At 47.3% G+C, this 108,005-nt stretch overlaps 6 protein-coding genes across 7 annotated transcripts; 4 read left to right on the top strand and 2 right to left on the bottom strand.

Annotated features, from left to right (window-relative positions):
* Positions 1-11,215: 11,215 nt before the first annotated feature.
* Positions 11,216-22,029, top strand: LOC144136596 (alpha-tocopherol transfer protein-like). Of its 2 annotated transcripts, XM_077669071.1 has the most exons (6): positions 11,216-11,595; positions 14,190-14,429; positions 17,076-17,269; positions 19,508-19,618; positions 20,314-20,584; positions 21,592-22,029. In XM_077669071.1, exons 1-5 carry the CDS (start codon positions 11,439-11,441, stop codon positions 20,542-20,544), a joined length of 933 nt encoding a protein of 310 aa, XP_077525197.1. In that variant the 5' UTR covers positions 11,216-11,438; the 3' UTR covers positions 20,545-20,584; positions 21,592-22,029. The 2 variants fall into 2 exon arrangements, with proteins under 2 accessions (XP_077525197.1, XP_077525196.1); XM_077669070.1 differs by lacking the exon at positions 21,592-22,029 and having other exon boundaries at positions 20,314-21,086.
* Positions 22,030-22,107: 78 nt separating this feature from the next.
* Positions 22,108-38,952, bottom strand: LOC144095204 (acetylcholinesterase-like). Its single transcript, XM_077628992.1, has 7 exons — positions 38,832-38,952; positions 35,238-35,684; positions 32,319-32,476; positions 30,296-30,551; positions 25,966-26,129; positions 23,954-24,259; positions 22,108-22,444 (listed from the first exon to the last, which is right to left on the bottom strand). The coding sequence occupies exons 2-7, from the start codon at positions 35,610-35,612 to the stop codon at positions 22,216-22,218; spliced, it is 1,488 nt and encodes a 495-aa protein (XP_077485118.1). The 5' UTR covers positions 35,613-35,684; positions 38,832-38,952; the 3' UTR covers positions 22,108-22,215.
* Positions 38,953-47,165: 8,213 nt separating this feature from the next.
* Positions 47,166-49,229, top strand: LOC144095203 (membrane metallo-endopeptidase-like 1). The gene has a single exon (XM_077628991.1). It carries the CDS (start codon positions 47,253-47,255, stop codon positions 49,227-49,229), a length of 1,977 nt encoding a protein of 658 aa, XP_077485117.1. The 5' UTR covers positions 47,166-47,252.
* Positions 49,230-52,794: 3,565 nt separating this feature from the next.
* On the top strand, positions 52,795-66,815 carry LOC144095202 (uncharacterized). The gene is made up of 11 exons (XM_077628990.1): positions 52,795-53,175; positions 53,435-53,801; positions 55,351-55,394; positions 56,859-56,941; positions 59,585-59,743; positions 61,249-61,311; positions 61,736-61,887; positions 63,182-63,261; positions 64,854-65,088; positions 65,730-65,796; positions 66,591-66,815. Exons 1-11 carry the CDS (start codon positions 52,795-52,797, stop codon positions 66,790-66,792), a joined length of 1,833 nt encoding a protein of 610 aa, XP_077485116.1. The 3' UTR covers positions 66,793-66,815.
* A 3,723-nt stretch (positions 66,816-70,538) lies between these two features.
* LOC144095201 (uncharacterized) lies at positions 70,539-80,155 on the bottom strand. The gene is made up of 9 exons (XM_077628989.1): positions 79,788-80,155; positions 78,902-79,280; positions 77,578-77,621; positions 76,668-76,750; positions 75,570-75,728; positions 74,843-74,905; positions 74,562-74,665; positions 73,688-73,767; positions 70,539-70,814 (listed from the first exon to the last, which is right to left on the bottom strand). Exons 1-9 carry the CDS (start codon positions 80,112-80,114, stop codon positions 70,539-70,541), a joined length of 1,515 nt encoding a protein of 504 aa, XP_077485115.1. The 5' UTR covers positions 80,115-80,155.
* Positions 80,156-94,159: 14,004 nt separating this feature from the next.
* LOC144094654 (uncharacterized) lies at positions 94,160-103,225 on the top strand. Its single transcript, XM_077628577.1, has 5 exons — positions 94,160-94,315; positions 96,973-97,142; positions 99,193-99,251; positions 99,769-99,834; positions 102,701-103,225. The coding sequence occupies exons 1-5, from the start codon at positions 94,232-94,234 to the stop codon at positions 102,820-102,822; spliced, it is 501 nt and encodes a 166-aa protein (XP_077484703.1). The 5' UTR covers positions 94,160-94,231; the 3' UTR covers positions 102,823-103,225.
* Positions 103,226-108,005: the final 4,780 nt, after the last annotated feature.

Raw genomic sequence — 108,005 nt, 5'->3', positions numbered from 1 at the left:
GCGATGTGCCACAATAGTGGGATAACAGCTGAGGGGATGACAGCGGGTCTGGAGGCGTCTGAAGAGGATCTAATGGGAGTGCGTAAGAGAGGGGTTGGGAGAGGGGTAAGTCCGACGGTTCAAATGGGGTATTTGCGTGAGGTCCGCAAGGGTGTGCGCACGCTCCCTCGAGAATCGCGAATCGAGACTGTCCTGAGCCCGGCAAATCAAACCTCGGGCCAATTTATCGGCAGCCTCGTTTCCAGGGTTCCCAGAGTGAGCCGGCACCCACTGGAGCTCCACCCTGCGCGGTAAATTTTGGGTAGGGGTGTTTAACAATTGCCAGGCAGGGGTGTAAATACTGCCACTGGCAAAGTTGGACAGAGCCGTTTTGGAGTAATAATAATAATAATAATTGGTTTTTGGGGGAAAGGAAATGGCGCAGTATCTGTCTCATATATCGTTGGACACCTGAACCGCGCCGTAAGGGAAGGGATAAGGGAGGGAGTGAAAGAAGAAAGGAAGAAGAGGGCTCCGGAATAATTTCGACCACCTGGGGATCTTTAACGTGCACTGACATCGCACAGCACACGGGCGCCTTAGCGTTTTTCCTCCATAAAAACGCAGCCGCCGCGGTCGGGTTCGAACCCGGGAACTCTGGATCAGTAGTCGAGCGCCCTAACCACTGAGCCACCGCGGCGGGGCATGTTTTGGAGTCGCTGAAGATGTATTCAGCGTCAGAATGTGCAAGGGCTAGGGCAATGACGGTCTCCTCTGCCTCCTCGGGCGTAGAGCCCGAGGGAAGACGGTGAGTTAGGGGGTTGGGTAGGGTTTGATTGTAGGCAACTGCTACCGTTTCATGCGCTGTACATGCGGCGTCTAACCAAACGGCATCGTGGGCTTGCCCATAATACTTATGGAGGGCATTAGCGTCAGCTACGCGGCGAGGGATATGATATTGGGGATGGACGTTTCAAGGAAGGGGTTTCACAACGAGAGGTATATGGTTGTGTCGAGGGATGGCTATAAGGGTTGACTGGTTAGCTGGCATGTTGATGCAAAGAGAGGAGAGTATATGGCGGCCAGTGGCGCTCGTGGAAAGTCTAAGGTACTGTGAAGGTGCGCGTCAACTAGTTCCTGAATGGTGTTATACATGCCTAGTGCAAGGAGTTTGGCTGTGCTGGTGCTACGAGGTAGGTTTAGGGCTGCCTTAGTCGCAAGGCGGATCATGGCGTTCACGCCTTTGGTTTCCGCGCGGTTCAATTTGAGATATTGAGTTGCGTATAGAATGCGGCTAAGCGTAAATGCGTGCACTACTTTCATGTTGTACGCTTCGTCTAAACCCTTGTTAAGGGAGGATATTCGGCATAGAAGGTGCAACACTGATTGCGTGGAGGGCTTGAGTCTTTTAAGGGTATGTTCATTTCGTCCAGAATCCTGCAAGTGGAGGGTATGTTCATTTCGTCCAGAATCCTGCAAGTGGAGGCCAAGGATGTATCTTCTTTCACTCCCTCCTTTATCCCTTCCCTTACGGCGCGGTTCAGGTGTCCAACGATATATGAGACAGATACTGCGCCATTTCCTTTCCACCAAAAACCAATTATTATTATTAGGCCAAGGATGAGGAGGACGGGTGTGATGGGGACAGGGGATCACTTTAAAGCGATTTGGATGGGCGAGTTAGCTCCAGGTTTTGGCCTAATTAAGAAGAGAACTGGTTTTCCTTACAGCTCACAAGTCTGGCGGATGAACTCGCTGTGAATATCTTAAATAACAGCGCAAAAAACAATCAAAAAAGGCGCGATATTCGTTGCTTGATGTTGAATATAACGCGAGGTGCTTTTTGAAGCATGCAGTCTCTCTATATTCATGCGAATATGGTAATATTGCTATCGACAGGCGCCATTATCGTGACTCTTGCCATACAAGCTTGAAAGCGTGTTTCCGCCAAAACCACAGCGCTTGGCGCGCTAGCTTGCTTGAGCAGAGGGAGGAGCAAGAGGAGAAGGAGGAAAAAACTTTTATTGCTCTATTAAGCAGAGGTGTTAGCGGCTTCCGGATGTCTTCATCCCTTGGGCTGAAGTCCCGGTTGATCCGGCGGTTGGTTCCCTTGTTCCAGGGCCCCACTGAGCCGTGCCACCTCGCATGCGTGCTGCACTATAGTCCTCTTTGGACCGACAGCTCGCTGCTGGTGAACAGGCCCTCCCACTGTTCCGCATTGGGCTCTTTTAACTTATGGAAGGAGAAGTTGTTCTTGCATTCCCATGTGATGTGGTATATCGGGGGGGTTGCCCCGCACCACGTGCATGTGTCCGCGTATTGGTTCGGATACATTTTGTGGAGTGTGTGTAAGTTGTGGAAGGTTCCTGTCTGCAGTCTTCGCCAGCCGACTGCTTCGTGTTGTGTTAAGAGTGGGTGTGGCGGGGGATGCGTTATTCTCCTGCCTCTGTGATAATTCAGTATCTCCGCGAACGTTGGCTCCACCGTCGTGGTGGGTTCCGAGTCCGTTGATGTATTCGCTCGGTTAGTAAGCTCGCGACCTAGATCATCGGCCCTTTGGTTCCCCTTCACTACGGCCTGTCCCGGTACCCAGAAAATCTTGTTGTATTTGTGTGCTCGGGGGCCCTGCTTGGAGGATTATGCGCAGCGCCCCTTTGCTGACTCTACCTGCGTTGTAGTGTCTGCATGCCGTATTTGAGTCCGTGATAATTGTGAGCGACTCGTTCCTACGGCACCCTTCCGCTACCGCTAGAGCTACGGCGGCTTCTTCCCCCTCGGATACCCTACAGCCTCTTAGTGTTGCGCAGGTGATCATGTCATCTTTGTGGTTCACCACTACTGACGCAACTCTGTATTCTTTAGAGTTTCTGTTCCACGGATGTAGGGCCGAATCCGTATATACTACGTTTTTGTCATTCGCGAGGTGCTTTTCTGCTATTCTGCCCTTGCGGCTCGCCTTGCCGCGTGCAAGTATGGGTCCATGTTCCTAGGTAGAGGACACACCCTGATGGTTTGGCGAATGTAATCGGGGATGCTCGCTTCCCTATCCTCTGTTTCGTTACTGATGTATCTCAACCTTAGGAGGAGCGCTCGGCCGGTGGTCGACTGCTATACAGCCTATACAGCTGTGCACCAAGTTGCGCTTCTTTCAGTTCTTCGAAGGTGTTGTGAATTCCCACCTTTAGCAGTTTTTCGTTCCACGTATTCCTTGGCAGGTTCAGCGCCGTCTTGAATGCCTTTCTGATGAGTGTGTCTGCTTGTTCTTTTTCATGTTGTGTCATGTTGTGGTAGGGAAGCAAGTATGTGATGCGGCTGACCACTAGTATCTTGACCAGCTTGATTGTGTCGCTTTCCTTCATGCCGTGCCTTCTCTGCGATACCCTGGCAATCATTCTGCTGACTTGCTGCGTTGATTGTTGGAGGACGAAGAGACATGTCAGGGCATCGGCAGAACTTCGTTACCAGGCGCTACATATCAACAGAGTTCGGATGATTGAAATAATCAAACTTTCGAAATAAAAACAACACACGTACAGTTTCTATACTCTTGTGAAGAAGCATTTTCTAACCTTGATTTCTCTAGTGCAATGATCGTAACTGCAGGGATAGTATCTTTCACTGTTATCTCTAAGTTGTATCTCCCCTGTTAACTATTCAAGGTGATGAGTTTTTAAAATTCAGAAAACGCAAGTGTTCTCGTTGCTGTGGCTCAACTAATTTTAACCATTTCTCGCGCCATTCGAAAACTGCGTGCCTGCGGGGAGCGCTACGCGACGAGGTGGGAAGAGGGAAGCACCGCAACAGATCCCCAATCCCCCCCCCCCCCCCTACTTAAGGCGGAGGACACAACATGCGAGTGTCCCCCCCCCCCCCCCCCCAAGATTTCTCGCGGGACTACTCGGTCGGCGTCGAATGATGCGAGCAGCACACGCAACTTAATGGCTCACCAGAACCAAATGTTCAAAAACAGTGCTGCCATAATTACAATCTGCCAACAATTAAAGGACATGCCATGAGTACGTGTGATTGTGTTTAATTTAAATTCAAGCCCTGCCTTTTCTCGCACTGAGTTAATCTGTGATTAAGGCAGAGATTAAAGGGTAGTCCTGATTGGCACCGCACAAACCCTCGAACCTTTCTGCGGGGTCTTTCTCTTGTTCGGACCTTGCGCGAGACAGGTTCTGACAGATTCGACTCTCAGCTTTGCGGCATGCAATACAGTGCGTCGTATCAGCTGGACACATTTGTTAAAAAAAAGAAAATAAGTGAAACACATTGAGCAATGGCTACCGCCGCCGCTTTGAGTTTCTGCAAACTGCCGGTCCGATTAGAAAATTGCGAATGTCCCTTCCACCATCTCGGGCCCACGCATCCTACGATCCAAAAATAACAGAACATGGAGGCTGTGATTATAGAGCGAGAAAGCGATGCTGGTTAAATGCTAGAGAAACAGCACTACCGCTGAAATGGAATGCTTAAACTCCACAACACAGGCTTCAGATTCGATAATAGCTACAAAACATTTACACTCGACACTAGAGGTCTTCACGGGCCGGTGTCTTGGCCCGGTTCTTCTCGCCGCCACTTTCATTCATTCATTCATTCATTCATTCATTCATTCATTCATTCATTCATTCATTCATTCATTCGTTCATTCATTCATTCATTCATTCATTCGCACGTATGGAGGAAGCCGAGGTAAAAGCTGCATGCAAGCAGCTTGAGGAACCCTCAACTCCCGTACAAGCAATTCGATCGGCCCTTTGGGTTTGGTCCGGTCTCCGAGCCCGACCGCTGCCCGCTACTAATTTCTAATGACCGGCTGGGATTGATCATCAATCGGCGGTACCTATGCTGGCCCGTTTGCAGACACATGTATAGCTGCTGAAAAAGTTGCAGAAAGCAAGAAGTGCGACACCGGGTTCGTACCAGCGACGACGGCCTACTCAAGCTGGACACTAGCGAAAAATCCGATTATGAAGAGAGTACTGTATGCCATCCTTCCAGTGGCTCCTAAAGCAAGACTTTAGGAGAGAGAGAGAGAGAGAGAGAAATAACTAATCTGCACCCGTCAAAGATGACGGGGGAGAAGGCTATAGCCTAAACCCCCATTCATTCTCCTAACCGTCGGCCGGAATCCCTTGGGACTCGGCGGCGGTCAGGGCGAGACCGATGGTGGTGGTGGTGGTGGTGGTTGTTGTTTATTAAAATAATAGTAAAAAGGAAGGAAAATATTTTTGCTAACACCGGCATCTGCCATCGATACTGAAGCACCTGAGCTAGGGCAGCGGAAATAAAGGATAGCAGGCAGAATGGAGAAATGAAATGAAAGAGTTGAGGGGACAGGAAGACAGGATAGGGGGAGAAGTAATATGTACAAACTATTTACACAAGAAGAAATGTGTCCAGGAGAGACCGATGACTTTGCGTTGTTTTTCTGCTTCGTGGTTGAGCAATAAGGTCTCCCAGGATTGTACATTTCTATTCGGGTCGTTATAGAGAGGGCAGGTCCAGACCATGTGGACTAGATCTGCAATGCTATTGCAGTGCGTACATCTAGGATTAAAGACTTCTGGATGCCATTTACTGTACAGTTGAGGGTTTGGAAACACCCCGGTTTGCAATTTCCTCCACATGATTTTCTCTTCCCTATTGAGCTGTTTTTCTGCTACTGGATGGGTCTTACGACTGAGCTTATAATGAGAAATGATTTCATGGAATGTTGTGAGTTCGTCATCTGATGGGAGGTGTTCCTCGCGTGGAGGCGGCGCGTCAGAGGCGATCGACCGGAAAGTGAGCCCTCGGGCGGTCGCGTGCGCCGCAGGCCCTGAGGAGCCGGGGACCTGATCAGTGAGATTAGTTCTGATGGTACTTGCCCTTCTCTCAGAATTTTGGCGACTGCAGCAGAGATTGTGCCCATACCATAATTCTTAATGGCTGCCTTAGAGTCACTCACTATCACCCTTGTACCATTTTGTATTATTGCTAGAGCAATGGCAACTTCTGCCTCAGTTGCACTTGAGTTTTTAACGGTGCAGCACGAGACCGGATCTCTACTCTTACGAACCACTACCGCTGTATGTGCTCCCATGCGATCGTATTCGGCAGCGTTCGTGTGGAGCACATCGGATTTACCTCGAAATTTTCCCTGTAGGGCCACAGCCCTGTCTTTGTGTCTACCTTGGTGAAATATCGGATGCATGTTCTTTGGCAGCGGTGGAACTTTGAGTCTATCCCTGGTTGCTCTAGGTACGTTATTTGTCCGCTTTGAACACTACGAGGGTTCGAACCTTAGGCGCTCCATGATTTTTCTTCCAGTTTTGGTTTTAAAAAGCCTTTGATGCTGCGACATCGTGGCGGCTTCTATGAGCTCATTCAGAGTGTTGGAGACACCTAGCCTTAGAAGTTTTACCGTGGAAGTGTTCGGAGGAAGACCTAGTGTACTTTTGATCCCTTTTCTTATTATGATTTCAATTTTGTCCTTTTCTGCTTTGGTCAGCTTGAGATAGCGGGCAACGTATAGCACTCGGCTCATGACGAAATCCTGAACCAATCTCAAAAGATTGGCCTCCTTCATCCCCGCATGCTTGTTAGAAATGCGCTTGAGTAGCCGGCACGTCTGGCTGGTACTCGCTTCAAGTCTCATGAGAGTTTCTGTGTTTTTGCCATTTGCTTGTATGCGCAGCCCTAGGACTCGAATACTGTCTACCGTCGGAATGGCATTGGCATTCACTCGTAAAGCAATATCACTGTTTTTGCAAGGGGCACTGTTTCTTTTCGTTTTTTTTTTGAGATGGCAGAAAAAGAGCCTGCGATTTTTTTGCCGAGCATTTTAGCCCAGTAGGCTCGAGATATTTCTCTATTACATATATGGCTCTCTGAAGTGTGCTTTCAATCTGTCCATCGCTACCCCTGCTCACCCACAGCGTCAAATCTTTCGTATATATGGTGTAATGCAGATTTGTGATTCCGTCCAGCTGCCGTGGAAGCCCAATATCGCTACATTAAACAGGGTCGGAGAGAGAACGGACCCTTGTGGCGTTCCTCTATTCCCCAATCTAATTTTTTCGAGTGATTGTCCGCCCATGCTGATGGTGGCAGTCCGATTTGAGAGAAAGTCCCTTACGTAGTTATATATCTTGACTCCAACATTTAGCGCGCTAAGGTTCTCAAGTATGGACTATCAAAAGCTTTGGATACGTCCAGTCCCACAATGACCCTAGTATCAACAGTCTTTTTATCGATTACCTGCTCCTTCAGCTGTTGCATGACATCGCATGCCGATAGGTTTGATCTGAAGCCTATCATGGTACCAGGATAAAGGTTTTGATTTTCCATGAATCTATTCAGTCTAGTTTGAATTACGTGCTCAATCAATTTTCCAACGCAAGCTGTGATGGAAATGGGTCTAAGATGCTCAAAGCTGAGCTTCTTCCCTGGCTTCGGAATGAAGACCAGGTTCGCAGCTTTCCACGCTTGCGGTATGTCTCCCTTGTCCCAGAATTCTTGCATGTAGGTTGTAAGATTCCGAATGGAACCGTTGTCAAGATTCCTGAGCATCCTGTTGTTGAATTTGTCCGGCCCGGCAGCCGTTTTTGTTCTTAGTCGGTTGAGTTCAGCCTTCACTTCCCCGACAATGATGGGACAGTCCAATTCCGGGTTTTCCGAGCTCGCGTATTCAAGGAGACTCAACTCCAGGCTCCCCCGCTCCCCCATTGCCATCGAACTGAATGGGGACCCGGTACCGAAGGTTGACACCCTCCGCGTATTGGGCCTGCATATCCAGAGCGATGGCAAAAACACCACCACCCTCAAGAAAATCAAGCAGGTTGCAGGCGCGATATCGCATCTCCTCCGCTGAGTTTCGGGCCATCATAGAGGCATGAAGGAACGCGACCTCTGTCGCCTTATTCATGCCTTCGTCTTCAGCCGTATGCTCTACACTACCCCATACCTACAACTATCCAAACACGACATAAATGCTTTGGATGCCTTAATCCGCAAGGCATTCAAGGTCGCAGTTCATCTTCCCCTCAACACCCCCACAGACAGATTACTAGGCCTGGGCCTCCACAACACGATCGGGGAACTCGTGGAGACCCATCGACAGGCCCAATACATAAGGCTTACACAAACCACCATAGGCCGGTATATCCTGGACTCCCTCGGAATCAGAATACCGGCCAACGACCCAATCCTCCTCCCCATTCCTCGACCCCTTCACCGAGAGCTGGTCATCAAGCCACTGCCAAAAAATATGCATCCCTCCCACCATGAGCAGCGCCGCAGAGCCCGTGCGAAGGCACTCCACCGAGTGTACGGCTCCGAGCCGGACGCCGTATGAGTGGACACTGCCTGCACGGGTGACGAAGCAACCGCAGCCGTGGTGCACTCCTCTTCATCCGCCCTCCTAACACTACCTCTCCCCCAGACACCGCCCCAGAGGCTACAGACGAAGCCGCCATCGCAATTGCAATCACCCGCACGGAAGCGGGGTACATATTAACAGACTCTAAAACTGCAATTCTAAATTTTGCGCGAGGCCGAGTCCACGGCCCTGTTTTTGGCATACTGGGCTCGCCCGATGCACCCCCACCCCGCCATGTTGAGCTTATATGGGTAAGGACGTTCTGGCGGGCTAGTTGGTTCATGATGAACAGAAAGGGTATAAACTGCGCGAACAAGACGGGACGAGAGGCACACAAATCGACAGACAAAGCGCAGACGTTGAAATTCAGCCAGTCTGAGTAGAGCCTCACTCGCCTCCAAGCTTCTGATTTCATTATCTTGCACATCCTGCGAGTGTGCCCCCAGGAAGGACCCGGGACGCCAAAGAGCCCTAGAAGTTGAGGTGGGACCATCTTCCTCCTGAGGTAGTAGGCCAGCACTCGCGACTGGCACGTAGACAGAGCGATCAGGTTCACAAAGAAGAGTGCTTGATCGTTGGTCTTGAGAGGTAAAAAAGAGCCCAGGGGAGAAGAAATATAATGAAGAAGGACGTTCTGGCAGGCCGTGCAGACCATCGCCACCGGCCGGGCCGCCAGTGTTACGGACCTTAGGGACATAAACACTTGAATGCAGTGAGGTCGTGCGGGGACCCATAAATTCCTCTCCGCCAATAAAGTGTCTCTCTCTCTCAACTCCAGAACAGCTGAGGTAGCGATCTCTAACCTCGGCTGTAAGTTCCTTTAGGCACTTAGAAAATAGGCACTAGGCCTAATTTCTAAAACCGACGGCTTCTGCGCAAGTTAACCTGTTCCCCTCTGCAATGCTTAGCCTTTTGTAATAAAAATTTTTCCTACCTGGTATTGTGCTGGTCCTCTACCGTTCTCATGTATGCGATATTATACGTTATGCGTCATGTATTGCTTTCTTTTTGCATATTTATTAGTTTGGTATTGTTGCCGTACATTTAAATACAGATGTCTGTTTTCTTGCACATGTGAACTGGACCCATTTGATAGCCGTCGGCAACGGGTCCAAACAGTTCTTTAATTTTTTTTTGTGCTGTATGAACAAGCAAATAAACTTCGAAATGAATCGAATTAAAACTGATACAAATTTCTGCGTGAGCTTATAATATTGCACGCGACAATGCGGGATGGTTGTGCATATGAAACTCGTATAAATTTGAGTGAACGTCGCTGTTTTATTTTGTCGCTTTGTATGTAAGCGCAATATGCATCACTATTATAAACCATAGCACGCTAGAAGCGAGGGGTATTTTCAATGGTAGACGCGATCCCATCACATGACAAAACTTATGTGGCCTCCACTACGGCACCTCTTTCCCTCTTTCTTCTTTCACTCCCACCTTCCTCCCTTCCCTTACGGCGCGGTTCGGGTGTCCAACGAGATATGTGAGAGAATTACTGCGCCATTTCCTTTCCTCAAAAGCGAATTCCAATTTCCTGCTAGTCGTATTCACGCGGACGGGCCTCCCAGCAACGCCTTTCAAAATTCACTCGGCCAGGCTTCTACGTGAGCACCTTGTTAGAGCTTCACTTAACAAACGCGTGTGCAGTGGCAGTTTGAGATGAGAGAAAATTTATATTTGATCTATAGACTAGCTGTTCTGCATAAAAAGGAATTTGCTCCTTTCAACACAAGGCCGACGCTATTTGACGGCCGCCGCGCAGGGTTTATAAATAGACCCGGCGGAGCACTTCACGACACGCCATTTATAGATTTAGCATAGCGAAAACGTACTAGCGGAGACGGATTGCCGGACGCTGGCTGCGCATGTGCACTACGTAGCTACACCTGGCCCGCCTTTGCCACTGCGCGTTCCCAGGAGGTGCCCGATAAACCGATACACGTCTATGCTACTACGTCTACGCTATGCTAAATTTGTCTATTACGATGTCTTCGTACGGACGACACGATCAGCGGCTACCGTCCCTATAATTTGCATTTCAAGAAACGAACGCTCCCCATGGTGAAATGAACATTGACGTTTCGGCACTGCTACGGGTGCCTTGTTCACAATGAGAAAGAAACAGATGGGCCGTTGCTTATGAAGGGGAAAACGTGGCGCACAGAGTGTATGCATATCTCGGGTAGATTGCCCAACGTCCTGTTTATCGCTTCGCTTGTCATTTGAATGTGAAGGGGCTCCTTAAGCAGGCGCATAGATAAGAATTTTGCTTTTTCAAGTATATGCGCGCGGAATCCCAGTCAATCAAGTGGCCCTTGTTTTGATGATGTTCTGTTAGGGTGTTGGAAGCCACCTTTCCGTTCTTGACATCACGCCCCAGTGGGCATTGAAACTCCCTTGGATGTCCCATGGACGTCCTGGACGTCCACAGGACGTCTAAACGAGTTTTAGTGCCCATTGGGGCTGGTGTTCTTTGAACCGCCTTCTTAAATCCACTGTCTCGGCTGCATAGGTTGCGTTTAATTCTATGCAAATAATTTTGTACACGACGCCAGGGTAACTTGTACGAGGTGGTTTTCGAGATTGTTTGAAGGAACGTGGGCCTTCTTTGTATCATTGTGAACAAGGCACCCGTAGCGGTACCGAAACGTCAATGGTTTTACGTTTTTCTTCATTTAACCTCAATTGGCGAGTGTTTATTTCTTGACATACAGAATTTTCCTCGCCAGACGGGCATCATGCGACAGTCGAGGGAAAGACCGCAGAGTACCCCTCTCTCTCCAAAAGCAACCTGTTAGTGCAGGGAAGCCTTACCGATGGCGAACCGCTGCAGGCGCGGCCAGCGAACATAAGGAAGCTTTTGCGTCGTCGTTTGCAAGGTCACCGCACGCCAAGTACACCCGAAAGCTTGTTTTCGTGTCACGCTGGCTAGGTAACGACTTGGCTTTCTCCTCCGAGCGTACTGGTTTACCTTGTACAGCGCGTAGTCGTGAAGTGATCATTTCCGGCCCTACACGCTGGTGCAGAAAGTGCGACGGGTCACTTGTGCTAGTTGGCCGCTGCTTTTCTGCCACTCTCCGGCATGTCGGGCGTTTACGTGAAGAAATGTTTCGACGACATGATCGACAGTTCACAGGGCGCGCCTTCCGCTCATCTGCAGCGAATCGCTCACGAAGAGCTGGGAGAGACACCTGAGAAGAGACGAGAAGCCCTGGAAGAAATTAGGCGCCTCTTGGAAGGTGAGCGGCAGTGACAGTGAGACATACTACTCGAGCGGACGTCACTTTAAAAGAACTTTTCGGATAGACGAACTTTTGCGAAACTTTCCCCAGAAACGCCACTGCACATCCCATGGAAAACCAAATTGCTCAGCTTTCGGTTGTCGTCAAATAACTTTAAGTTGAATGAAGTTCAGCGCATTGCATCTTTCAGTTCAGCGAACAATACGGAAATAACTTAAGTACTGCTTCCGGGCAAGAATTAATAATTTTCACAGATGTGCAGCAATTTTTGTCCGTGAAGCTGCAGACAGCGCAATGTAACAAATGGAGCGCAGATTGGGAAATTACGTAGCAATGTCCTTTCACTTGAGGAATTGCGGTCTCGTATGCACCTTGCATATTTTTTTACTCTATTTGCTGGAAAAAGTGGAGTGAATATGATTTTTCAAAATGAAATTTCTCACCCAGAATTTGATTTCCGCCTCTTGATATCCAGCCTCTTTTACATTCGGTTATTTATTGAGTACAGTCAATACTTCATTGTCCCTCTAGCGACATGACCGGTCTTTGTCACATATCTCACACAAAAACGGCTTTTGGACAGACGTCTGCGGAAAAAGCTATGTCCGTCTATGGCCTTCTATGACAGTCTATACACGGCCAAACCGGTGCTTTATGCGAGCTATTGAAAACTCTTTACCACTAGAGCTATAGCTTCGGAACCATAACTGTTTTTATCTGCCTACAGAAAAGAATATCCGCCTGAAACTACAGGTATAGACGGCCATAGGAAAGGGTTATAGCTATTTGTGCCAATTACCTATAGCCGGCCATAAGATAATTTTGTGCGGAATTGCTGCAGAATATTTTCCTAATGATGTCTATTTGCACACTATAAGGGAATGTGCTTAAGGTTGTTTCCTCTGGTATTAAGGATAAAAAAGTATGCGCAAATCACGAGGTGTGAGGTAAGCGGCTGTGCTTGGTAAACACGCACCCGAACCTGTCGTGACTACTCTGCCCAGCTATAGGTGCACTTCCTGGCAACTTCCCACAACTTCCACTACCTCAGCACTTACCGTAAATTCACACTTGTACCAAAACCCCACCTTAACGCGGGCGCGCACATATCAGTTTCGCAGTTTTTGTGCCAGGTGTAGGCTTTCCTCTGTCGTTGGTCAGAAATCAATGGGAATTAAGGAAGCAGCAAATATTTGATTTGAATTCAGTGTCGAAAAATCTTGCGCAGTGGTATTTAACGATAGTGGCATTGGAATAGTATGAACACATGGGCTTGAAATTATGAACGCAGAGAAGTGCAGATATCTTGGGGTGTGGATCAATGAAAGAAGAGATAATTTAAACACCCACGAGGAACATTTCAAGAGGAAAGGAAAAAGGAACGTGGTCATAATGAAACATAGAGTGCTATGGGTACACAATAGCTATGTTGTAATATGAGGACTGTGAAAGGGAGTAATGGTTCTGGAGCTGACATTTAAGAACGTGGCAGTGTACTTGAAATCAGATACGCTACAAAGACTAGAGGTTAACCAGAGAGCAGTTGGCAGATTGGCTGGAGATGTTCATGGAAAAATAACAGACGAAGCTGTGGAGGCGGATATGGGTTGGTCGTCCTTTGAAGTTTGAGAAGCCACAGCGGGCAACAACAAGGAAAAGGAAGTTGCCATGAACATGGGCAAGAGAAGAGAGTCCATTCCGGCGTAGGGGAAAGGGCAGTTACAGCAAAGGGGGTGCTGTATAAGTTTCTATATAGGTATAGACTAGCGGGGCTTAGCATTAAATGGGATTGAATTAAATATTGAAGTGAGTATGAACAGGGAGGGATACGATATTTGTGTCGCATACAGGAGCAGTGTTGAAAACAATGTGTTCTGGTAGACCGTAAATCTACAAGTCCAGATATCAACGAGGACGTGGTCAGACTTCAAGAACTTCTGGGTTCTAGAAATAGTAAGATCAAAACTAACATATAAGCAGTGGAGAAGAAGTAGTAAAAATGATGATGTCCTCAGGCTTAATGGCACATACCCACGGCGGGTGATTGACCAGGGCGCATTGCGGATACAAACGCATTCATGAACAAGGAGTGGAGCATTTGGATAATTTTGTGTCTTAGGCTAGAATTTGTACAAAAAAAGAAAAAAAGAACGTAAAAAAAGCAGTGGATTTTCATTCTAGCAGAAGAATCTACCTGATGTAATTATATAGTCGTGAATATAATCGCACACTGGTTTCAGGGTGTATCCCTTGGCGCTTGCCCCGAAGGAGAGGAGAATCGTAATAGATAGAGGAAGCCCTAGTCGAGCGAGGGGGGGGGGTCTCCTAGTAAATTCTACGGAGCGAAGTACTTGAGGCGTGAAATCAGAATGGACAATTGTACGAACGCAGAAGTAATAATAACGTAGCTCAGAATATAGAAAATAGATCACAATGAGAACGAACCACAAAAGCATTAAAAGTTAAAAAGGAAAAAAAAACGAAATAAATAACGCACCCAACGCCCCGATTGAAAGGGTTGTTGCCAGCTAGTGATAACCATCTGTGCGCTGCCACTGCTACCACAGTAACATATTCATTGTGACCTGCAGCTGAACCGGATCTCAACAGCAGAAGAGACGAGGAGTTCCTGTTGCGCTTCCTACGGGTGCGGAAGTACGACGTTGAATCAGCTCTGCGATGTGTCCGAAACTACTACAGGAACCAAGCCTCCAGTGGTTCCGTGTACGACGAATTCCTGCCCAGCAGAGTGCTGCCGGCTGCTCACAAGCTTTATATGGTGATGCCCCAGAAAGACATCCGTGGTCGCCCCATCTTCCTACACCGGGCGGGCAAGTGGCGTACCATATGTGCACTTATGCGTCTTAGCCTCATCGTTAAACCGTACGCGAAATCGCGCAAGCGTATTAGATTACGAGCAGATTTATACTCTGGATTAACGGAATTTTATTAAAAAAAAGGATATTAACGGTTTATCATCTATGCGGCCGGCATAGTCCGTAGACACTGAGCAGCCGCGAGAGGGTCGTGCTCTTCCAAGTTGCCGTGCGTGTTAGTTAGCGGGCTGCGATTAGCGTTATATTCCGATCAGTCACTTGGGTTAAAGCAAGGTTCCAAGAGCTTCCACGGACCTCACAGAAGGCGTGAGTCAACATCGACGGCTGGTTTGGCCCCGACCTCTCACAGATGCTCGGTGTCTTGAAGACGCCACCCAATAGGCGGTGGAACGGTCTGTATATGTTTTTTTTTCATAAAGTTGAGTTAAGCCAGAGTACAAATCTGCTAAGAATGTCGTCACCTGGGTTTTGGAACATCTTTTTCTCGCAAGAGGATATTTTCACATATCGCAGTTGACCAGAACAAGACGGCAGAGCTCTCGCTAGAAGAGCTGCAGAGGAGGTTTTACAAGGACGAGTGCTATGGGTCTAGGCTGTAATAATGCAATTCATTTCGTGCGGATTAGTCAAGTTGTAACAGTTCGAACCTTTTTGATCGGCCTGCTTATTTGGGTCAACTCGGATTTGTGAAAAACCCGGCTTCCGAAATGTCACGTTCCATCCAAATGTGGTTAGGCTATACTGAGGTTGCGTGCAAGGACGATTAGGCGTACAGCATGTGACATGCGCTGTATGGGGTGGTATTATGCCTATGCTACAAAAAAATCAAAACACGATCAGTTGCTACGGCCATCGAGTACGTAAGAGTGGGCAGAGGGAACAAACGCGGGTTAATGACATCTATAGTCGAAATCAAGAGGAAGAAATGGACTAGGGCAGGGCATGTAATGCGAAGACAAGATAACAGCTGGTCCTTAAGCGTAACGGAGTGGATTTCAAGGGAAGACAAGCATAGAAGGTGGTGACAGAAAGTTAGATGAACGGATGAAATGAAGAAGTTTGCGGGGATATGGTGGCCGCAGCTTACAAAGGACAGGGCTAATTGGAGAGACATGGAAGAGGCCCTTAACCTGCAGCTGTTGTAGTCATGCAGATGGTGATGATGAATCAACAGGGTTTCTTAAAAACATGTGCAGAGTGGGGAAAAAAAAAAAACCCCACGTAACTGCCGGCTCACCTAGAAGGTCTCGCATGGACTAGGTTGAGTAGCTTCAGAATTGAGTAATTAGCCTGAAGCAGTGGTCTACTAATTTCAGGAACGCTGTCTGAGTGGGGATGGCGGACGCAAAGTGCCCTTGTTTTAGCGTCCAGTCGTCTGGCTTAGTAGACGACGCGTTTCTTATAAGGGGACCATGAAATTATATTTGCCGAGGTTAGGAAAAGTGCACGAGCAATAGGTATTCCATCCCAGTCATCGGACTGTGAAAAATCATTAAGCTGGCTTCATTAACACAAGGTATCGACAAATAAATATGATGCTCGTCCTCTACCCTCTCAACTCACACACGCCTACGCGCAAGAAAAAAAGTAAAGAAAACAGGCGGAGACTGCATCTCATCGCACCCTATCCCGCTTACGTCACTTGGGTACGCCCAATGAAAGGCTCGCCCAGATTGGACCCTTTACGTCAGCAGGGTAGAGGCGGCTATGAGAGAGAGAGAGAGAGAGAGAGAGAGAGAAACTTTATTGTGAGGAAGAAGATGGTGATACCGCCTGTGCAATACCACATCTACAGACGTGTAGCTTTAGAATGTGATCATCAAAATCAGTGAAGGGCCTCTCTAATTGTGTCCTTGTGTTCAGGTCACAGACGAAGAACTCATGGGTTGCTTTGCCATGTTTTGCAATCTGTTGAGCTCCTTGATTCAACGCCAGCAGCGGAAACAAAGCAGGTGCTCTGACAGGCTCAAACCGATGCCCTCACCATCCTGGTGTGTCTCAACCTCTACCCTCTCTATCACTCTCGCCCCAACTTCCATCCCTCTATGCTAAGTTAAAGCACTGTTCTTTTTCCTTTGCCCCGTCGCTATTTATTCCATTCTTTAACCTACATTTCCTATGCCTTTTGGCATGCCTGGCTGGAGTCTTCCTCACCGGCGGACCAACTGGCCCTAGTCCGTCAAGGAACCGATCTGCTGGGCGCTTAATTTCCTACGGTCGCGTGTAGTATGTGGAGTTTAACGTCCCGAGACGACAGATGGATAATGAGGGACGCCGTAGTGCAGGGCTCCGGGCCTCCATCGAAATGCGGCCGTCACTCAACACGGAACAAGCGTACGTCCTCTGCGAAGTTCAGACTGACACTCTCTTCACCACACTAATGCTCTGCAACTTCGGATGACGTGATACAGCTCACTGTCCCAGCTGTCCTGAGATCAGGGCAGATATAGAACGCGTTCTATCTCATGTAACGCGGTCATTATCTCCTCTTCTTTACTTTACTCTCCTCCTTCCTCCGGAATTGCATGGCTTCAGTCGGACTCGGATGACCAACGGGCCTTAGCGATGCAAGCGCTCTTTTTCTGCGGGCTCTCGTACTGGCCTCGTTTAAAGTTTTTTCCTCCTCCTTCTCTTACTTAGGGATGTGGATGCCTGACGAAGTGCCCTACAAGGATCTCCACCGGGCCGGCCTTATCTGCCTCGAACACATGGCGTGTGACCCTGTGGCGCAGACTCTAGGAATCGTGCTCCTTATAGACTTCGCCGGGTTCACTGCTGACAAGGTCTTTAGCTTGAGCATCGGTCTCATGAGGAGAGCTTTCGAATACATCCAGGTTTTCAACAATTCTTACTCTTTGCGGGGAGTGAGTGTTAGAGTGCGACATCTGCACTGCATTGATTCAAGTGCAGAGTTAAGGCTTGGAAACTAACCTCTACTATGACTCAATGAAATGGGAGTGAGAGGGGAAGGGAGGGGTGAAGGAAACGAAAAAGTGACTAAGGGCTGTAATGTTGCAGTTAGGTCTCAAAAACAAATTATGTCTTACGTGCTGAGAAGGCTAAACATGTTTACTTCTGAGGGTCTTGAAAATTTTGATGCGTCTTATATAGCGTGTGGCTGCTGTGATATCTTGGGGAGTAAGGAACTCATCTGTGTGTGTGGACCGACCTTTTACTCTTGCCATAGAAAATAAAAGCATAAATATGAGTAATTACTCACATTAGGAATAAAATGGAACTGAATACTACAAGTCTGTTCTACCATGGGGGATTGGGGGATTTTCCTAAAGCAATGGATTAACACTGTTCCTTCTTTGAGTTGATTAGTTCGCTCTCATCCTACCACCTGCTAGCCGCTCTGGTTTACTTGGTACAGAGACTGCTCCGGATAAGCGGTGGTCCCGAGTGCGATCCCCTGGCCAGGATGAATTTTTTTTTCAACTTCAAAGTTTCTGTGAAAGCTCTAAAGCCGCACGACTGCTCCTGGGTAGACGCAAATGAATTACTCCCTTGTCGCAAACCTACTCGACTTTGTTGATTTCCCTAAACATTGGATAAAAATTAAAGCGAGTGTAAGAAATCGCGTAGCGTGACACGATTCCTCACTGCAGAAGGTTTTCTGCTGCTCTCATAAGGCTGTTATTAAGTTCAAAATTAAGCGGTGGCATAGTCGAGGACCTAGTCTGGCAGTGGAGAACGTTGGGCCTAAAAATTATGCCGAAAAGTAATGTTGAACAGTCTTAACCGGAACAGCATTTTACAATAGGTAGCGAGGCGCTGGAAATGGTAAAAAGTACTTAGAGTAGATAGTGACTGCAGATTCTAACCACGAGAGTGAAGTCACTAGAAGAATAAGAGTGGGATGAAGCACATTTAGCAGGGACTCCCAGGTCACGAATGACAGTTTACCAATATCCCCAAAGAGAAAATTATATAACAGCTGTATCTTACCGGTACCATCCTAAGGGGCAGAAACATGGTGGCTAACGAAAGGAGCTCAACTTAAATTTAGGGCAACGCAGAGAGCTATGGAGAAGAAAATGATAGATGTGAGCAGAATCGACATTGAAACAAACACAAATTAATTATATCGTATTCAAAGTAAAGAAGGTATGGGCAAGGAATGCAATTCGAAGACATATAATCAATGGTCGGTAGTGGTAACAGAGTGGATTCCAAGCGAAGGCAAACGTAGCAACGAGCGGCAAAAATTAGGTGGGCGGATGAGATTAGGAAGTTTACGGGAATAAGGTGGCTGCAGCTGGCGGCACAGGACCGGGTAAGTTAGAGGGATGAGATAGGCCTTTGCTCTGCAGTGGGCGCAGTCAGGCTGATTATGATGATGATGATGAAGCGGTGGCAAGTGTAGTTCTAGATGTGGAGCACGCCGCCTGTCGAAACGAAAGCTATTCCTCAGCGAACGCATACAAAGTGACGACTTCAAGTGAGAGTGCGCCTTTTTAGAGCGAGAGCTCTACTCCTCGGCGCACAACTTCCGATTTCGATGTGGATGAGACAATTACCTTCGATACCTCACAAGGTCAAACCGAACTTAATTGCGTGGGGGTATGACCGACCCAAGCTATGGTAGCGTGGCCACGTGATCATATGACTATGACCATTGGGTACCTGACCTTGACCTTGACATTTGATTTCAGACAGTGGGCACCATATCGACAATGACCTTTAATGCCTCACAAGGTCAAACCGAACTTAACTGCATGGGGGTATGGCCCAAGCTATGGTAGTGTAACCACGTGATCATATGGCTATGACCATTGGGTACCTGACCTTGACCTTGACATTTGATTTCATGCAGTGGGCACCATATCGACAATGACCTTCAATGCCTCACAAGGTCGAACCTAACTTAACTGCTTGGTGGTATGGTCCAAGCTTTGGTAGTACGCCCACGTGATCATATGACTGTGACCATTGAGTACCTGACCTTGCCGTTGACCTTGGCCTTGACATTTAATTTGAGACAGTGGAACCGATGCTTTGCAGAGCTTTCGCTCGTATAACTAGGTTCAAGACACATTGAATCCCAGCCATTTTTTTTCTGATTCCAGGACTGCATGCCGATGAGGATGAAGGCAGTGCACATCGTAAGACAGTCGTATGCGTTCGACTTGCTTTTTGCTCTCGTCAGGCCCTTCATGAGCGCCAAGATAATCAAAAGGGTAAGTGACCGCTTACAGTACCGTGGAGATAAGGCACTGAAGCTAGGGATGTCGCTGAGGAAGCCGGAAACATTACGCAGCCTGTGCTTTGCATTCAAGCGGTGCAGTGGAGCGCCGTGGAAGGAAGCGTGTTCCTTTGAAAACGTATTGGCTGCTCTTCTTCGGTTTTGTTCGCAACCTTCCGTAGTGCTTCCTCTTTCGGCTTATAGAGCACCACAGCGTACGCAGAACGGTTACCACACCGCAATCAGCAGAACGTATGGAGGAAATGTGCGCCAGATGATGGCGCCAACTGGCGACCGTATGGTATATGATATTTAAGGCCCTTCGTTTCCGGGTTTATTATTTCGGTAATTTTGGGGGTAAAAGTCAGGTGATCCGGTAGAAGGTAATCTGCTATAAGCGCTCATTTTTGTGCAATACGTGGAAGGCCCTAAACATACGAAAACAGGAGGTTGCTCGACCAGGCCAGCTTATCGACGGCTGCTGCCAGCCGCCACAACCTGACCACCCTCAGCGCCTGTAGGCACAGGCAGCGCGTCAGACTCTGATGGGCCGGTCATCGTGCGCTGCCGTATCGTGCCAGCATCAGTATTGTGCGTTGCCATATGGCACGTGCCATTGACGTCGTAAATGACATTAGTGAGAATTAGGATTATCGCGACTTAAGGGGATAACCTTTTCCTTTCGCGTAGGTGAGGTTCCACGGCGAAAATTTCGAGCGGCTCCACGAGGAGGTTCCACCCGAGGCACTGCCAGAAGAATACGGAGGTCGTGGGCCACCATTAGAAGTCGGTGCTTTTTGGAAGGAGGTGGAAGCCAACGAAGCCAGCTTCGCGGCAAACAACCGCTTCGGCTGTTGTACGAGCGATGTGGACGTGCTGTCTGCAGACAATGTGCAGCCGCAGGAATGCACTTCCCTGTGACAAAAACGGAACGACCTACACCAAGGTGGAATGCACTCAGGTGGTGTATGGGAATTCACTAGCGCAATGTGTGTCGAAGAAAGCACCGCAACACACTGCTCGCCAATTTCTGCGTTCCCTCGAATTCCTCGCCATCATTTGCCTTTCTGCTGCATCAACTTGACTTCTGTGTTCACCGCTGAGAAGCTTTAGGCACGCTAGCGTTCCCTAGGGCAATATGGGTAAGCCAGCTGCAAGCTTTTTCAGGGTGCTGCAGGCCCCTTGCATCTGGCTTCCACTGCAGCAAAGTGATGTCACGGTCGAGTCCCTTAAGCATTAATAAACTAACTCGAATGTCAAAAATAGATCGTAGGGTGAAGAGCTACCCGAAGTGTGCACGTAAGCATTTCCCGAGCTGCTCAGTGCATAAATTTCACGCCATTGTTTCGTCTAATGTAAAACCCAGGTACCCAGGTATTTAAAGCTGTTTTCCTGTTCAAACACACGAATTAGAACAAATACTATGGAGTCGAATTTCCTCTGATATATTTATGTGGGCTATGGAAACAGATCAGACTTGTTTTTGAGGCATTTATAAAGGCATTAGAGCGGAAAATCATTAAAATTAACACTCTTTCACTCCCCTTACTTCTACTTTGTGAGAAATAGATGTTTCAACAACAGCAACAAATCTAACAACACATGTCAGCTTGCATGCTAAGGGATGCCAGGTTATAAGTCTCGCTCTGAAGGGTGACGGCGGTGTCATCTGTATACAGGAATATTTTTGAATTCAAAGACAGACAAGGTAGACCATTGGCGTACATATTAAACAACAAGGGCGCAGTGTAGTACCCTTTGGGAGCCTTGTCATATTTATTCTTGTACTACACATTCCTACTATCATTAAACGCTGAGTACGGTTCAAGAAATAGTTAAAGAAAATGATGGGGTACATCTCTTTAACCAAGGTTTCGAATTTAGCTAGCAGCAGCTGGTGATCGATTGTGCAAACGAGTTTTGTAGGTTTATGAATAACGTTTATTTTTTTTTTCAATTTCATTGCAGGTCAAGTCAATGAAATGTTCAAATAGGGTTATAATACTTCTACCTCTGCGGAAGCGACACTGTGCTGAAGAAAAGGCAATACACAAGATGAGACATAGACAGGACGGTGCTGGAGTTACAACTGACTCAATAGAAGAAACGCGAAATCCCTGGAAGCCCGCAACGCATGCGCCAGAAACTGTTTGCCGCGCGTTATCCGTTTGAACGCGATCAACCAACGTGCCCTTCAATACGCCCTTATTTGCAGCTAAACTCGAACTTAGTTATAACGAAACGGTTTATAACAAAATAATGGATATAACGAAGTAATGACGCTTCCCCTTGGAAGCTCTGTCAAAAATGGCTATAACGAAGCTACGGCTATAACGAAGTAAACGCTGGGCCCCTTCAACTTCGTTGAAACAAGGTTCAACTGTATATACTACCTAATATGCTGGTGAGGCGCTGCACGTGGAATTTCGCACAGGCGTTTTATAATGGTAAGAACATGAAATAGAACGTAGAAATGCTGCTTAATAAGTTTCGTGTGGTTGGTTGTAGAGTCGCCAATAAGTGCACCCCGTGCTATACTTCCGCTGCGCAACACTCGTAAGCGCAGGTCGGCGAGTTGGGCGAGGAAGCCGGCTAGGCGTTCGGGCTGATCTCCTCGCACTTGTAGCGGAAGTCCTCGGGCTGCTGGGATGCGCTCTGCATGCTCAGGTAGTCGGCCCAGTACTTGCACTGCTGGTCCCGGTAGTCTTCCTTCTCCTCCGTGGAGAGCTCGCCGTCCTCGCGGTTCTCCAGGAACACGTAGCGCGGGTTTTCCATCGTGTACGGAGGCCAGGGGCGGCCGCCTTTCAGCGACGGCAGGTCCCTGCGTTTTGGAACCCAACAATTCTGGACGAAAGCACTTTTGAGCGGGAAACCTTCGATGAACGCATTTCTTTTTCTCACAATATAAGATTTCACTATAACAATCAATATACCCGCAGATCACCCGATGGCAGTGTTGAATTTTTGTTTTCTATTAACGTTTCTGCTATCACCAAAAGCGTTCCACGTAGGTTTTCTATGACAGTCTTAACTGTTCGATGCATTCGACGGAAATACTTTAAAAGAAAAATTTTGCTACACATCAGAAGAATGGACCGTTACCTTCAATATTTCCATAAGAGTATCTTAGCATTTTCCAATTTTCGAAATTTTTTTCCGAGAAGGTTGGACATGTGGGAGCGGAATGGTGGGACAGAGGGATCCCGTTTCTGTGCGGGTATTGTGACGCAGCGAAACGTCTCACCGTTAGCCATGGTAACGGGCTGGAGGCTGGGGAACGGGCTGTGGCGACATACCACACAGATAGGCGGATGAAAACGAGAGACAGGAACTGGAGAAGTTGGATGAACGACCATGCTATGCCAAAACCCTCAACAATAGGATACAGCTAAGAGTTGCACTTTCTGGGTCTTATTTTTGAAAATTCGCCGGAATTTATACGGTGTTTATTTCAGAGCGCAGTTTTTTTCAGTAAATATTATTTTTCTAGCCAAGAATTAGTTTTTTTTTCGGTGATACATGTGGCACCCGTGTAAAATGAAAATCAACGTATAGTTCGTCATCACTTGTTTGTTAGCTGGAGCAGTTGATGCACGAGTAATTAAAGCAGAAATGGCCAAGTATACAACAACGGTTGCAAGTCGCTCTACGGATTCTGTGGGATTGCTCGTGATAGAGAAAGGGGTGCTTCACGGCCCTTGTAAGGAAGTACAGGAGAGCCCTTTACAGGAGTCAGATCTCATCTTCCACCTTACCCGTACAACAGCTACGCCGTTTTACCCCCTTTGGGATACAGTCTGTTACGCCAACGGGGAACCAGTTAATTGTTTTCCGCATTACATGTCACGCACGTGTCTACTTCCTCGTGATTCCCTCAAGGATAGCTCGAGCCTTTCCTTTGGTACTGCCAAGTTTCAGCCCCACAGGGGAGACCTAGCAGGATACAACTGCTCTAATTGGTAACCTACTGTTCATAACAAAAGTAGAGACTGCTAGACGAGTTGGTATGCAGCCATATTCAAGAATCAAATAGTGCGAGGACGAGCGCTGAAATCACAGCTCAAATTTAGTCTAACTGACGTTTGTTTTCTTTTTCTTTCGGTTTTGGTTGTTGCTTGGCCCAACCATACGTCGTTCCCTGTCCGTTCGAATAAAGTTCAGTTGAGAGAATCTGGCGCCTGTCTTTTTTTTTTTTTGACCCTCTCTCTCGCGCTGTTCGGTCCTTGAATATGTCTGTTCTTAACATTGGAGTACTTGCGGCATGCTGAAAGAGACCCAGCATTACTACGCGCCTGAGCAGCAGCCCGTGTGTATATATCTGAGGACTCACCCGGACTTCGCGAACTCCCCCCAGTGCTTCATCAGCCTCTCGGTGAAGCGCAGCTCGGAGGGGTGCGCGTGCGTGCCGAACACGCTGAGCACGTCGTCCAGCTGCGTGGCGTGCGTGCCGAGGCGGTCGGTGGACGCGGCCGGCTTGTAGGTGAACACGAAGTAGCTGACCCGGTTTCCCGCCTGCGAGAACAGGTCGGCGAAGCGCTTCATCGGACACACGTACAGCATGTCGCCGATCATCTCGGAGGCGACGTCGAAGAAGGTCAGCACCTGCTGCGCCTTGTCCGGATTAGACAGATAACACCTGCAGTGCGAGACAGCAGTGTTTCACATGTCTCTTTAATTCATGCATTTAATCGTAGCTACCTGCAGCGCACAAATACATTATTGCAGAGGGGAGTACTCATGATTCTTTCGTTAAAATTTAAGCAGCGCTAACTTTTAGGACGAATACACAGAAGACATGACAGGACGGGCGCTTAAATTTTAACGAAAGAATATGCATAACCAACTAGCCCCGCAACGTGTTTTACTAAGGAGTACTCATGAATGATGCTATATGTGAGTGTAATGATCAAACAATATAAAAAAGCACAACTTGGAAAACACAAAAAAAAGGACAACTGCACATCGGGACTAGAACATCATTTCAAATCGGCACTCTGTGACTCGTGACTCGTTGAGGCAGTCAACGTCATTCATTGATTTTGAAACCTTCGCTAGTGCTGCATTTCACTTCCCTGATTTTGCACTCAAGATCGCGCCTGTTCGACATGAAGTACGGGAAAGTAAGGAAATTTCCATGTTTTTCTGTTATCATATGCCATGATAAATTTTGCGTACAGCATATCTAACCGAAAATAGTTTCGATTTGTTCTTAATAGACACCATCCCAGCGATGCCTTGATGTTACTAGCTCTGCAACGATTAAGTTTTAATTACAAAATAGAAATCGAGCAGCAGAATTTTGTATTAATTCTAGCATTTCTGTGCCCCTGAGCGTCATTCGTATTTCTTCACTTACGTCGTTCAGGCCATTTAGCGTGGTTTACGCGCAATGTCAAGGCCGGCATAATACAACTGTTCTGCAACAGATTCCATGCCTTTTTTGAATTTTCCGCCCGTTACCAGCGGCGAAAGTGACGCCCCACCCCGCGTTCATTCTTCATTATTGGCTGAAGCCTATGGCGTGACGTCACCTCAGCCATTGGTGAAAGGTTCGAAATTCAGAACTTATATCGATTTGGGAACGAATCGTTATGTTATACCGACCCAGCTCAGGGTCGCACTGTTCCACGCAGCTAGGTCATACTTTTGGGGAGACTTCGTAATAGGAGTAAGGATTTCGACCTGCGACAGTGACACAAATGGTTAGGGGTGCAAAGAAGGTCAAAATCAATTTTTTTCAGGGAAGCCGTGGTGTCCCGAAATATCGGGATGCTGGATGCGTCTGTGTTTGTGGAAACAGGTAGGTAGGAAGTGGGAACCGGTTGCGAACACATGTGTGTCCTGGCGCACAGCATGGAAGATTAGCTTTCCAGTGTTGAATTCAAGACTGCCATCTTGAAGGCTACGTTCACCAGTGAAAGATGGCCTGCTTGGCATGGCCCGCTACCAGCGGTGCAACATGCTGCGTTAGCGAGCGTTGCAAGTTACCGAGCGAGCACCGTGTTACCGAGGGTTTGTGAAAAACGGCTTCTGCTTAAATTCATGACGCTCAGATTAGACTTAACTGCATATATTTGCAGATTGTGGCGTCAGCTATCGACAGACAGATGAACTACACCGCTAAGTACCATTTTAGGCGCTCAAAAAAGACACATGAAATGGCAGCATTTCGAAAGGCAGTTTCGCAAGTGGCTCATCCGCCGCCACTGCAAGCGGGTTCAGGCTTAGACTCCAAGCAGCATACTCATGCGGCATTTGCAGGTTCGCATTTCTAGCTTCTTTGAAAGGTTTTGTTTGCGTAGCGAGTAAGCGAAGACGCAAAGAGGACAGCGGAGGTCGTACTTTATTATCTTGTCCAGGTGAGGCACCTTGTACGGCTCGAGGAATGTAAGCAGCTTGTCGATGATGAACTCCCTCTTGCTGGACCGCCAGTCGTTGGCGGTCAGGTTGCGGAAGACGTGCGCCACCGTCAGACTACCTTCGTCGATAACGTTCCCCACCAGCACCTGACGCCGAGTCAATGAGAAGAAACGCTTGTGGCACTGGCTGCCGTCACCGGAACTGAGCTAGCCGGAGATTAGTGCTAAACACATGGACAACTACCTCTGCCATATGGTCTGGCCATTCCACAAAAGCCTCGTGGGAACACTAGCTGTCCCTTCCCTTGACGGGCGCCCGGTCCGCAGTGCGCGGGAGATCACAGCCAGGCATGGCCTTCTGAATTAAGAAGTCACCATCGAAGGCAAAAATCTGCATACATAAGTTAAGTCTTTCTGACTCGTGCTCAGCAGTGGACAGCAGGCCATGCGCCACGGTTTTTTATTTTATTTCGTCATTTAAGCTCTTCATGGCATGTGCAAAACATTACACCAAACAAAATAATGGTCCGCGAGGTCTTTAGCATAGCCTGGTCTACAAGTAGGTTAATGTCTAGCATATTACCGTTTGGTTCCTGCCGCGTTTTCATGGTGGACCGCTGCGTTGCGCTGCTATTAGCTTGACATTAAGCTGATGCGCTCAGCTCACTTTGTGTCCCAACAGTGCGGGGCAACGTTTAGAGAGCATCGCGTCACTATCACGTTCACTCCTTTGGTCAGACTAGATGCCTTGACATGCGCACTGGTGGCACAAGAGTTTGCATAGAAGTGCCGACGGAGCTTTTTATATAGTAAGGAAAGGTGAAGACAGCATAAAATGAGCAAACGCCAGGAGGTAAGACTCAATACTCAGACCACACTTCCACGAGAGGGCTATTGTTGAAACGTTGGCCAGCGGACTGAGGGGACTGAGGGGTGCTCCCCCGTCTTTTGTTTATTCTGTGCGGTCAGTGCTTCAAAAAAAAAAATGGCGGACAACTTAGCGTGTAGACTAAATGCAAATTACATGCGCTGGCAATTCGGTTTTCGCTTTGGTTTCGGTTCGAGGCTCGGTTTTCAAGGTCAAGCAGGCTTCAGAAAAAGATCGGCGAAATCGAACTTGAGCTCCGCCTTCAGGTTGTGACGCGATAGCGTTAATGTGTTAGTGCCCATATAATAATAATTGGTCATTCTTTACGTTACATTCATAGATCACTGGGAATCCACATACCACTCCTGGCGCAGTGGTGCGCCAGGAGTCAAGCTATGCGCCACTGCCCTGCAATGGCTGGAAGGTGCTGCCACCGATGGGGATTGTGTGATCCCGGTTGCTCTTTCCGAGCAATCTTTCGCGACTAATCATTAATTTCACTGCCACCTTCCGCGCTAGGCAGTTTGCTCATAATCCGGTGGAGAGGTTGTGACGACCTCACAAGGTCATATGATCTAAGTGGCCCACTTCCCGATGGCCAGATAGACCTCACAGACAACGGCTAAGTGGCAGAAAGGAACATCTAGTGCTAACGCAAGAAAGCAGCTTTTACAAATTGCAGAAAACAACTGTGTATCCCGTGCTGATCGATAAAAAAATAGGCCGAAAAAAATGCACAGGGACATCTAATTGCTGCACGCGTTGGAAATGCGATAGCATTAGAAGCTTTGATGTTTTCATCGAAAGTTACGTCACATCGGTCTCCGGACGTCATTTCCTTCCAGCCAATGCGAATGGCCTGGACTGGTGACGTCGCTTTCCTGCGGCTAATAGGCGAATTTTATTATCGACGTCGCGTTTTGGCCCCATGAGGCTTCCAATGCTAGGGCATTAAAACGTCTTAAGAAACCGCGCGTGCAAGATCGGTGACGTCGTCATTCTTTCTACACTGACGCATGTGCATTAACAGAAACACAGTGTGGTTGTCTTTTAATCAACAGGAAAGCTGGAGACAAGGAGTTCAGCCTCAATCCAATCCCGCTTTGAACCTTTCGTAATCGTTACTGGCCTACACAGATTTGTAGTCATGCCAGACATAACCACGACATACAGGTTACGTTACTGTCCGCGAGTATTGATGCTTCAATGTTTAAGCTTACGGTTACAGCGTAACCTCCAACCGTGGTCGCTCCTCCTGGAAGCTATACTGTGATTGTGCGCGAGCTGCACAGCCGCAGTTTCTATTGGTTTGGTCTGGTTTTTGGGAGATGTCTCAAAGCCACTCAGGCTATGAGGGACGCCGTAGTGAACAGCACCGGGAATTTCGACCACCCGGAGTTCTTTAACGTGCACTGACACCGCACAGTGCACGGGCCTCTAGCATTTCGCCTCCATCGAAAGTCGACCGCCGCAGCCGGGATCGAACTCGCGTCTTTTGGGTCAGCAGCCGACCGCCATAAACACTGAAACATCGCGGCGTTTGCAGTTTTTATTGAAGCGTTAACTAAACAGGTATAAGGTAGCTGTATGATGCCGATTTCTAACATATGCACGAAGCATGAAAGCATGCCTAGAGCCCTTTGTTGCAACCGCTATACCATGGAATGCAATTCTGTCTTGTGAAGGTTACGAATCTCACTTCCCTCCGAATATCCCTGCGTATGCGTTTAGGTTTTTTTTTAAGCTTGTCGGATTCTGGTATGGATAGTACTTTCTCTGCTATCTTCCCCTTCTGTTGCAGGCTAGAGGATATCGAGTATCGGGATTTGCTCTACATGGTATATTGCCCGCGCCATACTGGAAGTTTTTACTGGCAGCAGGCTAGATGGCATTCGTGATTCTCTTACTACAGGCATGCTGCAGTGTCTAGGCGGCGCTGAAAGGGCTCCACTGCGAGCCCAAAAACTGCCGTCGTCAGCCGCTTGGGGTGCTGCCGACGTGAGACCACATTCTGAACGAATAGAAGCCCGTCGTTTAGCTGAAAACATTCCTTGCCTGTTTTCTTTCGACGTAGCCTAGATAGCTGGCACGCCATGCATGGCTTCGGCAGAGCGCGGAAGCTCACGCCTCTCAGACAGGTGGCGTGGAAAAGCACTCTGGGTGCTTCAAACATTGCTAGCTCCTATCGCCAGGCTATTTGTTATGGCGTTGTGATTGAGGCAACAAACTTCAGAGCAGGTTAGCTAAATCAAAAGTGAATAGGCTGCGTTCTTGGTATGCATAAGTCATTTCCATCGAGCGGTTCCACAATCTCACACCGAAAACTTGCGACGTCGTCACCAGCGATGGTTTTTTACGTACGAAAACAACCAGTGCAAGATTTAGTACGAAAATTAAAAAAAAAGTGCCTATCATTGTTTTCAAAACGAACCCAGTTGTTTTGCATGCACTGCGTACCAATGGTCGTGCGCTTCTCGGAGACAGCAAGTCATCGGGTGGATTTTTTTTATATCTGACAACGCTGACATTCTGCTTTCTACGGCTCTCTTGTAGCGGGGAGTATCTTCTTTTTTTATTTTTGCCCAAGAGGTATTGTTTCTGTTGGTAAATATCCAGCTATTAAACTGCTTTGCATATAGTTCTCAGCGCGGAGCGTTAGACTAACGGATTGCTCAGTCAACTGCATTTTCTTTTCTCTGCAGAGAGTGTGTTGCTATGGCTGCCCCGACTAGCTTTGACTTAGCAAGAGTGCGGCTAGGAGTGAAATAAGGCACAAGCGTTTACTTCCTCAAAGGGAATCGCTGGGACGTTCTAATGGGGAAATATTGTATTACATTCTGTTATTCACTACGATAATATTCCAGGCCCAACTCTCTGGATAGCAGTAGATACCACCCATTTATTTACGAGCATAAAGAGTATACGTGGACACGTATGGTGGGGGTGAACATTGCATGCATGGCTGCGTAGGTAGGAGAACCCAGGTTATACACATCATGCAAGTGAGCTTGGAAGGATAGTAAAAGGAAAAAAAAGAAGAAGAAGAAGAAGAAGAAGAAGAAGAAGAAGAAGAAGAAGAAGAAGAAGAAGAAGAAGAAGAAGAAGAAGAAGAAGAAGAAGAAGAAGAAGAAGAAGAAGAAGAAGAAAAGAAGAAGAAGAAGAAGAAGAAGATAGCTTCGACAGACTGTATAATGATTCTGTGGGCAGTCACTGAAAATAAATTCTTCAGCAGTTGCACCCAGCGTTCCGTGCATGTGCGGGTGTGCGTGTGTGTCTCTGCAAATTATTACCAGTAAGAGAGTGCAAAGTTGTGTGACGCTCCGTCGCAGAACTTTAGCTTTTAGATCCTTTAGCTTTTGATTCCGCCCACAATATCGGTTCAAAGGCTAAGTGCCAGTCCGGCACGGATATTAGAGAGATTAGTCCAGCGAGTGGGCCTCCTCACCTGCGCCGTCTGGTCCGTCGACTGCGCCAGCATGGTCTCGAACGGCAGGGGCAGGAAGGAGTCCTGAGTGACCGGGTAGTGTCCCTTGGTGAGCGCGTCGCGCAGCACCTCCGTGGGCCTGTCGTGCAGGCAGCTGAGCGTGGCCGCCTGGTCCAGGTTGGCCCCGGCCCCGTCCTTTGAGCACTGCGCATTGTGCGCGATGCCGTCGAGCGGGTCGTCGGTCGTCAGCGCCGGGAACGGTATCAACGGGGAGCCGCTGCGCGCACGGAAGCGCGTAAGCCTACGGGGATTATGTTGCAGCGCCACTTGGCGCCTGACCGGTGACAGGCGCCTTGGGAAGTGCCGGTTTAGCGGCACGGTGCAACACGGCACAACGACATCATTTTGCCGTTCGGAAATGATGTCGATAGCGACCGGTAAGACAGAGGTTAGGTGACGAACGGGCTTCATTATTACAGTTGAACCTCGTTTTTACGAAGTCGAAGGTGACCGGAAATTACTTCATTACAACCGTAGCTTCGTTATAGCCCGCGTTGGCCGAGCTTCCAAGCGGAATGGTCATTCCTTCGATATATCGATTATTTTGTTATAAACCATTTTGTTATAGCGAGGTTCGACGGCGTATAGACACACGGAAAACCTGTTATTGAAACCAAGGAAAACATAGGGGATTGTACCTTTATGGTGCAGCCGATCAGGGTGGAAATTACTCGCATAATCGTTTAGGTAGAAAATTTCGCAAAAAGTAGAAGTAAAGACAACCACACCGCCGGTAGGATTCGAGCCCACAGCCTCCGTACGTCTCGTGCAGTGCTCTACCGTCTGAGCTACAGCGGCGGCTGTCTGCCCTTCTACTTTCGAATGTATTCACGCTATATGTAGCTTAACGTTGAGAGTTGAGCAGGTGCCACGCTGAACGTGATAAAACGGGAAGGATATGACAACTGCGCGAGAGCCCTCTTACGCTACCTGTAGCACCAAGACTGCTATCTCAGACACCCCTCAGGTTTACTTCGTACTAATAGCAAGCAAAAATTTTCAAGCGACATATTTTGCCTTTAATGACGAAGGTTTCTCTTAGGTCTCTTTTGGTACATGAAAGCATTTTCCGCAACTTTCAGGACAGCAAAATAGCCATATACATGTATCGTCGATAAGCGTGCTTATTGTAGCAACATAATCAAAAGAATTTGCAGCAACAGAATTTAACGTAACATTTGATAATACATCACAACCGTTGTTTTCAGGTGCGTTAGTTATAATTCTTGAAGTACCGCCATTCAGGTTACGCACATGGGCCTCATTTCACTCTTAGTGAAGTGGGGTCGCCTACCTCACGCCAAGTATATATCTGCAGTCAGCGTCACTTAAATTTCTCTTGTCAGACTCGCTGCTCTGATGACATTTAAAGCGCGTGTCGCTCGTTAAAAGTAACATTAAATTCGCCCGTGTGGTGGAGGTAAAAGGCGCTTGCGAAAGTCTTGTAGAGCGAGCAGGACATTCTTGCTCGCTGTCTATAGCGTCTATGGATCCAGACGTGCATCTGGAAAAGCACTGCTGCGCGACTGTGGATCGGGAAATTATTAGGAACACTGCACATAGTGCGTTGCTCGTGCTGAGTGCCGCATACACGTCAAGGTTTCAACCGCAAGAACTGGCTAATGGCACCCTTGAATCATTGGCAGAATAAGCGGTTACAATTCCACACCTTTCGCCATAGAGACTCACTCCGAAGGTCACGAGAGGCGGGGGACTTAATAAGACACGGCGACGCGAAATGTCTAGAAAATTCCGGACTTTTCTCAGAATTTTCTCCGGTCCTTTCTCGGAATAGCCTCTGTGGTTAGAAGTGGGGACGTTTGAACACGCAACTCGTGACCCTTGTCATCTGGACGGTCGCCATCCGCCACTGTCCTGTTGGATGGCGGAATCTTGCGGTAGTGAGTGCCCTTTTCTGCGCGCTGCTAGCGTCCATCGCCATGTACGCGAACAATGTAGAGATACTACTTTGCGTGGTACGTACCTGTGCAGGATAGCACGCCTTGTGAAGCCTCTTGTGATAGGCGACAGGAGGTGGTAACCCGCGGCGACTGCCCCGCCTCCCGCACCCATGAGGATGATGTTGTGAGGGTTGCCACCGAAGCTGAAGACGTTGTCTCGCACCCAGCGCAGCATTAGGGCCTGCCGGCGGGGAATAAGACGAGGCATAGGAGAAGGCGTGCTCTTGTATTTTGGATGCCGGAAATATAACGCAGGAATTATGAAGCAGTCTTGAATGATGGCATAATGTCAAGCATAAGCTGTCTTTTTTAGGCTTAATATTTATTCTCCGACGCTTCATTGTGTACAGCAATTATTTCATGGGCCTACCAGAGAACCTATTAGCTGCTGTAGCAAATAGCTAGAGACAGATGCTGATGAAGTGAAATGAAAAGATAGAGAACCGGTTCTTTTCTGCAAGGAGTCGCTCATTAAGTGTTACTGGTTTGACCGGCAGCTCAATGTGTTTTGATTAGTAACATCGGAATCCGCTCTACTTATAGTGAGAACTGTCGCATCACTTCGTCGAAAATGAGGGTGTGAAGTCTGAGAATTTTTGCAACGTCTTTCGGGCTTCACTCGCTGCGAATAAATATTACCTGCTCTTCCCTACAGCTGTGGCATTAGAATCCCACTCCCAGTCAGAGTTCTTTCACACTAAGGAAAATATGTTGTTGAGCTTGTTGGTTCATAATTTACAGCTACGGCAGCGCTATAGAAAGCCAATTAGACCGCGAACAGGAGAAGACAAGACAGAGTATAGCACTAGTCCTGTCTTCCCCTTTCGGGTCTTTGTCTTCGGTTAGGGTGCACCTGCACTCACTTTTTAATCCTTCGATTTACGAAGCTTCAAATCAAACCCGACCACAACCTGTGGCTATAGTTTTTTGAAGTTGGCCCCTGGTGATGCCGCGGATGAACATCTCTTCAACTGTTGGCGGCGCCGCTGCCGCTTTTCCTCACCCCACCTACGTTTTGAACAGCCTTGGGAGGCCTTGAAACGCGTCGCTTTGTCAGCTTTTAGTTCTATGCTCCCTGCCCTGCATTTCTCAATTGGCTTTTTTTTCCAGACGCAGCGCTGTATTTAGCATGCGCAAAAATTCGTGCGTTACCCAGAAAACTGGTTGAAAACAGACACACATGGGCAGACATAGGAGCGACCCGCCTTTAACAGGCGCCAACTGCGCATGCCATTTGTGTGTTTGCAGCTGCCCTCACTTATTGCTTTCGCCTGTCTCCAACACGAACTGCGCATGCGTAGTAGATTAATAATAATAATAATAATAATAATTGGTTTTTGGGGAGAGGAAATGGCGCAGTATCTGTCTCATATATCGTTGGACACCTGAACCGCGCCGTAAGGGAAGGGACAAGAGAGGGAGTGAAAGAAGAAACGAAGAATGAGGTGCCGTAGTGGAGGGCTCCGGAATAATTTCGACCACCTGGGGATCTTAAACGTGCACTGACATCGCACAGCACACGGACGCCTTAGCGTTTTTCCTCCATAAAAACCAGATTCTGTTCTCTTGTTTTCAAGCAATGAAGCCCAGGAAGGGGCAGAGGAGGAATGACGCGCATGCGTAGAGCGGCCATGCGAAAAAATCATTAAAGCTTGTAGCTTTGAGCATTACTCAAGGAAAACTGATTGTCATTAGCGGCCGAGAGGTCTAGATTGGCAAGACCTTCTTGACGTTTCATAGGCGACTGCCCGGTTGGGTGTCTCACAGGCCTATTTTGACGTCTATGCGCTCACGTGCACACTAGGCTTTCTTGACTGGTTATCAGGAAACGAAATCCGCGTTAACTTGCGCGCTTCTCGGTGAACACCTCAATCACTCCGTGAAGGAAGGGGGTAAGTGCGAGTGAAAGAAGAGAGAAAAAGATGCCGTAGTGGCAGGCTTTAATAATAATAATAATAATAATAATAATAATAATAATAATAATAATAATAATAATAATAATAATAATAATAATAATAATAATAATAATAATAATTGGATTTTAGGGAAAGGAAATGGCGCAGTATCTGTCATATATCGTTGGACACCAGAACCGCGCCGTAAGGGAAGGGATAATAAAGGAGGGAGTGAAAGAAGAAAGGAATTAAAAGGTGCCGTAGTGAAGGGCTCCGGAATACATTCGACCACCTGGGGATATTTAAACCCGCCGCAGTGGCTCAGTGGTTAGAGTGCTCGGCTACTGATCCGGAGTTCCCGGGTTCGAACACGACCACGGTGGCTGCGTTTTTATGGAGGTAAAACGCTAAGGCGCCCGTGTGCTGTGCGATGTCAGTGCACGTTAAAGATCCCCAGGTGGTCGAAATTATTCCGGAGCCGTCCACTGCGGGACCTCTTTCTTCCTTTCTTTCACTCCCTCCTTTATCCCTTCCCTTACGGCGCGGTTCAGGTGTCCAACGATATATGAGACAGATGCTGCGCCATTTCCTTTCCCAAAACCAATTATTATTGTTATTATCTTTAACGTGCACTGACATCGCACAGCACACGGGCTCCTTAGCGTTTTGCCTCCATCGAAACGCAGCCGCCGCGGTCGGGTTCGAACCCGGGAACTCCGGATCAGTAGCCGAGCGCGCTAACCACTGAGCCACCACGGCGGGTAAAGGCTTCGAAATAATTTTGACCACCGGGGATCTTTAACGTACACTAGCATCGCTCAGCATACGGGCGCCTTTTGCGTCTCGCCTCCATCGAAACGCGGCGGCCGCGGTCGGGTTACAACCCGAAACAGCTAACCTCCGAAATTTGGCCCAAATGAGACAGTCTATTTTTAATACAAGAAAGAGTGCTATGGGGAGTTGTGCTACTGGTATGACCGACAAGAGAGCTCTGCGTTCCCTTTGGAGCGAAGCTCGTCGGTAAGCGGGCCTCGCCAACCCACGCACCTGGTCGAGAAGGCCCATGTTGCCAGGCGACCGTTGCTTGCCGCTTCGCATGAAGCCCAGCGCCCCGAGCCGGTAGTTGGGCACCACGACCAGCACGCCAGTGCTGTTCACGAAACGGCGCGGGTCGGCGAAGTAGTACGAGTTGCCGCCGTTGGCGAAGTGGATGTCGATGAGGGCCACCAGGACGGCGCTGCGGCCGGTGCCCGGCAGCTGCTCGTACGAGCTGCTCGCGCGCGGGGCGTACACGTCCAGGTGGAGGCAGTCCTCGGTCGTGTTGGACGCTTCCACAATCGTCACGTTGCCGTAGTACAGGTTGTGCTGCACGCACGGGTAGCGCGGGTTGCGCCCGTCCAGGTCCAGCGCGCCTTGGGGCATGGGCTCGGGTCGCCGGAACCGCAGGTGACCCACGGGAGGCCTGGCGTACGGGACGCCGTAATACGCGTGCACCTGCGTGTGTTGCGAGCAGCGGGCAATTTTAGCGAATAAAAATTTCGCTTTAGGCTGTCAGGTCAACATTTTCACCGCTGTGTGTCGCCTGCGCGTATTGCTATATATGGCGACTAGCGCGGTGCCACGGGAACTCAGAAAAATGTTGTTTACATATCAGGAACCAGATTCACAGAGCTACCCGTATACGTTAAGTTCAGTGCGTGACATTGAGGAGTTTGTCCGGCAAATAACATTTTAACAAGAGAGCGTTAAGGCGTCCTACAGAAAATCCGGCGTCGTCGTAGGCGTTGTGGGGGAAAAATCCCCACAAAAAAACCAGATTTACCACCGTGGCAGGTGGTAGTTAAATGAATGACTGGATTGAAAGAGGTTGTTCGGGAAGAGCAATCTGGGTCGCTCAAGCCCCAACGGTGGCAGCACCTGCCATCGCAGGGCAGTGGCGCATCGCTTGACCTCTGCGCCACTGCGCCAGAAATGATACGAGGACTCCCAGGGATCTATGAATGTACAGTTGAGTAAGACCAATTCCGCGTATATGGGCATTAAAGCCATTAACGCTATCGCGTCATGCCAAGTGCCTCTCCAATTTTTCATGACGTTTATAAAATAACGAATTTTAATAACAAAAATTGGCGGAGGCTTAACTTGGCTAACCCTAGAATTCAGCGAAAAGCAAGCACGGTTGCTAAGCGTCTGAGGCTCGTCCATGGCAGCTCTGCTACACGCTCGCGACCACGGGGCTATGACGCGGCATCACATGGTATTACGACACCCCCATCGGATGCCATCACGTGGCTTCAAATCACCACATCGGATGTTCTTAAGGTCAAAGGTCAACCCAAATTTACCTAATGTCAAATGTAAACCCGAGGTCAGAGGTCAAAGGTCAACTGAAGGTCATGGGCAAAGGTCAGGGTTCGACATCATAACTTCCACATATGTTTATACACGGCTAACGTGGTGAGGATGAAGGTCGTTCATAGTCATTCTCTGGCCTACGCGACGACTGTTTTATCTAGCGTAGTGAAGCCTTTCGCTTCAATAACAAATTCGGTTAACTGCTTCAATGTATTCAGTGCTCCCGCTTCACTGCTGCTATGCTTGAGGCTTGCCCACTTTTGCCTGGGTTCCATCTCAATTGACAGTTTTCGTTATTCCACAACGAGCGTGCACTACGATCTTGTCTCAGACCACTGTTCTCGGCTGCGTGCAGTGGCTGAGAAACAGTTCCGCTTGCGCAGTGCCTCAAGTGCACTGAAAACACTGCATGGACCCACCGCGTTGATTCAGTGGCTTTGGCTTTGGACTGCCGATTCTTTGTTTGACGGGTTTGATCCCTGGCACGGCGGCCACATTTCGGCTAAGGCTGAACGCAGAAACGCCCGTGTGTGCTTGTGCGTGTCAGTGCACGTTAAGAACCCCAGGTGTTCTAGATTAATCCGAAGCCCTCCACTACGGCGCCCCCCTTAGCCTGTGTGTCCCTTTGGGACGTTGAATCCCATAAACCAAACCAAAGCAAACTAGGAGGATGGTATGGCGAAAGCATGGGTATAGATAACATAACCTGAGGGTGTTTACTGCGGAAAGAGGAGGGAGTGTTTGGCCGAGAGCGGAGGAATTTATCAAGGCTTATCTGCGGCAGCTGCGGCGAAACGCGCATCATTGGAGCATCATCGGAGGATCATCGGAGGATCATCGCATCATAAGGATCATCGGAGGCGCGGCGCGCGTAGGGTGGCGGAGTGGAGAGGACAGCTAGCCGAAAAGCTAAAAATTGCGCCCAGAAATAGCTATACAGAATAGCAGTCTGCCTAATATTCTCTCCCTCAGAGTGTCGTGAAATACAGATACCTTACCAGCTGTCGCTTAGCGTCATGTTACGTAGTGGTAACCTTGCTGTCAGTTTTTTCCTGTTCTTTTTGACCACATTTCTTACAATGGTGCGCTAAGTGTGAGCCTATTCCATTCTGCAATGACAGTTTATGTTATCACATGCTGTCCTAGATACATCGACCCGCTTGGCCGATGTTTAATTCCCCGTACGTCACCTGAACTTGATATAAAACACCAACCGCACGTTGCACCACTGGATTTCCATTCTTTTTTCCAGACGAAATCTTTTTTTTTTCAAATTGAGTAATTCAGTAGTACGGCACAACGATGGAAGCTCTTGAGGCGCGAAAAAACACAGCAACTTTGTGCTTCAGTGCACAATGCTTCAGATTATAACATGCTTTATGGGTGCAGGGGTTACCAGCACTGGTATAACTTTCTTTTGCTGCAACCTCATCTTCGGTGGTGGTTGTCTTCCTTCCTTCTCATCTTTTTCATAATAAGGCCTTCGCGACTGACCTTAGAATCGGCCAAGGATGGCCTGCCTGCTCCAGCTCCAGAATCTGTAATGAAAGTTTTCCTGCTATTTACGACTGCAGTATTTTATGAGGGTTCATTCAAAGCACATTGTAGTGATCGCGCCTTTAACAGTCTTGGAGTATTGCAGAATCGAAGCGCAACGATTTCTTGCGAGTATATGGGCAACAGCCGCCGCGGTTGCTAAGTGGTTATGACGCTCGGCTGCTGACCCGAAAGACGCGGGTTCGATTGCATTTCGATGGAGGCGAAATGCTAGAGGCCCGTGTACTGTGCGATGTCAGTGCACGTTAAATAACTCCACGTGGTCGAAATTTCCCGAGCCCTTCACTACGGCGTCCCTCATAGCCAGAGTCGCTTTGGGACTTTAAACTCCATAAACCACGTGGGAAACATTTCCGTGAAACACGTAGTTTACAACGCATACTTTAATTTCCACAAACTGCAAACTGTTGCCTTACTCGAACTCATAGCTAAAACCTAAACATTTTGCATAGTTTAGAACAGGATAAAACATCATCCGTGTTTATGGGTAGGTCAACGGGCGGCTGTTTCTTCAAAACAACTAAAATATCGTCAACGTGCCTAAATATCTTGAGAAATTTTGCTTCGCTAAAGGCTTCGGATGACGTGCTTTGTAGATATGCACATAATCTGACAGACAGTATGAATAAGTAAATAAATAAATAAATAAGTAAATAAATAAATAAATAAATAAATAAATAAATAAATAACCATATCAAAGGAGCAACCGAGGAGTAATGGGCATTTCACCTCGAAGTTCTTGAAGGTGCGTCCGTAGACGGTGCCGATGTCAAGGCGTGCCTCGGGCTCCTTGTGCACCTCGACAAAGATGACGAAGAAGAAGTAGGCGGCGAACACGAGCACGTTGGTGGCCGCTACGCCATGCCACCACCTGCGCCATGCAGTCGCCCCATTTCAGTCAGGGGAAAGTCAACCGTCTTGAGAGAGAGGCGTGCGAATAGCTTGTGAAAGAAGAAAGGAAGAATAGGTGCCGTAGTGGAGGGCTCCGGAATAATTTCGACCACCTGGGGATCTTTAACGTGCACTGACGTCGCACAGCACACGGGCGCCTTAGCGTTTTTTTTTATGGAGGAAAAACGCTAAGGCGCCCGTGTGGTGTGCGATGTCAGTGCACGTTAAAGATCCCCAGGTGGTCGAAATTATTCCGGAGCCCTCCACTACGGCACCTCTTCTTCCTTTCTTCTTTCACTCCCTCCTTTATCCCTTCCTTGACGGCGCGGTTCAGGGGTCCAACGATGTATGAGACAGGTACTGCGCCATTTCCTTTCCCCAAAAAACCAATTATTATTATTATTATTATTATTATTATTATTATTATTATTATTATTATTATTATTAATAGCTTGTGCACTTTCCCGCTGTACTAAAGCGCTGCGGAACAAAATTTAGGCGCCGTCATTTCAGTTACCCGCCGCGGTGGCTCAGTGGTTAGGGCGCTCGACTACTGAGCCGGAGTTCCCGGGTTCGAATACGGCCGCGGCAACCGCGCTTCAATCGAGGCGAAACGCAAAAGGCGTGTGTGTGCTGTGCGATGTCAATGCATGTTAAATCTCCAGGTAGTCTAAATTATTCTGGAGCCCTCCACTACGGCATCTCTTTCTTCTCTCACTTCCTCCTTTATGCGTTCCCTACGGCGCACCGAGATGTGCGAGACAGTTACTCAGTCATTTTCCTTGCCTGAAAAACCAGTTTTCAGTTTCATACGAACCCGACCGCGGCGGCTGCGTTTTTATGGAGGAAAAACGCCAAGGCACCCGTGTGCTGTGCGATGTCAGTGCACGTTAAAGATCCCCAGGTGGTCGAAATTATCCCGGAGCCCTCCACTACGGCACCTCTTTCTTCCTTTCTTCTTTCACTCCCTCCTTTATTCCTTCCCTTACGGCGCGGTTCAGGTATCCAACGATATATGAGACAGATACTGCGCCATTTCCGTTCCCAAAAAAACAATTATTATTATTATTATTCATATGCGCCGCGGTGGCTCAGTGCTTAGGGCGCTGGACTACTGATCCGGAGTTCCAGGGTTCGAACCCGAGCGCGGCGGCTGCGTTTCGATGGAGGCGAAACGCTAAGGCGCCCGTGCGCTATGCGACATCAGTGCACGTTAGAGATCCCCAGGTGGCCAAGATTATTCCGGAGCCCTCCACTACGGCACCTCTTTCTTCCTCTCTTCTGTCAATTCCTCCTTTATCCCTTCCCCTACGGCGCGGTTCAGGTGTCCACCGATATGCGAGACAGATACTGCGCCATTTCCTTTCCCCAAAAACGAATTTTCATTTCAACTTCTGCGGGACAGTTAAATCGAATCCCCCTTTTCCCCCTCCACTTTTTTTTTCACGAATTTCACCACTAAACAGAAGTGCATATTTGGGCAGTAAAGGTGAGGTTGTTTTTATTCTCTTGGGGCAATTTTTGCATTACTCACTGAACCCGTCGATAACGGCTATGTACTTGTGAGGAATCTGAATAGGACAGTTACGATGGGTTTTGCGATCGCCTATGCTGGCAAAAACATACCGTTTCCGTCGAGGGATGCTAACGACACTTACTGGATGTTTCTACAAGGCAAATTAAGATTTATGGAAAGGGGAGGCAGTGTTTGTTCTGGAAGGTGCCAAAAATTGCTCTGCGGCCAAAGATAGGAGGAATGCTTGGGGCAGCATGAAGAGACTAAGAGCAGAGCGTATCACAGAGAAAAAAAACGATACAATGACATTGTTACAAAAATTGGCTTATTAAAATTAGCATGGAGAGGGACATGGAGAAAAAAAACGATACAATGACATTGTTACAAAAATTGGCTTATTAAAATTAGCATGGAGAGGGACATGCTAGATTGCCTATTTCTAACGCACACCAAGATCGGTGAGGGACGTTCGCTGGACATCAAGACCTTGAATTATTGTGTTTTTCTAGGTGTCCAGTGATAATTCACGTGTATACCACAAATATCCTTAATATCCAAAAATGACGCTTGCTGGGCTTTCCATGAATATTTTTAACTACATGGTGCTGACTCTCTTAAAAAATTTAATGAAAATAGTAATTATGATGATTATGATGATTTAATTACGCAAGGGTAGTTGTGGCCAAAGTACGCCATGGCACAAGGTATTTTGACCTAATCAAGATGGCGCTGGAGACCAATTTTCAACCATTTCAACCCAGAGAAGCAAAGCAACGGGCCAGGGGAAAGCATGTATTCATTAGAAACCGGTGGGTATACGGAGGCACTGGGGATCGAACAACGCAGCTCCCGCATACGAGGCGGATGCTCAAACGGCTGGGATGCCGCTGCTGTTAATTGATACAAATACTGCGGTTCGCTAAGCAGGTTGGGTGGTGCGCAGACACGAATTGTAGCATGTGCGGAGCAATACGTTTGTACTGTACATAAATACTCACAATACGCAGAACGCATTGCAGCGGAATGCGGCAGTGCTGACCTGTATGTGAAGCCGGCTTTGGCCGCCTGGATTCGTTCGGCGTGGCTCTTGCTGGCCGAGATGAACTGGCCTTGCATGCTGTCTCGTCAGAAGCACTCTGGACGAATCTCCAGCGACGATACGTGGCTCGTGCTTTGAAGTCGTATACCTGTGATGACGAAATGATGCGAGATGTGCTCAGAGAAGGAAGTAAATGACCGAACAACAACAACAACAACAACAACAACAACAACAACAACAACAACAACAACAACAACAACAACAACAACAACAACAACAACAACAACAACAACAACAACAACAACAACAACAACAACAACAACAACAACAACAACAACAATACTAATAATATTATAATAATAATAATAATAATAATAATAATAATAATAATAATAATAATAATAATAATAATAATAATAATAATACTAATAATAATAATAATAATAATAATAATAATAATAATTGTTTTTTTGGGGAAAGGAAATTGCGCAGTATCTGTCTCATATATCGTTGGACACCAGAACCGCGCCGTAAGGGAAGGGATAAAGGAGGGAGTGAAAGAAGAAAGAAGAGGTGCCGTAGTGGAGGGCTCCGGAATAATTTCGACCACCTGGGGATCTTTAACGTGCACTGACATCGCACAGCACACGGGCACCTTAGCATTTTTCCTCCATAAAAACGCAGCCGCCGCGGTCGGGTCCGAACCCGAAAACTCCGGATCATGTAGTCGAGAAATGACCGAGCAAAATACGGAAATAACATGCGAATCCAGCAAACACGTGCGCGTATAATTGGAATCAAACGCCGCAACGGATAACATGGAGTAGGAACACAGTTTCCGTTATTTGTTATTACTCGAGTCTGTAGAGAAAGATCGTTGCGCAGACAGCTGCTCGGCGCGCATTAGGAACGGTCCGTCCTGGCAAACCAAAGACTGCGACATTTGCCACGAGTCGTCGTCGTTTTATTACGGCATACACGTAAGTACAGCTGCGAGAAAAATTAAAGGGAACACGCAGTTCTCATATCATATTTATCTCAAGATCATGTCTCAAGATTATATTTTAGTTTTTGCATCGAACTGGGCGCATATTATTTATACATACCTCCAGACGATAATTCGAAAATAACCAAAGAAACAAACAAAGACAAAGAGCTCGCTTCTCTCTTGTACTTGAAGAGCAATCGTATACCGCAATAAAGTTCCTGCTTATATACATCTTGAATTTGTACACACAGCCGCGGCGGACTGTGCGAGGTGTAGATGCGTTGATATGCGACAGGAGTTTTTGAGTAGCCCTACAGCAAGTCATCTCGAAAAAGTGCAGAAGGCAACGACAGATTGAACTTATTTTTTAACCACAACTATTTCACATTTAAAGTTGGCCACTGAGGACCCTATACGTCAGCTGTAACCGCAAACGCAAACAGGGAACAAGGCGGCTTGTTCCGTCTCTTTTTTCCTACGTCCCTGTCCTTGTTTGAGCGGTTGCAATTTGCATTTCAGTAAAAGTCGTCCCGGGCTCGACCTCGACCATGACCGGACGGGGCACGTAGCTGTGTGACGACTTGGCGATTATTACCACTTGCAGGCTTTAATAGAGAAAAATCGGGAGCAGGACCACCAGTATCGCCCTCCAACTCGTCTTAAGAAGTTCACGCAACCTTTCTCCGTGAACTTGAGTTGATGTGCGCAAAAAAGACCGGCTGAAGTAACAACGCCAACTTACAGCGTTTTGGGAAAGTTAAGTCCACGTACAGTAGGCGGCAAAAGCTGACGACATGCGAGCTTGCCGCAGAAAAAGTTATGATGGGCACTTGGGGTTGATACGTGCTGTGAATGCGAAAGCATCCTTTGGTATAAGTGAAGTACATTAAATGACTTTGACTGAAAGGCATTTACCTCGAAGGTCTTCACCTTAAAAGCCTTTGCCATAAAGGCCTCTCACCAAAAAGCCTGACCTTGGAGGCATTTACCTTGAAGGCCTTCACCATAAAGACTTCAACGTAAAGGTTGCCATTGTCATTAAAGACCCGCATCATTTAGTAAGGTTTTTATATTCCAAAACTGCAACTATTACTGCATAGCTATTCCTATCACTAACTAGTAGTCTCGCCTAATGTCTGCTTTAATGCCCATGATCACCCGTTATTCTTACGGTCTACTGCTGATAGCATGCGAGACCATGGTGACGTCATGAGGTTTTCGTACCACTTGGTCAACGCCGCCGGTTTTCGTTGCTTATGAGCCATAGGTATAATGCTTTCAAATTAAAATGATTTGGGCGCAGTCACTCAACTAACCGTCCCACATTCGTGAAAAAGTGAGGAAACGTGCATGCTCCATTTGCTCGAATAAATAACAGGTGGTGCTACAAAAAATTTGTTCCCGAGCACACGTACTTGTACCGTAAACTTTTGCTTCCGACTGCATATATCATGTTTTTCCGGGTTGCAGCAACCTGATATGTGAAGACTCAGACGTGTTCATCTTGTGACCTGTAGACGCTTTCTCCTAGCAATGTGCAAAGGATGAAAGAAAATTTTTTTTACAGCAATAAAAACGCCAACTAGCGCAGCAGGAGGAAGGCTCTCCAGAAGGCGCTATAACCTCGCAAAAAAATTCTTGTACACTCTAAGCGCAACAACTTAAAAGAAAGAAGAAGAATCTGGACAAGGCTGGTCGAAATAACAGGACCCCTGTCCTTCCGTCTTCCATTCTATCAGGCTACATCCTATTACCACTCCTTTTCCCGTCAAAACTTTCCTGTATCCAGCAATTAACCGCCTGTGTCTTGGCCACTCCCCCGTAGTGGGTATGTGCCAGCAACGTCTGAGGCCTTCCTTCCTTCCTTCACTATGCACGCAGTAAAGGGCGGCTTTACATCACCTGTACCGGTGAGATATGTGGCGTCAGGAGCGACATAAGACGGAGCTCCCAGGAAAAGAGGCCGAGGCAGGTTACGGCCGTAAGCTCCACGCACGAACGCCGACGCTGCAAGATCAATCGGATGCCGTCGCCCACCGCGTGACGGCGGCTCGTGACAGCGGGGCGCCGAACATGCAGCGCTACCTTTCGGATTTCGTTGGCTCAGGTCAGCCATGGTAGAATAAGAATTATGTAGGGAATAATAATGATAATAATAGCTTTGATGAAATTTATTCACGATTACAAAAATAGACAAGTGGTGACACGGCCTGCTGTTGGTTGTTTACTTCTAGTTCATTAACGTAGGTAAGACTGGGCTGATAGAGGCGATTGATTTCCATGTGGTATGGACATCAGGCTGCGCTTACAACTACGCGAGGAGTGGATCTTGGCGCTAGCTGGCGGCTAAGTATGGTTTGGATGACGGAAAGATAGAAAAATTAACAGGGCATTAAGGCTACTTACGTGTCATGAATGCGAAAGCATTTGTGTGTCGTCGGGGGCTACTCATCATCATCAGCCTGACTACGGCCACTGTAAAGCAAAGACTTTAGCCCACTGCAGGGCAAAGACCTCTCCCATGTCTCTCGAATTAACCCTGTCCTTTGCCAGATGTGCCCACTGTATCCCCGCAAACTTATTAATCTCATCCGCCCTCCTAACTTTCTGCCGCCCCCTGCTGCGCTTGCCTTCTCTTGAAATCCACTCCGTTACCCCTATGGACCAGCGGTTACCTTGCCGCTCAAAGTTAACTATATTTGTTTACTACCTAGTGCTAGTTAGTGAGTAGTACAAACTTCTTAAAGGCCTTTTCGGTGAAGGTCATTAGATCAAAGGTCTTAGGGTGAAGGCCCTTAGGAAAGACCACACGACATGCGCGTATATATAAAGCGTCACTTTAACCAAGCCACCCACGCCACTTCCGTTTTTACGTCCGGTCTGTTGATGTCACCTGCAGTTCCGGGACCATGGTGACGTCACACTGAATTTTCGCGGCCTTGGTTCAAAACTCACTTCAGAATAAGTTTTATTTTTCTTCCCTGATAATGCAGAAACTGCCGATGACGTCATAAGGTCACGTGGGATTTTCGGTCAGTCCCTCGTGGACGGCGGCGACGAGCTTGTGCTTCGGCGGAGCGAACGGCAGGGTCCTCTCGAAGGCGCCGCGGACTCCTGGGTCTTCTCGGCGGCGGCGCTTCGCTGCTGCTTCGGCTGCGCGCCTATGGATCCTGGCGTCGGCGGCGCTGTGCCTCTGCTCGGGAAGCTCGTTTAGCAGCAGCGGCAGACGAAGCAGTTCCACTGGTGCGTAAGACGCCGTCCATTGATACGTTCAGCCTCCCCAGGCTTTCCAGGATTGTCTCACGCTCGGCACAAAAACACGGGCAAGCTAAAACGAAAAGGTTCACATCATCCACAACATCACACTGTACGCACACATAGGTGAGGTGACACGTTGAATCTTGGGCAGCCATATCGGAGTATAGTCAGTGTTCGTGCGCAGTCGATACAAGAGAGTGGCTCTTTCGCGCGACAGGACTCGCGTAACGCAAAGGAGGTGCTACAATTATCTTCTATAGAGCAGCGAACCCGTTTATTGCGCACAAAAAACAAAAATATTTCTAGCGGCTTCACCAGTTGTAAGCATAATCGTCATCAATATAATGCAGAACAAACCTGATTTACGCCTGCCCAGAGGCGAAGAAGAAGACCCGGAGAGAGCTGAGGTAAAGAAGAAGAAGAATATGCCCGAAATCGAGGCGGCGGTAAGGAGCTAGCACCTGTTTCGCTTAGCTTAGCGTCCAGTAAATTTACCTTTTGCTACAGTGACGAATATTTGCTACGCGAGTAGATATAAACCGGCGGGTGGAGCCCGGCTCGGCCCTACCCGCCGTCACTCCTGTCTGGAAGATGCCGTCTCGACAGCCATCCTCAGTGAAGATCATGAAAGCACAGCTAGGAATGAACGTCTGCCGTGGTTGTTCGGGATCCGAACTGTATGTGCTTGAAAGTAATTTTAAGGTCTGCGATGCCCCTAATGCAGCATCAATCCTTGATATTTGAGATCCCGGAATCGCTCTCGTTTGACAAGAATCAAGGGGGAACATTTTTTGCTTCCGAAAACGGAAATAAGCGCACCATTTCATAATCCTTCCCACAGGCACCTCAGCCTTTTAAATCGATGGACGAAATTTGAGAACTCAATAATATACGTGTGCCACTTTTATATCGTAGTACATAGAAAGCAATAGGTTTAAAATATATGAGGGAAAAAAGTGTATATTCTTAGAACATGTCCGGTTAGTTAGCTCGGTGCATTCACGCTAATGCACCGCTGCACCCTAAAGAGTTATAAATGGTGCAGTTGGAACTTTGTGTATGCTTCGAAAGTCTTTGAAAATGGCGCTAGGGCGAACCTTGTGAACGCCTGCCACAGTCGCTAACTATAACTGGACGACGAAATGTGGACGGTTTCTTCACCTCAGGGCAGTGTGTCTTTACGTTGCACAAAAATCATGGCGCCATAACTGCCTCAGGAGGCAAATCAAATGAGCTCGACTTTAATTAGTCTAAGAGCCATTATAAATGAAGCAGTTCAAAACGTGACGTGCAGACCCTTGTTGAATACGCGCGATGTAGCTGGGAATCTGCATGCACAGATTTGTCCTTTTTCTTGCACAGGACTACAAAGACAGCTCGTCCCACCGGAAGGCAGTTCACGGCGGCCGTGTTAAAAAGACCCTATTCTGCGGCGTCCTTGTCGCCTTGCTTCTCGGCATGGTCGTCGCCTCTCTGCTCATCCCCGTAGCTCCTAGTGAAAGCGAGGGCACCAAAACGAGCTCAGCTTCCACTAAGAGTAGCGGCCAGGTCTTCTCAATCGCTTCAAGCGAAGGGACGAGCCTCGAATCCAGCACCTGGAGCGCTATTAAGTCCTTCGTTGATGCCACGGCTGAGCCATGTCACAATTTTTACGCATACGCCTGCGGCGCTTACAAGAACCCTTCTGGACAGACGATAGCGCAGATGCAAGACGAGATGTACGACCAACTACTGAACATCCTGTCATCTGTCCAGTATCCGGAGCAAGGGCAGAGTGCTGCGCAGAAGGCTGCCGCCTTGTACCACAACTGCCTGAAGGTGCGCGATGGAGGCGTCGACGACTCGACGGCCCTGAGGCAGTTCATCAAAAGCGTCGGCTTAGCCGTGCCCCTTCGCCCAGAGGTAGACGCCTTGGACAAGGTTCTGCTGCTGTTCTTCAAGTACAATCTTCTCACTCTGCTCGGCTTGTCACTGGAGGACTCGCAACTCGACAGAGGTGTGAGGGAGATCAAAGTTGCGCTTAACATCGACCAGCTGTCCTGGTTCCATCAACGTGACTCAGAACTATTGATGGGCTTCTACCCTTCACACCTGGACGCACTGGGCCTGGTTAAACATAGGGAAGAAGCGTTGAGAATAGCCATAGAAATAGCCGCGTCTGAGAACATAGCCATCAGCCTCCTGACGAAAGAAACGTTAGAAGAAGCCACCAGAATGATTTTCTCAACTGTCGGCGACATAGGCATCCATACGCCCAGTGTTCGTCCCGACCACTGGGCCACTCTCATTTCGAAACACAGCGACAGCATCTATCAGAAGAATCACAAGGTTCAAATCAGCATCAGCGCTCTGGCGTACTTCGACAAGGTCCACTCGAATCTCGGCGAGGCAGGCACAAGCCTGCTGACGGCGTGGGAGCTTATGCGCACCCTGGTGCCCTTGTCGTCGCCCCACTTGGCGAAACGTGTGCGGTATTTCCAGTTACTCTGTCTTAGGTCTGCAGTGAGAGCCATGGAGGTGCCACTGCTCTCGCACTATTTGTTCAAAGCCGTTCCCGAGAGTACCGTTGCCTCCGCAGAGACAATGTCGGAAGGCATGCGACGATCTGTCACCGAAGAGATTCTTCATGCTGACTGGCTGGACAATGCAACCAGGTCTGCAGCTCTCGACAAGATGCTCACGCTCCGAGCTCACATAGGCTATCCGAAATTCTTCGGCAACGACGGGGAGCTAGATGAAGTGTTTGCGCGCTACCCCGAGGTATCCGGCCACTTCCTCACCCCATGGTTGTCCGCAATGAAGCTCACCATCGAGTGGGAGATGAAGAATCAAAGCAGCTTCAAGTTTTCCTTGCGGACCACGAACGCGGCTTACTTCCCAATGCGCAACAAGTTGATTCTACCAGCGACTATACTGCGACCCCCGGTGTTCGTGCCGGGCGCGCCCAGGGCCTACAACTACGGGGGTCTGGGTTCCGTCATCGGACACGAGATGACGCACGCATTCGACGGTCAGGGCAGCATGTGGGACGGCAGTGGCAAGTGGCGCGACTGGTGGTCCAAGTCGTCTAGACGGCTCTACAACGACAAGCTGACGTGCCTGCGAAGCTCGCACGGCTCGACGCGGGACGTCGCAGACTCTGAGAACATGGCGGACTTCGCGGGAGTGGTATCGGCGCACGCCGCCTACGCGGGGCTGCGGGCGAAGGAGGAACAAGTGACGGTGGCAGGACTCCAGCAAAGCGCGCAGAGGCTCTTCTTCGTCTCCACGTGCCTCAAGTGGTGCGCCACACTTGGAAACGTTTCGGTCGCGAACTACGCGCCGTGGAGGGACCGCTGCGTGATTCCGCTCAAGAACATGGACGCCTTTAAGGACGCCTTCGGCTGCCGCGGGAATTCTAGCATGATGCAGCCATCCATATGTTCATTCTGGTAAAGTTTGACGTATTTAACGAGATATAGCTCAAGTGAGATAAAATGAACAATTGCGATTCCCGTATAAACTTCAGTGTAAGCTATAGTGGTAATAGTAATGCTTTGGTTTTAAGCTACTTGGTTCATAGCTGAAAACATGGCGCTGCAGGCGCCGGGAACGCAAAAACGCTCAGGCGCAAGTCTTGCGTTTTCCTTTGCCTTTGTGTGTCCTCGTTCCCCGTTGCGCAGCGTTCTTTTAACTGTAGTGGAAACTCGAAATGTCCTTCTAAATGACGAGCTCGAATGTGCTGTTTGGAATACACGAGTTATAAATGTCCCTTAATGAATTTTGTGATGCGTCTATTTGCAGGATCTCTGTCGTGCACCTCCAAGTGTAAGCAAGCGTAAACACGAAATGAGCCTGCTAACAGAGGCTAAGAGAGGCGCTTCTAACAATTGAAGTTTTAAATACGCTCGTTAAAGAGTAAATAGCGTCGTTTGCACTTCACTTGTCGCAATCATTCCAACTTGCTCAGATAAACAGTTCTTTAAATCCGTTACCACGCGTCTTGTATTCGTGTCTGCATATTATAATTTCGTAAGACTAGCGGCGCCTCATCTATCGTTCTGTAATCGGCTGCCTTGCGCTGGGAAAAGAAAAGATTAAGAGAGAGGAAGGCAAGAATACAGAGGAGCATAGGCGAAGCATACTACCTCGATGGAAAGAAACGCAAACAACCCGGCGCCAGCACGCCCCGCTGTTGGAATTTATTTTCATCGCGCTTTTATCTGGGTGGTATGAAAAAGACGTTAGAGTCGTCCTAGAATGTATCATGGACGAGTATAGCGCCCTTTTGCTATCACCGAAGAAAAAGTGCGGTGAAAAGAAGTTGAAACAGTGGAGCGTGTTGGCGCCGGGTTGCTCGCGTTTCTTTCCATCGAGGTAGTACATGTCGGTGCTCATGGCCTATAAATATACACAGAATTAGCTCCTTAGCTTATGCATGGAGTCTGGCTGCCTGTGCTCCTGAGTACTGATTGCGACAAGGCGGTACAAGCTTGGACGTGCCACATGCGAGCTGACGCCACCTAATATGGCGCCTTGGTATTAGCCGAACGCTCATTCTGCAGGTATAACTACTTTGGTTTCCTTATGGTTCATAAGGAACACTATCCATTTTTTAACCAATATCCCTCAAGAGAAACGTATACAACGTCTGCTTCTTACCGGCACTTACCTATGGGGCAGAAACGTGGAGGCTAACGAAAAGGGTTCATCGGAATTATGGACAACGCAACGAGCTATGAAAAGAAAAATTATAGGTGTAACGTTAAGAGACCGGATGTGGGCGGAGGGGGGGGGGGGGAGGAAACAAACGCGTGTTAATGACATCCTAGTCGAAAGCAAGAAGAAATGGGCTTGGGCAGGACATGTAATGCAAAGACAAGATAACTGCTGGTTCTTAAGGGTAACATGATTCCAAGAGAAAGCAAGCGTAGCATGGGGCGGCAGAAGGTTAGGTGGGCGGATGAGATTAAGAAGTTTGCAGGCAATGGGTGGATGCAGCTGGCAAAAGATAGGGTTAATTGGAGAGACTTGGGAGAGGCCTTTGCCCTGCAGTGGGCGTAGCCAGGCTGATAATGATGATGATGCTGTTCTTAAGATTGATCGGTTAGCGATTAAAGTTACGGAGCTAGTTGTTCCCCCAAGTGGACGTAATGAGATAGCTGTTTGCAAGTGTCTTTTAGCCCTTCTTTAACTGCGGAGCTTGCACTACTTGCGGTAAGCCTTGTATATGCTAGCGAAAGACTTGCGCTCGTAACTTCCTTGGCGCTTTTCGAGAGCAGTCTCGGAGGGATGCTTGGCAGGATGTCGGGACGCTCTCCAGGGAACACGGGCTCTGCTTCATCTCGACTGGCGGTTCTGATTAGGCGCACTGCTGATGTCAGTTACATTACCATCTCTCCTATTTACATCAGCACACATCATCGCCCTCTTTCTTCTCCTCTTTCCCTTACCCTGAGAACAGCAGTAGGCCTATCTTCCCCTCTAAAAAAATTCTGTCTCTGACTGTAGCGCCACGTCGCTGCCATTAACGTTCAGTTCGGCTTCACCGTATTTCTGCAGCTGGCATGGGATTTTGATTCAATGGAATCAAGTCTTCCTTCTCCTATACTTACCGGGTTCTTTTGTGCAGACGATGTCCCAGGCATATAATTGAAACAGTTTAGTTTCAATTATAGGCCTGTTTATTATAACCTCTGCACAGCCCTGCGTAGCCGCCGCCGCGATTCCGCAGCGCCCCTTCTGGTCTGCGCGCTAACTTCGTGAAGGCAGTCGCCGTCGTACGGCGGCCCGTGCTCCCGTTAAGGGTATGACGCGATAGCTGATGGGTTAGTGCCCATATATGCAGAAGGTCATCCTCTACTTAACATTCATAGATCACTAGGAGTCCTTATACGCACGCACGTACGCATGCAAAGACGGGTTTTCCAACAATAGGGCAAGTAAAGCGTACGCCTTAAAAACAGAACTAGTGGTCCCCATGTGGTCGAAATTATTCCGGAGCCCTCCACTACGGCACCTCTCTCTTCCCTTCTTCTTTCACTCCCTCTTTCATCCCTTCCCTTACGGCGCGGTTCAGGTGTCCAGCGATATATGAGACAGATACTGCGCCATTTCCTTTCGCCAAAAACCAATTATTATTATTGGTCGACACCAGGGGACCAGAACACGTAGGTTTATGATGACCTCGGTTGCTTGCTTGAAGGACCGGCGTTGGACAGCCAGTTCTGAGCTGAGCAGCGCGGCCTCCCATTACTCAGAAGCACTGAGTTGCAGCTATTGTTTAGGGAGATCAGTGGGGAAAGCCCATAGGATGTAGGCTCATTCGACACCTTGACCCCAAAGGGCGCAGTCGGGGCTACCGAGAAACATGACAACATACTAGGCGGGTAAAATTTTCCGCCAACTATAGCAAGCAACCCTTCATATTCCGCATAATAATAATAATAATAATAATAATAATAATAATAATAATAATAATAATAATAATAATAATAATAATAATAATAATAATAATAATAATAATAATAATAATAATAATAATAATAATAATAATAATAATATTAATCGTCGTCGTCGTCGTCGTCATCATCAACGTAATCATCATCATCAGCCAGACTACGACCACTGCAGGGCAAAGGCCTCTCCAATAAATCCTGTCCTTTGTCAGCTGCGTCCACCGTACATACATTTGTACATATCTGTACATATATTTAAGTTCTTTCTATTCAGGCTTCACTTGTCTGCCTCACTTATAATACAGTCGTCTGCCTTCCACTCTACATATACGGAGTGGCCACGAGTACCGACAGGCTTCCACAGTTATCAACGCCACAGTATGGAAAAGGGGCAGGAGGAAGAGAAAGACGACAAGGCAACCGCGTGCTTCTCCGCCGGTGCTGCTCCTGTCACGAGCGTCGTGCCGAACGTTCCATTATGTTCAGGCCCGACAAACCAGCCTTCGGTTATTCCTATTCCTGAAAAGCGCAGCCATTTTTAGATCATTACGTTCCAGGGAAAGATGGATTTCGCCGCATCAACGCTTACTCTACTGTTCCTGCTGGCGAGCTTGAGCCACCTCAGCTTTACCGCCGCGTCGCAGCCTCTGACGGTCCGAACACTACCAGAGGCCATGACACGACCCTCTGATCCCGAAGACAACGTCAACTACCAGACACTGGAGCGCCACAGACAGCAACAGGCGCAGGAAGTCCACGCGCTGGAAGGCGGCAACGCCAGCGGACGCGTGGTTCCGCTACTTGGGAATCAACTGGGGAAGTCTAGCGGGGTGGTCTTCCATGGCGACAGTCATTCTGCGGACGCCGTCGCTGGAAGCTCCGCGGGACCAACTGCCGAGAGGCGCGCATCGAGTTTTTTCCTGGATTATATTCGCGCCCACCAGGTGAGTGCTATTTGGCCTGCACAAGGCAGCTCGTTGATGAACGCACGAAAATGGTGCCATCTCGCAGCAGCTTGCTTTTGTCAATGAAGGTAGACGGGGTTAGTGTTTAGTGCCACATCCAATATAAACTTGGATACTGCACGTGTTATATGAGTCGCCGCCCTTGGACACGCTAGCAACCACACGGACTAGGCACTGACTTACACCCTTCACGATGCTTCTTAGATTCGCCGATGGTATTGTATAACATGACTTGCAGGTGCTGATCTACATCGTGAGCTCTGTCGTGCTGGCGGGCTTCATACTTGTGTTCACCCTAGTGACCGTGTATGGGGACCAGCGCCGATCCAGTTGGGCTGAAGACGAGTCGTGGAAAGAGTTCGGCGAGTCGTACCCACTGCTCGACCGGCGTCCGCTGCTGGAAGATGGGGACCCCACGGCGTTACAGGAGCACCGCAGTGCAGGCGACGACGAGTCCGAGCCGGCAGCTGCCAGCTTGGTCGACGACGAGGTGGACACCACGACGCCGAGGAAGGCACTCGATATACGCAGACCTCATTCGATTCGTGGCACTCCGTCTGAGGTCAGCGATGGCCCGTGGTCTACCAGCTGGTCACTTCCGGACGGTGCGTTTGCACGGCTTTTAGTGTTCAACAGTGATGTCATCAACATGCACAAGCGCGCTTCTAATGCCCCGCTCCTGCTGGCTCATTTTGCTTTCATGTTTGTAGTCGAAGCTAACGACTGTCGAAGGAAAGGAAGGAAAAGCGTCCCATTAAAGCGTCAGCTTCCCCGAAGGAGCAGGTACGTTGCAGCCGCCGCCGTCATCATGTGGTCTACATAATTCGAGGCCGCTTGCTCCTCCGGGATCCCTGTTGCGGCCGATTTTTCTTCCTTTCCACTACGAGGCTTTGTTCGTGTGAAGCATTTGCTTCTTTCATAGTTCGTTCCGTTAGTGAACGAGTGAGTAGTGTGCCGCAAAGACGAAATACTCTTGAATTTTTCGCAACAAGACTATTACTCCTACATGAAGGCGGCTAGAGAGAGGACCCTGGTTCCACTTGCCTAATGTGTTTTGTTGGCTTGTTGCTTCGTTTGTTTGGTTTTTGCGCAACCTATATTTTAGAAATTAACTTATATTTACTTCTATAGTGTTGCTTTTACTTATGGTGATTGCATTGCATACTGAAACCATTGCTGTAAATTCGACCATCTGTGCGTCAATTACTGGCACGTCAACTGCTCTTGCTAAGATACAAGGTAAGCCGAACTCTACGTGACTTTTGACCGCACAGGTGTGCCGTTTATTTCCACAAAAATATCCCGGCGATTCGTCCATGAGAAATTGTAATCACCGAAAGAAAACAACCGAAAATACGTTCTAAAAATAGAAACCGCCAAAAGTTCGCCGAATTTGCAAAAAATTGAAACCGAGAAGTCGAACCTATAGATATACGAGTCTTCTATCCGGCAGCACTGATTATCTATAACATCACGCAGCCCTCATTTGTGGTAGTTTTCCCTGCCATTCAATGATAGTTCTTGACTACCTTAACCCGGTGCTAGTTCTTGACTACCTTAACTATTTGATTCGCACAAGCAATACGAAGCCGCCGCGGTGGCTCAATGCTTCTGGTGCTCAGCTGTTGACGTGTAAGACTGCGGGTTTGTTTCCGGTCGCGGCAGTTACATTTCGATGCAGGCGAAATGCTAGAGGCCCGTGTACTGTGCGATGTCACTGCACTTAAAAGAACCCCAGGTAGTCGAAATTATCTGCAGCCTACCAATACGGCGTCCCCCATAGCCTGAGTCGCTTTGGGACATTAAACACAATGAAACCATGAAACAAGCAATACGAGATTTCTCAGTGACCCTGAGATTGAAGTGTTTGCACGGCGATTACATGTAGCCATACAGCAGAGAAGCTCATTAGTACCACGGCAGCACAGGTATTAGGCCCAATATTGAAAATGTATTGGCAAAGGCCGGTCATACAAAGGACCAGTGTGAAACCATCCATTTCCAATGTTGCTCCGATTACCTCTGCTGCTTACACAGGTTGGATGGGCGGAGCAATGTTCTGGAGGGACGCTAGCGAAGATAATATGGTTCGGTAGCGGAGTTTCTGGCTAGATTCCGTTATTAATTTCTGTTTCCTTGTCGGTATGTTTTCAGAGCCTGTACAGATCGTAGGTAAAAGCAAAGAAGTCGTCAAGAGGGTGAGTGACGAAACATTGTTTTACATCTGAAGCTGCTAGCGACGCATATTCCTTTTCACTTCACGCCAGAGTGACCTCGGGGCATAGGAGAAATAAAGCACTAAAGTACAATCCTCAAGCCGCTGTATAAATCAGCAGCGCTGCTGGCGCTGGTTATGTTCAATAAGCACTAGTTTATGAGGAATTAAGTGTTGGGCATACAAACTGATACTTAACAATGTCGGCACTCTATAGCGCAAATGTATTGAGAGGAAAGTACGACTTTTATTCCTCGATTGAAAACTCAAAATCGTTTCTACAAAATACCCACATCTTATTGTCGAAGCTATCAACTACCCATACTCTCCGCAGTCTCATGGGGTCACAGAGCACGCGTGCAAATTTCCGGACTTTCATGCTGGAGACAAGAAAGACACCTGCAGTGTTTTGGACATCTCACTTCTGCCATGCCGAACCACGTAGTGGCAGCATACGTGGCAGCACATGTGCAATTCTATAGAAACCCATCTTTAGTAATTAATCGCACAAAAGGCTTCAAAACCTTTTTATTTCATCATAAGTCGTTATTCGAGGTGGCATCAGCTTCTCTAATGGAATAGCATATGGAACCGCGTTTATTTAACAGCATTGCAGCATTACAGACTGCAGTTATTGTTCACATTTAGATCCAGTTTTATGATATATCATGCTGTAACAGCACATACGATCATAGCTTACAATGAAAAAAGTCAGCAGCTGGGAACATCAACTCATGGGACGCAATGCGCTATATTTGTGTTATGCTACTAAACAATCACTGCAGTGAACGAATTCAGAATTTTATTTTTGGCTCTATGAGAGGCCTTAGCGTTTTGCCTCTATAAAAACGGACCCGACCGCGGCGGCTGCGTTTTTATGGAGGCAAAACGCTAAGGCGCCCGTGTGCTGTGCGATGTCACTGCAGGTTAAAGATTCCCAGGTGGTAGAAATTATTCCGGAGCCCTCCACTACGGCACCTCTTTTTTTTTTCTTCTTTCACTCCCTCCTTTATTCCTTCCCTTACGGCGCGGTTCAGGTGTCCGCCGATATGTGAGACAAATACTTCGCCATTTCCTTTCCCAAAAACCAATTATTATTATTATTATTATTATTATTATTACTACTACTACTACTACTACCTATGAGAGGCATAAGATTTCTCACGCTTATAATTTATCCTTGCAATTAGCTTTTTGTTTTGGTAAATAAGAGAAGTGTTAACAAAAAACTTTTTCTTTTACAGTGTGCGCCGGTCATGAATATGAACGCAGCTTCACTGTCGACTTTTAACTTGTGTCCTACTTTATCGTTGAGTTCGTGAAAACAGTTGCAGTCGTGGCTAAATTTTTTTCTGGAAACCTTAGCCTCCGGAAGAAACGTGAAATTGACGTTTTTTTTCTAGAATTGGGGGCACACCTTTCTAATTCGCGTTGTACGTCCCGACAGCCCATCGAGGTGTTCCCAGGTCGGCTGCTGGACCTTTGCAAGCAGCGCGCGCCGCTCACCTTCCCCGCCTTCCTGCCCAGCGGGTGAGCTTCATTTGAAATGTACCGCGTAGGTGGTGGTGGTGGTGAAAAACATTTATAAGCAATAGAAGCAGTTGCTAATGTTCCAACGTTATGTGGCGCTTTTGTGCTTTGAATAAACCTTCCGCATCAAGTCTCCAGAGAGCTGGAGATAAAGCACGCTGCTGGCGACTTTGAGGGGTACGTAGATATACAGGATGCTTCAACGATGACTTTCAGTAATATTTAAAGATATTATTTGAGGTAAAGGGGGTGTCTTCAAGATCGCCGTGAGATAAACACGTCAGGAAACAGGTGAACAGCTTTCACTAAATAATATAACAGCTTTTGACCTATTATAATTGAGCTAACTTTGCGTAGCCAGTGAATTGTAGCTTCCCGTCAGTAAGAGCCATATCAATTTCTAAATTTCAAAAATTGCGTTTCTCCTCGGCGCTGCCGCGCTGTGTGTGCAGTTCGGTTCTAACGACATTTTAAATCGAAGTGGTGAGCTCGAAGAGTGCGTAGCCATTACTCCGTGGCGCTCGTCAGTCGGTGACGTTGTACATGACGTAGTCATGTGAGTGAGGCTGCGTGCGGGGTTAGGCTCATATGTTTCTTGTGTCATTGAGCCGATGCGAGTCGCATTTTTTTTTTGGATTACAGCAACTGAAAAAGCTAATGTAACGGCTAGATACGAATCTATAGTTTGTGCAATCTGGTGCCTGTTTGTTGTAACATGCAAGATATTAACCAACACTCTTTACCTGATTCCTTAAGCCATTTATTTTTGGCACTACAATTCTTCAGATGCGCATATAAATAGTGCGTGAGATCAGGGTATAACGGTAGGATAGTGGTCCCATTAACGCGCAATAGAACTTAAACCATGCCTCGGATGGCAATCTTCTTTTGACGTGTCAGTGATCAGGGCTATCTTTACGCATTCTAAAATCTTAAACCGTGTACAGTAAAATTGGATCCGTACATATGCCATCTCGCGCTGTTATTAGAGCTCTTTTTTTACTCGTATTAGGCATAGTGTGGATCGGATTTTCAGTCTGCTGTGGGCAGCCTATTGAACCATGCAGTGAAGGCTGCTGGATTTCTTGCTGTAATGGCTGTGAGGAATAAGCGGTGCAACTGCGTCAGTGTCTGCATTAGACCCTCCAAAACGAGACCGCGTGCACTCCGGCCCATAACAAAGTTGTGTGACCCGCTCTGGTGGCTCAGTCTCTATATCCCTTCAGACCGAAGCAAAAGTTCGGTCTGTAAGCGCTAACCGAAATGAATTACTGAAGTATGGGTGTGCCCATGAATTACAGAAAACATCTTCGAGCCGTGCGTCAATTAGCTCCTTTGATTTTTCTTTATGCTCCATTAAACGAGAGTCTGTCACTACAGAAACATGCATTAACGTCATTTAATGCATCGTTTGGTAAATAAATGAACGACAGAATGCGTATTTAAATAGAAATTACAAAAAGTTATAGTACGCTAATGTCACCTTATGCCGGATCCATAGCGCTCGGACGGAACTCAATGAACACGACGATATCCAAATCATAGCCCGAGACTGGCAGTTAAAAACGCTGGAAGTTCGGTTACGGCGATGACATAGTGGTCTAATGCAGTGGCCAGCGTAGCTGATTGTTCGCGCGTCTTTGGGTGCGAATCCCGTTAGCGGCCATAAAGTGTTTTATTTATATATTACGTCGTCACCCCACCTAAAACTCGGACGCCCCTTACCACGCTTACCCTCTCCGGTAGCGATGTCAGCATTGCCGCATCCTCCCAGCTCCTTCGGCATGGTGACGGATTTTCAAATCTCGCGGCGCTATGATTGGTCCTGGGAGCTCACGTGACACATGTAACGTCAGCACTGCGTCAACCGCTCGGGGAATTTCTTGACATCTGGCGGAGGGATTTTGGTACGATGGCAGTTCTAGTGAAATCGAAAAACCTCATGGTGAAGCACGATAAACTTAAAAGCGACTTGGCCGCTGCGTGCAGAAAGCTGAATCGAACAAAGCAACCAACATGGAAGGCTGCTCAGAGCGCTTTCTCTTTTGTACAGTTGAAAATGTGTAGGGGAGCACAATGAGTACTGTCTGGTTTCCATTGGCACTCAGGGTGCAGAAGTGAAGCGTTTTTTTTTAATAATTTCGAAGAAGACAAAGTGCTTTATAATGTCTGCCGGGTCTGACGAGGGTATGGCGTTCGATTGCGGGGCTCAAGGTCACGTGCTCAGGCCCCTGCTGCGGCGGCCGCATTTCAAACCAAGGCGAAATTCAAAAACGCTCGCGCTCTGTGCAATGTCGGTGCACGTTAAAGAACCCCAGGTGGTTGGGATTTATCTATAACCTTGCGCTGAAGTCTCTCATTGCCCGCGTGCAGCTTCTAGACCTTAAACCACGCAAACCTCGCTATAGCAAATGCATCCGCTTAAGCAAGGTGTGCTAATAAACATAATCGAATACCTCCACCGGAACACCTTTAGTTTTTTTTGTCTTTTCCGCATGCTTGTGACCTAGAAGACAGCTGCTACTTGGCTGGTACTTTTTTGTTGTTGGGACCTCCTTTTTTCAGGATTGCACAGTGACACACAATGCAGTCTGAGGTGGATGAAATATGTCTGCATAAGTGATTCCCTGCTGGGAAGCGCAGGAACCAGGAGCATTCCAAGTGGCTCGCTCACGGCCGCCACAGCGAGGTCTTCCAAGTGGCCTCCCTGGTGAGGAGGACCGTGCTCAAGATCATTCCCATCATCGGAGAGTTCTCCGAGCAGCAAGTTGGCGCCATCGCCGCTGCCATCGAGGGCTGCTTGTGAGCGGACGACGCTTTTTTTAACCTTAAACAGCCTATATACAATTTGACTGCAGTTATTGTGAGATGCCGAAGTAGCTCTGGTCTGAAGAAAAAATCTCGGTAGCTCAAAGCAGATCTAGTGCAGCATAAGACTTGAGCCCAGCAATATCCAGGAGTAAAACCAGTTGTCCTGTGTGTGCCTCGTCTCTTCGCTGTGTTCTGTCTTTTGACTGATTTTACTCCTGAACATGTACCAACTGACCCAGATTTCAAGACTACCCAGCAATATACTCTAGCATATATTGCAATATTTCAGTATTATGTATATGTCACTGCACCCTGCAGAACTGAGGACACTTTGCGAAATGCACATAATTTTCCCCTAAGTATTGTTTAAAATGATGTTAAGGTCATCTCATCCACTGGGTAGTTTAATTATGAAGGTCACTGGCTCAAAAATACACCCGTTATGCATGAAGGCTGCAGGTGAGGGAGCTTCAGCCACAAAACACGAAAAAAATATTAAGATCGTATACGTGGTCTGAACACGTTGTACATATGTTGTGTATGTAACCTTTTCTATGTAAGTGCTACCGCATTATGTGCTACTTGTGTACGCCGCACCTACTATATTTTTGCTTTTTGTTTAACCGTTGATATTGTTAAACGTGTGGTGACACAATGTATTGCTTTTATGATGTTTGGTGATGCCTCTCCCCACTAGGTAATGCCCTCCTGGGCCTTTAGGGCAAGGAAATGAAATATATGCAATTGGCACTTCGAGAGCTTCGAAGAGATGCTCAACTGCGGAATTTTCTTTGCCTTGGGTGTCTCTTCATGTTCGCTTTTCACGCTTGATTGCACTAAATATTACACACGCTTGGGGTGGACAGCTAACAAGAAACGCATTCTACAGAGCTGCAATATCTGTGAGTGCGTTTGTTTCGGTAACACATTGCGGCCTCAAACGATTGTTGGGTACACTCAACATATGTTAAATTTCGGCGTGTGGCCGGTCAGACCGCGCACATGTTTGATGTTTGCCGACGCGCATACGGCCGAACGTGCTGCGTTGTCACAGCATGCTTTTGCACTGCCTGACTGAGCGCCCATGTTGCTCGTCCAAAACCGTCACAAACCCTCATTGTCGCTAGTCTGTTCGGAAACCTAGTCGTTGCATGAGAGTGAATTTTTGCCATACTAGGTATTGGTTGAAATATTGGCTTTGGGAAGGAAAATTGTGCACACTACACTCTGGCTTGGAAAGTCACATATGGTCGGCGTCACAGATAGCATCCTCGAGCGCAATCCTGGGATGACATCAGACAAAGTTCTTAGAAAGTACCGGCATACGTAGTTTGAGAACAACGAACGAACTCAGCGCGAAGAGCTTGAGTTTCATAACTTCAGCGCCGCGTCGTGACGAACAAAATGACGCTAACGCAGAAGGGTGCCCCCAGTACTGATGTAGCGGATGGGATAATCTTCATTCAATCTTTCGACTTGCTCTCTTTGCTTTTCAGCAAGTTGAACTCGCTGAGGCACGGGACCCGCTACAGGACCCCCAACTTCATTGAGGTCGAACGGTTAGTGAGCTTTTCTCATTTTCTAGTTGCAGATTGTCACTTTGCCCCAGCCCAAGCAAGTTTTCAGAAGACGCCTGTGAAAATTTATTCCGCTTCTTGGTCAAGGGTGCGCTATTTCGGACGACCCCGTTCGCCTTAGAATGATGGCTTGACTGGCTTGCTTAGCAGACTTATCACGGGATATCATCAGAGCCGTATATTTGCCATCATTCGGGCCATTCAATGCAGTGGCTTCATGATATCCTATCCAGAACACATCCTCTCCCGATTAGTGTCACCCTCAACCTGTGGCTAGTATCATTATCCACGTTTAGCCACGCTCTCGCTCAAGTTGGTAATCTAATCTTCTTCCTCGTTCTCTTCGACCAACCTCTCGCCGGCACTGTGCCTTGCCGTGCTGCAGCGCCCATGCCGGCTTGCGCAGGATTGCGTGCGTGTTCGACCAGTTCCCGATGTGGCTGCTACGCAGCGACCGTTGCCTCGGATCCAGGGAGTCCCTGTACGAGAGCCTTGCCTCAGAGATGGCGGGCAGCCCAGACGCCTCCGATCTGCTCGCCGCATTCCGCCGATGGAAGGGTATACACACCTCACTCAGTCCCACTCTTCTCACTAGCTGCCCACAACGCATGTGTCCTTCTCGCTTGGTATGTCCATCGCATTATGACCGGGAGATCGACACTGGCCTGCGCTAACCTAATGATGACCTCTCCATGTCTTAAAAAAGACGACTCAACAATACTGTTCTTCACGTGTTTTAGATCGCTCCGTTGTCCCATTAGAAGGATGAGTCATAACCAGCCCGCCCAGTTTCCTATACTCATGAAGACTTGTGTTACTAGTAGAGGCTGTCTGGCTCAGCACATCTGCGATGACTTTATGGTTGCTAATTTTTCCGAGTTACGCTCTGGTTATAGGCTGTATAGGAAAAAAGGCCGAGAGGGAGACCAAGACACCATGAAAAGTGATGCGGGATTGGTGATGCCGAAGTCAGCTGTTCCCCGAGGGATGAATTACACGTGCACATAGGGGATAATAAGCGAGCAGTTGCGCACGTTAAAGAACACCAGGTGGTAGAAATTACCCGGAGACCTCCAGTACAGAGTAAGCCGTAAGCGAGCTGTTATGAGGAAACGAAAGGCGCAGTAACGGTCTCGCTCTTGCAGAGCACCTCAACCGCTGGATGAAAGTGGATGCGAAAAGGAGGAGAGAAATACGAGGTGCACGGTTTGGAGTGCCCCATGATGATTTCGGCCGTCGACATTCCACATTTCGACGTCGCACAGGCGATGGCAGCCGCAGTGCACACTCTTCGCCCCTTGTTTTGCACCAGCTAGTCACCACTGTTCTTATCTTTATGTGACAGGGGCACCTTATTTTCTCTCTCTCGTTAGAAACATTTATACTCACGCATTTTGTCTGGAACTATCAGCAAAAAAGTTATTTTTTGCTTGCTTCTCTTATGTTCCTTTGAGCCCCCGCGGTGGCTGAGTGGTTACGGCGCTCGGCTCCTGACCCGAAAGACGCGGGTTCGATCCCGGCCGCGGCGGTCGAATTACGATTGAGGCGAAATTCTAGAGGCCCGTGTACTGTGCGATGTCAGTGCACGTTAAAGAAACCCAGGTGGTCGAAATTTCCGGAGCCCTTCACTACGGCGTCCCTCATAGCCTGAGTCGCTTTGGGACGTTAAACCGCTATAAACTAAACTAAACTATGTTCGTTTGAGTTACCAGCGAACCGCATCTGAATGGCCGATGGTAGACAGGAATGTCAATTCTTACTTGCATATTTTCAATCAAATGTGGAGTAATGCTGCGTGCAGAAGTTGCGCAACTGCAATATTTTCAATGTTTGTTTTATTCTTGCTTTCCAGCCACGAATCAGTGCTGTTTAACTCGGCACTTCATTGTGTTCGAGCAGCGCTACGCCGGAAAACCCCTCTCGCGAATCACGGTGAGTGCGGTTCACAGCTAGCGTTCGATGCAACTCATGCTCGAAGTTCAAGCGCTGAAGAACGGCTTTCGGTGGTTCCCTTACTGCACTTGTTGCTTGTGCTTGCATATTTGCGCCAGCCAAAAGCACGCTGGAACCCACACAATATCCGAGTGCTGCCGTGCACGAGGTATTCTCTTCCTTTCGGGGTTCGGTGCAAATGAAATGCTAGTGCTCGTGCGAGGGCCACTCCTCTCCTACCCTGCCGCCGTTCATCTACCACTGCGCTAGGCGTGCATAAGTAGCAGTGTCGAGATTGGATTGCCGCTATGTTATAGCTATTTTGGTAAACGTCTTGTTAAATGTGCAACAACACGTGCCAGCATTTGCCATTATGAATTTAGCTAGTCGTTTCGTATCGACCGTAGAAATAAATTTCTTCTAGAAACTGTGATTCGCTTGCTTTTCTTTCTTTAATTACGCGTCCCAATAGAAACGTGATTGCACATGCGTACTGCCATTTGGATGCCCGGTAAAGAATCTAAAGGGGCCCAAATCACCTGGAATCCCTTACTACGGCTTGGTCCATAGCCAGTATCCTTTACTGATAAGAATACATTAGCTGCCGTAAAAACAGCCAATGAACAAGGAACGAGTGGACATACCAATAGGTATTGCTGTTCGATGCAGTGCCGCTCGCCTTATTCTGAGGTCTCATATTCATGCGCAGGCTTTTTGCGAGGCAGTCATAGTGACCTCACGGCGGCCGCAACTACCACCATCTTTATTAAGTGCGCGCCTGCAGGTGTCGCCATGAATGGTTCTTGCTGACGTGCATATGACTGACTGCCAGTTTAGACAGCGCTTTTCTAGGTGGTTGCGACTAATGTCTTGGCGGTGAAATAGTCATCTCCTTAGCGGCTGCCAGGGTTTTGTGATGCACACCCTTGTTTGGTTCCTTACTGCCGACTGTATACTGGCTTTGTTCTCGTATCACAGCGATGGTATGAAAGCTTTGGAATTCTTTATGCAGAATATGTCGCACAAACGAGGCCAATAACGTGTACATTTTCTCGTGAAGGGTTGCGCGACTGAAAGCTATACCTGTATGGTATGGCATATGAGGTTTAATATACCGGAGCCGCACATGGGCTATGGGACATGCCGTAGTGGAGGTAATTCTGGATGAACTTTGAGACCTGATGATGATGATGAAGACGAATTTTTATGGCGAAAGGGCAGCTTTGCCCAAAGAGCGCCACGGCACAAGGTGGGGTCAAAGATCCATTTCCCAAGCATTTCTCCCTAAAGAATCGGAGCACCAGGCAGGGGAAACCTTGTACCCATTGTATCACCGGTGGGTACCCAGTCATTCAACCAGCACTGATAACGCGCAGCATATTAGCGCTTTTGTACTTCGGCCCCACGGAAACGCGGCCGCCGCGTAACGTGTTCTGACGATATCTTGATCTCAGCAGCCGAACTGTCTATAGCCACTAAGCCAGCGTGGCAGGTACCACTATAAGGCAGCACAAAACAGCTGGCGCGCTTTCTAGCTTCAGTTTCGTCGGTGTCTGCACTATCGTAAAGGAATGCTCGTCTGTCCTGTGCAGCTCCGCAGCGCGGTGCAGGGCCGCAGCCTGTTTGTGCAGGCCTCGTACTGCGTGGCCGTGGCCGAGCGCGCCCTGGGCTTCCGGCACACGGGCGTGGACTGCGACAAGCTGCTGGTGGCCGTGACCGACGAGGCGAGCCTCGAGTACCGCCTGCCGGACAGCGCTCCGCTGTGCGTGGACTGCGCCGGCCTGAAGGCGCACCTGGCCGGTGCCATGTCGTTCGCCTTCGACGCAGGTCTGGCTATCCTCAGGTGTCTTCACAGCCGTGCTGGTGGCACTACTCCAGGTCGCACCAAATGATCAAGCGGAATCTGTGCACAAGTGTAATCAATTGATCGTTCGAAACCAATCGACCGGTCAATCAATCAATCAATCAATCAATCAATCAATCAATTAATCAATCAATCAATCAATCAATCGACCGGTCAATCAATCAATCAATCAATCAATCAATCAATCAATCAATCAATCAATCAGTCAATCGGTGTAATTTGTTGTTTATTTCGTTATCCCAAGAATTCTGCCATTTCGCTTTCGGTAAGGTTGGCAGTATTCCTATCTGCAATCCGGAGCATCGCTATGAATCCGGAAAGACCGAGATGTCCGTTGCGGTTTCGGGGCGTTCAATAGGAACTCAGGTATGGTGCCTTGACGCGCTTCGAGGCGCCTCAGTTCAGGATCTGAATACGCAAACATGGCTTTCGGTTCGCGGAGCAAGAAAGCGAGACAGTAGTTCGCGCCTTCCAGCTTCCCATTTTGATGGAACATTAAAATGGAATGTGTGGCAACCTGCAGGTTTGATATCAGTTTTTCCGACTGCGCGATCCATCCAATCCCAATTTCCTTCCCTCTCTCCTTCAAATTTGTTCTCTGCAGAGGGCAAGGAAGACGACGACTTTGCGTGTCTGGAAAACGCGACCGACAGCCCCTCATCGGACTACAGGTACCTCTACACCTCTACACAGGTTCTAATGATCTGGCCGCGCAGCTTATGCGTGTGGTCCGAGGACGTACTCCGTGGGGTTCTGACCACATTGCTGACCAATGACGAAATCAGCTGAACGCTTAAAATAAGAAGCTAAGCGGAGACTGCTTGAGGTGAAACTTGTTTGCCGTTCACCGCGCAGCGCGCTCTCACTAAATGTAAACGGCCTTAGTAGATATTGTGCAGCGCAGGTTGCGACAACAGTTGAGCGACGTTCCACTACTTCTAATGCACCAGACCCAGTTAGCGCTTCGTCTCTACAGAAGTCTGTAGCGCTTTTCGTGCATCGTCGCTGCGTCCCGTGTGTTGCATTCTGCCGTGGTGTTGCGAAACGCTAACTGGTTACTGCAGCGCACGACGCGCTGCGGGCTGAGCAAGGCATGGCTGCTAATTTGGCCCACGGCGGAGTGAGTTGCTCCGAATCTACGTTTTAGACACAGGATCAGAGTACTAGCCACCCACAAAATCGACCTGGGTACGCACCGCCAAACCTTTGTAAATGTCACAACAGTGTCGAACAAACAGCCTGTGAGCTAGAGAGGCAGCGAAACTGCCGAGAATACGCGCACACAAAATTTTTGCAGTTTCCTTCTTGTTTTGCAACTCCGCTTTGTCAAAGCACCGTGCGGCCGTGTGAAGAACTGGTCGGGTGAAGAACTGGTCGGGTGTACAGGGGCTGACGTATTGGAAATCCTCTTAAAAGTGTTACAGCGCAGTGGCTCACACGCCGCACTGCTTTGCGCGCCACGCAGCGGCCTCGGTGCACCGCGCTTCTATGGAAACGTGACGTGGCTCGGCGCAGTGCTGGACTGCGTGGCCCGCAAGCTTCGCTCCGAGGTTCCCGAGCCACGGGCCCGCGCCGAGCTCGCAGTCTTCGAGGAGCTGCTGTCGTGGCAGGCGCGCCTGCAGCAGTGCAACTCCGCGGCCCAGTTCGCCGCCACGCTGGGCTCCTGACCCGCTCCCCGGCCGCACCTTATCGCGCCCCTAGTGGTCATATTAAACTTTCCTTCTTTCGCAAATCGTATGCGCCGACTCTTGGTATCCTTTGTCATGTGGGTCAAACTGGAGAAGCTGCTCACAACATAAGCGCAGCTCCAACAATTAGCCGTGCCTCTTGAGTGCCGCAAAAACCATGGTGTCGCGTTTTGTACATGCCCTTTCTCCATTGCTGCACTGTTTGATAGCGAAGGCAGTTAAAGGTCGGCGTTCTTGTTCCGCCTGAGTTCCGTTATTTTCATTTACATTTGCTATCCGGGCATACTGTGCCTAGAGCAGTTGCGGATCAGAATCAGTTTTATTCATGACAATCATCTGGGGGATATCGTAGGATGTAGGGAGCGCGTGGGTTTTGCTGGTCAGCATCTCGAAATCCTTCCCCACTTTTCTACAGGGCTCATCATAAGTATGTCCAGAGCAGGGCAACGGCCCCACCCGTCTTATCTCTAATTAGACCTTTTCCGTGTCAGCCATGGTTAGTTTATCCGCGCAAAGGCTGCCGCGCTTCAAAGGAAGCGAAAAGAAAAAAAAAATACCCGTGTGCTGGGCGATATTTTAGGAATTTTTATTTATTCAGTTCTCTGATATTCACTCCCGTCATTTTTTGTGTTTCCTCTAATTATTCAGATGTATCTCCCAAGGCTTAACTATTAGCTTGGCGCCAGTTTAGCCTCTTCTTTTGGCTTTCCTCACTGAGCCCTGGCCTATCCCCCGTAGTGGGTATGTGCGACAACAGCAGCAGCAACTGCTGCTCACGTGTGCGAATGCGAAAGCTCTTAGTATCCTTGGGTTACACTGTTTACGCGTAATGTTTGTAGGAGTTTGTGCTTGCGTATTGGTAGCGCACCAAAACCGCACGCACGCGCACCCAAACGCACGCGCGCATACACACGCCGCCGGCTTTTCTTGTAGTGGACGCGTAGTGTTTTCGCATTAATAGAGGAAGAGTTGGCGTAGTAGAGGGCTCCGGAAAATTTCCGCCACTTGGGGTTCAACATGCCGTCGCACAGCACGTGGGCGCTTTTAGCGCATTTATAGTGAATGTTGACAGCCAGTAAAGTGCGCAAGTAGTAATTTCTGATAGAACAAAGCAGCGGCAGCCCAAAGCATGCGTATAGCTCAGCGCTGGATAAGATTCGCGAATAGAACGTCATCTCCTATCCTTATTAATGGCAACGCGTTTTCTTTATGGATGTCGGTGGTCTGCACGCCCAGTGGATCGACCAGTATGGTACATGCAGCTGCAGTTTCTCTTTTTATCTCTTATAACGTTACCCCTACCATAATCCCTCCCAAAGATCTCTGCGGTGTTCTAAGCTTTAACTCCAAGCTTTGTAGCTATAGCCTCTAAGCATTTGCCCCTCAGGTGAGTACTGACAAGGTCACGCCTTGGTGCGATAGCCAAATCAAGGGAGACTTTAATGCGGCCGATAGGGAAGTGGGACGACGGTGTCCCTGGAGAAGCAGTCAGCAGCGTCGTCGTCGTCCTCAAAGGCCCAGCGAGGCGACGAACTCGCCGGCAGAGCCGCACCGCTTCAGGCGGCCCTGCCACGAGAGCAGCTCTTCTAGGGTGGCGCGTTCGTTGCGCGCCCGGGACTCGGGAACCTCTGCGCGCAGCTTGCGCACCACGCAGTCCAGCACGGCGCCCAGCCACTTGACGTTGCCGCAGAAGCGCTGCTCACCTGGGCCGCTGAGTGGCGCCAAAGAACAGTAATGTGACAACGCTGGACATCTAATGGATTTCCATGCTCGAATTTTAGTGCCTGCTGTTATGAGCGGAACCCTGTCTCCCCAAAGTCTTGTGGACGTCGTAATAACATCAGATAGCGAGGTCATATGGGTCACGTAAGCAACGAGAATGGGCTTATTTAAACCTTCCATTAAACGCCTCAAACATGACTATGACCCCCCATGCCGTCTGTACAGAACATAACCACTTAACAGTTGGCGTTGAAGAAAGTGTCGCACTTCGTAAGGTGGATTTGTACCTGCATTTGGAGAAAGCGCTCCCGAACGCGCTGTCGTGAAGTGTCAAGTCGTCGTCCGAGTCTCCCTCTGCGGGGAATGCATGCGAAAGCATTGTTTGTATTTCACGTCTTCCTTTCTAATGACACACCTACTCATTAGAATACAGTCATAAGGCAACGCATACACTAGGTTCACTTTTGTTCGCCAAAGAAGCAACGCGGCTTTGTGGCCCATGGGTTGCGTGCTCACCTCACAGTCAAAGTCGTGGGTTCAATTCCCCCCACCTTCGGAAGAAATTTTTAAACTCTCTCACTTATTGGTAGACACGTTAACCGCACCGTGGGGAAAAAAAGGAAGGTGGGCGTGAAATACGAAATAGAGAAAGAGGTGTCAAGCTCTGGCACAATTTCGACCGCCTGGGGATCTTTAACTTGCGCTGACATCGCACAGCACAGAAGAGCCACAATGCTATTTTCATAGAGTTGTGTTGGAGCGAGCGATGACTAGGTGGGGAGGAAAATTCTCTAAAAAAAATCATTTTTTTGTGCACGTTGATTGCCTGTGGAGGTACACTGAGAGTCTAGTGGTTTTTAAGATGAGAAAAAAAGCAACGGCAGCCCAGAGTTCGTGCACAGCTCGGTGCTAAAGAGTAGTCCCCCGACGCAGTAGCTCAGTGGTTAGAGCGTTAATGGCTCCCTCCAGCGGTTTCTCTTCATATAGAGCCAGTGTTCTTTGTTCACATTCGCATATCCATCACAGTTATCACAGCACGGTTTCCACATTGTTGTCCTTGAACTCCTTCACACTGCAGTTTACGCACGCAGTGTTATTCTAACTAGTATCTCACTAATCACCATGTCTCAAGTTCACTCAACTAATTACCATGTTACAAAGCTTCAAATTAAGCCAACATCACAGACCCCCCCCCCCCCCCCCCCCCCCCCCCCCCCCCCTACTTCAGCCAAGTCAACGTGCCTACGTGCAAAAGTAGTTAGCGTGCTTGGATGGCAACTCAGGGTTCGTGTGTTCGGATCCGAACTGATATTCATGGAAATCTTTCTTTACGTAAAATGAATTACTTTATAAAGTTAAGTCATTTGAAACATGCGCCGACCGTTAATTCACAAGGTTTGTTTTCAATTATTTTAATTCCAGACATTCACGCGTGACGTGTGTTTCGCGACACGATGCCGTTACGACGAAAGCGGGTTTCTGCGCTGAACGGGAACTTGTAAGTTTATTCCGTTAATAATACGGGTCCTGGGTGCAAAAGAAGCTGTATCGAGGCACTCAAGGTAATAAGGAGAAAGAGACACCGTACCGGAGGGCTCCGGATGAATTTTGACCACCTTGGTATGTTTTTACTAGCTGACATCACACAGACACAGCAGTCTTTAGCGCTTCGCCTCCATCGAGGGGTGGCCACCGCGGCTAGGATTCGATACCGTGTCCTCGTGCTCAGTAGCCGGTCGCCGTAACCACTGAGCCACCAAGGCGGATGAGGGCTGCTACAGAATAGTGTCGCTTTCTGTTCGAATGGGGTAGAGGGGGTTTAGTACGGTGGAAGGAAATGTGCCATAACTGTCTCACTTGAGGTTATGACATCGTATAGCGCACGGGTGTTTTTCCACCTAATAATCGATATACGGGTGGTGAGGCCTGTATTCAGATCCCGTGTCCACGTGATCGGCAGCGGAACGCCACGAGTGCTGAGCGACAACGGGACGTCCCATTGTTCAGCTGCACTTCGCACGAAAATGCACGTGTTCACACTCGCCTGGACCGAGGGCGAACGACAGGCAGCCGGCCAGGTGCGCCCTGAGTCCCGCGCTGTCCACGGACAGAGGCGGCCTGTCCGGCAGGCAGTACTCGAGGCTGGCGGAGTCGGTGAACGCGACCAGCAGCTTGTCCGTGCCTGCGCCCGCCAGCCGGAAGCCCACGGCGCGCTCGGCCACAGCCACACAGCACGAGGCCTGCAGTACCAGGCTCCGGCCCTGGACCGCGCTCCGCAGCTGCGGCAGAAAGCGACCGGGACGGTTTAGCCGGCAGAGCTAGCGACAATGTTGCCTGAACTGATCTTGCACATACAATTTTTGTTGCAGAAAAGAATTCTGGCGCTCAATCGCCCAATTTTCGCGGCAATGCTTTGCGTACGCACTGGAATCCAGGTCTCAGCTTGAGTAGACGGCCCTAGAGAGCCCTGGTACTTTATAAGCGCACTTTGTATACAGGGTGTTCAGGCTAACTTTAGCCAAGGGTTAAAAAATAAGGTATTTGAGGTAGGCCAGGGAAACCACTTACATACACCTACCATCAGGCTTGTTCATCACAGGCAATTTTTTGTTTTGCAATTAATTAATTAGCAATTAAGATAATTTTTCTAAATGCGTAACTATTGACTTTACACAGCAAATGTGAACAGCAAAGTTGGACAGCACCTTCAGAAATCCCCATTCCATTTATTGCGATAATGAAAGCCTCACGTGTATCTTTTTTCCGAGCTCCAAAGAAAGCCCGCGAAATACAAAAAAGTCACCTGACTAGCGCATTCGCGCGTCACGATTGTGCTGCTCTCAACCGTGGCTTGAGTGAACGAAATCAGCTGCTGGCATGGCGCGACGGCCCCATTGCTCCGACAGGCCGATATCTCGACGGTGGTTGCGACGCCCACGCGAGCCAGTCTGCAAGCGTGACGATGAAACCACCGTCGACATATCGGCCTGCCGAAGCAATGGGGTCGTCGCGCCATGCCGGCAGCTGATTTCGTTCACTCAAGACACGATTCAGAGCAGAACAATCGTGGCGCGCGAATGCGCTAGTCACGTAATTTTTTTTTGTAATTCGCGGGCTTTCTTTGAAGCTCGGAAAAAAGATACACGTGAGGCTTTCTTTATCGCAAATAAATGAAATGGGGGTTTCTGAAGGTGCTCTCCAACTTTGCTATTCACATTTTCTGTCTAAAGTCAATATTTACGCATTTAGAAAAAATATCTTAATTGCTAATTAATTAATTGCAAAAAAAAAATGCCTATGATGCGCAGGCCGGTTGGTAGGTGTATGTAAGTGGTTTCCCTGGCCTACCTCAAATACCTTATTTTTTAACCCTTGCCTAAAGTTAGCCTGGACACCCTGTATATGACCACTAGAGTCACTAAATAAAGACTTAGAGTACCGTCACTGCAGCACGGCGGTAAGCAGAGGCGGCCATTTTGTTGTTTATCATTGTTGCCAGATTGCCGCTTCGGCGACCTCGCCGCTAACTTTGGCCCGGCCATTTTGTAAACAACGCTGTTAGCCACCCTGCGCTGCGGCGGGGATCGTAGCCGTACGGCACGGAAAGCGGAAAGCGCATGAAGCGTTTTCCATCATTCTGCGATTTGAAACAGCCAACAACGCAGCAAAACGGCATCCTCGTATGCTCTTGTGCAGCTGAAATGCTGCGAGGCGCGGAATCCCTGGTCACTGAGTCGGTCACCGGCAGCACTCGCAGCACTAGGACTACCACAGTTGCCCGACTGAAAACGCATAAGCCACAAAATGGCAGCCTCCATGAACCGTCGCAGTGTAAACAAATATCACGTGATGCAAACTGACCAATGATCGTGGCGGCGGCACAGAACAATAGGAGAAAAGAGTGCCGGTACTCTAAGTCTTTATTTAGTGACTCTAATGACCAACGTGTAACGTACACACAGATACAGTGAGGCGCAGGTAGGATACGCTATGCGCAAAGACTTCAATTGGATTTATTGTGCGTTTGACAGCACAGCCATAGAACAGAGGCAAAAGGCGGTAAGGAGGACCACCCGACTAGGCCCCTGCGCCTTCACAACTCGGCAACGTACACAAGCACCGACGGAGAAGAGAGCTCCGTCTGGTACACGGGCGTCTGTGAGCAATCGGCGGGATGTATTTCAGCCGAATTTGCACTGAACATTTCGCATGTGATCGGTGATTAATTTTTGGAAAGCATCGCATCTAGTATTCCTTTCGAACGGAACGCTCACTGCAGGGTTTGCACTGCTGTAAAATCCTGCAGTGAATGTTCCAGATTTCGTTCAGTGTTTTCTTTTTAGGAACATATCAGTAGTGCTATTCAAAAGATGGCAGGGTCGGCGACGTAATAAAACATTCTGAAATATGAGTGCGGAGGCCACTAGCCACAAATACGGCACCTACGAAAAAAACAAAAACGGCTGTCGTGTGCCTGTGTTTTCCGCGTTTGTGCTCTTTGTCATTGCGGCTACGTCGGCTCCACTCGGACGAGTTATTTGTCAAACTATTCAGTTTTAGTGCCTGCTGGACAGACATGCGGTGCTATCGTACGGGACGAAACTGGCTTTGTCGATACTAATCGCTAAAAAACAACGACAAAAACACGAGAGGTGGAAACCACGAACGCAGGAGTCCAAATGTCGAGAGATTTTGCGCCCATCTTCTATGCTTCCAAGCTTCTCTCACCGTGTTTGAAGCGAGGAGAAGCTCAGCAGACTCTTTTCACTAGTTAAGAATTACCCACCAATGGCAGCTGAAAGTACGGTCTGAATATGCCTCAAATTCACTCTGAATGGCTCGAAAGGACGAATAATTTATATATTTTGACTGAGCATCCCGGATTATGTCCTGAGTTATGGTACTTTCGCAAATATCCTGTGATGTTGACTTTTTAAGTGTTTCGGAAAACTATGCGGCCATGTACTCCACATTTTCATATCTAGTTGTCGAGGTCCCGCGAATTTTTTTTCGTATCTGTCACAGTGCTTTTGATAGCATTGTCACAAGACAGAAGAACGTGTAATGAACGTGAATTGCTAGTTTCTATAGGACACAGTCGAAAGTAGCACTCGTGATCACTGCTCAACTCTAGCGAATGTAGAAAACGCACCGTTATATGCGATAGAGGCTTGCCGGCATAGCACAGTTCGAACACGATGAAATGCCGGGTTAGGGAGCATTGATTCGTGCCTGAAAAGTAAGGAGAAAAATCGAAAAAGTGAGCTAGCTGAGGAATTAAGTTAATCTAGCAAGATAATGCATGACGTCCGCCCTACTGGATAGATGAGAAGAGTAGCGGCTACATAATGTTGGGTATGATTTTCAACGCTCAATGTTAGCAAAAGTTGTGGAATCACGCAGTGCAACTTTTAAAGGCAGTGCAATAAAGGCAGTGCAATCTCCTTTATATTGCCGTCCTTGATTGTGGTTACTGAGAGACTATATCCGGAAAAATCCGAACATACGCTAACACCGAAAAACAATGAAAATCGTATTTTGGACAAATTATTCTCGAGATTATGCCAAAGCAATGCTTCTTCTGAAAGTTTTATGTTATATGTAAAGACCTCGTGCGGGTAGACAAGTTGTCAGCGTGACGGAAGTTCGGTGTGGCCCAGTGCTTTTGTACATTTAGATTTCCTTAGTCGCTACGGCACCGTCATACCAGTCCATAAGCTGTCATTTGGTGCGAGGTACGCTTAGTGCTATATTGCGTGAACGCTGTGCATTGAAACAAAATGTTAACGATAGACCTCAAGCATCGCCAGATAGAGCGCCGCTTCTTTCGAGCATCTGTAGATGAAGTGTTAGACCTCGCCGACATTTCGTACAGGGCGTGTTGCGGGCTGCAGCAAGTACAGTGTGCTAAGATGCAATGTTCACTGAGTTGTGCGCTCAAGTACAGCTACGCAGATGAGCACCCAGAATCCCTCTCACGAGTCGGAGTTGTCAAGGGAACAGCGGACACTCGGTGTCGTCCTTACCGGCCACATCAGAGGACAGGCTCTCTGCCAGGGAATCTCTAGATCCGCGGCTTCCGTCTCCTCTCAGCAGCCACTTCGGGAACTGGTCGAAGACGCAAGCGATCCTGCGGGGCATTGACCACACGCGTTTCACGCATCATCCACAGACTGCGCTTCAACATCTACGAATGACCAATCTAAATGCAACTTAAGGGGCTGTTAGTTCAAAGAGGGACATGATGGCATACAGAGGCAAACGCTTGAAACAGCTTATAATAAAAATGTTGCGATAAACAACCTACCTTTGGACCTCGATGAAATTGGGTGCCCTGTAGCGCATTCCATGCCTAAGCATGCTGAGCTTGCTGCAAAATAAACAGAGCAGTGATTGCTTTGTGAGCAGTGAGCACTGTTATAGTAGGAACGGCGCTGGAACAATCAGAACAACATCAGAAGCAGTGCTGCTCTGGTGTCCCTTGAATTACGCAGGCGTGCTCTGGGATATGGGCAGTTTTATATTAAATTGTTAGCTTGTTTCCTCACGGCGCATCTTGTCCAATACAGAGGCGTCCAAATGTATTCTACGCGTGCTAACACGCGAAAGGTGCCAGTCTTGTTACCGCAGAAATCATTTCGATATCTACGCTCAAAAAAGAAAAAAAAAAGAAATATGAAGTATAGGCGTAAACCTTGCTTCAAGAGCTGCCTATTCTGGCATCAGACAATCAAACAGGATTGCAGCGTAGTTTGCTAAGTTGGAATGAGACCTTTTGTCGGCGCGCCCAAAAACGAGTAGCGAATAGAGGATTCGATTTTGTTCTTAATAATTACTTAATATATAGTTTAGGCACCTCGAATAAAAGAGCGTAGCCACGATGTTTCGTTGTTTCGTGGGTGCTCAGGGTAACACTTTGCGGAATTAGAGGTCAGTTTTTGCTTGGCTACGTGCCCGCACGAAGCAATGAGGTTTGTAGCCATGGGGTAGTCATTGTCTCCCTGCATGTGCAAACGAGTCTGTATCTCACTCACACGCTGCACTCGATGGCAGCGGCTATGGAGTCGACCCGGGGCTGGGAAAAGTCGGCTGTGACCGGCACCACCTTCAGGACGGTCCTCCTGAGCACCGACACCAACTGGAATACCTCGCTGTGGCGTCCGCGGGCAATCCACTTGCAACGGCCCTGGCTCCTGCACCACCACAATAAGTCAACTCCTGCTTGCGCTTTTCTTTCCCTATTTGTTTTTCTCCTTACAGCCGGCCAAATTACTGTTTGCAAGTCAAAGAAAATCAGGCTGTAGTGTGCATCGATTACTTACCTGCCATTACTTGGTTCTGACACCCGGTGCCGCAGATAAAGGCACAATTCAAAACTGTGGCGGAATGTCAGTCACTAATAATTTTTCACATTGAACTAACCGTGTGATTAACGAGCTGGCACTGAAACTCAAAGTTTAGTAAACATCTGGAACATATATTTGAGTCGTACTTTTAAGACGTGGAGAGGTAGCTTGGGGGAACTCACATAAAACAAACCTTTAACCTTTAGACCTCGCAGACAGCAGTACTAGAGAAACCAGATGACGCTAGATGACAAATATTTAGGATTGCTGGGGATGGGCAAAAATAAAGAAATCAAGAGCTTGCAAAAATTTTGCTTCAGGATGAAAGTACGTGCACAGCCTAATAAAAGGCGCTGGAAAATGATTTATACACCAACCCATTTCAAGTAGAAGTAGGCACTCCACATCCTTTAAAAATGCATCTTTAAAGTGTGACCTGCCACAACACACGAGAAGAGTTGTGCAGCCCGACGAACGCCTTCTCCCGAATTCTAGCATCGGAGCCCTACCGAATCTAGTGCCATCATGCGTTCGGATTGCTAGCGTAGCAAGTGGGATGTGTCCAAAGACAGATCACAACTCCTGTAGTCGTATTATAAGTGGTTTTACTGAGAAGAATAAGAGGATCGATATCGGTGCGCAGCGGCACTTCGAACAGAAAAGATGTTCATGCGCTTTCGGGCGTAATTTTTCTTTCGGTTTCAATTTAGGCTGTTATATATCTATATTTTTTTTTGCTTCAGCGGAGCAAACAGAGCATACATATATTCAGTGCGCGCTTCTTACCCGCTAGGTAGGAAGGCGAGGAAAGTGAGTGGGGCGTCCTGGTTGCACAGGTCCAGCAGCCGGCCAGGAAATACCTCGATTGGCTGCAGAAAAACAAGGCGCAGCGCCAGGGACTGATGGACAGATTCGTTAATTCATGAAAGGCATTATAATGTGAGGGGGAAAGGGAAGAAAGAACGGTTGCACACAAGGATGAATACACTACTGGAATCAAACATCGCATTGTTGGCAAAGGAGCGTTAAGCAAAGAACAATTAGGTTGCCAGTAATGCATAGGATAAGAAAGAATTATACAAAGAAAACTTCTACAAGCATGTAAGATATACATGGACACTTGCAGAAATCATACGACATGTATGGAAATGTCCGACTTTAAGAAGGAAATAAGGTGATGTTTCAAAGCAAGGAGCGCCAATTTTTGCAAATATTCAGGGTTATAGCGTATTATTATCTAAGAACGAAAGAAAAATGGTTTGAAAAGAACACATATTAGATATTTTGATTGTGATGGCAGGTTAATAAGTTTTTTGATTCACCTCGTCGTCAAGCACACCCCTTCATGAGAATGGCAGAAAGCGTAGCGAAGTTTCTGACCATTCGTGGCGCCTTTGTTCTAGCAGAGCTCAGAGCTGCCACAGCACCGCTGTGAGCTTAGCTTTCGACCAGTGGTTAGACGGCTACTGTCAAAGAATATACTCCTAGTATTTTGGCACTCTATGGGCCGGCCTTGGCTCACCGAAAGCTCAAAGCCTTTCAGTTATGCCTTAAGGCAATATTTTTCAGAGAAAGCAAGGATAGACGACCAGAGTAACTGAACATTCTTTAAACTGTTATGCTCATGTTTAGACGTGAAATATCTCGCGTGTAATGTCTTGCCTGTTTCAAGCACAATAACTGCTGTTGACGTTACCCGTTTGATTGCTTGTTCGGAATTCCAGAGGCCTTCGGCTGGCTCTGAAAACAAGAAAAGGGTCAAAATTGTTTTGAGCCTCATTGGAAGTCGTAAGACGCCAGTTCATAATGAGCATTTTGTGTCGTGAGAAAATCGCCATGCAGAGCGTCACAGCGCAGCGCTTGTTTGAAGATTGCAGATCCACAATGTGGATTCTTGATAGCAAAAGAAAAAAATTACTAGTATTTATCCATGCAGTATAAAGCGCCGTCATCAGCGACGAGTGTTTGTCGTGGCTGCTGCTGTCATTGGTATTTCTTTTTTCTTTTTGGCAACACTATAGGCGATAGTAGACTGGTAACGGCGTGACCACTGTGCCATGTAACTGCGCGTTCTCACCATGCAGAAGAAATATGCGCCCACCAAATGACGTTAAGGTACGTGACGCGTGTCGTGACCAGAAGGGATGACGCTGCTCGGGTACTATAACATCCTAGACACAGCTCTCGTTGTAAAAAAAAAATTCAAAACCAGTGTACATCATTGCAGGAAAAATGAGAAAGTGAGCGCATGCTTCTATAGGTTTGCTTCTAATGAACGGGCATGCCATTACGTGCCGACTGTTATTTTGGTTTTGTAGCAACGAATGACACAGCCCGTTCAACAGGTAGTTTCAAATGTCATTCAGTTGACCGACAGGTCTGCTTTATAAGTGCCGATGAACTTAACAGGGGTCGGCTGCGGTTGAACGACGTTTTCCGCGAAACCGAGTTCAACCTCTTTATCGCATGCGGCTCATCAATAAACGAAATCATGCTTGCATATTGTCCTCTATCCTTTTGGCACTCTAATCGCATTTAGTTTCTGGGAATGAAATTTCTGTGGGAGCTTAGCGCTTTGCATGGGCCACAGCTGAACAGTTCACAAAAGCCCGAATAATCCAGTGCGGCCATGCTTGGCTTCAGCGCTGAACTGAACGCAGTTTTTCTGACACTGCTTCACGTGTTTGCGTGTTTGTGTGCATTCTACCAGAGAAAGTTGTAGATTAGGGACTCTATTGTCTAGGACATCAATCTTGCGGCTGCGGGCAACATTGAAAACTCGGTCGATATGGTTGATCCGTCGACCGCCATTTGGTCAGTTAAGCAGTTCATTTAAAACTGGGACCTTTGTCCTGAGTGGAACTGAGCTGGTGTTGCTGTCTCTATATCAGTTCGCCATCACGTAACAAAGCCCAACTGCCGTTCAAATGAACTGCTGGTGAACTGAACTGGCATTTGGTCTCCCGTGTAAGAGGGGTTCCGATATATAGCGGTCTGAAACTGAGACGGTGCCCAAATACCGTCCGGCTCGGACCAGGTGGCTGCCTGCTCTCCCGCACCGATCTCGGATAAGGTGCTGATCTCGAAAAGAGAGCCGGCGGCTGAGCCAGAGGCGCGCCCGGGTAGACCACGTCGCTCCTCCCTGGCGCCCCCGTGTGTGTCGCCCTCAGCAGCCGCCTCTTCTTCATCCTCAGCGTCGTCTTCGCTAAAACCCGAGCGTCTTTCGACCAGCAGCGGCTGCCGATCCAACAGCGCGTACGACTCGCCGTATGGTCTGTGTTGTCGTCCCGACCAAGGAGTCCTCCAGCTCGATCCGTGTCTCACACTGTGCAGCGCCATCAGTGTGACCAGTAAGACCACGCCCGTCAGCACGCTCGTACATGCTATGTAGAAGATCACCTGTGGACATGGTACGACGCCGGAGTGAGGAAGATAGAAGGCGCCGAACGCAAACAAAAATCCGTAAGGTTTTGCCAGATCCCCATCGCTTATTACAAAAAGTTGCAGTCATTATTGATATTTCCATGACCAAAGGCAGTTCAAGTATGCGTTCATGGCTGGTGCCTCATTTACACATACGTACACATCACGCATGCAGGCAGGACTTTCACTATCCTTTCCGCATGTGCCCATTGCACTATCCCTCGCGGCGTCTCGCATATCATGGAACAGCTCCACTAAGCCCACTTATGTAAAGTTCTTTAAAGATTAAGACAAGTGCCACATGACTGCACGCAGTCGTTATGCGTGTGCCTGTGGTATTCGCTCGAAATTAATTAGCAGTACCCACAGTTATAGTGCTGTATTTTGGGGCTCATGTGGCATTGCACTTGGACAGACTTTACACTAATGAACGAGGCAACTTGAGCAGCCAGGGCGTTGGGTTGTTACAAAAAGTGCACTCACCTGATGATCCTGCATGAACCGGAGCAGCTGTCGGGCATAGTCCGGCCCTGAAGAGTGCCGATGTCCACTGTCGCCGCCGATGGACAGCCAGCTGGGTTTGCGCGGCCACCCGACGGGCAGCGAGGGCTTGCGACTGCTCGAGTTGCTGCCGTCATCCGCCCGTAGTCTCCGAGCTTGCTCAGACCTGACGCGCTCAACATAGCGGTAGGTGTCGTAGTCTGGCAGGTCAGAAAACTGCCTCGCGAAATGCGCCAGCGTCTTTTCGGTCGGTCTCGCTGCGGCCACCAGGCAGAGTAGCGGCAGGAGCGTAGGAACTACTCGGGACATACCAGCTGTATGAGCGGTGTGCACAGAGCTGCACTTCAATAGCTGCCCTACGGCAAGTAGCATCAGCGGATTCTTCTTCTTCTTCTTCTTCTCCTTAGTAAGCATGGCACATACCCACGCAGGGGGATTGGCCAAGGTTGAGTAGATAATCCAAATGAGGTATCTGCGCGGGGAAAAATAGGCGTGAGAAGACTAAATCAATATAAAAATCGGAAGAGTCAAGTGAATTAAAGAAATATTAATTACCAGGAATAGAATCGAGCATTTTTGAACATGCGACAAAATTTTGTATACAGCTAACTACGTTATCGATGAGTTGCACTTATGTAATCATGAAGGTAGCCGCAGACACTGCTTAACGGGAATCCCTTTGCGCTCGCACCGAACGAAAGAATAACTGGAAGAGACAGGGGGAGTCCTAGCCTCCAAAGAAGGACCTCCAAATACTGTTTTCTCTGAACTGCGAACCGCCGGCAAGAGAGGAGAAAATGATCTATTGTTTCAACTTGCCCACATGATACACAAAGGTTTGTCGCAGCGAACCCACATCTGCATAAGTAAAAATTTAAGTGAGGGATTCTGCATCGCAGAAGCATCATTGACACCTCACAAAGCCTTGATTTACACCACCTGATATTCCATGGGAACTTTAAGTGGCTAAAATCCACGGTATTGAGCAATGGATCACTCAGGTTGGCTGAAATTTGTTGGAAGCGCTGGAAACATGAAGTTTCTAACAGAATGAGGTGAGGGACAGGATAGACTACAGGAGCGCTGAGAGCTGACCTTGCCAATAAATCAGCCACCTCGTTAAAATACACGCCCGAATGCCCAGGTACCCAGACAAAGCGGATCTCACGCACTATGCGCGGAACAAAAAACGTAAGCGAACGATTCAATAAAGATTTCCCCGAATTTTGTAGAGAGACTAGAACTGAAAGGCAGTCTGCAAGAATAAAAACCCGTGCTACATGCCTAGGAAGTTTGAGAAGAGCCAAACCAATGGCCAGAAACTCTGCGAAGAATATAGGAGTATAATCTGGGATACGAACGGAATAGCTCCAAGTCAGCTCCTGCCAATATATCCCAACCGCCGCCTTCTCACAGCTGCCGGAGGCATCAGTGGAGATAACAGTATGAAGAGGAAAACTCTGTAGGTGTTCAGAAAGGAGACCATTTAGGATATTTGCGGGCATATGTTTCACATGGGACAAGAAAATATGGTCATAATAGAAGACGTGGTCAGCCTGCGTATCTGCAACTTGTTGCAAGGAGATCAGATTAATCTGAAGCGGGGCTAATAGATTCTGCGTGAACCTAACTTGTGGAAGCTGATAGCGTGGCCAATGATTAGTGAAAAACAGGGTTGCATCTTCTCCTTCTGTCTCTTCCTCTATTAATAGCCCATACTTATCAAGAGTGGCTGGTGAAGGTGACGTTGAAGACAGTGATGAGGAGAGAGAGAAAATTATGGGGGCCTTCTTAACCACATTCTTAAAGAAGAAAATGCGATATCATTTAGGTTGCCTGCTAACGTTTCTGCAGTGAGTGTATAATGTTCTTGCAATGGAAACTCCGGTTGGAGCCGGTTTCATTGCTGTTATAGACAAACGTCATACTTATAAACAAACGTGGCGCTCTAATCGGCACCGACACGGGGTTTAGGCAAAAACTCAGCATGCCTACACTGCGGCGAGCGATGCTACCTTCGAAACCAACTCGTCTATGAGAATATTTCAAAGCGTGCGCGTCATTTGTGGTTGGAAGCATTCTTGTTGATGACTGCAGAATAGTTATGAACTTTTCCAGCCTGTTCGCCAGACAGCATTACCACGAGGAAGCGCTGCATCGGCTTCCTTCCCCGCTGTATAGTTGGCAGAAAGTAACAGAGCGTCCAAGGCGGGCAGCTACGTAAGTTGACCGATTAAATGAAGCAGAGAAAGCGCGATGTAGAGAGACAGAGAGACTAACCGTCTACAGGGGGGTTCTCAACTTCCGGGCCTATGCAGCATACCCGATTGCGATACACAGAGAATAGCGGGAAGTCAAGGCTATAATTTGCTAGCAGCACAATTTACTTATAATCATCATTCGCCTGACTACGCCCACTGCAGGGCAAATGCCTCTCCCACATCACTTCAATTAACCCTGTCCTGTACCAGCTGCAGCCATCTTATCCCGGCAAACTTATTAATCTAATCCGCCCACCTAACTTTCTGCCGTGTCCTGCAATGCTGGCCTTCTCTTTAAATAGATTCCGTTACGCTTAAGGACCATCTGTTACCTTGCCTTACCATTGCATGCCTTGCCGAAGCCAATTTCTTCCTCTTGATTTCGACGAGGATGTCATTAACCCACATTTGTTCCCTGACACACACAGCCCTTTTTTGTCTCTTAACGTTATATCTATTATTTTCATTTTATTTTTATTTTTATTTTATTTTATTTTTATTTTTATTTCCACAGGTCGCTGCGTTGACCTCAATTCAAGTCGAACCCTTTTTGTTATCCTTCACGTTTCTGCCCCATATGTGTGTACCGGTACGATACAGTCATTATATTCTTTTCTCTTGAGAGATATTGGTAAAGAGAAAGCCTAAATGTGAAAACCAAATCACATAGGAAGTCTGAAGCCTGCAGTCCACCGTTGACTGCTGTCTAATGTCCCAAGGAATTGATCTGTGAACTGACACTTTCATTTATTGAATGTGGGCAAGTTGTTGAGATGACCATGTAAAATATTGTCCACATTCAATAAATGAAAGTGTCAGTTCACAGGTCAGCAGGCTAAAAAGAAGCGGATATTCGAAGGATGCGATCATGCAAGCTTGTGGCAGGTTATTGAAGGGGTCCAAGGCTGGGTCAAGGCTAAAACTCCTAGTCAGGGAGCGTCGAAGATTCGCAGTGATACCGGGCGTACACCAATTACGCAAAATAGCAGCACGTAATGAAACACAGGAACAGCAATAAAAAAAACTCAATGAACAGTTGTGCAGTTATCGCTATCGGCAGCGGTGCAGTTAATAAATAAAAGGTGTGTGCAAAAAAAAAAACAGGCTTATACAAGCAGTACATAGTTTAATAAGTTGTAAAATTCAGAACAAGAAACAACAGGAGAGCAAAAAGTAGTCGGTAAAGTTGAGCTTGGAACATGTAAAGCACGCTTCACAAGTATGCTATTCGCATCCTGTGCAGTTAATTCAATAATTTAATGGTATGAACTAGATTTATCATAAGATAGATTACAGCTCTTTTTAAATTCCATAAACCGGCTGGAGCACGTGGTAGTAGACGTCTCTTTTCAGGTGACAGTGAAGCAGCATAAAATACACTGCCACAACTGGAGTCCACTCGCCCCTATTTTCGATTTGAAGGGTGCAATGACCAGCTGCGCTCTCTGCTCGCTTTAGATGAGGGCTGTCACGTCCGATGTCGGAGAGATTAGTACGTCCGCGTTTCCATCCGAAAAGATGGGGATGTCTGACTTTTCCCGCAGCCGTCGTAGACGCTTTGGCACAGACCGCTGCAGGGCGCGTCTATTATTTCTCTTTTTCTCATCTCTTTCAACTCATTTCTATCCGTACGAGGCAGTGATAGTAGTTAATTCTTGGCCCGTGCACTTTCCTATCCATCCTTCGCGAAGCGACTTGCACTTATGGCATTAAGAGTTGCCAGTTTCATTTCTGATTTGCAAATAACTTGTATTTAAGTTTCCTCATCCTCTGCGCGTCCCTGCCTCGGCGACCATCTCCGGACGACCATGTCCCGGGAGTCCGACGTCTCGCCCCGGTCCATCGCTACCCATGGTGGTCACTCCAGCAGTAGCCCCATCGAAACAACAGGAACAAAACGCGTAGGCGGCGAACGCGTGATGAATAATAATAATAATTGGTTTTTTTTGGGAAAGGAAATGGCGCAGTATCTGTCTCATATATTGTTGGACACCTGAACCGCGCCGTATGGGAAGGGATAAGGGAGGGAGTGAAAGAAGAAAGGAAGAAATAGGTGCCGTAGTGGAGGGCTCCGGATTAATTTCGACCACCTGGGGATCTTTAACGTGCACTGACATCGCACAGCACACGGGCGCCATAGCGTTTTTCCTCCATAAAAACGCAGCCGCCGCGGTCGGGTTCGAACCCGGGAACTCCGGCTCAGTAGTCGAGCGCCCTAACCACTGAGCCACCGCGGCGTGTACCCCAAAGTCCAAGAACAGCATGCGCCGAGGAGACGCGAGCGCAGTCATGATCCCGACCTTCGGCATATCTGGAAATTGGTTTTTGGGGAAAGGAAATGGCGCAGTATGTGTCTCACATCTCTGCGGACACATGAACCGCGTCGTAAGGGAAGGGATAAAAAAAGAAAGAAGGAAAGAAATTAAGAAAGAAAGAAGGGAAGAAAGAAAGAGGTACTGTAGTTGAGGGCTCAGGAATGATTTCGACCACCTGGGGATCTTTAACGTGCACTGACATCGCACAGCAAACGGGCGCCTTTAGCGTTTCGCCTCCATCGAAACGCTGCCGCCGCGGTCGGGTTCGAACTCGGGAACTCCATATCTTCTTGGTGGGTTTCTGATTGCTGTGTTTCACAGCGATAGCTGTTAGCCGCCCGTCCCTGGCTTTCTCGTCACCGTCAACCAGGGTCGCATAAGCCTACGGGTGGGGCTCTGTTTGGAACAGCCGCCTGCCAGTGCAGCGGTGCACCACGTGACCACTACACAAGATAGCTGTTTAGGAGTTTGGTCACGTGACCGCTACACAAGTGGTCACGTGACCAAACGCCTAAAGAGCTATCGCTGAATCTCGCCTTAAATAGTCGTAACCGTTCTGTAAGTTTCTAAATGTTTTTGCTGCTGTTTTATTGACGTTGCGGTTATTGTTTATTATTTCGCTGTAATTGATGTTTATTTCTTGCATAGCTAATGTTTATTAAGTACTATCACGATGGAAAGAAACCCGAACAACGCGGCGCCTAGACGCTCCGCTGTTCGAATTTCTTTTCATTGCGCTTTTACTTCGGTTATAGCAAAAAGACGCTATAGTCATCCATAATACATTTCAGGACAACTCGAGCGTCTTTTTTGTACCACCTAGGTAAAAGCGCGATCAAAAGAAATTCGAACAGCGGAGACGTAGGAGCCGCGTTGTTCGCGCTTATTTCCATCGTGATAGTACATCTACTTTCTCACAAGAGGTCCCAGTACAGCTTTCCGCTTCGGGACCTCTTACTGTAATACGTTCTCTGATGCATTGCATATTAATTTGACAATTAACTAGAACATTAACTTGGCCTTGAAACCCCTCCACTGGCTCAGGCTTTACGCCGTACGGCTGTTGAGCAGGAGATAGCGCGATCGAATTCCGGTCTCGACGGCCGCGTTTCCTTAAACAGTGACTCTAAACGATATGTACAGGCTCAGCTTCCGCTGTAAATCGCAGCATACGTGGGAGGTCACCTTGTGCAATTTTTCTTATGATTCCTTGAGGGTGTGGGCACAGTAAGTTGCTCTTAGGACAGCAAAAACCTGAGGCTTTCTAGGCCCGCTTTGCAGCTTGGTGATATGAACGAGCTACGGACAAGATATATGAACAACAGTAAAAACATTATGTTTAGTACTCTTGGACAAAAGTTTTTGATATTGGAATATTGTAAGGTATTCTTATAGAAATATTGATGCGTTGTAAAATTGTTCTTTTAGAGCTTTTTTTTAATCGCTCTCAACGAGCAGTTAAGACTGCCATAGAAACCAAATGGAGACTATCGTCAAAAACGTTACTATCAAACAAATGGAAGCCAGCCGAAGTGAACTCTTCGGATATATTGATTCTTACCGTGGAATAGTGCAGCCGAAACGTGTGTGTAGAGCTGGAAGTTTCTTAGCCAGATGATTAACACTTTATTTTTATAGGCTTTAACGTCCCAAAGCGACTAAGACTACGATGGACGCCGTAATTAAGTGTTCTAGGTAATTTCTACCATCTGCGGTTATTTTGCACGCACTGATATCGGACAGTGCACGGGTCTCTAAAATTTCGCCTCCATCAAAATTTGACCACCGTGGCTGGGATCAAACCCGCGTCTTTCGGGTCAGCAGGCGAGCGTCATAATCACTGAGCCACCGCGGTGCCTCCAGATGATTATCAGAAATTTGCGAAGCTCTAGTGGTTCTGAAGTAACGTCTTCAAACAAATAACACCGGCCAGCGTACGTCTTGCTCAAGACAGGAGAGCAAGCTGCGACTAAACCGGCCGTTTCCTGGCATGCCTGACGCATTCGTGCGTAGTGCCTGCTTTCTGCTCCATTGTTGCCATCATCTGTGACGGAGGGCATGCGAAGGCGATATCTTGTGTGCCCAATGTATTCAGTGGAACTTCAAACGTGGCGCAGATTTTAGCTCAGGGAGTAATTACTGATCAGTATCTACGGGAGAGAAGCCATGCATACAGCTGCAAAGGAAAGCTAACAGCTTTCTCAGAAACTTGGCTGTTCAAAAACTCTTCCTGGTTCGTGGAATGAAACTGAGACCACCTCTTGAAAAGAGTTGTCGCTCTAATAACTATAAAATCCCCAGGGCGGCTAGCAGTTGGCAGGGCGGGTCCGGATAGTAAAAAAGGGACAGACATTTACGTCCAACTGATGACGATTCTAGATTTTTATGGCGCAAGGGAATCTGTGACCAAAGAGCGCCATGGCACAAGGTGTTTTCGACTACTCAAGGTGGGGTGGAAGACCCATTTCCGAAGAATTCCACCCTGATGAGGATGCTGAGAAACCTGATAGCTTTAGTTTAATAATTATTTTATTCTAAATAATAATATTCCTCTAATCACCCAGTGCTTGCTCACCGGTCACCAGCTGTTGACGACGAAGACTGCGCTTCAGCTGACAATCTTTATCTTAAGGCCAGATGAGGTCAATTTTTGTTGAAAAAAAAAAGGTGCTGTTTTGAAACAAAGCTGCAAAGAGAAAACTTCTGAAAATAAATATTTTGCTCGGTGACCGGATGCTGCAATGCTGTTCTCGATCTCTAACGACGTATCACCCAGGGCTGCTATACGGAGCGCAGTGACTTGTATGCGACACTGAAACCCCCTTTTCCACCAGGTATAAAATTGCCGCGCGGCTGCGGCCACCTGGCTTCAGACAAATAAATGTTACGTAGGAAGGGAACGCAGTATGTCCAACCACCGGTAAAACGATGATCAGCTATGGGCTTTACAGACGTACGGTTTTTACTGCTCCTTTCACTTCACATTACGGTTTGTCTGCGTTCGAGTACAGGTTCGTTTCGGCCGCGCATAAAGTGCCGCTTATATTAAACGTTTGCGAACTTAACAAGGAAGACGTCTTACTTGCAGTAATGCGCACAATTCTCGGTACTGCAGAGTGGCTTTGTTGCCTCACTTTTGGCACACGGACACGAAACAAATGGGACAAGACGAATACGAACGAAGACGAATAGGACAAACACTATACTTATACAAAGCATTTGTCCATTTGTCCATCTTCCCACGATCGTTTATTTTAAACACTATGCCGTCTGTTTGTGACTGCGCCGAAGCGTGGCCTTCTGGTAGAGCATCCGCCTTGCACTCGGGAGGTTCTGGGTTCGATCCCCAGTGCCGCCGGGTACCCACCGGCTTTTGGGTACAAGATTTCCCCCGGCCTGGTGTTCGGCTCTTTTGGGGCTTGGGAAAGCGGTCTTGGACCCCGAAGGGTAAAGCGCTTCTTCATTCATTTTACCCAACTATGGCGGAGCGTCTCACCGTCGAACGCAGCTGGTAACGGCTGCCATGGAAAAATGAGTCTGCCAGATCGTGAACCTTGCCTTCCTCAGCACACTGGGCGAATACGTGTTCAGTCTGGGGTCGTTACCTCAACGGTCGTATACCTGCATCGGCGAAGCACCTGCATTGACTTCGCTCTTGACCATTAAACGTGGACGAGCGTCGACAATGCAACCTGGCGCTACGAGCAGTGACGCGGTATCCGGATGTGCTCCATCTGAGGCTGCTCAGCAGAACGTGTGTGTCGTTCCCCTGGTAGCTGTCATTGCTAAATAAACTCTACCTTTGCGTTTGCTCCACATACAATGAAACATTTTAACCATGGAAACGATAAAACAAGCTCTAATAATTCCCGCTTGCATAGTGTTTTTGTTCAGTAAATTATGGTGAGCGAGGCCGTGCTAGCTTATTTTTTACGTGTACGCTGGATGTTGAGGGCACGCGGGAAACACGCCCGAACTAGGCCTAAATTCAGGCGCTTAAATTTAAAAAAATAATAAGTCATGGAGATCTACGAGCCCCTTCGTCGCGAGCGAAGAACAAGTTCAGCTTTCTTGAGCAGCCCTTTTAATTTTAAGGCAGCTGTGGAATATTGTGAGACCTTGTTATGAACATATTGGTGGGAATGGTTCAACCTTCCTGTGCTTAGCTAAATTTTACTTTTAAAGTTTGTCCTGCGTTCGCACCAAGTAAAGACTGCCAATAAAGATAAAAGTTCAATGATGTACGTTTTTGACAATAAATAGAAAACTTCAAGCGTCCCGAGGAGGGATCTTCGATTATTTTGTTTGCTAAGGGTATGGGAAAAATTGCGCTCATACTGTTGAGGTCAAATCTTACGATATGGGGAAAAATTGCTTTCATAAACAAATTCCAGTTGAAAAATTGCGCATATCCAAAATTTATGGATCTGATAATGGCTTTAAATTTGCGAGATGGAGAAGGAAACGATGACAGCGAAGCAGTCATCTGATAATTAGCATGTTATTTGGTCAAACATCACTAAGGCGGCTTGGCGGCTACTGCGTAGCTTACATTTTAGCGCACACAGAATCATACGAGTCATGTTCTAAGCTATGGTTCTGGCGGGCTTACTTTGGAGTAACCAAGCTGAGAAGAAATACTGACGCCTTGTTGGCTTGGAAGCGCGAAAGGTGACATTGAGTCCAGATTAGGAATAAGATTTGAACTTTCACCTCCTGAAAGCGCTTGGAATTCTTTCTAGATGACTTACATTGCGATACATCTAGCATATTTATACCGCAGAATATTGCAGGTGTGTGTATGCGCCAACCCCAGAGCGCCTCGACCTTTCATGTGTACACTTGCAACAGAGAAAACATTTGGTTTATCTCAAGAAATATTACTAGCACGCCATTCATACACGCTATTCTGAAAAACATTTACAGCAAGAGCTGTATGAGCGTATCTCTCAGCGGCAAATGGCTTTGCCGTCATAATACATCGTGATGGCAAACTTGGCGTCCACACGATTTCCTAAGAGAATGTACAAGGGACATCCGGGGGGTATAACATTCAGTGGACATCTTCGGTAGCAGGGGACATGACGGGCTATTCAAGCTGTGCCATCTGCGGCCATATTTATTCATGTGGGCTTTGGAGTGTACGCGAAGGATGAAAAGCCCCGGAGTTCCTCACGATGTCTTCTGAATTTCTTTTTCGGAAAAAGTGACGAACAGCACAGTCAGCTTAGCGATGTGGAAGGAAGCTGTAGAAAAAGTCGGAACAGCGGATGGCAAGCTACACGAACACACTGCTTATTCATGAAAGACATGAGAGCGCAAAAATGGCAACACGGACGAGTAAATTAACAGGACGAGCAGCGCTCGTCCTGTTCTCTTACTCGTCCATGTTGCCATTTTTGCGCTCTCATGTCTTTCACGAATACGCACCAACAAGCCCAGTTGCAAGTACTTCTTACACTCTGCTTAATAGTTTCGGAGCTTGTGTTGTGTCTTGTAAGAGGGATTTGCATTGAAAGCCATAGTCCACTCTTTTCACCACGATCACGTTGCGCACCTCGCCGAAAACGATGCAGTTGACTTTCGTTCATTCCTATCCAGGACGTCGACGCAGGTGTGTTCGAGAACCAGGAAATTCCACGTGCCATCCGCGTCAGACGAGAAGCCTTCCGGGTTGCCTTGTCGCTCAGCTAGACAGATGACTTCCGCGAGCTTCTAAACACTATATGGTTCAGTATTTTTTAGACACCTTGTAACATGCTCCATAGCTCTCTTTCTCTTAGCCTGATATTTCCTTTTTATTACTATTCATATTCGCTAAAGGACACATTCACAAGTTTTAGCTTTTTCTAAGCGCAATATCGGATTCGAACCAGTCTCTTGTGCGTGGAAACTAAGAATAAAACTTCATCTCCAAGTTCAGGTTTAGATAAATAAGCCTTGCCCTGTGAGGCTTAGGCACCTACTGCTATCAGTGCCTCTTTCCAATGCTTCTTTGTGATTTCACCAAAATCGTCTGCTCGCCCCGCATGGACATAGTGTCCGCCGTATTCTATATATAGATATAAATAAATAAATTACTGTTCCCTGCATCCCTTTCTCGATTTTATCGGGTATAAGCTATTTTCTTTTCTCCTCGCAGGTAATTGATTATTATTGCTTTTTTGTTTTCTTTCTTTATTATTTAATTTCTGCTTGATTCGCAGGCAACTTAAAGTGTTTTTGCGGAATTTGTGTGTGATCTCAATTTAGTTATTTGGCGTTTCAATGTTTTTCTTGTGACTTTGCTGAATATTTCTATAGTCTCAGTCTTTACCTTCTTATATTACGTAAAATGTTGTGCACCGCCCTGTAATGAATTTATTACTAGAGGTGCCTTGAATAAACAGGAGTTGAAAGAGCTCGCTTTTGATTCTGGTGTGCCATCTTGAAGATGTGGCAACAAAAACCCTCTCCTCAAGAGTTTTCAGGTCATTTTTTAACAGGAAATACACGACAAAAGGCGCTTTGTATGTTTTGTTTTCTCAGTTACATAGCCTTTAGTCTGTTGGAAGCGTAAATGATTTTATTATATTAGATCAATGTTCCTACCTTTTCCTTTTAAGTCTACCGAGTGTTATAGTTGCCACGAGTTTGGGACAATGACCCAGTTCATTTCTTTGGCGTGACTTTGAGTTTAAGAAACTCTGTCGAATAGCACATCGGCCCTCATAATGAAACCACGTTTGTTGCAAACTCCAACACCAACTCATTCGACGCACTGAATGAAAGAGAAAGCGAAAACGATAAAAGCAGTAAACACACGGCGTGCTTCTCACTTCCGCAATGCCACACACTGGACAGGGAGCTATTTACAGCTGATTGCGGACCACCAGGGTTTTCTACTTGCATGGATTCTTTGGGCCCAGCGTGACGCAGAACCAGAAACTAACGCCTTTATTTCCCCGGAAAAACAATACATGGTGGCAGGGAAGGCTCAGACTGAGGACCTCTTTATAGGCGTGGCGTAGTGTCAAACTGTTCAGCTATGGTGAGACGTGTACCTGCGTATGGACGCATTGGCTTGTCCTGATGGACTAACGATGTTGTAAAAATGCCATATGTTATAAATTTTCCTGCTTTTCGACAAACACGGAATTGACCATCGGAAGTCTCAGTCCCTGCTCTGTATGAAACCGGTCGCAGGAGATTCGAGCTGTAAAGTTATCATAAATCATTTTTGGTCACCCAAAAGGACTCTGCTGTTTTAACTCTAAATGGTCTTGGGAGCCTTGCCGAAGGTCGTCGAAAAGTATTTACATACACCGTGAGATAGGAGTGATACCTGCGCTAAAATCACTAAAATGTGATACAGAATGATCTTAATCATCATAACCATCATCATCATCACCACCACCACCACCACCACCACCACCACCACCACCACCACCACCATCATCATCATCATCATCATCATCATCACCGCAATGATCATCATCCTATGTCCACTGCAGGAGAAAGGCCTATCCCAGTGACCTCTTTTAGCCCCGCAAGCTGATTTCATCCGCCTGTTTGACTCTGCCGCGATGCAATGCAGTACAAAAAGAAAAACAGAAATCAAAATGGAACTCTTTTTGTTCGCTTAATGTGGTAAGCTTTATGATTGCACTATTAGCATGGTAAAAAAGGCACTGTTGTGATGTCGAAGAGCGCGCAGCCTATTGCCATTGTAAAGTGAAGAATTTCCGAAGGACACGTCACAGTACTCTCTAAGCTGGCCTCAGGGAGTCATGACTTCCGGCAGCTGTAGCTGGAGAGAGAAAACAATGGAACGATTCAGGTTTGGTGTCCTGGCAGCAGCCTGGGTTTTGGTTATTCATAACTTTGGTCACTGCTGTCTCGAGGGTATCTTGGGTTGAGGAGCGGTTTGCGTCATGATCCGAGGAATTTCTCTCTAGCTGACATATCGCGACCGTTTTGGTGCGAAAGCCCTACTTCACGGGTTCAAATTCCTAACAAAGAATATTGTGGCTTGCATGAGCTTGAGGGTGCAGAAATAAAGTAAATATTGCCGCGACTTGGTTTCGAACCCGCGGCGGCGCGAACAGATCAGCTTCGCCGGCCACTGCTCCAAAGCAGTTGCTATCTCCGCAGCTGGCCACACCTCGTGTTAAACTACAACACACTCCCGCGCTGAGCGTCGCACATCGTCGTCTTCATCAACTTTTACTACTCTCGAACTAAGATCGTTGCCAGACGTGGCGACGACCCAACAAAGCAATACAATGAGCCAGTCATTTTTAACACATGTTTTCGTACGTCTGCTCGGTTTAACTACGTTGAAAACCTATCACTTTTTTCTTCCCGCGAAGACCGCAATAAGCAGTCGCTTTAGAAGGTTTCGCAACAACGCTGTTAATAGCTGATGATGAAAAGTTTGACGGAAACGACAGAAAAACGGCATGTTTGACATGAAAATTTAACAATACAAACAGCTGCTACGATGTACAGAAAGAAAGCCAGAATTAATGAATGATACAAGGTATTCATAACCACGACATGTGCTTTAGCAGTCACTCCCTCACGCTTCTACATATCCTGATATTAAACAGATAACACGCATGTATTATTCAGTGTTCTGCTGTGTAGCATTCGGCAGAGAGCACACTTACTGATTATCGCATTAACCAATTTACCCGGTGGTTTTTGCTGACAACACTACTGTTAATTTTATCCCTTGAGTCATATTTGTACCCGTCAGCATAAATTTTTGTTCCAGCGCTCGTGTTTTTTTCGTTTAGTCTTTTTTCCTAAATTCAGCGCTTTATAACCACTGCTTAAAGTCTTACTCTTTTGGCACGAACTAAGCCATCGCAGTTGGCGCTAAGAACGACGGAAGCTGAACGACTCTTTGTTCTTATATTCCATGTTTATGGCTGAAAGTTACAAAGTTTACTTCTACAAGAAAAAAAGAGGACGAAGAAGCAGTGCACTTCAGGACCCGCCAAGAAAGGTCGGTTTTCGAAGTGAAAAGAGCTGCGGAGGTGAGGACTTGGCTTTAAATTGGCGTGCCAGGCAAGGACCCAGCTTGCGTTATAAGGTTGTGGTCAGTAGCCTGGGTAACTTGAAGAAAATACCAATGTCCTGCTTTGGCATCTATATGCGATGTTCATTGCATCGAACCACAGTGTTGCGGCCACGTAGCTGGGACTCGTTGCGTCGCCTAAAAGGTGAAAGCAGCTGGTTATGCGGCGTTCAGACCAAGTTAGTGACCAGCGGTCGGCCACTGCCAGATAAACCGGATAATTTACAATGGTTGAAGGTTTACCGTTATTTAGTCCGCGCTCTCACTCCAACAAAAGAGTGCACTAAAAAGTCGACATTCTTTTTCTACGTGCTACGAAGAAACAGAAATAAAACAAATAATAAAAGTGAAATGCATGTATTAAATTTGCAGTTTAATATACTGTCCGTCAGACTGGCTTGTCAGCTTTTTCCTGAGCTTATTTATGTTCCCGTGTGCTGCAGGCTCATAAGTCTGTCGTCATAAAAAATAAAATGCCGTCACTGACCTGCACGAGAGAGGAGGAAAATGCGGCGTTCTTGGAAACACCATACAAAAAAAAATAAACAAGAATAGCAAAATGAAATATCCCGCAGTTTCTCATTGGTCAAAAAAAGGGGACGTTGTGCTCCCTCTATCGGACGGCTTGTACATTTTCCAACATGCTCGGAGTGAAGTGAGACGAGGGAAGGGCACAGAGACAAAGGGAAGTAGGCGGCGACTGGAAGGACAGGTAGACTTCAAACTCCTTTAAAATCGTCCCCCCGCTTGTCCCACAATCATTTCGGCATTGACGCTAGCGCAGACATGCATTCGAAAAACTTTGCAGCCTTGTTTTTGTTCTTTGCAGCGCAGGCAGTATATGGAACACCCATGGCAGACTTCTTTGAGGTACGTGGCTCAGCGACTGATCAGCGAGGAGAAACAACCAGATACCTGTCCTAGCCGAGAAGCAGCATCGATTTGAAAAGTTAGAAATTAAAAAAAAGTTAACATGCGTGCGCGAGGTTTTGAGTATGTGAGGGTGCTTAAATGGACCGTTTTTTTTTTTTGCCAGCTGCTATGAGTTGAAGGCTCCTTATTCCTTAATTGCTGGAGATGTTCAGACAACGCTCTGAGTAGGCGGCGCGACAGTTCCTCTTTCACTGCCAACGAACGAAGCGTACAGTTCTAAGATCTTCAGAATAGAATAAAGGTTGATAAAAACAGCAGGTTATCAAAAATTGTATCTGTCGCTTTTGGCGCAGGACTTTCATTTATTTCACTTTAAACCCTAAGCAAGAAAATTCGTTAGGGTTTCGCATAGTAACGTTATACAGAAGCTTGCATTAATTTAAATTTGTGTTTGCTAGTTGAAGTGAGGCTACTGGCACTTGAACACCCTCAATGGCGTCGGTTCGCGTCACGTTCTGAAGCTGACCTCTACGGATAGTCGCGGATAAATGCTTCTAGGGCCACAGCGGGCTCATATAAAGCGTGGAATTGCGTACATCGGCGTGTCACTAAGTTTTTTTTAGGCTCAACTCAGCCGGCGGAAATCGCTTTAGGTAAACGAGTTTCTACGACAATGCGGTTTAAGGAGAATTTCGATGTCTTATTGTGAATAAGACTTTTCTATTTCGCATATAAAAGAAAAAAAACTAATGTTTTCAATTCAGCGCTCCTGTGTTCCCAGTCCGGCCCCTAAAATTGTTATATTTTACTTTTACGTGGCATTTACCTTGGCTGCTTCCCTGACCATTATCGGCCGTTTGCGGTGTTGAGCTTTGGCCTTGATTGTGCACTTTTTCCTGATTGTGTCTCCGCGGTTAAAGCGTCTGGCTTCCCGTGTGCTTGCGTTTCCGTTATAGTCAGTCTCTTCCAACTCTTTTCCTGCAATCAATGCTTACCTCACCAATGTTTATGAATTTTAATGTGTATCGCACATAGTAGTTATTCTTTATAGTGTCTTTCTGAATGTTTTCTTCGATTCTGCATCTGATTTTATGGTTTATGGGGTTTTAACGTCCCAAAGCGACTTGAGAGACGCCGTAGTGAAGGGCTCCGGAAATTTCGACCACCTGGGGTTCTTTAACGTGATTCTGCATCTGAGTTTTTGTAGAATGCGTCACTGTCAGACGCAGTTCTGCACCCCGACCTGCACTTAATAACTATGTGCCCTCCCGCAAGCACTTGACGCTTCCGCGGGCTCAAATAACACCTGTGACTCTCGTAAAATAAAAATTTCTTCTATTGTATTGTATTTATGAGTACTATTTCTTCTCACCTGGATACGACATAGTATATTAGTGTGTATATTGTTTTTGTGTCTGACTGAAGGTAAAACAAACGTATGCGTAGCGTGCTGTTGACCGACTGCTCAAAACTCGGTTAAGACCGCGATAAAGCTGTGAACGGACTTTTGAACTCCGGAGTTGTTTTTACTACACTTTGCTTTGTGTTTCTGCAATTATTGCAACTTTCACCACTGCTTCTTCAGTTCGACACAATATCTAAATACTGTGGTCAGCCAAATTCATTAGCTAATTGCAAACTTATTAAGTATGCAGTGAATGTCGATGTCGCTCGTACTAAGGGAGCGTCACGTGAATATAACTGAGGGCACAAGTCATCAAAAATAAAAATAAGCAGATTTAAATGCGCTGTTTTGAACACGTTACAGCCCTGTAGCCAGGCGTGCATCGATACACCAAACTCTTTGACTCCCTATTCAGGCTGATGACTTTTGCGTAATAATTAATAAATGAAAGCATCTCGGTCCCAGTGCTGACTAAATTTCCGTATTTGACACGGCAATCGCTGCGAAAGTGTTACGAAAATTGGAGCTCTGCGAGGAAAGGCGCGAATTAACTCTTTAATTTTTGAATTCAGTGGGCGTATTGCCGCAAAAAATAGTGATAAATGATTTAGATGAAATGGCCTCTGAGACTGATTCCGGCCGTACGATTAGCAGCATCATCATAATCATCATCAGCCTTACTACGTTCATTGCAGGGCAAAGGACTCTGCAATACCACTCCAATTAACTCTATTTAGTGCCATCTGCAGCAACCTTATCTTTTGATATATCCTAATATAATCCGCCTACCTGACTTTCTGCCGCTTCCTGTACCGTTAATATTGCAATACTGCGTCGAATATTACGTCCACTTAAATACAGGGGCAATTATCCCGAAGCTTCGAGCGATGTTTTATAATGGATCGATAAACGTCTTAGTTACTCGTTTTCGCACACTCCGTCAGGCACTCAGCGATTCGCAGCCAATATCTTTATACAACTTCGCTGATAAAATACTTACGGAAGGTAAAAACAAAGGATAAAATAAAATTACCCTTTTTTAACTCAGCGTCAACACAGAGCATGATCAAATAATTACACCTGAAAACAACTCGTGGGATCCTCACTGTGTTGTCTATATCTGAGATGCGACACATTTTTTTTTCACTTACCTAGTCTACTTTTTCTTTTTTTTTGTCAATTCCGTGTTTATTCTGTTGTTTGCTCCTGTTCACTATAATTTTTTCACTCCGTCTGCTAACACGCGCAGAGAATGCACGAGGAGCCCGTGCTGACGTACCAGTGTTTCCGCAACGCCACCAGCTTCGAAGATCCGTCGGCCACAGACCTTACCGTCCTATGGGACGGTGGAAACCTTCCCGAAGACGAGGCAGTCTGCAACGTCAGCTATTCAGAGCCTGGGAGCCAGGGGCAGACGAGGTGAGCGATTGCACTCTTCACTTGCGTTGAAGTCGTATGCAGTGGTTTCGGTCAAAACGAGTGGCGCACTATGATTGCTTACAAGTTATTGTAATGAGCATATCTTGCAATTTATATTTTAGACTTTAGTGTGTATTGAGCGGTTAGGCTAGTTTCTGTTTTTAGCTTTTGATATTTCCGGATTGCAGCCTCTTAATCACAGTTCCGAGACCCCACCATATTTCATGTAAAAATGAAAAAATACAGTCACGTCTTGCGTTCATCATCGTCAAACAGTTAAAATGAGCAAACTTGTGTTTGCTTGGCACATCGTGGCACAATATTGCTGACCAACATTAGAATGCCAGGTGACGCTCTTTGTGACACCGAATCCGTTACATGCAGACTCTCGACTACAAATCGGCCGCTATCAAGCCCTCTTAAATCCAGTGGCACAGGCTTGGACGCTTTATTTTTCAATATTCTTTCTGTCTCAACATACTTTTGCCGAAAGACGGGGTGCCGTCGACAAATATCAATGTCTCAATCTGTGGAACGAATGCTCCTGAATTCCACGAAGAAAGAGGAAAGTGGGAAATTCACAGAATCGGCTGCATAACAGCAAGGCGAGAAACACAGGAGGAGAGCATACAGTGAGTGCCCTCCCCGCGCAGTCATCCCATTGACGTACACCTGATCATCATTCGCTGATTGAATGCAGACGATTCTAGGAGAAGGGGCTCATGTGTCTCGTCAGCACCTGTTCCCAACTACTTCTTGGTTCATTGTAAATATATAAGCTTTACTTGGTTCTAAAAAAAAAGTATAAACCTATGAAATAGCCCCAAAAACGCATCTGTTCAGTGAGTGTTGAAAAATTTCGTACTGAAGTTTGTACGCCACTTCAGATTACGTACAGCGGCACCTATTGATTAAGGCTACGAGGCAGGATGATTCCATGCTGTATTAATTCCCGTTGACGGGTTTAATTTTGTACGTCGAACGAACTTTGCATGCTACGACTTTGACCATGGCGTAGTGGAGGTCTCAGGATTAATTTTTTACCACCTGGGATTCCTAGCCGTTCAGTGATTTCTCAATACACATTTTCCCTTAGATTTCGCTTCATCAGCCACTGCGGCTTAAATCGAGTCTACAACCTTTGGCTCACCAGACGACAGCTCGCATTGGCCATCGTGCTTTCCACTTCAAAGTCCTCCGGTCACTTTCTACCTTCAGACATACAATGGCCTCTGCCGGCAGCACTTAACATTTTCTGAGCGTGTTCTATCTTTATGAAGTACGTACGCGTAACGCCCTCTGCAGCTCATTTCATGTTCGCTCGAAGCCCCAGTGAAAGTACTTTTACTTTCGTGACTACACGCATCACATGACCAAGAGTAGGAAATTATCATTGGCGAATGCCACTCCGCGACTCACAAAGCCAATATGATGCAGATCCACAGCACAGTAGCCAGCAAGGAAACGAACAAACTTTCTGCTACAGCATCGAAGACCGAGAACAGAAAACGCGGTCGTGGAGCACAAGGAAACGTTATAGCGCAGTAATGTATGTAAACGTGGGAAAGATAGACTCAATATGGAGTGATATTTCGCTACCTTTGGTTTCTGACTTAAGAAGCTGAGAGATTATGCAGTGGGACGTTGTGGCGAAGCGGAAAATGGCAACACCGAAAGATTTTAAGGTGGCTGTTCTTTGTGTGCCCGAGGTCTGGTCGCGAGCAAGTCTGCAACGACGCATTAATTGGTAGTTCACTGTGCACAAAAGGCGGTGTTTAAACAGTGCCATCGCACAGAGCGACATGTCGTGTGCTCCCTGAAAATAATGCTTATGTTGTAACATGAAACATGCCATTCGGAGAGAGGAGGGGGCGGGGTAAAAGAAAAAAAAGTACTTGCTCTTCTTTTTTTTTTTACCCTGCTTCACACTGTTCGTCCGTTTTTTCACGGCATGGTTCAAATGTCCACCCAGGATGGGACAGTTACCCCGCGTTTTGTTTTATTAGTTGCCTAATCTAACGTAACCTCAACGCAACCACTTCTCCCGTAGGTTCGAAGTGAATGCAGAGTATGTGCCAGAAGACGACAACGCCATACTGACCGGTGAAGGTAAGCTAATAATTCTCCACGAAACTCAGAGCATGTCTTTTGGTGTCAGTACTTTGAATTTATCAGAAAAGATACCAACATCGCCCGTAACTGGACATTGCCTAAGGGCACGCAAAAGCGTACTTTCGAATTCGTTATTGATAAGTGTTTACCTCAAAGTGCTATATTAGGTCAGAATTTGGAACAAGGCGTCCATGTGAAGTTTTAGACTACTCAAGAGACATAAAAATCATGTATGTGATAACGAAGAACGCAAGAAAATCAATAGAAACCTTAGTTCATGCTTAAACAGCAATTTAAACATGAAGAAACATTACACCTTTCAGGTAGAGTTCAGAAGGTTCATTAATAAATCCCGAAGCAATGTAGGCCCCAGTAGAGGGCTGTAAGACGTACTCATTGAAATATTACTAAGGTCCAGGTTTTTTTTTATTTGTTGTTGTGAGACCGCTGTTGTTTCGCAGTATTTAAAGTAGTCGAGAATTTTCCACAATTTCTCGTTTTCTCTTTGCCTTAGGAATGCGCGTGGAGCTTTATCTGCTTCTTCCGCCTTACAACGGACAGGCATACTACTTCAGGGAAGGTAAGTGGCGCAAAATTTCTTTTAGTTTTATTAGCTCTTCTATCCTCCGAGTGCAAGTTTACATGCAAAGAAAGTAAGAGATGTGGAGTAAGTAGTTGTGCATGGTAAGAACAGAGTCCCCAATTATACTCACTCATGCTTGCACTGAAAGTGTGATTCCACGGTGTGCTCTCGAACGTGTTGTATTTATTCTTTTCGTTGATCTTGTCCGGAACGGCTGTCGAGGACACATTAACAGGAGTTCGGGACAAGCGCTTCTAGCTCCCTTGGCTACCTCCACTTGGCGCATGGCTTTGAACATTAAAAAATTGTGCGTTAACGTCATTCGTGACGTAAGAAAGAAAGTGAATGGCTGATTGGCCGCAGAACAGAATATGTACTCCGCTAAGCCTAGCGGCACTGCTTTGACGTCGAACTAGTTCGTGGTAATGTTGCAAAGTGCGTGTAATGACATTTGTACACAATCGCATTGACAGCGCTGCAACAAATGAACGTGATTATAAAGAGAGTAGCGGGGCCCCGTTAATTATATTCATAATTCAAGTTGCGTCGTTACAAATGTATCTCATATTTTCCTCCAATTAGTCCAGCCTTCTCCATCGGTTTCTGTCCCAGCAAATTTCCTGATATCGTCTCCTTTCCTGATTGCTATCCAGACCTGCTGGGGAAAGTAGGTTAGATTTAATCATGCCCTAAAACGTCTTCAACTCTACACTTTATTAGTTAACCTGACCTGATATAGGTTACTGAGATAGGTTGCTGGATGATGGTAGGAAGTTTTCGGCAGTACGGTGGTGGCAGCTAGCCCACACGACTCTTAATTAGAAATGAATGGGAGAGACCCTAGTTTTGCAGAAGTGGCTGGTAAGCTGATGACGACGGTGTCCTATAACAAATTTGAAAGCGACGTGTGACCGACTACTACTTTGGTTTACGTAGTTAGGACAAGAAATAAAAACACGTATTATAATGTAAGCATAAAAGAATAAAAAAAGGAATGGTGAAAGTGCCAATATTAATAGAAAACAAGAAAATCAGAAGGTAATAATTACACTGCTTTTCGTTCTTAAGTGGAGGTTTCTGCAGCATAAAAGGCCCGCAAAATGTACCGTTCGAAATAAATGGCAAGGTGTTTACATCAGCATGCAACACGTAGCTGTCCGTCGTGAGGGTATCGTACTTTGCGCATTTGTGCGGCGCTGGCGAAAGTAAGTACAAGAGCTGCTTCCCTTGGATCACTGGAGCTTTCGCTAACAAGAAAAAGTAAAAAAGAAATGATCTGACATATGTGTCAGTCCTGAACTGACACGTTGCTTTGCTGAACTCACGGTGGAGCATTGCATGCGAGGACTCCATAGTGGATCACGACTAGCCCTGCCCTACCTTTCTTTATCCTAGTTAGGCCGCGAGACAACGTTTTTTCATAAATTCATCTCTCTGGCTCTCTGTGCGGCTTTGACTTGTTTATGTGACGAACGCGCGATGTTCGGTTACCTCGACTCGTGTGCACATTCTGTAGAAAGGAACACGTGGCTGAAATCATCCTTGTGCTAATTTGGAACAGGGGACAACTGTTATGATGACTCCACGCTCATAACGCGGCTTGTTTTCTGGAATGTCGGGCACACGTGCGTTATTCCTGCGACACAGTTAAATAAAAAAAATTGCTGGGTTAGTAGGTTCGTGTATTTCAAATTTAACTGTCTGTTGAAGGCCTTCCTGTTGAAAAGGCTGGGCTCCAGTTGCCTCAGTGACACCTCTATATCTCTTTTAAGTGGCAAAAATCGTCTACAAGATGCCGTAAGTAAGGGCGTTGACAAAACGAAGATAGGGTGCAAGCAAGTTGTTTAAGTGTGATTCAGGTGCTTTTTCCGTGGCTAAACTTTTGGCGCAGGCGCACAGCGTTCTCTTTGTGGCTCATTCAACATAGTAAAGGTAGCTGCAGGAGAGCGTCCGTTCCGCCTTCCGGCTTTCTATGTGTGCCTTCCTCATTTTCGCTGTTAATTTTACTCGTGACAGTTCTTTCATCGCTTAATGTGCCATGCTGAATCTGTCGAGGAAGCTTTCCTGCCGCTCAGTGCATCGAGCTGCATTCACTGGTGTGTCACGAAGGCATTCCCGAAAAATGCCCATTAAGATCACGCACTGTGGCTGCCTGGCTGAGCGCTGGTTGAGAAGTCCCACCTTAACTGATATATTCCTTACCTTGAATCGCATCCGAAGTCAGGACTAAAGAGAACTCTCCGTGTCAGTAGTACCTCCACATATATGCAGGCATTGCACTAAGCGTTCTACTTATATGATTACTAGCCTCGATTTGACTCCTTAAAGGTATTCAAGATATGCTCTTCTCTTAAAAGAACCGAAAAATTAGTTGCTAAATGCACTCCTTGGCCTAAAGGCTGGGGCGAATGACATAGGAGAGGGCTCCGGAAGAACTTCGATTACACGTATGTTTATCCAAGGCGCACCTAAATATAAGATCACGCAGATTTTCGCCTTGTGTGCTGTGCGATGTCAGTGCACGTTAAAGATCCCCAGGTGGTCGGTATTATTCCGGAGGCCTCCACTTCGGCACCTCTTTCTTCCTTTATTCTTTCACTCCCTAATTTATCCCTTCCCTTACGGCGCGGTCCAGGTGTCCAACGATATATGAGACAGATACTGCGCCATTTCCTTTCCCCGAAAAACCAAACCAAACCAAACCATCTCTCTCGGAATCGCATACACACGAGAACACGTGCTCAACAGGAGTACAGCATACCCACTGAGCTACTGCAGAAGGTAGTAAACTAAAGCAACTCCGACATCGTTTTTGTATTTCGTCGCCATGTTTTTCACTATTGTCGCCTTTGGCTTTTCGCAGTCGTCACGCCGAGCGGCCCAATCAGCATGAAGATCTACGACACCAACCCTACCTGCGAGAATGCCCTAGCCTTACGTACACTAGTCTGCCCCGAGCCATGTAGCCTGGAGTCAACACGATAGATGGCACTGCCCTGGCCCGATATCTGGCGCTCAAAGCGCGTACGATTGCGTCCGCACTGAGACCAGGCCACGTGCAACTATCCTTTTTCCATGATTTGCATGAGAATAAAAAAAGATGTTTCTCGACGAAAGGACGAAGTAATGCGACGTGCATGCTTTTACTGGTGAGCACGCAGGCACCGTAGCGGGGTGTACGCCATAAAAGCTATCGCCTGCAACTGGCAGAACGTTGCATTCTAGTTACTGAGTCAGCATTATAACCTCGCTTAGTAGTACCCTCCGACTGTGCACCACGCCACATGAACTGGCCATGACAGCCATTCGCCATATAAACGAGAACTGGACACACGAACCATGTTTTGAAACCCTTCATAGACCAGAACACTTCCAGTACACGGGAAAGGTTGAAGAAAAGGATGCAAACACATAAGATAATTCCCACTTGCGCCACATGGCACCTAAATAAAACAACGTACTCAGGTCAAGTTATGGTCTTTCAGCTGTTTTGCGCCGAAGGCGCACAATCCTCGCTAAGGCTATTTAAGGTTGATGCTGGAGTAAAAATAAATTTTCCTCTCAAATGTGATCCCCTTCATTAAGCTGGGACCTATACTATGCATTACTGAGGAAAATTGCCTACCACTTGACGGAGGGACCAGACACTGTTCTCTTGACACTTAAGACGCACGGCATACTGTCGATGTAAGTTGCCATAGAGTATTCTAGCCGCTGGTGCCAGTTACTGACGTGAGGTCAGTATGGTTTGATTGACGTCTTAAGTTTTGCTCTTCAGTGTTCCATTATAAAGTAGTAATTAAACTAAAACTTAGCCACAAACGGGCCTCTATAATACGCACAATTCATTTACAGGTATGGTGTCAAAATCAGACACCAGGGCTCAGTGGGTATAAAATGCGAAAAGAACTGTTCTGGTTACCGGAATCAACAACAAATAAATGAAAGGAAAATTTCTTAATTTCCAGTGTAGGGAACTCTAAAGAAACTTTTTTTACTCTGTAAGGGATAGATGGATCTTGCAGTTGTCACAAAAAACGCCATTCTCGCCCCTGTTTACCTTGCCTTTTGTATCATACCTCCTCATTCCTGTTGCTGACAGACTTGTGTACCAGCTTGTGTATGTCACGTCAACAACACACGTTGAAAACTTGCATAGCCTTTCTGGAAGGGGACAGTGGACAAGATAAAGGCTTTCCCCAAATCTGGGGCTTGGGGAAGCGGTCTTCGACCCCGAAGGGTAAAGCGCTTCTTCATTCATTTTACCCAACTATGGCGGAGCGTCTCACCGTCGAACGCAGCTGGTAACGGCTGTCATGGAAAAATGAGTCTGCCAGATCGTGAACCTTGCCTTCCTCAGCACCTGGGCGAATACGTGTTCAGTCTGGAGTCGTTACCTCAACGGTCGTATACCTGCATCGGCGAAGCACCTGCATTTACTTCGCTCTTGACCATTAAACGTGGACGAGCGTCGACAATGCAAGCGGGCGCTACGAGCAGTGACGCGGTATCCGGATGTGCTCCATCTGAGGCTGCTCAGCAGGACGTCTGTGTCGTTCCCCTGGTAGCTGTCATTGCTAAATAAACTCTACCTTTGCGTTTGCTCCACATACAATGAAACATTCTAACCATGGAAACGATAAAACAAGCTCTAATAATTCCGCTTGCGTAGTGTTTTTGATCAGTAAATTATGGTGAGCGTGGCCGTGCTAGCGTATTTTTGTCGTGTACGCTGGATGTTGAGGGCACGCGGGAAACACGCCCGAACTAGGCCTAAATTCAGGCGCTTAAATTTAAAAAAATAATCTGTCATGGAGATCTACGAGCCCCTTCGTCGCGAGCGAAGAACAAGTTGAGCTTTCTTGAGCACCCCTTTCAATTTTGAGGCAGCTGTGGAATATTGTGAGACCTTGTTATGAACATATTGGTGGGAATGGTTCAACCTTCCTGTGCTTAGCTAAATTTTACTTTTAAAGTTTGTCCTGCGTTCGCACCAAGTAAAGACTGCCAATAAAGATAAAAGTTCAATGATGTACGTTTTTGACAATAAATAGAAAACTTCAAGCGTCCCGAGGAGGGATCTTCGATTATTTTGTTTGCTAAGGGTATGGGAAAAATTGCGCTCATACTGTTGAGGTGAAATCTTACGATATGGGAAAAAAATTGCTTTCATAAACAAATTCCAGTTGAAAAATTGCGCATATCCAAAATTTATGGATCTGATAATGGCTTTAAATTCGCGAGATGGAGAAGGAAACGATTACAGCGAAGCAGTCATCTGATAATTAGCATGTTATTTGGTCAAACATCACTAAGGCGGCTTAGCGGCTACTCCGTGGCTTACATTTTAGTGCACACAGAATCATACGAGTCATGTTCTAAGCTATGGTTCTGGCGGGCTTACTTTGGAGTAACCAATCTGAGGAGAAATACTGACGCCTTGTTTGCTTGGAAGCGCGAAAAGTGACATTGAGTCCAGATTAGGAATAAGATTTGAACTTTCACCTCCTGAAAGCGCTTGGAATTATTTCTAGATGACTTACATTGCGATACATCTAGCATATTTATACCGCTGAATATTGCAGGTCTGTGTATGCGCCAACCCCAGAGCGCCTCGACCTTTCATGTGTACACTTGCAACAGAGAAAACATTTGGTTTATCTCAGGAAATATTACTAGCACGCCATTCATACACGCTGTTCTGAAAAAAACATTTACAGCAAGAGCTGTATGAGCATATTTCTCAACGGCAAATGGCTTTGCCGTCATAATACATCGTGATGGCAAACTTGGCGTCCACACGATTTCCTAAGAGAATGTACAAGGGACATCCTGGGGGTATAACATTCAGTGGACATCTTCGGTAGCAGGGGACATGACGGGCTATTCAAGCTGTGCCATCTGCGGCCATATTTATTCATGTGGGCCTTGGAGTGTACGCGAAGGATGAAAAGCCCCGGAGTTCCTCACGATGTCTTCTGAATTTCTTTTTCGGAAAAAGTGACGAACAGCACAGTCAGCTTAGCGATGTGGAAGGAAGCTGTAGAAAAAGTCGGAACAGCGGATGGCAAGCTACACGAACACACTCTGCTTATTCGTGAAAGACATGAGAGCGCAAAAATGGCTGCATGGATGAGTAAATTAACAGGACGAGCAGCGCTCGTCCTGTTCGCTCGTCCTGTTCTCTTACTCGTCCCTGCTGCCATTTTTGAGCTCTCATGTCTTTCACGAATACGCACCAACAAGCCCAGTTGCAAGTACTTCGTACACTCTGCTTAATAGTTTCGGAGCTTGTGTCTTGTAAGAGGGATTTGCATTGAAAGCCATAGTCCACTCTTTTCACCACGATCACATTGCGCACCTCGCCGAAAACGATGCAGTTGAGTTTCGTTCATTCCTATCCAGGACGTCGACGCAGGTGTGTTCGAGAACCAGGAAATTCCACGTGCCATCCGCTTCAGACGAGAAGCCTTCCGGATTGCCTTGTCGCTCAGCTAGACAGATGTCTTCCGCGAGCTTTTAAACACTATATGGTTCAGTATTTTTTTAGACACCTTGTAACATGCTCCATACCTCTCTTTCTCTTAGCCTGATATTTCCTTTTTATTACTATTCATATTCGCTAAAGGACACATTCACAAGTTTTAGCTATTTCTAAGCGCAATATCGGATTCGAACCAGTCTCTTGTGCGTGAAACTAAGAATAAAACTTCATCTCCGAGTTCAGGTTTAGATAAATAAGCCTTGCCCTGTGAGGCTTAGGCACATACTGCTACAGTGCCTCTTTCCTATGATTCTTTGTGAGTTCACCAAAATCGTCTGCTCACCCCGCATGGACATAGTGTCCGCAGTATTCTATACATAGATATAAATAAATAAATTACTGTTCCCTGCAGCCCTTTCTCGATTTTATCGGGTATAAGCTATTTTCCTTTCTCCTCACAGGTAATTGATTATTATTGCTTTTTTGTTTTCTTTCTTTATTATTTAATTGCTGCTTGATTCGCAGGCAACTTAAAGTGTTTTTGCGGAATTTGTGTGTGATCTCAATTTAGTTATTTGGCGTTTCAATGCTTTTCTTGTGACTCTGCTGAATACGTCTGAGTCTTTACCTTCTTATATTACGTAAAATGTTGTGCACCGCCCTGTAATGAATTTATTACTAGAGGTGTCTTGAATAAACAGGACTCGAAAGAGTTCGCTTTTGATTCTGGTGTGCCATATTGAAGATGTGGCAACAAAAATCCTCTCCTCAAGAGTTTTCAGGTCATTTTTTAACAGGAAATACACGACAAAAGGCGCTTTGTATGTAGTTTTTTTTTCTCAGTTACATAGCCTTAAGTCTGTTGGAAGCGTAAATGATTTTATTATATTAGATCAATGTTCCTACCTTTTCCTTTTAAGTCTACCGAGTGTTATAGTTGCCACGAGTTTGGGACAATGACCCAGTTCACTTCTTTGGCGTGACTTTGCGTTTAAGAAACTCTGTCGAATAGCACATCATAATGAAACCACGTTTGTTGCAAACTCCAACACCAACTCATTCGACGCACTGAATGAGAGAGGAAGCGAAAACGACAAAAGCAGTAAACACACGGCGTGCTTCTCACTTCCGCAATGCCACACACTGGACAGGGAGCTATCTACAGCTGATTGCGGACCGCCAGGGTTTTCTACTTGCATGGATTCTTTGGGCCCAGCGTGACGCAGAACCAGAAACTAACGCCTTTATTTCCCCCGAAAACAATACATGGTGGCAGGGAAGGCTCAGACTGAGGACCTCTTTATAGGCGTGGCGTAGTGTCAAACTGTTCAGCTATGGTGAGACGTGTACCTGCGTATGGACGCATTGGCTTGTCCTGATGGACTAACGATGTTGTAAAAATGCCATATGTTATAAATTTTCCTGCTTTTCGACAAACACGGAATTGGCCATCGGAAGTCTCAGTCCCTGTTCTGTATGTAGCCGGTCAAAACAGGAGATTCGAGCTGTAAAGTTATCATAAATCGTTTTTGGTTACCCAAAAGGACTCTGCTGTTTTAACTCTAAATGGTCTTGAGAGCCTTGCCGAAGGTCGTCGAAAAGTATTTACATACACCGTGAGATAGGAGTGATACCTGCGCTAAAATCACTAAAATGTGATACGGAATGATCTTAATCATCATCA

Source organism: Amblyomma americanum, chromosome 6, assembly GCF_052857255.1.
Source record: "Amblyomma americanum isolate KBUSLIRL-KWMA chromosome 6, ASM5285725v1, whole genome shotgun sequence".
Lineage (NCBI taxonomy): Eukaryota > Metazoa > Arthropoda > Arachnida > Ixodida > Ixodidae > Amblyomma > Amblyomma americanum.
This window is presented reverse-complemented; position numbering and strand designations above follow the sequence as displayed.

What these genes read in the sequence shown, in the direction of transcription:
- LOC144136596 (XM_077669071.1), top strand. Translation starts at nt 11,439, where the DNA reads ATGTCGGGCGTTTACGTGAAGAAATGTTTCGACGACATGATCGACAGT. An exon ending in AATTAGGCGCCTCTTGGAAG is followed by an intron (nt 11,596 to 14,189) that starts GTGAGCGGCAGT and finishes TGTGACCTGCAG; the next exon opens with CTGAACCGGATCTCAACAGC. An exon ending in CATCTTCCTACACCGGGCGG is followed by an intron (nt 14,430 to 17,075) that starts GCAAGTGGCGTA and finishes TCTCTTACTTAG; the next exon opens with GGATGTGGATGCCTGACGAA.
- LOC144095204 (XM_077628992.1), bottom strand. Translation starts at nt 35,612, where the DNA reads ATGCCCCAAGGCGCGCTGGACCTGGACGGGCGCAACCCGCGCTACCCG. An exon ending in CACCTGGACAAGATAATAAA is followed by an intron (nt 24,260 to 25,965) that starts GTACGACCTCCG and finishes CTCGCACTGCAG; the next exon opens with GTGTTATCTGTCTAATCCGG. An exon ending in GGGGAGTTCGCGAAGTCCGG is followed by an intron (nt 22,445 to 23,953) that starts GTGAGTCCTCAG and finishes TCCAAAACGCAG; the next exon opens with GGACCTGCCGTCGCTGAAAG.
- LOC144095203 (XM_077628991.1), top strand. Translation starts at nt 47,253, where the DNA reads ATGGTCGTCGCCTCTCTGCTCATCCCCGTAGCTCCTAGTGAAAGCGAG.
- LOC144095202 (XM_077628990.1), top strand. Translation starts at nt 52,795, where the DNA reads ATGGATTTCGCCGCATCAACGCTTACTCTACTGTTCCTGCTGGCGAGC. An exon ending in ATTATATTCGCGCCCACCAG is followed by an intron (nt 53,176 to 53,434) that starts GTGAGTGCTATT and finishes CATGACTTGCAG; the next exon opens with GTGCTGATCTACATCGTGAG. An exon ending in CGCATTCCGCCGATGGAAGG is followed by an intron (nt 61,888 to 63,181) that starts GTATACACACCT and finishes CTTGCTTTCCAG; the next exon opens with CCACGAATCAGTGCTGTTTA.
- LOC144095201 (XM_077628989.1), bottom strand. Translation starts at nt 80,114, where the DNA reads ATGTCCCGAGTAGTTCCTACGCTCCTGCCGCTACTCTGCCTGGTGGCC. An exon ending in GGTTCATGCAGGATCATCAG is followed by an intron (nt 79,281 to 79,787) that starts GTGAGTGCACTT and finishes CCATGTCCACAG; the next exon opens with GTGATCTTCTACATAGCATG. An exon ending in AATTTCATCGAGGTCCAAAG is followed by an intron (nt 74,666 to 74,842) that starts GTAGGTTGTTTA and finishes AATGCCCCGCAG; the next exon opens with GATCGCTTGCGTCTTCGACC.
- LOC144094654 (XM_077628577.1), top strand. Translation starts at nt 94,232, where the DNA reads ATGCATTCGAAAAACTTTGCAGCCTTGTTTTTGTTCTTTGCAGCGCAG. An exon ending in CCATGGCAGACTTCTTTGAG is followed by an intron (nt 94,316 to 96,972) that starts GTACGTGGCTCA and finishes TAACACGCGCAG; the next exon opens with AGAATGCACGAGGAGCCCGT. An exon ending in CGCCATACTGACCGGTGAAG is followed by an intron (nt 99,252 to 99,768) that starts GTAAGCTAATAA and finishes TCTTTGCCTTAG; the next exon opens with GAATGCGCGTGGAGCTTTAT.